At 39.8% G+C, this 118,693-nt stretch overlaps 1 protein-coding gene across 9 annotated transcripts; it reads right to left on the reverse strand.

Annotated features, from left to right (window-relative positions):
• Positions 1-10,492: 10,492 nt before the first annotated feature.
• Positions 10,493-85,670, reverse strand: Pum2 (pumilio RNA binding family member 2). Of its 9 annotated transcripts, XM_040730984.1 has the most exons (23): positions 85,529-85,653; positions 70,644-70,712; positions 69,584-69,708; positions 68,680-68,753; positions 63,380-63,488; positions 58,992-59,179; positions 58,107-58,273; positions 55,093-55,363; positions 54,808-54,901; positions 49,124-49,249; positions 47,148-47,290; positions 45,475-45,613; positions 40,824-40,967; positions 40,331-40,618; positions 36,076-36,312; positions 21,361-21,628; positions 20,892-21,021; positions 19,972-20,106; positions 17,038-17,175; positions 16,482-16,607; positions 16,222-16,343; positions 15,624-15,816; positions 10,493-13,403 (listed from the first exon to the last, which is right to left on the reverse strand). In XM_040730984.1, exons 6-23 carry the CDS (start codon positions 59,169-59,171, stop codon positions 13,272-13,274), a joined length of 3,033 nt encoding a protein of 1,010 aa, XP_040586918.1. In that variant the 5' UTR covers positions 59,172-59,179; positions 63,380-63,488; positions 68,680-68,753; positions 69,584-69,708; positions 70,644-70,712; positions 85,529-85,653; the 3' UTR covers positions 10,493-13,271. The 9 variants fall into 9 exon arrangements, with proteins under 9 accessions (XP_040586918.1, XP_012975302.1, XP_005079127.1 ...); XM_013119848.3 differs by lacking the exons at positions 68,680-68,753; positions 69,584-69,708 and having other exon boundaries at positions 49,124-49,234; positions 85,529-85,670; XM_005079070.4 differs by lacking the exons at positions 68,680-68,753; positions 69,584-69,708 and having other exon boundaries at positions 19,978-20,106; positions 85,529-85,670.
• Between the last annotated feature and the right edge of the window lie 33,023 nt (positions 85,671-118,693).

Below are 118,693 nucleotides of genomic sequence, written 5' to 3' on the forward strand. Positions count from 1 at the left end.
CATGTTTGTCTTTTTGTAACTGGGTTACCTCACTCAGGATGGTTTCTTCTAGTGCCATCCATTTGCCTGCAACTTTCAAGATTCCATTGTTTTTTTTTTCCCCCGCTAAGTAGTGTACAGCATTGTGTAAATGTACCACATTTTTTTCTATCCACTCTTCAGTTGTGGAGCATCTAGGTTGCTTCCAGGTTCTGACTATTAAAAATAATGATGCTATGAACATAGTAGAACAGACATCCTTGTTGTATGAATGTGCATCCTTTGGATATATGCCTAAGAGTAGAATTGCTGGGTCTTGTGGTAGACTGAGTCCCATTTTCCTGAGTAATCTCCATACTGATTTCCAACGTGGCTGTACAAGTTTGCACTCCCACCAGCAATGGACCAGTGTTCCCCTTTCTCCACATCCTCTCTAGCATAAGCTGTCATTGGTGTTTTTGATTTTAATCATTCTGACAAGAGTAAGATGATATCTTAGGGTTGTTTTGATTTGCATTTCCCTCATGGCTAAGGATGTTGAACACTTTCTTATGTGTCTCTCAGCCATTTTAGACTCCTCTATTGAGAATTCTCTATTTAGTTCAGTCCCCCACTTTTAAATTGGGTCCTTTGGTGTTTTGGAGAGTAGCTTCTTGAGTTCTTTGTAAATTTTGGAGATCAGCCCTTTGTCAGATGTGGGGTTAGTGAATATCTTTTTCCAATCTGTGGGTTGCCTTTTTGTCTTGCTGACTGTGACCTTTGCCTTACAGAAGCTACTCAGTTTCAGGAGGTACCATTTATTAGTTGTCGATTTCAGAGTTTGTGCTACTGGTGTTATGTTCAGGAAGCGGTCTCCTGTACCAATTCGTTCAAGGATAACGCCCAATTTCTCTTCTAATAGGTTCATTGTAGCTGGATTTATGTTGAGGTCTTTGATCCATTTGAACTTAAGTTTTGTGCATTGCCATAGACATAGATCTATCTGCAGTTTTCTACATGCCAATATCCAGTTATGCCAGCATGATTTGTTGAAGATGCTATCTTTTTTCCATTGTATAATTTTAGCTTCTTTGTCGAAAATCAGCTGTTCATAGGTTTGTGGATTAATCTCAGGGTGTTTAATTCGATTCCATTGGTCTATCTGTCTATTTTTCTGCCAATACTAACCTGTTTTCAGGACTATAGCTCTATAATAGAGCTTGAAGTCAGGAATGGTGATGCCTCCAGATGTTGCTTTGTTGAGCAGGGTTGTCTTGGCTATCCTGGGGTTTTTGTTTTTCCATATAAATTTGAGAATTGTTCTTTCAAGGTCTGTGAAGAATTGTGCTGGGATTTTGATGGGGATTGCATTGAGTCTTTAGATTGCTTTTGGCAGGATTGCCATTTTTTTACTACATTGATCCTACCTATTTAAGAGCATGGGAGATCTTTCCATTTTCTGGTGTCTTTTTTAATTTCTTTCTTTAAAGACTCAAAGTTCTTGCAATGCAGGTCTTTCACTTGTTTATTTAGCGTTACCCTAAGGTATTTTATGTTGTGTGTGGAATTGTAAAGGGTGATGTTTCTCTGATTTCTTTCTCGGTCCTTTTATCATCTGTATATAGTAGGGCTACTGATTTTCTTGAGTTGATCTTGTAGCCTGCCACTTTGCTGAAGGTGTTATCAGCTGGAAGAGTTCCCTGGAAGAGTTCTTTGGGTCACTTTTGTAAACTATCATATCATCTGCAAATAGTGAAAGTTTTACCTCTTCCTTTCCAATCTGTATCCCCTTGATCTCCTTTTGTTGTCTTATTGCTCTAACTAGAACTTCAAGTACATTATTAAAGAGGTATGGGGAGAGGGGACAGCCTTTCCTTGTTCCTGATCTTAGAGGAATTGCTTTGAGTTTCTCTCCATTCAGTTTGATGTTAGCTGTTGGTTTGCTTTTATTATGTTTAGGTATGTTCCTGTTATCCCAGATTTCTCCAAAACCTTTATCATGAATGGGTATTGGATTTTTGTCAAAGGCTTTTTCAGCATCTAGTGAGATGATCATGTGATTTTTGTTTCTCAGCTTGTTTATATGGTGGATTACATTGATAGATTTTTGTTTGTTGAACCATCCCTGCATCCCTGCAATGAAACCTACTTGATCATGGTGGATGTGTTTTCTAATGTGTTCTTGGATCCGATTTGCCAGTATTTTATTGAGTATTTTTGCATCAATGTTCATGAGGGAAATAGGTCTGAAATTCTCTTTCTTAGTTGTGTCTTTGTGTGTCTTGGGTATCAATGTTATTGAAACCTTGTAAAAAGAGTTTGGCAAAGACCCTTCTGCTTCTATTGCATGGAATACTTTGAGGAGAATTGGTATAAGGTGTTTTTTGAATTTCTGGTAGAGTTCTGCACTGAAGCCATCTGGCCCTGGGCTTTTTTTGGTTGGGAGACTTTTGATGACTGCTTCTATTTCCTTAGGTGTTATAGGTCTATTTAAATTACTTATATGTCTTGATTTAATTTTGGCAAGTGATATCTATCTAGAAAGTTATCCATTTCCTTTAAATTTTCCAATTTTCAAAGTATGACCCGATGATTCTCTGGATTTCCTCAATGTCCGTTGTTATGTCCCCCTTTTCATTTCTGATTTTGTTAATTTGCGTGTTCACGTTCTGCCATTTAGTGAGTTTGGATAAAGTTTTGTCTATCTTGATTTCCTCAAAGAACCAACTTTTCATTACATTGATTCTTTGTATCATTTTCCTTGTTTCTACTTTATTGAGCTCAGCCCTCAATTTGATTATTTCCTGGCTTCTACTCCTCCAGGGTGAGTTTGTTTCTTTTTGTTCTAGAGCTTTCAGTTGTGCTGTTAATTCTCTAGTGTGACTATTCTCCAGTTTCTTCATGTGGGCACTTAATGCTATGAACTTTCCTCTTGGTACTGCTTTCAAAGTGTTCCATAAGTTTGGGTATGTTGTATCTTCATTCTCATTGAATTCTAGGAAATCTTTAATTTCTTTTTTTATTTCTTCTTTGACCCAGGAGTGGTGCAATTGTGCATTATTCAAGTTCCATGAGTTTGTGGTTTCTGCAATTTGTGTTGTTGTTGAACTCTAACTTTAAAGCATGGTGGTCTGATAAGATACATGGAGTTATTCCAATTTTTTTGTACCTGTTGAGGTTTGTTATGTTGCCAAGTATGTGGTCAATTTTTGAGAAGGTTCCATGTGGCGCTGAGAAGAAGGTATATTCTTTTGTGTTTGGATGGAATGTTCTATAGATGTCTGTCAAACCCAATTGGGTTATAACTTCTATTAGTTCCTTTGTTTCTTTGTTAAGTTTCTGTCTGGTAGTCCTGTCTAGAGGTGACAGTGGGGTGTTGAAGTCTCCCACTATAAGTGTGTGAGGTTTTATGTGTGGTTTGAGTTTCAGTAATGTTTCTTTTACGAATGTGGATGCATTTGTGATTGGGGCATAGATGTTCAGAATCGAGATGGTGGATTTTTCCTGTGATAAATATGAAATGACCTCCTTTATCTCTTTTGATTGATCTCAGTTTAAAGTCTAGTTTGTTAGATATTAGGATTGCTACCCCTGCTTGTTTCTTGGGTCCATTTGATTGGAAAATCTTTTCCCAACCCTTAACTCTGAGGTAACATCTGTCTTTGAAGCTGAGGTGTGTTTCTTGTATGCAGCAGAAGGATGGATTCTGTCTTCAAATCCATTCTGTTAGCCTGTGCCTTTTTAAAAAAATATTTTAATATTGTATTTATTTATTGTGTATACAGTATTCTGCCTGCATGCCAGCAGAGGGCACCAGATCTCATTCAAGGTGGTTGTGAGCCACCATGGTGGTTGTGAGCCACCATGTGGTTGCTGGGAATTGAATTCAAGGAAGAACATTTAGTGCTCTTAACCGCTGAGCCATCTCTCCAGCTTAGCCTGTGCCTTTTTTATGGGCGAGTTAAGACCATTAATATTGAGGTATATTAAAGACCTTTGATTACTCGTTCTTGTTTGTTTTGGAATGGTTGTTCTTGGTGGAATTGTAATTGGATTTCCATCCCATTGGTAAAGTGGGATTATCTATTGCCGATGTTTTTCTGGTTGTAGTTAACTTCCTTGGATTGGAGTTTTCCTTCCAGAACTTTCTGTAGGGCTGGGTTAGTGGATATGTATTGTTTAAATCTGATTTTATCGTGGAATATCTTGTTTTTTCCATCTATAGTGATTGAAAGCTTTGATGGATATACTAGTCTGGGCTCGCATCCGTGGTCTCTTAGTGTTGATAGAATATCTATCCAGGACCTTCTGGCTTTCAGAGTTTCCATGGAGAAGTCAGGTGTAATTCTTATAGGTTAGGTTTGCCTTTATATGTTATTTGACCTTTTTCCTTAGCTACTCTAAGTATTCTTTCTTTATTCTGTATGCTTGGGGTCTTGATTATTATGTGGCAAGGGGACTTTTTTTTGTGATCCCCTCTATTTGGTGTTCTGTAAGCTTCTTGTACATTCATTGGCATGTCTTTCTTTAGTTTGGGAAAGTTGTCTTCCATGATTTTGTTGAATATGTTTTCTGTTCCTTTGAGTTGGCTTTCTTCACCTTCTTCTATACCTATTATTATTATTATTATTATTTTTTTTTGGTTTTTCAAGACAGGGCTTCTCTGTATTGTTTTGGAGGCTGTCCTGGAACTCATTTGGTAGACCAGGCTGGTTTCAAACTCACAGACATCCGCCTGCCTCCACCTCCCAAGTGTTGGGATTAAAGGTGTGTGCCACCAAAGCCCAGCTTATACCTATTATTCTTAGGTTTGGTCTTTCACGGTGTTCCATATTTCCTGGATATTTTGTGTTGGGGATTTGTTGGACTTAAGATTTTCTTTGGTTGATGAATCTATTTCTCCTAGTGTATCATCAACACCTGAGATTCTCTCTTCCATCTCTTGTATTCTGTTGGTTATGCTTGTATCGGTAGTACCTGACCGTTTGCTCAGCTTTTCTATTTCCAGCATTCCTTGAGACTGTGTTTTTTTATTGTCTCCATGTCAGCTTTCAACCCTTGCATTGTTTGAATTGTTTCTTGTAATTTTTGCTTTGTGTTTTCCTCCCCTTTCTTGAATTTGTTGGATTTTTTTGTTTGTTTTTCTTCTATTTCTTGCATTTTTGGTTTGTTTTTTCTTCCATTTCTTTAAGGGATTTTCTCACATCCTCTTTGAGGGCCTCTATCATTTTCATGAAGGTGTTTTTAAGGTCATTCCCTTCTGTTTCATCTGCATTGGGGTGTTCAGGTCTTGCTGGTGTAGAATCTCTAGACTCTAGTGGTGTCATATTTGTTTTTCTGTTCCTGAGTGTGTTCTTTTTTTTTTTTTGGTTTTTGAGACAGGGTTTCTCTGTGGCTTTGGAGGCTGTCCTGGAATTCACTTGGTAGTCCAGGCTGGTCTCGAACTCACAGAGATCCGCCTGCCTCTGCCTCCCGAGTGCTGGGATTAAAGGCGTGTGCCACCAACGCCTGGTGCTGAGTGTGTTCTTATATTGCCTCATTCTCATCACTTCTTCCACTGGTTGTAGAAAGAGCCTCTTCCTCTCCTGGTGGGTAGGTGACCAGGGATCCCTTTCGGTGGGTGCAAGCAAATCCAATACTCTCTGTCCTCTGCTCTCTGTCCTCTGCCCTCTGCCCTGAGTGTGGGCAGAAATGAACCAGTTCTCTTTGCAGGCTACTGGTCACTTGGTCGTCCGTCCTGGGGCGATTCGACCTGGCTGCAGTCCCCAGGCCAGGGGATCCGAGAGAGGGCAAGCGGGAGGAATTTGGGTTTAAGATGGGGACCCGGTGCTCACCTCTGCCTTCTGCTCTGAGTGTGGGCAGAAGTCGTATATGTGTTTTTTAATGCCTCCTGTGACTTACCTTTAAGATTTAGCAACGTATTAGAAAATCCAGACTGGGTTTTGCTACCAGCAACTCACAAGGTGGCTCTCCCTTGATTTATGTAACCTTCAATGGTTCTGCTAGGTGGTTTTGTTGTTTGTTTTGCTTGTTTTTACATACATTGTTGCTAGAATCAGCGCTGTTGGGATTTTTGGGTGAACACATCGCTAAGGCAACCCTCTCTGAGGACCAAAGTGGGCAAGTTGCAATGGGAGAGATTGAGCTGTCCAGATGCCCTGGTAAAGGCTTTGCTTACACGATCCTTGCCACGGTTTTTAAAATTGCCCAGGGCTCTATGCTGAGCAGGGTCCTAGAGGCTCAAGGTGACTCAGGTAGAGAGTTACTGAGGAATAAACAGGTCTTGGCTGGTGGGGGAGTACACCAAGCCCAATAATGGGTTACTCGAGTACACGGGACCCTGTACTCGGTGGGTAGGAAGGTCAGGGAAAACAGTTGCTTAGGCAAAGCCAGCAAGCAAAGGCTGAGGTAGGAAAAAAATGCCAGCAGGAGGCGGGCTTGGACAGTTGAAGCCCTTGAAAGGCTTTCCAAATGCTTAGGGCAGGTGAAGGAATGGGACCAGGTGGGGTTGATGGGGCGCTGGCATCGGTTGGTGAAGGGCCTTAAACGCCAAGCGAGGGTGAATATGGCCTCAGGTGGGCTTCAAAGACACTGGACAGGATATTGATAACTTACACCTGAAGACGTCCCAGCCAGGCATCTTGGGGGAGGGGACAGCTGCCCTGTGGGCGGGGTCAGGAAAGAGCCCACCAGGGACCTGGCCCTGGGTGAGGAGACGTTCCTCCCTCCCTCCCTTCCTCCTCCCTCTTCCTCCTTCCCCCTTTCTTTGTCCCTTCTCTCATCTCTTCCTCTACCTCTCTTCAGTCCTTTCCCTGTTTTAGTATTCCCTGCGGGGGGCCCCCAACCCCTCACCTAGGCTTGCCTTGAATTCCTGGAATCATCTAAGACACCCACCAACTAGTTTCTCATGTTTGAGCCTTGTGGTACATGTGTTTTATCTGGAAGAGATGCATCCTTTGTCACAGTCCTTGGTGGCTATACTTGTTAGCTTTTTGTCAACTTGACACAAGCTAGGGTCACCTGGGAGGCGGGAACCTTAATTGAGACAAAGCCTTCAATCAGATTGCCTCTAGGCAGTTTTTTGAATAATGATATATGCAGCCCACTGTGGGCGGTGCAGCCCCTAGGCAGGTGACCCTGGGATGCATTACAAGGTAAGCGGAACAAACCACGAAGAGCAAGCCAGGAAGCAGTGTTCTGCCCTGACTTTGCTCTCTGATGAACTGTGCTCGGGGTGTGTCAGTCACACAAACCCTTTCCTCCCCAGGTTGCTTTTGCTCATGGTTATCACAGCAATAGAGAACAAAGAGGGATGATTACTGAACAGCTTTCCACCCTTTTTTTTTTTTTGTGGTTTTTCGAGACAGGGTTTCTCTGTGGCTTTGGAGTCTGTCCTGGATCTTGTTCTTGGAGACCAGGCTGGTGGCCTCGAACTCACAGAGTGCTGGGATTAAAGGCATGAGTCACCAACGCCGGCAGTATTCCACCTTTTGACTGTTAAATCATTTGTTAGGCTACGTTGGTGGCTTTGAATACAGTAGATATGTTAGGTAGCTTTCTGGTTCTGTCAGCACATCATTGACATAAACAGCCCATAAGGATACCAGCGTGATTTGAGTTCTGTTGGGAGTTGGCAGCCATGATCAGCCATGTTGTTTTCAAGCAGTAGAGACACATTGTGTCATGGTGACATTGGGTAGCAAAACTATTATGGTTGGGTGAGTTTCGAGCTGGTGGCTACTTATGATTAGGAGGGAAATGTGATGGCAACATCACAAGCCAGGATGATGGTCAGAGTGGCCTCCAGGTTCTGGGCATCGATGACTGATGAAGAGAACTGGTCATCTAAAACAGAACCAGAGTAGGTGCATTATTGGGAAGAGGTGGGGTAGGATGTAGAGAGACCTCAGGTTTAAGACTGCAAGTTGGAGATGCCTGTAGGTGGTGCAAAAGAAACTTCTAGAAGGCTGCTGTAGATCCCCTTTGGACTCTAGGAGTTGAGCACTGGGCAGAAGGTGTAGGCTTGAGGTGACAGCAGCTCATGAGGTACCAGACACAGGCTGCATACCTCAGGTGTGCCGGGGCCATGTACTAGGGCTACGGGTAGAGAACACAGGGGAGCCAGCTCTGCCTAGAGAAAGAAGAATTCATACTCCCATGACAGCAGCCCTGTAACTGGAAATAGTTGCCAATAGCATGTCCTTTTCCTGTGGTCTAAACTAGTATGGAGATGGCCTGACAACCACACAGATAAGACCCATGTAAAAGAAGCATGGGAACCAGACTACTGCGTTAACTGTCACACTGATCAGTGGGCAGAGATGGGGAGGTGACAAGTATGAGAAGCCACCTTGTTTTTGTTGGAACCAGTTAAGAACCTGACCTGGCATCTGTGGCAAATTGATGGTATGGTTCTTGGCCTGACATCTCTCCAGCCCAAGCCTAAGATGCTGATCCCTCTGGGGACCCAAGGCAATGGTTCTCAACCTCCATAACACTTCGGCCCTTTAATAGAGGTCCTCATGTTGTGGTGACCTCAACTGTAAAATTATTTTTGTTGCTGGTTTCATGACTCTAAATTTTGCTACTGTTGTGAAACACACTATAAAACACCTGTGTTTCTCAATAGTCTTAGACAATCCCTGTGAAAGGATGGTTTGAGTTGAGAACCATTGCCCTAAGGGATATTGGGGTGGGGGTAGTATTTGATCAGTCTGGAAGATAACTCAAAATGTCTTTTAGCTCCCGCAGCTTCACATTGGTTATTTGGGGTTTACATTTTTCCTTGGTATTTGGACAGGATCTCACTGTGCAACTCCGGCTGTCCTGGAAGTTGCTGTGTAGACCAGGCTGGCTAGGTTTTTTCGTTTAAAGTTCACGGTCCCCAGACTGGCCTCAAATTCAGGGTGCAGCCACCAAGGGTAATCTGAACTTGATCCTTCCACACAGGTGCATCACACCCACTTTATGTGATCCTGGGGAACAAACCTAACTAGGGCTTTGGCTTCCTGTATGCTAGGCAAACACTCTGACAACAGAGCTACGTCCCAGGCTGGTTCCATTGTGTTTGACAAGTTAATACTTGTGTTCTATCATCAGAGGGACCGCAAAGTCTGTATTTCCATGACATTAGTAGCCCTTGTACCAGTTTCTAGTGCCACAGACTAGATTATAAAAGCAATGTAACTTGGTTTTCTCAGTTTCAAGGGCTAGAAGTCTAAAATCAGGGTGCAGGCCTCCTTCCCACACTGCCAAGGGGGATTCTCTTGTGTTCCTGCTTCTGGGGAGGCAAGGAGCTCCTGAGTTCAAACTGTCTTTTTGCTTCTGTCATGAGGCTATGTCTCCCCTCCCCTTTTTGAGACAGTTTCTGTGTGTAGCCCTGGCTATCCTGGAACTCACTCTGCAGATCAGCCTGATCTTGAAATCAGAGATTCACCTGCCTCTGCCTCCCAAGTGCTGGGATCAAAGGTCACTCTCCAGCCAAATTCCCTTATAACATCAGCCTACTCAGTTTAGGACACAATCAGAATAACCTCTTTACAATGACCAAGTTAGGTTGCATTTACAAGTTCCAGGTGGCCATTAATTCGTGAAACCCAATATCCAGTCTAGTACACCTATGGCGATCATTCGGTATTGAGACTGAACGACTATGGAAACTCTTCAAGTTGGGCAAACTAAACACACTTTCTGCTTTATATGGTCATGGGACTGTGCAGGTCAGGGAGTAGAATGTAGTGATTTCAATGATAAAATAGGTATGGTCTTGCTGTAGGAAGCAGGTCACTGGGGGCAGGTTTTGAGAGCTTAGACTTATGGCATGTTTCCCTCTTATGGTTGAGATGTGAGCTCTCAACTGTTCCTGCCACTATGCCTGGTGCTTGCTGCCATGCTTCGCTGGTATGATGGTGACAAACTCATCCTACTGGGAACTTTAAGCCCGAATAAACCCTTAAATTGCCTTCAAGGTGTTTATCACAACAACAGCAATGTAACTTCTACAGGATGCTTTCCTTGTATAAGGTAGGATATGTCAAATCGGCCTTAGATCAACTATAGGAAGCCAAAGGAGAACTTCTGGAACTTCCTAGGGTCGCAGTTGGCAGAGACAAGCAGATCTCTCTTAGTTTGATGGCAGTCTGGTCTACAGAGCAAGTTCCAGGACAGGCTCCAAGCCTACAGAGAAATGGGCAGGGGGGGAGGGGGGAGGGAAGGAGAATTTAATTCCCAGCTAACACATGGTGGCTCACAAACATTTATAAAGCAATCTGGTGCCCTTTGTGCATTAAACACAAAGATAGGGCACTTACATATGCAAACTACATATTTAAACAAAGCTCCAAAGCCTAGGTATCTTTTAATGTATTTTCAATTCCTACAACTAATGAGTTAAGTAATTAGCACTAGCCCACCAGGGAACCCAGGCTGTTGACATAGACAAATTTATAAAATCTGCAAACGGTAAGGAAAGTCTCTGGAGTTTGTGTCACTGAGATAGAGGGATATTTTATCTAGAGAAAAACACAAGACCAGGTTTATTTCATACAATGTTATTCACACATTTCATTTGCTAATTTATACATAATATACAAAGAAGTGAAGATAACATTTCATATGAACCAATAAGAGCCAGGACTTAGACAAACTGGTCCAGAAACAATCTACATCAAAAGGAGACACTCAAGAGTAAAGCCTAAGCGGTTTCTGCCCAATCAGATTTTTTAAAAAAATTCTGAAATATTGATTTTTCTAAAGTTCCATGCCAACATACTAGAAGGTGGAATCAGGGTGGGCACCAAAACTGGCAGATCATAAAATTTCTACACAAACAGGTATTCTTCTAGAATATGCCTAAAGGTATCAGGAAGACTGGGTTGTCAGCACTGGGAAGTATGAATCAGGACTGCTAGAGGAGGATTCAGTTCCAAGTAACTTTCTCTAGGACTTGCCACTTTTCTGAACTGAGTGACAGCTGCCCGAGCATCCAAAAGAAAGGGTGAACAGGAACTAAGAAGGGCTGCCAAGCTCTAATACCTGCAGGCAGCTTTGACCCTGAAACCATGGGCTGATGCAGGGAAGTTACATTCAACCCAGGAACAAGACACTCTGAGGCTGGCAAAACAAAGTGGAAAATGGAGGAAGAGTGCCACTCTACAGGGGACAAAATGCTGCTACTGTGACAGGGACATGCTGATGAACCAGTGTGACTGAGAATTGTGACAAGTGGCTGGATTTAAAGGCCTCACCAAGGAATGTTGGGTTAGAAAGCTAGATTAACTCAACATTAATGTGAAAGACTCCTGGCACCCCAAACTTCATGTCAAATTTTAAGGTTCATGATATGAGTAACACAAGGATAGAACTTTATACTCAATATTGTGCTCTGATTGCTTTTGTTCTGCAGACCTCTAGTAAAAAAATCCCTTCTACAATTCATGACAGAAATAGCATGTCATTTCAGTGTCAGCACTGAATGTAAGTGGGTCAACATAAATGTTTATACAAAATACTGACTTCAACAAAATACAAAGCACTTTCTTTATCTTTCAGAAACTGAATATACAAAGCAATTTTTCCAAAATATTTTCATAGGCAAAGGATTAAAAACGATTTTAATTATACACATATGGTCACAATTTTGCCTTAAAAAGATTGTTGGGAAATGTACATAAGGCCGCTTGTAAATGTACATCATGTTATTGTTATAATGTCTTATGTCCAGAGGAAAAAATGTTATCATACAGATTTGCTCTAACTTGGGAGTAGGCTATTCAAAAATACAGTACTCTTCTGTACAAAGAAAAAAGTCACATCACATTTAAAGATGGAAGAAGCATTGGCATCTGTGGTAATCAAATCTCAGTCCAACACTTTCTATTTACTATGCACAATACCCTGACTTCAGTTGAAAGTGATCCAGATCCTAGCATGTCCATTATCAACAGAGTCAACAACTATGTTATAAAACAAAATGTTTTCCACAATAATAAAAGGAAAGCTGGTTCATACTTCTGAAACCATATAAAGATAAAAAATTTTTAAAAATCACTCTCAATTTGGAGAAATAAATTTACATTATACAACACTATATTGCCAGGTTAAAGAGGGCAGGGATGTAAATGTACACTGAAATGCAAATGTTTCCCAAAGAGATAAAACAGATTCCATTTACAGCATGAAGGTTTACAAATGTACACCTGTACAACCAAGGAAAGTTACTACGAAATTAGCAAGGCTTTCAACAAACACTGAAACAAGATCTGCTTTCAAATTGTAAACTTACACCTACCCCTACACACACAATGTGTTTATTTATAGGAAGAAAAAAAGCTCTCTGAATATGCAATCATGCTAAATGCTGAACTATCAGTTCACTTCTCAGTGGCCTCTCTCACCTCTATCAGGTTCCTACTTATGTATCTACTATGAAAACGCAGAATAAACCGATACTTCCTCAACAGTCTTTAATTCTATAATTAGAACAAAATACAAATCTCCATCCGTTCTTGCTGCAAACCAAACTGAAAAGTTGGTGTGAAATTTAACTTTTCATTTGGTGCAATTTTAACTGAATGGAAGTGTCACCATGATTTTTTTCCTAATTCATCACAACAAGTATATACAATTCTTCTGTACATTGCCAAGGACATTATAGGGCAGTAATTTTATTAAAACCACATCCACTGTAAATAATGTTATCTCAAATCATTTTATTCTTGTCTTTTTCTGAGTTTTTCTTTGCATGATAGTTTGTGAATTACCAAAATACAACTTAACTTTCTTTTTAAAATACTAATAATATTTATGCAGTTGATTGTTAATCTGTTATAAAAGGCTTCACATAAAGGAAAAAAATAAGAACTATAATTCTATGTACATCTATATAAACCTGTTGTGCTATGGGGTTGTAGACCTACCAGACTGCAAGCCAGTTTATTAAAATACTGTACTTTTCCCTTTAAAAACTATTTTTTGTGACTTTACAAGGTATAAATTTACAAAATATGTGACAACATTTTTTCCTTTGTTTTGTTTTTTTTTTTAGGGGGGGATACAGTTACATCATATACAGGCATTCTGTGCTTCACCAGAAATCCAATCTGATAGGTCTCCACTCAGGGTTGAATATAATTTATAATTCACCACCCCCACCCCCTAAATATACACAAGAACCTTAAAAATTTACAAATGGATGAAGAAAGTCAATAAATAGTTTTGCTTTAAAAAAAATCAAAGATTCATAGTTGAATTGTGTTTTGATAATTCACAAAGAAAACCCATTCTTTAAACATGGTTGAATCTTCTCCTTTCCCTTAGAGCATTCCATTTGGTGGTCCTCCAATAGGCCCTAGATCTGGGCTGTTTTTCAAATAGTATTTTTCCAATTTGGCCAGTATATGCTTCCCATACGTATATTTGCGAAGAGTAGTAATGTGAGGTCGAATCTGAAAAACAAATAATCTTGTTTAAAAAAATCTAAGTTATTACACTTTCTGGTTTTTCATTCATTTTTTGTGTGGTGTGGACATGCCAGTTCAGTATAAGGAGGTCAGAGGACAATTTTGAGAGTGTTCTCTACTTCTACTATGTGGGCTCTGGAGATTGAACTCAAGTCGTCAGGTTTGGTGACAAGTACCTTTATCTGCTGAGCCATTTATTTTACCTAGTCTGTGATTTAAAATAGCTATGGATAATCTTGCTGTTAAAAAATATAATTAAAGAGCTGCTTGGGTACAAAACCAATTGTGAGACATAAAACTCCCTAAAATTGCTTTAAAAGGCAACATTTTTTGTTCAATGAGTAAACAAGCCACTGTTGTGTCACATGCAGACAAAGGAAGCCCTAAATACAGTGCACTAGGAACTGCTATGTTCTTCAAACCTACACTGCCCCCTTTGCAGCTAGACCTGCAGTGAATACTCATTTTCACAGAAGAGACTGGTGAATAGGCACTCTTCTCACAGCTTCTAAGATTCCTGAGTACAACTGGGAAATATCTAGGAAGTCATCCCACAAAAGTAATTATGCCAGGACATTTATAGAATGCATTAAACAGTTAAAAATACTATATATACTGTTTGTTCAATGAGCATTCTTAAGTTAAAAATAAGTTTAAGTCTTAGGAGAGTCAAAAAGGCAAAATCAAAAATAAAACAACAACAAAAATCTCCAATCCTCCCCCCCAAAAAACAACAGCACATCAAATTGAATGATGAATTTGTAAAATCTCAGAGCTATAATTAAGAGCTGCTATCTGTTAATTACCATTCACAGGCAATGGTCTTGATAAAATGCATGGCATTAAATAATCCTGAGAATACTTTCTCTTGATAAAGGGAAAGGTTCAAAGAGGTGACAAACGCTGTCCCATAGTTACTAAAGCAAACAAGCCAGGAAGAACAGTAACACATTTTTTTTTCTTCCAGTTTTGTTTTTGTTGATTCAACAAGACAGAATCTTGCATCAAATATAAGCTAGTATCAAATTTGCAATTCTCCCATGCTGGCCTCCTACCTAGGAATTATAGGCTTGTACAACTGAGGCCAGCTTTAGAATTTTTTTCCTTTTTTGGTTTTTCAAGACAGGGTTTCCTCTGTGGCTTTGGAGGCTGTCCTGGAACTAGCTGTTGTAAACCAGGCTGGTCTTGAACTCACAGAGATCCGCCTTCTGAGTGCAAGGATTAAAAGCATGCGCCACCACCGCCCGGCTAGAGTTCTTTTTAATATTACATTAAAAAAAAATACATCTATGGGCTGGAGAGAGGGCTCAGTAATTGACAGCGCCTGAATTCCAGCACCCACATGGGTGCTCAAAACACAATTTCAGTTCCAAGGGATCTGATGCCCCATCACATGTGGTATATATTTATCTATGCAGGCAACATATAAAATTAATCTGAAACACACAACAACAAAACCCCAAACAAAAATCACACAGTGTGTTCTTTGCACGTGTGCATCATAGCATACAGGTAGGTCAAAGGACAATCTGTATAAGTCATTTTCTCCATCCATCATATTTGAAGCCCAGAGAAACAACACAGGTGAAAACACTGGCAGCAAATAACTCTACCTTTAGGAGCCATTTTGCCAGCAGAGTTAGTAAGTTTAAAGTATCATTAGATTCAAGAGGGGAATATTTATTATATTGAAGTATAATAAATAATGTAAAGGAAAAAAATCTGTCTTTATTGTTAAATGTTTGCGTGTACATGTCTACTGAGGTCAGAAGAGAGTAACAGACACCCTAGAATTGGAGTTACAGATGCTTTTGTGACCCCATGAGTATGCTGGGAATTCAAACAGTCCCCTGGAAGAGGAGACCCCTTAAAGGGAAAATCTATTATTTAAATAAAACCCAAAAAAAACCTCAGCATTGAAAAACAAACCAACAACAACAACAACAACAAAAACCAAAACCAAAACGAAAAACCAAAACAAAAAAACAACTACAAAAAACTCCTCAGCATTCAACCAATGAATTACTGCAGATCAAATACAACTGAACAAGACGGGGGAAGGAAGACTAACACAAAAGTAACAGCTGGGAAACGAATCTGATTTTACTGAGTTAACTAATGTGGACAAATGAATCTTACAAAAGTGTGTGTGTGCAGTCCAAAGTCGCACAATGGCGTCACTCGTCACCAAGCTGTGCACCTTACCTTGTGCATGATTATCTTTCTCTGAGCAGGCTCTGCCATGTCAATCATCTTCTGAACCACGTAATTGGCATACTGATCCTTCATCATGGTGTATAAGGCACTGTGAGGACCGTCATTCTGACAGCACACCTCATCAATCAGTAAAGCTCTCTCAGCACGGGAGGCATGAGTAACACACTTCTCTACTACATTGCTAAAAAACAAAAAACCAAACACAGAAAACCTTTACTATTTTTTTAAGTCAAATATTCTTGACTTTTCAATTTGCTCCAATGTACTAGAAAACAGAAGACAAGATAGAATTTCTCCTTTTTCACTGACCCTTTCCCCCCCAAGATAGGGTTTTTCTGTATAACAGCCTTGACAGTCCTGGAACTTGTTCTGTAGACCAGGCTGGCCTTGAACTCAGACAGATCCACCTGCCTCTGCCTCCTGAGTGCTGGGATCACACAGGTGTGCACTACCAACACCCGGCTTGTAACTACTTTTAAAAGAGAAATGGCCACAGAACAACCCACAACTTGACACCCATGAATTTAACTAGAGACCTACTAAAAAATTGTACAGAAGGAGCTGGGGGAACTGACTGTTGCAATACCTGGCAAATTTGTGTTGACTCAGGGCTAACACCTTTCCTCTGATTTCAGAAACAATTTTGCTCTTGTCTTCAGGTCGACCATGTTCCAGTACATGCTGAATAACATAATTGCCATACTGATCCTGTAATAGACATTTAAACACTTTCCATCATTAAGAATTGAGTGAATAAACTTTCTTTGCCTCATCATTATAGAGCTTAACAAATTACATTCCTCCAAAAAAATTCAAAATACAAATATTTCAAATTCTTAGATGTACCTGTACCAGCTGCTCTGTGTGTTGGTGAAGCTCTTCCAGGATGGGTAAGGTCTGCTCTGCAGTGCAGTGCTCTAGGATACGCTGAATGACTCTGCAGCCATAAGGATGGGTTGATAGCACAAACACCTTTAAAAATAGAAGAATGAAAATCTACATTCTCTATTATTTTTGAATCATTGTATGAGACCGACAGATAGATGATCCAGTTTAAACTAGGCAAGTGGTGGGCTCGAAATTATTTCTTTCTTTCCTATCTATGTATCTATCTTAGTCCTGGAATTTACTCTGTAGACCAGGCTGGCCTTGGACTCACAAAGATCCGTCTGCCTTCTGCCTCCCGAGTGCTGGGATTAAAGACCTATGCCACCACCACCGGGCTGGTGGATCTATATTTAACATAATCATTAGCATTCACCAATATGTAAATGGAGGTCAAAGGCCAATTTATTAGTCCCTACATTTACTGTGTTAAAGAAAGTACCAGGTATAATCCTGTACTTAAATTCAAATCACACAATGCTCTGGTAAGGAAATAAGTATCAAAAGTCAATCTTACTTGTCCTTTGAAAGCATCAATGATGAACTGTAGTGACTGTGGCTGAACGCATTCAATGCATTTCTGCACAACATGGTTTCCATTCTGATCTTTCACACATTTGAGCACATGACCATCTAGCTCCTTTACCATTTCACTCTGCAAAAAAGTCATTTAAATAATTATTTCACCAGAAAGGTAATAGAGTTGAAAATATTCATGTGGAACAATGTTAAAAATAGCAAAGAAAAAAGCAGGCTCAAAAGTATTTTTTTAAGCATATGAAGATTTAAAAACCATCCAAAATAAAAACTATTAAAGCAAATCACAGATAGAAGCAATGATATATGCTAATATAACCCAGTGATGGTGAACTTACTATCTTTTAACTGCATTATCGTTTAAAACACTTATCTAATACACTTTGTTTTTTGAGACATGATTTCTCTGTGTGGCCTTAACTGTTCTGGAAGTCACTCTGTAGACTAGGCTGCTCTTGAGCTCACAGCAATTCACCTGTTTCTGCCTCCCAAGTGCTGGGATTAAAGGTGTGTGCCATTACTACGTAGCCTAATAAACATTTTTTGAAGCTTTTATTTTTGTGACCTATTTAGCACTTCCATCCTTTATTCCTAAGGAATCATTATTAATATCTGCATGAGTTTATCAAAGTGCATAAAACAGAATAAAACATGGAACTCTAGGTTATCTGTGTTTCACCTATTATCAATGATTGTCATTACATATGGGCATTTTTTGTCTTGTCTAACGTTTAACATTAAAACTTACAATAAAATTTTATTATTAATATAATTTGTATATATATATATATATATATATATATATATATATATATATTTTTTTTTTGGTTTTACGAGACAGGGTTTCTCTGTTTTGGAGGCTGTCGGTCCAGCCTGGCCTCGAACTCACAGAGATCCGCCTGCCTCTGCCTCCCGAGTGCTGGGATTAAAGGCGTGCGCCACCAACGCCCGGCTAATTTGTATATTATTAAATAGAAAATATTACTGCTAAGAAATGGGGCACACAAGCCAGGCATTGGTGGTGCATGCCATTAACCCCAGCACTCGGGAGGCAGAAGCAGGCTGATCTCTCTGATTTGAGGCTCCAAAGCTACACAGAGAAACCCTGTCTCAAAAAAAAAAAAAAAAAAAAAAAAGAAATGGGGCACACATAATCTAAAAGTATTTGAAGAATCTTCAACTCTACTAGATTCCAACACAATTATGGAATAATCCTGCTAAGTCAACCTACAGCATGGATTTATGCCTAAACTAAAACAGACTGAATTACAAAATATAATTAACTTAAAATCCCAATTTAAAAAAAAGACACTATTACTTATTAACTAGTTCTTGTTAGAAACAGTGTCAGTTCTTTCAATTTCCAAATACCCAAGGTACAGCTACGAAAAAACTAGGCTGCTTGTGATACCTGTGGCAGGCAGAGAAGTTCTATGGATTTTCTCCACTGTGCCTCATTTCAATCAAACTAAAATTTCTTCCATAGAAGTAATGGAGTTTTCTTCCAGGTTTTAAATTTTCTGATTAAAGTGTACACGTACACACACACACACATGCCCCTACCCATTTACCCACATCTCTTCCTTGCTAGCTAGTTGTATGCCAACTTGACATAAACTAGAATTGCTTTGGAAGAGGGAAACTCAATTGAGAAAATGCCCCTACCAGATTGACTTGTGGAAAGCCTGTGAGGTACTTGTCTTAATTAGTTATTGATGTGGTAGGGCCCAGATCACTGTGCTGGTGGCTCTTAGAAAAAGGCCAGTAAGTAGCACCCTCCACTGCTTCTCTATCAGCTCCTGCCTCACTTCCCTCGTGTGAGTTGACACAAACCCTTTCCTCTCTAGGCTGATTTTGGTCTTGGTGTTTATCACAGCCACAGAAACCCCCCTCCTTCTGTCTTCAAACTTATAGAATTTACTTTTATGGTCAAAAGGAGCTTTCTAAATTATTAAGACGAAGTCAAGAAAGATGTTTTTCCACTTACATTTCCGTGTTATATAAACACATAAAACAATTTCATTGAAAGACAACATAAGATGACACAAAAACCTACTAACCAATTAGTATGTCATATATTTAAAAATCTGGTAAAATAACATTCGTTTTCATATCCTACTCAATACCATTAAGTTTAATGAATATGTAACAGTAATTACATAGGTCCTTTATTAAAATACTCAAGACTGTCATTCAAAACACACAGATATTCCTCTTTTCTTTAAAATCAAATGCACACACACACACTCTCTCTCTCTCTCTCTCTCTCTCTCTCTCTCTCCCTCCCTCCCTCCCTCCCTCCCTCCCTCCCTCTCTCTCCAGCTCCAAAGAAGTCCATCTTTTTCTTCACTGGTTAGACTTTTAAAAAGTATACACATGTATTTACGTACTAACTGGAATAAGAATATGTTTGCTTAGAATTCTTAAAATAGCAATATTAGATAGACCCCAAGTAAACAGGGGAAACAGTGAAATGCACGCTGAAGCTACAGATAATAAAAAGGTGACTGCAAAGTCACATCATTGGGTATTCCATCTGCCAGACACTCCACGGTACTCCACAGAAGTAACACAGCAGAGAATGGGACAGATCAAATACCTGCTTTGGAACTTTTTGTTTTGTTCCAGACAGGGTTTCTCTGTATTGTTTGAGGCTGTCCTGGAACTCACTCTATAGACCAGGCTGGCCTCGAACTCACAGAGATCCGCCTGCCTCTGCCTTCCAAGTGCTGGGATTAAAGGCATGCACCACCAACGCCTGGCTACTTTGGAACTTTTAAACAGCAATGACGGGCTCTATGGAAGGATCCTAAGTCTCCTGGTAGAAATCTTTAGGTCATTTTTCTCAAGACTGTTAAGATGAAGAGAAATTTAATTTTAAGTTAAATATTACAAAACTCGCATCTCAACTTACAATTACCTGCTGATCAGAAGAAATAGACTCTAATGCTTTCTGAATGACACGGCAGCCATACATCTGCAAGGCTAATGGGAGAACATGACCACGAATACGAGTAGCCAGGGCTAATTTCTGATCCAAACTTCCAAACTGAAAGACAGTATTGGTAAGAAATGAGCATCATAGTACTTGACCAACATACTATCTGAGGCACTTTGTAACTATAATAAAAACCCAAGACTCAAGAAACACTTGCAGTAGTTACCTTTTGGGGAGTATTGAGCCATATTAAAATTCCTTGTTATTGTATTACTATCTTTACACCATCACCCTCACCAGACAAAGTCATACTCTGTAGCACTGTCTGGCCCAGGACTCAAGAGATCCACCTGAGTGCTGAAGGTGTGTGCAACAATGCCTGGCTCATCTGTATTATTTTCCTTTAAATTCAATTATGTTTAAAAATGTGTATGTGTGCCTTCAAAGTGAGGTGTCAAGAGTCCCTGGAATTAAAGTTACAAGTGCTTGTGAGGGTCACAAAATGAAACCATACTCTAGTCAGCACTCTCAACTGCTGAGACACCTGTCTAGCCCCACATTGGCCTTTTTGAGACAGGGTCCGTATGTCACTAAACCTGGACATTGGTAATTCAGGCAAACAGCCTCAGCAAGAAGTCGCTGGGATCCTGTCTCTGGCCCTCAGTCCTGGGATGACAGATGTTTACTACCATGACCAGCTACTTATGTGGGCTGTTGGGTCCAAATTCAGGTCTTTATGCATGCTTGACAAGCAGCACTTTACTAGCCATTGACATATAACTTCCAAAGATTTGATCCTAGTTTCATATGCATTTTTACTGAAAATGACTGTTGCCCAAGTTTAGAGCTATTTGCTAGAAAAACTGAATGAGCATTTAAAAAACAAATGTACTTACCTCAAAAAACTTCTGTATAACATAGTTTCCAAAAACATCTGTCATTAACTGATAGGCTGCCTGTAGAATTTCATTAAATACCATCTGTCGCTCAGCTGGAGTAGCTCTCTCTAACTTTTGCTGTATAAATCTGTAAAGGAAAAAATTTAAATCCCAAAATAGTAAGCTAAAAACAATCTTTTAAAAATCATCTGCATGTCCCATTGCGCGTGTGTAGAAAAGGTTCTTATGTAAGGGCAAGGTTGCCCTAAAAATCACTATGCAGCGCCACTTTTATCAGCAAAATTAAAAACTATTTTTTCCTTGAAGAAGAAAGAAAAAGGAAGAAACAAAAGAAGCAAGGAAGGACACAATAAAAGATTCTTACCGTGTAGCCCAGGGAGATAAACACTTAGATTCCTTCCTTATTAAAGGCAGCAGCAATGTGCAACAGAACCAGTAGGAAGTGTAAGAAATCATAACCACCTACCTGGAGCCATGCTGGTCTTGAGAAAACTCGACTATATGTCCAATCAGGTCTCTGAGCTGAAGGTTGGGGAAGCGGTTGTTCCTGAAATCTTCCAATAACCGACTGCGGCCAGAGGGCATGATATCAGATCTATTATAGCGGAGCCGAGAAGGAGGAAAGAGCTGGCTACTGGAGCTAAACAGACTGGAAGTGCTCGACGCACTTCGGTACTTTGCTTCTGCTCCAGGTGCTGCAGAGATATACCGACCACTACCATTTGTCAGTCCTCCTACAACAAAGCAGCTGTGGTCAGCAAATATTTCTGACAAGTTATTCCACAGATAAGTTACAATTTAAATTGAGTAAACAAGCTTCAACAAGGCTTTCGATTGTATAACAAGCACATTATAATTAACTAGTAAAACGCAAGTCTGGAGCCATGAAAATGTAGCTCAGGTAGAGTGTTTGCCTAGATACTCAAGGCCCTGGATTCTATCTCCAACACCAGAGGAAAAAAGGATTCAGTATAATGGAATAACATTGAGTGCTAAATCTATACTTTTGGGAAACATATTGGAAATATATTGTCAAATATACTTCCATGTAAAGAAACGCCATTTTCGTCAATTCACTAGTTAAAAAAATTTCCCCTTAAAATGCTATTATCTGTAGATAATAGTAGTAATAAATAGCAATGATTATTAGAGCCATAACCATAAGCCTCCAACTTACGCTTATTCCATACAAGAAAATAAAAGGCAATAACAAAAACAAATTTAAATAAGGAAATTCTTTCTACTATGAATAACTGCTAAAGTACTTGACAGTGTCCTTTTAAAACAAAAAATGTAAAGACAACTATAAAATGCATATTTAGTAGTTACAAAAGAATTATCCATCATCAGCTTTCTCTTATACCAACTGTACATACAGTAATGCTACATAATCAATCCAGGCCACAATGTAGCGATGACCCCAAAACCAATGCAAAATCACAGACATTATAACCCAAAAGGCATGAAAATACCCAATAACAGTAAGTTAAAACTGCAGTGTCCCCCTCACTTTAGCATCGACTCTAATTAGTTTCCTTTCTCGGAACATCCCATTCTACAGGATATTAAGCATTTATCTGAATTATTCACTTTTTGTTAATTATTATCAAACTACATGCTAGATATCTGATGTCTAGCTATATAGTATATACTTAGTAACTGACAATTAGAAATCTTAGTAGGAAAAAAGATTTGTTAATGAGCAGCAGTTTCAACCTGGAGATTGTAACCCCCTTGGGGGTTGCATACCAGATATCCCACATATCAAATATTTACATTATGACTCATAGCAGCAGCAAAATTAAAGCTATGAAGTAGCAAAGAAAATAATTTTATGGCTGGGAGTCAACACAACATGAGGAACTGTATTAAAGAGTCACAGCATTAGGAAAGTTGAGAACCACTGCTTTAGAGCTGGAGCTACAGGTAGTCAGTCAGTAGTATGCCACTCAAAACTAGTTATGGGAAGTGTAAATCTGCTCCTCTGCAAGACGAGTATGTGTTAATTGTTGAGCTATCTTTCCACTTCATAGACATTTTATGTAATATACATCCCCTGAAGTTTCTAGAACAATCCTATTTAAAGTGTGTACTTCTGTTTCAGTTCTATCTAATTATCTCAGTGTGTGACTAAGTTCAGTGTTTCAATTCTGTTCAGATTTCATCACTACTGTCAACCCTTCTGGTTCTCATTATTTGTTCATATAACTGCATGAATCACTGATTACCAGCATGTTTTATTTATTTATTTTTCATGGGGGGGGTGATTGTGTGGAGGTCAGAGGGCAGAAGTCAGTTCTCTCCTCCCACCATGAGGATTCTGGGGGTCAAATGCAGGGTCTCAAACCTGGCAGCAAGCACCTTTACCCAGAGTCATCATCTTACTTTTGAGACAGGGTCCCATGCATCCCAGACCTCCCTTGACTTTGCGGTATGGTCAAGGAGTACCTTGAACTCTTCTCATCCTCTTGCTTCCACTTCTTAAGATGACATAAATAATTGCCACACCTGGTTTATGTGGTTATGGGAGCAAATCCAAGGCTTTGAGTATGTCAGCTAAGCATTCTATCAACTGATTCACATATATCCCAGGCAATGTCACCCTTAATTAATTAATCAATTATTTCTGGGGCAGGGTTCCACTGTGTAGCTCTGAAGGCTAACCTCAAACTAACAAGAGATATGCCTGCCTCTGCTTCCTGAATACTGGGATTAAAGGCTTGCACCACCCCCACGATAATTTTATTATTTAATAATGCAGTTAGCACAATTTTCACAAACACTATCCTCATTAGCTACTTACACCCTCTAATTGTTCATATATACTCGCTTTGTACTTTACTATTTGTATCATTGTTCATCTTTACTGTTAGTGGGGTCTCTAAACTTACCCTTAATGCACTAATGACTATCAACACCAAATTTCAAAGGTGATTTAATGTCGCAATACCTATTGCATGTTACCAATAATACCTATCAGTAATGTCTCTATACTAGACATTCCTTGATCCTATTCAACTTGTTCCTCAAAGTCAATTCCCAACATGACCTTTGTTTAGTTAATAACACTAAACTGATTAGAATTTGAAAAGATGCTATTCTTAGATGGCAAAGTAAATGTGCTGAAATTCTAGCATTTAGAGAACTTAATGAATAAGACGAACAATTGTCGAGTTTCTCGATAGGACACCCAACTATTCCAAAATTATTTTAGAATATGCAAACAAATCGGTCACCCTTATTTGTACTTCTGCTACAACTGATTTTAGGCCAGTGTGCTCCACACATGGTATGTGAGACGGTGACAGGTCCCATTCACTCTCTACCACTCACTAATTTTAAAACAGCTGTCCCGTATGTAGAACAATCAGACCAGTACCGACGTTTCAGTTTGCGAATGACAGCACAGTGACATGCAGCTAGTCAATTAGGGTATGCTGCCTTCATGTGCTATTATCTTTCAATTTCATCCATGAAAACATTAAAAAAAACCCAAAATTTTATTAAAGATGATTTTAATTTTCATAATTTCTCTAAGTCTAATGGTTTATAATTCTTCCATACTAAATACCAGAAATTTCAAACATTTAAGAAAGTGAACAACAGGGTATGGTGGCACATGCCCATAATCCCATAGTTTGGGAGGCAGAAGGTAGATCTTTCTGTTATCCAGACCAGCTAATGCTATACAGTGAGACACTGTTTCAACAAATAAAAACATTAAAATGTTGAGAGAAAGCAATGTAGCAACAAAGCAAAACACATCTGACTAGCTTCAATTACCATTCACCTCCTACCCAACCTGGAATAGCAATTCCTCATCAGCCTTCAGATCCGTCTATCCCTGCCATCTCTTTTGCTTTTCTTTAAAACTCTGTGGTGCATGCAATATGCATGAATGTGGATCAGAGGACAACTCTGGGCATTTTCTTCTTTCATCTTCTATATATCCTAGAAATGCAAGTCTAGTTGCCAGGCTTGTTCCGTGTTAAACACCTTTACTTGGCGAACCATCTCACTGGCCCGTATCTTACTTTCCTTGAGACAGTTTTAAGTAGCCCATGCCAAGCTGACGATGACTTTGAACTTCTGATACTTCTGTTTCATCTGTCAAATACTGGGATTAGTGGAGTTTCTATTCTAGATTTGATACCCTGCTATGCTTAGCAATAACTTGAAAAATGGTAGCTATCTACTAATTATTCTATATTAAACTGATACAATATACAAATTTTAAATAAAGCATTTCATTATCCTGTGTCCTCCCCAAACAAAAGTCATTAGTAAAATGTTTTAAGGCAATCATTTGTTAGAATCTGTCCACTGTGTTCCTAAAACTATCTTCTACTCTTTCTCTGAAATAAGGGTTGAATTGTGCATGTGCCTTTCCTGCAAAACATATGCAAGTTTCAAACTCTGACTTTAGAAACAGAGCTCTGTGGATTTAAGCAAAAATGAGGTCATACTGGGATACAATGGGTTCTAATCATACCTTAAGACAGTGGTTCTCAACCTGTGGGTCATGGCCCCTTTGGGTGTGTGTGTGTGTGTGTCCAATGACCCTTTCATGAGAGTTGCCTAAGACAATAAAAAAAAAAGATATTCATTTATGATTTCTAACAGTAGCAAAATTATAGTTATGAAGCAGCAATGAAAATAATTCTATGGTTGGTTTACCACAACATGAGGACTTGTATATAAAGGGTCACATTAGAAAGGTTGAGAACCACTGGCATAAGAGATTCTTAAGGAAAAAGCTATGTTAACTTGATGGTGGTAGACTGGAGTTCTCCATCTTCAAATCACAGAAAAGGGAAAACTGACATCAAACTACCAGAAGCTCAAAAGGGGTAAGGAAAAAGTTACTCATGGAATCTTCAGAGTATGACCAAATCTACACATTCATTTTAGACTTCTAGTCTTCAGAAACACAAAACTTTCTACGTAAACCCACTAAAATTCACATCTTTTTATGTTCCTCTGCACTTTATGATGTTTCATTTTAACAATGGCATATATAACAGGATGTCATCATTTTAGTAACCCTCTGACACAAATGTATTCCTATTTTATTTGTGTTAAAATAGGCCTGAGAAACTAACAATGTAATCAACAAAGTGTAGCTAGTTATGCGGAACAGTCAACTTAAAAAGTTTTCAGAATTGCACTCCTGCACTTCAAAGAGAATAACTCTTAATACATTTAAATTTGTAAACTTGGAAGGTGATACTATAGAGGGTAAAAACTGTAAAAATCTTCTGGTTGTTATCAATTGTGTACTTACACAATAAATATATAAGCATTTTGTTGGATAAGTGACAAGGACTACATGTTTAAATTTAATTTTTATTCCACGTGCACTGGTGTTTATCTGTGTGAGGGTGTTAGATTCCCCAGTTGTGAGCTGCCATGTGGTCCTAAGAATTGAACCTATGTTCTTTGGAAGAGCAGCCAGTGCTCTTAACCACTGAGCCATCTCTCAAGCTCCAAAGAGTTTTCTTTGGTTGTTGTTGCTGTTTTTTTTAATAACTACATGTTTAAATACTGAAGTGATCCTAGTAAATATTAAGTTTGATCTCATCTTAATAGACTAACATAAAAGGCACAAATGTATAATTGTGGTGATATACTGTTTATGATTTAATTAAGCTTGCCTGAGGATCAAAATGCAAAGCTAGCCACAGTCATAGAACCAGGCAGCAGTGATACACACCTTTAATTCCAGCAGCCATACTGGTTAGCCACAGAGGTGGAGGCACATGCCTTAGGAGACAGCAGATGGATCTCGGTGAGTTTAAGGTCATCCAGGTTACATAGAGTGAATCAATCTAAGAGAATTAACAGAGCTCACACCTTTAATCCCAGCATTAGGGAGGTGTACAAGGAAGGGTCTCATGTGGAGATTTAGTTTCTGGACCAGAAGAGCATTTGCCTCTGAGAATTTGTGGAGACAGAATTGTCATTTCAGCTTGGTACAGATCAAGAGCTGTTGGCTGGGCTGCTGTGCTTTTCTGGTCCTCAGCTTGAACCCCATTATCTGTTTCTGGGTTTTATTATTCATGTGACATAAAATTTTGTAAGAATATGCACAGGCACTGGGTAATTGTAGATCAGAAGTTCCTTTACACAGAAAGAAGTATCTATGCCTATGATTCTTTTATAAAAGTAGTTTTGAAGTCTTATCTTGTAGTCTCCAGTGGTAACTAAATGTATGGTGTCATCACCCACAAAGTACTTAATACCCCCTTCATGCATCAGAATATTTTAAACAGACCAGGTTTTAACACATGACCCACATAGTCTGGTATTGTATCATTTCAATCAAAAGCGTATAGTTAGTTCCACTTCCATTATTCTATCAAAACTGCTTAGATTTTTTTCATGAAAACTATCTTCTTCTAGATTGATGAACACAAGAATACTGTGAAATTTTCTCATTTTCCATCAAAAGATCAGCAAGGTAAATTCCTACTAGTTAACTACTACAAAAACACAGACAAAGGTTATTTCATCCTTTCTGGTTTCATTAAGCTTTTCTCTAATACTTCTTACCATAGTGAAGAGACCATTAAAGTATGTATTTGTTAATAAGTATTTCTGGTGAGATTTCATGTTTAGTTGGCCTCAAAAAATTTTTAAGGATTAATTTATTTTCATGAGTGTGTTTTTCCTGCATGTATGTAGGTGTACCATATACGTGCCTGATGCCCTCAGAGATCCCCTAGAAGTAGAATGACACATGATAGTGAGATATATGCTGAATACTGAATTTCAGTCCTCTCCAAACTCACTTATGTGCTCTTAACCACTGAGCCATCTCTCTAGCAACTCTGCAGTCTTTCTTGATTATATAAGAACTGAGTTATTTCTCGAGCCATGATTTCTGATTTCTAGCAGTATCAAAGTTGGTTCCATAAATTATGAATATACATTGTATCTTGAATACACAAGCACATTTACTTTTCCCCCTTGGTTTTATTAAGTGGTAAAGGACTCAAGTGGAAAGGTATTATGAAAGATGTATCAAACCTAGAAAAAAATCTTAAAAAAAACTCACATATACACAAACAAAAAGCAGAAACCCCATAACTGCAAAAAAATTTATAATACAATAGTTATATACATACTCAATAAAAAAAAAAAAGGAAGCCGGAAACTGAAAATTTACAACTTGTTGAAAGCCAATATGCTACCACAAACTGTTGCTCAGGCTGGTCTTGAACTTACAAATCTTCTTGCCTCAGTCTTCCAAATGCTGGGATCACATGTGTGTACCAGCCAGTTTAACTGAGTCTATTAACTTTTAAAGTCAATGGTCTGGACTCTCTGACTTGTAATGTATTGGAAAAAATAAACTTAAAACTATTATAACCACTAACTTGCCAACCACAAACTCAGTATGCACTAAAAGGAGAGTTACTGTCTCTACTAGAGAGAATTACTACCTTCCTATAGATGTAAATTATTTAATAAAGTAAGACAAGAGCACCACAAATGCACAAACCTGATGACACAGAATAAAGGCCATGGTTTTTCTCAGCCAGGGCATATCATGTTAAATATTCAATATTGGATATATTTGGGCTGGGTAATTGGCTAAGTGTGTAGCGCTTGTCTTTAGTTCAATTTCAGCACTATCAAAGAAAATCAAACCACACCAAACCAAAGCAGCAGTTAATCAACTACAAGAAACAGACACTGAATAAGCAACTCATTTTAGTAATTATGAGTAAAAGTTGTTATTTACATTCTATTTAGAGTATTTTTAAAGTCATAAAGACTCTCACTGATTAGTCAGTTTAAACATGAGCGATAAAATTTTATTTATTTATTTAGGTTTTTTGAAACAAGGTTTCTCTGCAGCTTTGGAGCCTGCCCTAGAATTAGCTCTACAGGCTGGCCTCGAACTCACAGAGATCCTCCTGCCTCTTCCTCTGGAGTGCTGCTATTAAAGGTGGGCGCCACCACCGCCTGGCATAATAAAACATTTTAAGACATTATATAATTCACAGTCAATTTGAAGGGAAAAAAAACTAAAGACAATATACTAACAAATTCAACTTTCTCAAATAAAAATCAAGGCAATTGTTGCTATTTATGCTTATCATTAGTTTTATTATCATATAAATATCTAAGATTGTGCCCATATTTTCTAATGTCTGTTTTAATATAAAACTAAAAATTAATCACTTTATTTAAAAATGGCATATGTATATTTACTTGTGTGAAACAAAATTCAAAAGCTCACATTACTTCAGTCCAACTCACTGATAAGATAGATCATCTTTTTCATATATTAGAGTAGCAACTATGGTCATAAGTCAGGTAATTAAATGAGCATATCTATCTTTGGGTACTCTATATGTCCATGTCAGTGTCAAAATTCTAATTAGTACAATTGTGTAAGTTCTAGTATCTGGCAGTATGAAGGTCTTAAGTGTAATTCAAGATCAGTTAAAATATTTCTTTTTAATAACTTGAAAAAAATTGGTAACACTAAATGCACCCTTAAGTTGGTACCTTTACAATGTTCCATCTTTCGAGCTACACAGTGTGAAAATGAAATGGGAAGATGGACAATGGGAAAATAATAAATGACAGCAAATGATCAATTAAGGACAGTTGGAAAATAAAGTAAATAAAAATTTTAATGTAAAAGCTCTCATCTACAAAATATTTGAGGGGTGGGCATGTTTTTTGCAACATATGAAAAATTAGACTTAATTTTCTATCTCTCATCCCATAAACCCTTTCCTCTATTTAAAAATGTAATGGCACATACAGTTCAGCTAATGGAATATAGTGAAAAAGGAAAAACTACACAAAGAAGACAATGGCCGAAAAAGTTAAAGGCCTATATGAACAACACAAAAGGGATCCTTGAGTTAAAAATCAAGTCAAACTGTAACCATTAATTACTTCTTTCTGCATATCCTCTCTTTTCATATAGTAACTACCAGAAAGTTCGAGAGGATTGTGTGCTGTGGTAGCACAGCTTCTGCAACTGGACACTTGTTACCAATCATTGTTGCAGGCCTGTTGCAAGCCTGAAAATAAACTCTTTACCTCCTGAGGTCTAAGCACAACTGTGTTCCTTATCTGAAATGCAAGACTGCAAGCATTTCTGAGTCTTACAGGTTGAGTATTTGTGTAAAATTCAAATGCTGAGTATGCTCAGGCTGAAATTTTGATAGGAAGTGTTCTAAGAAACAAGAGACTGAGTGCTCAAAGATTCAAGTTTTGGATAAGATGCCCAAATTGTACAATTTAGACATGTGCCCCAAAACTGTATAAACAACCAAGTACTCAGTCTTAAATCTGGAATCATTTCAACTAAATTAACTAGACAGAAAACATTCACAAATATTAGAACCACCAAGTCACATATGCTTAAAGGGCTCATGGCTAATTTTCATTGTGGATTTGAAATGAATTAGGAGACAGACCTCAAGGCTTATCTGTGAGGGTGTTTCCAGGGTGGTTTATCTTAGGAAAACTATCCCAGAATGTGGACCACATCATCCCATATCCTGGGTTCTCAGAATGAAGGAGAGGGGATGCAAAACAAGCATTACCAGTCATGTCTTTCTAAATCTCAGGATAGAATATAACCAACCACCTCACTATCCTGATGACACAACTTCCCTGCTACAATGGGCTATGCCCTTAAATCATGAGTCAAAATAAACTTTTTCCCTTACTGCTTCTTGTCGGTTATCTAGTGACAACTCTGAGAAAAATTAATACTAAGGGTAATGAACAAAATTGTAAGAGTAAAAATTAAATCATTCTGTCTTGATATTAGCACAACCAAAACTAATAAATTTTTATCCACAGCCAGGTGTGGTGGTGCGTGCCTTTAATACCAGCACTCAGGAGGGCAGAGACAGGTCTACACAGTGAGCTCCAGGCCAGCTAGAGTCACATAGTGAGAGTCCCTGTTATAAAAACAAAGCAAAATTTTATGCAGAAAGCCAATCTTAAGTTGTACCAGAAAACACAATATTAGAATTTATGTTTAACCCTCCCATGAGCAAAAAAACAAGTCTCCGACATCCTAAAGAGTTGCAATAGTGCTTTAGCATATATGACTACTTGTGTATAACCTGCTAAGAGTTAGAGGTGATGCTCTACAGCCTGTCCATGAGCTTCCCATCTTAGATTAGGAAATATGATTTCAGAGAAGGTACATACTTGCACCTTAAAGGTGCTTAGACAACATCTATCCTACAAATCTCAAGAATAACTAGTTCAAAACAAAAATCCTCAGGATAGTATAAACATTACTTACTGAAAGGCTAGTTAAAATATATTACTCAAACCTTTAAAAATCATTCCATTCCTCATGTAACAGTATAATAGGAAAGGAACAATATCCAAGGTAAGAACTGGACACTGGCCCCAATACTTTCTGCTATTATTCAGAGTCTTTTGGGCTCATTTACTTTTTAATTTCTTCATCTTAAATGGACAGCATTGAGCCGATCTATTTCGACATTAAAGATGAAATAAAGAACATGAAGGTGTCTTAGGGAAAAATGACTTTAACGCTATTTGGTTAGCACTTTGAAATATTTAACTATCACTCAGCCTAACAACCAACTTGCCACTTGTTCGCTCTTATACGTTTGCTTTAAGAGGAGGAGCTGAATAAATCTGTCCAAGTCAGAAATTTTAGTAAGAATTAACAGTAAATAATAAGCCATTTTTAATATAAAATATTGTGAGTAGGAGAAAAGATCAGTTCTAAAAACATCTAATACAACAGAGTGAATGTATTCTCTATTTACTTAACATTAACCAATCTTCACAATTCATAGCCATCCTTTAATAAACTAATTCCACTGAATTCAAAGCTCATGTTATACACTTCAGTATTTCTTTTCTTGGGGGTAGAGGCTCACATTCTGAGAAACCATTTAGTCTATCAAAACTAAGGAAAGATAAAATGGTGTATTATAACTAAGAAGCCCCAAACTAATTTGAATACTAAGAGCATAAGCATTAGGACAAATCAGAAACCACTAACATATTTCAGTTTATTAAAAGGGGAGATACAAGAAGGGATTGCTTGTCTAGTTCCAGAAGAGTAAAGTAATAATATTGGAATAGCCAATGTTCCTGAAGAAGTGTTAAATATAGATGTTCCCTGACTTAGGATGTCACATTCCAATAAGGCCAATGTAAGCTGAAAAATCTACAATGCACAAAATGCAACTAACTGACCAAGCAGCATAGCCTAGCCTACAACATCACCAAACGGTTGGGCAAAAATAACAAACACAAAGTCTGTTTAATATAATCCACTGACTAGTAAAGTGAAAAACATGATGACTGCAAGGTATGCTCCTGTATTATAATGCAAGGTCCAGAACAGGTATCCTTCAGTAAAAAATTGCAGGTAGAAGACTGTTCTCACCCACTATTCAGTGTTGACCCTGAAGCAGAATTTTAACTAAACCTGAACATGTATGAGGTTCACATCTGTAACTAGCACTTTCAAGGTAGAAAGATTACAAATTCAAGGCTTGATGGTAGTCTAGGTTATATAACAAGATTTCATTTTCCTGCCCTAAAAAGTAGTGACAGAACTGATCTGAGGAGATCAAACATAGTATAACTTTTGGTTCACAACTAGACATTAACTAATTATTCTGATTTAGAAAATAAAAGACTAAAGCATTATTTTAACTGCTATAGCAATGGCCTTTTAGGGTAACCCCAGAGGTTATAAAGGAAAAATCCTTCATAGTGAATTTGTAGACTGGATTTCTGTGTAATAATCATGGCAGTCCTGGAACTCACTTTGTACACCAGGCTGGTCTCAAAAATCACTGAGATCTACTGCCTCTGTCTCCTAAGTGTTGGAATTGAAGGCCGACAAGTTTTGTTTTTGTCTGAAGAAATATTTTAGGCAATGGTCATAAGGTTGCTAAAAAACATTACGGCAATTAGGCCAGCAATCTCACAAATAAGACAACCAGATGTATCTTGATTTAGTGCAACAAACAGGAAGTACTCAGAGTCGCATCTTGCCAAACAAGCCCATCAACCCATTTACTACCTGACCAAGGTTCCATTTACAGGGAACACCGACAAGAAGGTACTTGCTTACCACCACCATAGGGAGGCAATCAGCAAACTCAAGAATGTGAGAAATTCAACAGGACAAGTTCTTCAACAAATGAATGGAAGAAAAAAGGTGGATGAAACAACCATAAATGAAAAGACAAATTAAAAACAGGTACTCTAAATGAAATTACTATTAGAAATATTTAGGTCAACCAAAAAAAAAAAAACAGTCAATAAGAAATTAAGTTATAGTACCAATGTTGTGGTTACAGTACTTTGGAAAAATAAGCCTGATTTTATATTACACATTGGATGGTTAAGATTATTTTTCATTCTTCTAAATTCAATAAAATTTTAAAAAATACAGGTTCTAAATCTCAGATTTTTTAATTTTAAAAATATTCAAGACTTATGAATTAAAATAGTTCAATAAAAAGTTATTCTAGCAATTCAAATGATATATTGATTATATATTTTTACTCTTTGAAAGAAACCTTTTTTTTAGAAACAGAGATTGTTGCTTTTTGGCACTTTCTGTGCATAACTAAAAGGAGAGCTGGGTTTTAAAGCTAACATCTCATCAAGAACTATTGGGAATACTGAGCCAAAGAACCAATGATAACTATAACAGTTGTATTTTTATTACTTCCAACTCTTATCCAAGAATAACCTAGAATTAATTCCAATCAACTATATAGTAAGGCAGGAGGGTCTGCTCTTTTTTTGGAAATAGGGGTTTGCTAAGCACCCCAGCTAACCTTAAATTTATTACCATGCCTGCCTTAGCCTCCAAAGTAGCTGTGATGAGAAAAATGATTTATACAATCAAATACACAAATTTCACTTTCATAAAGTATTTTATGTATCAGAAATCTTGATCCTGACTCACACAGAAATCTAATTCAATGATACAGAATTCAAACTCACTTTCTGCAGTCCTGAGGCAAGGGCAGAAAGATCATCATTAATTTGAAGTCAGCTTAGTGTATGCAGCAAATTCTATGTCAGCCAGGCCCTAAAAGCAACACTCTGCTTCAAAATAATAAACACTTTTTATGTCACAAAGCATAAAAGCTTTGTATCATGATCCCATTGTAAGAAAGTATAGATTAGATTATTTTCACAAAAAAAGGTATAAAGAGCAAATTCATGTAATCTGAATTATTTTCAATTTGGCAGGAGATAGATAATATTGTTTAAAAAACAAAATCATTGTGAGTCACATGAATACAACTAGGGAAAATTGGAAGCTTACTCAAGAAAACAAGACAGGTAATTACTAATTGCCATGTGAAGAAGTGAGCTTGGGTATCTGATTTCCAGCTGAAGCTTTGGGGACAATAGCACTACATTATAACATAGGATACTTGCTTAGATGTTGACTATATCCCATAACTGACTAGAATTCCTTCTCTAAATTACTTGGCCAGATTCTTTACTGTCTGAAGATGTGAAACACATATCCAGATTGTAGTGTAAGTACAGACACCTAAAATGTCACTTCAATTCACTGCAAGTTATACAGAATGAGTCCATTTATACATGCTCTAAGTGAACAAACACAAAAGCAGTAACAGTTAAACAGAACCTGATCTGCAACTTACCTATGAAAAGATGACAAGACACAACAAATATAATTTTAACAAACACAAACTATTGCCATACATCTGTTTTTATGGCTTTCTTTTTTTTCTTCCTTTTTTTTTTTTTCAAAACAAGAGTTTCTCTGCATAGCCCTAGCTGTCCTGGAACTCACTCTGTAGACTAGGCTGGCCTAGAACTCAGAGATCTGCTTGCCTCTGTCTGGGATTAAAGGCGAGTGCCCCCATGCCTGACATTTTCATGGTTCTCATGTTCCAAATGCTTGCATGCATTTCAATTGCACATATTAAAGTGGAGGAGAGTCTGGTAACAATAGAAGAAATCAAGCAGCTCTTGTGACTGAGATAGTTGAAAATGAAAGCTGAGGCTATACTCCAGGCAACTTTGCTACCATAGTGCCTTGAGGCAGCCCTCAGGACTCCATCTGAATAAACTAAACTGCATATATTCAACATAATCAAAGGAGCAAAAGAATTTGAGATGTAGAACCAAAGTCTTTCAATAAAGAAACCTAGCTTACCATGTAATAATACAAATTAAAATAATGACCACTGCCAACAAATACCTTTGTTATAATATGGACATTTGCTCTATCAAATGAGCTTGAGGAAAAAGTTATAGACCCATATATTAGGGAGAGTAAAAGAGGATACTAACTTACATAGTTGGCTTATAATAATGTTACTTAAAAAAATGATGAGATATTTCAAATCTTCCGAAGCACATAAAGCCGACAACAAAACCCTCTAGTTTCAGTTGCACTTAAAAAAATATTTTGAAGCCTAGTTTTAATAGCAGAATTTTTGATGATGTAGGGATTCAGACCTAGCCTATAATGTCTAGTATTTTAAAGACCCCTCAAAAATACTGTTATCTATATGAACAAATGCTTCCTGGAGAGGAATAAAGGGTAACCATCAATTTAATAATCTGGAGGTGAGGATAATTTTGAACTAGATAGAAATAAAAGTTCTTTAGGAATACAACACGCTCAAAACATTTATTTTTCCATTAACATATTCAAAAGTAAGAGAAGTCCATCAGCTTCTCAAATACATACACATTAACTGATAGTCTGATATAACCTTTTGGTAAAATGGCCAACACTGTACTAAACTAAATTATTTACATTAACCCATTATTGTGTAACTAATCTTTTCTTATGGTGTGTAAAAATTTTGATAGTACAAGTTCTTTCACTATCACGTATAGTTGACTTTTCAGATGCTCTAAAACACACAAATCAAAAGCACAGACATGAAAAAACACACCATTGTTTGTCATCAAAAGAACATAAGATACAAAAGAGGGTCTTTACCTTACTGTACATTAGACCCTCACTTTGAATTTCAGGAAAGTAGAACTTTTTCAAAAGGCTAGTATCTAAAAGCAAAAGCAATTTGGCATGTTTTATCCAACATTCAATATTTACATATATTATTAACACACACACAAACACACATACATGTATACATACAAATAAAAAGGGTTTTGGGTATTTTTTTACCTAAATGCAAACTGGATGAGGATCCATGTGATGAAAGTGATGGCGGTGGCGTAAGTGAATGTCCTGGAGTTTGGCTTGGCAGAGGCATGCCTATTGGACTTGGAGAGGAGGAAAATCCCAGACTATTGTAAAATGGTTGCCCTATGGGTGCTAGGCTGCTACTAGATCTTTTGTACAAGTCAGAGCTAGTAGATAGAGACTCTCTCCTTGTGGCACTACTACTTGCAGAACTGCCAACTGAAGAAGAAATAAAAAAAACCCTAATTACATACAGTGTTAACTGAATAAAACCTATCCCCAACTCTCGCTGGGCAATAATAGAAGTGATCACAATAATTATTTTTAGAAACATTATGGAGAAGATAATTACTGTGATAACTATATATACCAACTTAGTAATCATAAAAGGGTATAAATGCACCCCAATAATCAATAAGCAAATCCTTAACAGAGCAGATATATGTTTCATTATTTCATACATATTTACCACAGACACATGATTACTGTGCTTTAATACCCTGATATGATTTATAAACTCTGAATTGCAAAGTTGTCTGTTTTAGGACAGGGTAAAGATTACATTCAAATAAGGTTTACTCTGGTATTATCCTAATTGTCTGCAACCTGTTTAAGATTTCAACTCAATGCCAAAAAATATTATATTAATAAACTGAGTATTCATATATTTCCCTCACCAGTTATACTGATTTGAAATTTAGCTGTGTTCAAAATGTAGCCCTTTAAGTCCATATTGGCCCGAATATCACTGGTTGGTTGTGAAATACAAGTGGAAGCTAACTTCTCAATATTGTTTGTATAATTTGTTAAACAAAAGCTCCCCGAAAACCAAACTTTCTCTTGGAAATTTAATGCCTCTTTTTATTATACCAAACCAAAGACATGTCTTTACTTCTTACCCTCAATGACCCTTCATTCTTTAAGGTTCTAGCACTGGCCTCCTGAGCTCCCTATTCAAGTTAAGTCTCCCACCCCTTAGCTAGGAGTGCATGCACAGAATAACAATCCAAGATCTGTCTGTAAAGCAGCATGCATGTGGATAGCCAAATCCTTTACTGAGCAGCTATTTTCAAATAAACTTCTTATTTTGAACTATCATTCTCTTTAGCCAAAGACCTTTTAATTTAATATAGTAAAGAATTTCATGTAATATTTCTCATGTTTTAGGGTTTGAAGGACAAGAACTATATTCGGACCAATATGGCAATTCTTTCCAAGGAATTGTAAAGTCTGTTAAATCTTGGTTTTATATCCCAAGTAATATATAAGTAAGTCACAGATGTATAAGTAGGTCATACACTATATGGATTAAGGAAAACAATTAAAGAACATAAGTAAATCAAGTTGAGCTTGTTAACACAGAGAGGAACCATGATAACCCTGTTTTTTGTCAAAATCAAATACCTACACAGAAAAAAAGGGGGCTTATGACACTGTACTACATAAAAAATTATAATGCAATATTTGACATTTGTAATATCCAATGCAGTTTCTAAAATCCTGGCCATGTCTCATGGAAAAATTCACATCTTAAGACCTTACATATGAAAACTAGAATCTGTAAGACAGCTATATGCACTTTAATACTAAACCTTAATATAATAAATCCTTTTGAGTTGGTGTTAGAAAAACTGTCACTATATGCTATTATCAAATATGCTAATTTAAAAGGACACTGTCAAAGTGACTGTCTGAAACATGTATTGCATACTGTATTTATCTAAGATAACTATTTTAGTAATCAGTTTATCTGATAAGACATCAGCAGCAATATTATTCCTTTGACAAACTGGCTATGACACATACAATATATTCCTCCAAAAAGGAAGTATTAAAAAAAAAAAGTCAGAAACTAAAGCTTAAAGCTCTTTAAATTTTGCTCTGTGTGTAAATTACCTGCAACACTGACAAACAAAACACCTAAAATACTAAGCAGCTCAACAAATGCTGAAATCATTGCTCATTCATCAACTATGCATGAAATACTATATCACAAACTCACAAACTCTCTATTATAGTGGCTACCACTCTCTGGCCAACTGTATTATAAATTTGGATGTTTAACACTACTCAACAATAAAACTATCATATCCATAAGAAAAATCTATATAAAAAACAGGCAACAATGTACAATTGTGTGACATGGCAGTAACAGGTTTGTTTTAATAATACATATGTACAGCACTTGAATGGACTCTCACAAAATGTCCAAAGTAATAGCAAAGATGAATTTGATTATTTAGAGGCAGTTACAGGTGTCAGGTGTAAGGCCCCCTCTTTTTAATTATTAATTTGAAAGTTTTATTTCATTTTTACATGATACTTAATGGGAATTGAACCCAGGGCCTAATGCAAGGCAGACAACTGCTCTAATGCTGAGCTATGGGTTAGTCCTACTGCTCCTAAAAGCAAGGTCTGGCTATGTCCCAGACCAGGTACCAGAATAAAGTGAGAGAGGCATGAAGGGTAGTACTGAGACCAATACCTTCAGATAAGGGGAAAATTCTTACTAAGACAAATGGGAATCTGACAGAAGCAACAAGAGTGATCTAGCAATCTGTAGCAGAGCATCAGTAACATACATTAGAGAAAAGAATATGGGGATTATCAAAGCTGCCCCCCCCCCATCTGCAAGGATAAGGGGACATCTACAGTTTAGAAACTATATGTTGTGGCCAGGATGTTTCTATTTTAAGCTGTGTGTTCTTTCAGTTTTGCTCAGATTATTTAGGGTTCTTTGGGGATAATGTCTCAACTGGGTTAGAATCAAAGAATGAGTCCTCACAGGAGTGTATCACTTAGACATTAAAATAATCAACTCCCAAGGAATTTATAGGATTGGACGGTAGAGTTGGCTCAATGTCTAATGGCTCTTCTTCCAGAGAAAACCCAGCATTCATGTGGTGGCTCACAACCAACTCTAACACCAGGCCCAGAGGATCCAACACCCTTTTCTGGCCTCTGAGGGCACTTGCACACATGAGGTGCAAAGACATACATGCAGGCACAACACCCATACACATAAAATAAAATGAAAAAAAAAATTAAGAGTGAACATAATCTTCAAAATCATCAGATTTGCCCTTAGTTGTGCTCATTATTATGAAAATTTTGTTAGGTAAGTATGGCATTCCTTTATTATATTGCATTGGAACTGAAAGTGCCTTTTATTTTCTACAATTTTACAGGTATTCTAGGTCATTTCTACTACAAAGATGAGTATTATAAGTCCAGAAGACACAGGAGAAAAATGGCAAGCACCTGATACCTAGCACTGCATCCATTAGTTTTTGCCAATTTCTTTCTTTTCTGGGAGGGAGACAGGGTCTCAAGTAGCTAGGTTGGTTTCAAGTTCACTATTTAACAAAAGATGACCTTGAATTTGATTGTTACAGCTCTACCTCTGAAGTACTGGAATTATGAACTTGTACCACCACACCAAGTTTATGCTAGAGGTCAAACCTAGGGCGTTGTGCACACTAGACAAGCACTCTACCAATTGAGCTACACCCAAAGACTGGGTTTTGTCATTTTCCAGAGAAGATGAAGTGGTAAGAAAACATATGGAAAATGAGAATTAAATATAATTGCTAACAATTTTAGATTATAGAAAAGTCCTTTGAAGTCCAAATTCATATTTGTGCTCTTTTGAAGGCCATCAATCATATCAACAGAATTGGGGTAAGCTGTCCTTACCTACTGTGAAGGTGTTTTAAAATTATGATTTCTTAAGCTAAGTAAGAGATAATCTATTACAATAATTTTAATGAAAAAAGCTAAATTATTTAAGTACACTGGTAGTTTCTTAAGGGACTGTTTAGAGTGTTTCAACATTTATCTAGATGTTACGCCAACTAGAGAAAAATCACAATCAACTACCCAAATCTAGTGAGAATGTTCCACCCAATTACTATTTTTGTTTTAAAATTATCTATATTTTAGGTGGTAAGTTATTCGCCTCCTCCAAAAAGATCAATAATAGGAAGTGGTAGTGATGAGCAAAATTTAGAGTATTAAATTCTTAAAAGCTTGGGAGCAGGGGAGGATGGGTGCTGAAATGAGCTAATTATTTACTAATGCCTGAAAGACTGACAGGAATTCTGTGAAATTAAACTAGAAGCCCCACGCCTTACTCCTATCCCACCTATACTATGTTACTATCATTTATCTTTATATTAAAAAGTCAAATATCTCAAATACACTTAGCAAAGTACACTTGTTTTTAAAACAAACTTACCTGATGAGCCAAATCCACCGAGGGCTGAGCCTATAGCAGCTCCCAAAGAGCTACCACTTCCAAAGCCAAGAGAAGTGCTTCCAGGTTGGCCAGGTCCGTGAGAAAACAAAGAGCTGCTCTGGGAGCTGTTAGTCAAAGAGCTGCTCCCATAAAATGAATTAGACTGCAGGTTAGAGCTGGGCTGCTGTTGCTGCGGCTGCTGTGGTGGCTGAGTGCCAATTGGCCGAAACAGACCATTTGTGCTGCCTGTAAGACTATTTGCAGTTCCTCCAGCTGCTGCTGCTGCTGCTGCAAAATAAAATTCAGACATTTCTAGAAACTACCCAGAAAAGAATATTTAAATATAAACATTTAATTTAAAAATTTAAACTCGGGGAAGGAGAGGGAACTGGGATTGACATGTGAATCAAGCTATTTAAAATTAAAATAATAATAAAAAAATTTAAACTCCAGAAAAAGAAATATCATCTTTAAAAACATTAGATACACTTACCAGCTTGTGCTGCAGCAGAACTTATTAAGACAGGGGTTGGAGCCATTAACCGTACTGGGGCTCCAAGGCCAGTTCTTGCTCCGGGGCCAACCACTAAGGCACCAGTCTGATCATAATAGGCAGTTGGAGCTAGTACTTGATAGCCTAGATGACATCAAAATGAGTATTTATTAACAAATACACTTTACTACAGAAAACATGAATATTTACTTTCCTTAAGTGTGTGTTTTATTAACTATTTCACACGATTACCACCAAATCTTTGAAACCTTTGAAGCATGGAAATACTCTATCTGAGGTATTTTAAAATATATATTTTAAAAGGCAAACACTCACAAAAGTTTTATGGAGGTACCTTTATGAGCAATGTCCTTTACTTACAGAATATGGAAAGAGTTACTTTCCTTAAAACAGAAGCTAAAGATTACCAACAACTAAATATTAGAGAAATATTACCACTAGCTTGAAAGACATGGGGAAATGAGTCTACAAAAAAGATTATCAGCTGGGCATTGGTGGCTCACACCTTTAATCCCAGCACTTGGGAGGCAGAGGCAGGTGGATCTCTACGAGTTAGAGGCCACCCTGGTCTACAGAGCTAGTTCCAGGACAGCCTCCAAAACAATAGAGAAACCCTGTCTCGAAAAAAACAAACAAGATTATCATGTAAATTTTAGACCAAGTGCCTCATTATCAATATTCTGTAACACGAAAAATAAAAGACCCAGAGACTGATATTGGGGTTCAAGGTTCAAACTGAAGATCAGAAAAGCAAAGCAGCTGGTCACTAGCTTTTACTCCAAACCTTAGACTGTACCCTCTTCTCAGCATAGCTGGAGAATGAATGCCAGCTCTGAGACCTAGCTCCTGTCTTACACACCTCCTCAATGAATGGATTAAAGACGTGTGAACACAGGTTCTGGGATCCAAGGCATGAGCTCTGTTACTCTTCACTCTACTATAGTCCACGGTGGCCTTGAACTAACAGAGATCCATCTACCTCTTAATCTTGAGTCCTAAGATTAAAGGTGTATAATACCACCACCTGACACCTATAGCTTGTGGTTGACTCTGCTTTCTGAATTCTCAGGCAGGCTTTAATAAATCAAAAATAATATACCACAATATTCCCTAGAATTTCACTTGCAAGTATTACTTTAAAATATCAAAATCTTGGGACTGGAAAAATGGCTAAGGTTAATACTCATTTTTGTTGCAAAGGACATGGGTTTAGTTCCCAAATATTACATGGCAGTTTATAAGCAATTTCAAGGGATCCAGCACATCCGTGTAAACAAAAACACACATACATGCAAAATAAAAATAAACATTTTTAAAGTTTGAGTTCAGATGCCAGCCTGTCTACACAGTGAGTTCTAGGACAGTCAGAGCTACAGCTACAAAGTGAGACCTGTCTCAATGCCCCCACCACTGAAAAACAGTTAAGAATTTTTCTTAGGGCTGGAGAGATGGTTCAGAGGTTAAGAGCACTGGCTGCTGCTCTACCAGAGGTCCTGAGTTCACTTCCCAGCAACCACATGGTTGCTCACAACCATCTGTAATGAATCTGGTGCCCTCTTCTGGCATGCAGACATACATGCAGGCAGAACACTAAATATATAATAAATAAATCTTTTTAAAATACATAAATTTTCTTAAATATAATCTGGACACATGAATTAAAATTACTAAGAGTCTACTTGTGAAGTTCTTACATAAGCATTAGTTTTATTGTAGGCTTGTGTGTGAAGCAGATAACATTGTCACATCACTCAAAAATACAGGAAAGTGAAATTCATCTCTAAGCAGCTTGTCTCAAGCAAATTCTTCCTCTGAACCCAAAACTCACAAAATTACTCACATGACAATTTTGCTAATTTTCCTAAGGACATTACATATTAAGTACTACTCTAGTGGCACTGGAGAAAAGTTAGCCATGATTATCAGGTATTTTGGGGCAATAAGGTTTAATTCTCTATTAGAATTCGGGTTGAGAAAGACTTGCCTTACACAGAGACAAGAGCTTGCCAGCTATCTGCGAAAAATGTATCAACAAGCTTTTATGCTCTTAAGTTTTAAAAACACAGAACATGCCAAATTACATAAACATAGCAGTTCTGAACAGTATTTTATCAGGACTATGCAGAAACAAAGTCACAGTAAAATTACAATAACAAAGAGGCTTCAAAAACAGGCATATTTAGTTCATGTTAATGAACTATGCTGGGATAAAACATCATTATTAAGACTGATACTTTCACATCTCAAGATGTGGAATGCCAGTCAATAGTTTTCTGTGGTACACACAATGGTCCTAAATTCAAGACTCAAAAGTACTCCTCAGTTCTATCCTACAACCATAAGCAGTAGGAGTTCTGACCTCTATACACTTTTCCCATGCCTCAGCTAAATGAGCAAATGTAAAAAAAAGATGCCCCATTTGGATACCAGGTTGCAAATACTCTGTAGGAAAAACATTAAACTATACTTAAATGATGTATACAAATCCCTAGTATCAATTTACCTAGTCATTTCTTGAAGACCTGTTTATTTGACATCTTGTAATCTCTCAAACTTCCTTCCTTTCTTGTTTTTTTTTCAAGACAGGGTCTCTCTGTGTAAGAGTCTTAGCTGTCCTGGAACTCGCTCTGTAGACCAAGCTGTCTTCGAACTCAAGAGATCCTCCTGCCTCTGTCTCCTGAGTACTGAGAAAAAGTGTGTGCTACCACCACCTGGCTCATCCATTCTTTCCATCACCACTACTCCTGTTCAACTGGACTGATACGTCATGTCCCTCATGCAACGTTCCTTTATCTCACCTTTATAATTTTAAGCTCCAGTTATCTTTCAATAACCAATTTGCTATCATACTCCTCCTCAACATGTTCCAAAAGGTTTAAAATGCAAACCAAAACTCTGAATGTAGTCCACAAAGAGTTATGTTCGGTCTCCCATCTTTTATCCGCAGACCAATACCTTCAATGTTCTGGAAACAAGGGCATTTCAAATTGCCAAGGGCTACATGTTGCTTATCACCACAGGGTGTACTGTTTCTTTGGGTCATGTTTTTCTTCTTCTCAATCTCATTCCCAACAAATGTATCAAGTAACTACCATTTTGTCAGGTAAGAGGAACAATTAAAAGAAACATCTTTGTTCCCAAGGAAATTATTTCTACCACAAATAGAGTAAAACAAACAGTAAGTAATATAGATTAGAGTACACACTACTCTATTAGAGGACTGAGTTCAGATCTCAGAACCCAGGTTGGGCAACTCACATGTTTGTTACTTTTATTCCAAGGAGTTACATACACCCCTTCTGGTTTCCATAGGCGCCTGCACACACACACTCACAGGTAATGCCTAATAATAGGTAACAAATAAGTCTTTTTAAAAAGTAAAAGAATTTACTTTAAATTCTTTTAAACTTTAAAAAGAGTTTTAAGGGAAAATTAGTTTCTTTAGTTTAAGATAATATATTAATAGCACTAGCTAAGTAATAGCAGGGTCAATATTTTAAGTTACAGGTAAAAAAGAAAAATTATCCGTAACACAATGTCATGACAAAAATACCAAAAAAAAAATTTTTTTAATGTAGGACAAGCCAAAAAGATTTCAATAGGAGGTGTTAGAGAGTATGCCTTTAACAAGTGGGCAAGAAAAGGACAAATCCTAAGAGTCCACTGTAAGGACTTTCATGAGAAGGGGAACAGATCACCTGATTCTCTTTCAGCCTAGACAACCTGTAAAGAACAGGCTCTAAGGACAGAACCTCTCTATAAGGACAGAAAAGAGGAGAAGATTAACTAATGGAGCCTGGATAGAAAGCTAATCCAGGTAATATACAAGGTTGGATAGGCCAAATGATGGGAACAAAAAGGTGGCTGGACTCTTAAAAGTAACTGTAGGATATAAGGAACCATATTACTTCTATAATTGACCTACTATTTCAACAAAGATGGACATAAAAAACACGAGTTTACTCAGTCTACAATTTCTAGCTTATCAACATGAGATTTCAGAGACTGCTCCTTTTTTCTCTTCAAATGTGTACAGGTATTGGTTTGCATGTTATGTCTGTGCATCATGTGCCTGCCCAGTACCAGCAGGTGCCAGGAGAGGTGTTAGGTGCCCTGGAACTCAAATTAGATGTCAAGGGAATCAAACCTGGGACCTCTAGAGGGGCAACCTGTTTTCTTAACCACTAAGCCTTCATTGCAGCTCTTCCTGTTGGCTTTTTGTGATAGGTAAACTTCCCTGATATTGGATAATTACATGTGACACTGTCCATCTAAGTTGTTAACTTAATCTAGAATCAGCCTCGAGATGGGAGTCTTAGAATGTGAGAGGTTATCTTATGCTAGTTGAGATGGAAAGATCCTGTGGTTCACATCAGAAACAATAAAAAAGAGGATAGCAGTGTTGAGAAATCTGATATATTGTCATTCCCACAACCATTTCACAAAACAAAAAATATTTGATTTCAATTATTAGTACCTGAATCTGAGTTTTAAATAATGTATTACCAAGAAGGCAAAGCTTCAAAGATGCTGAGTTAGTCATTCCTTATTTAACACTTTTAATCTCTTGAGCTCTGTCCCGCACCTCCACCAATCCAGCAAAAGCCACATCCCCAAAACTGTTATATACCTGGCATGCCTGCAGCAAGACCCTGACCAAAAGCCAAAGTTGGATTTGCAGCTGCAGCTGCTGCAAGAGACTCTGCTTGCTGCCCTTGCTGGCCCTGGCTGGGAGTAATAGGACGCTGACCTGCTCCAGCACGAAGAACCTAGAAAGGACAAACGACTCTCTTAAAGCAAGATAGTAACAAATTCATCTCACACAACTATGTACACATCACAGCAGATTTTGGATATTCTTTGAATGAAATGTAGATTTTTATCTAAAAAATCCACTACTGGTTCTTAACTATAATGATCTATAAAGAAACATGGAGGTTCTAGTCTTTGGGTAAAAGTCACTTCCTGTATTTATGCCTTAAGATATTAGAAACCCTGTCTCAAAAAAACACAAAAAGTTAAGATACTTACTGAAGCTTAAAGAAACAAACTATGGTTTGTCTTTGAGATTGTGATGCCAAGCATACAATAAAAACAAACAAACCAAATCAAAACAAACAAAAAAACCCTGAAATAAAATTTTGGAAAACAGGGAATCTTAGTATAAAAAATATAAAACAACACAACCATGATGAAATTAATAACACATTTTACAAATATGCAAATAATTCAGGGCAGAGTAGAGTCAATCTAAGTACACATATACACCCATGCGCACACGCACGCACTCGCGCGCGTGCGCACACACACTTCAGCAACATATTTCTGACCAAAGACATAGGCTAAAAGAAATTATTAAATGATATATGATATACAACTGCTGTGCTAAATGATAGCTTCTACAGAGCATCTATATCATTAAAAATATTAAAGAAAATTCTAGCTACCAAGGAACCAACAGGTGTTTTTGTAAAAATAAGATGAATATGGAGCCAGAATTTTCTTATTTATCAACACTGCGTTTATATATATCATAATTTTTGAAAGGATATGAAGTAAAATAATCATCTCAGGAGGAAGAGATAGTGGAAGATCTCTGTGAATTTGATGCCCTCCACGGCTGTTTAGCAAAACCCTGTCCAAAAAACTATACCTAATTAATACTTTGAGAAATTAAAGGTAGCCTATAGTGAAATGTTTCATCATTTCTTAGTTAAAAATGTAAAGCACTTGCTGGGTGTTGGTGGTACATGCCTTTTATCCCAGACAGGGTTTCTCTGTATAAGAGCCCTGGCTGGGGGCTGGAGAGATGGCTCAGAGGTTAAGAGCACTGACTGCTCTTCCAGAGGTCCTGAGTTCAATTCCCAGCCACCACATGGTAGCTCAAAACCATCTAAAATGAGATCTGGTTCCCTCTTCTGGCCTGAAGGCATACATGCAGACAAGAATACTGTAGATATAAACACATCTTTAAAGGAAAAAAAAAAAAAAAAAAAAAAAAAAAGGAGCCCTGGCTGTCTTGGAAGTCACTCTGTAGACCAGGATGGCATCAAACTCAGAGATACGCCTGTCTCTGCTTCTTGAATGATGGGATTAAAGGTGTGTGCCACCACTGCCACCCAACAACTACTTAAGTGATGAATTGCTAGACATTTGAAGAAAGCAAAATAACAATGACGATCAGAATATTAAAAAAAGTAACTGTGCATCAACTACATACTAAGTGCCACGTTATCCACTGAAGAAACAGAGCTCCAGACTTTAGAGAACTCTCAGGGTATTATTTCATGAAGACAGGCCTACCTGCTGCTGTCCGGGCTGAGCTTGTGATGCTGCTTGTTGATTGGCTGTGTTGTTTGCCGCAGCTGCAGCTTGCTGCTGAAATAAATTGGCTGGATACACCCCCCATGGAACGCCGTAATACTGAGGTGGAACCACTGCTGGACCTAAACCCCACATGCCCCACCAAAAGGAAAAAAAAAGTCACTAGATTTTATATACGTGATCAGTTACTATTAAATTATAAAAGGAGACAAGACTTAGGAGTTGGCCATATCCTTGTAATCTTCTTTCTACTCACACACACTTGTTACACAACACTTTTTCTAATTTTCTAAAACATAGTATCATTCCGGTATGGGTTTGTTTGTTTATTTTTAAACTGAACAGAGTCTCATAATGTTCTGTCTCATCTTAGCAAGTACTTACAAGTATTTTTCTTCATACCCAGCTTAGTACTGATTGCAAAGACTAGAGTGTTCATGACAGTAGTGGGTTTCTATAGACTTGAAGCAAAATTCAAGACTACCAATGAAATGACAAACACTTAAACGTTTACATGTATTGAATGCCAATATATGGATCTAGTATAGATACAAGATAATATAGTACTACAATAGATACCATAAAACTGTGATGCTTCTTAGAGATAATTCATTAATTGAAAATTTATTTTTTTGCTGATTTCAAAGATTTAAATTTTTGACTTTGTACAAAGAAACAGTAGTGAGCAAGTTTGACGAGAAACAAGATTTGAACTGTAAACCTTTAAAGAGATTTTTCCTATTTGAAACAGAATTAGTCACTGTCCTAACAAGTAACTGAGAATCATAAAAACATAAGATGAGATCTTAGTATTTAATGCAGTCAAGAAAATGAGACTAGTAGTTAGGACAAGAACTACTTGTTCTTGATTCAAGCAAAGAAAACAAGGTAAGAAATCAAACTAGGCAGGGCAGTGGTGGCTAAGTGTCCTAACCAGGTGGTGGCGGCACACTCCTTTAATCCCAGCACTTGGGAGGCAGAAGCAAACACATCTCTGTAAATTCAAGGCCAGCCTGGTCTAAGGAGTGGAGTTCTAGTACAGCAAAGACTACACAGTGAGACTGTCAGAGGGGAGGGAGGGAGGGAGGGAGGGAGGGAGGGAGGGAGGGAGGGAGGGAGAGAGAGAGAGAGAGAGAGAGAGAGAGAGAGAGAGAGAGAGAGAGAGAGAGAGAGAGAGAGAGAGAGAGAGCGCGAGCGCTAGAAAAAAACAAAATGAACTGTTTCTATTCTGTTTGATATTTGATTATATAGAGCAAAAGATGAGTCCACAAAAGTAATGAGTAAATGTCCTGATTTCTGACCGAGTCAAATCAGGACAATTAACTTCTTTAAAGATCTAGTGGACCCAAGAATGACAGCAACACATTCTTGCCTCTATAATCAATATAAACCATGCTTAAGAACTGAATTTATTTCTGTATCTGTTAAGCCAATTCAACCTGAATCAAATTTCCAAGCAAATTGTTCTGTCAATAAGACTGCACCTGACTAGTCTGTAAGTTTCTCTTAACTTAAACAAGCAGTTATACAGCTTTGGTTTGAAGGGACAATTTCAGTAAAGTTCCTTCCACATTTTTTGCACCTCAGCTTGCTTGAAATGCTTAAGAAACTTTTAGATATACATTTTCCTCAAGAGTTTCACCTATCCCAGATTATTTTCTGAAAAATGGTGTCACTTTGTTTCGTGAATACTAGAATCAGGTATTATATGAGGATGTATGGTCCATTTCTAAGCTACAAATTAGAAATATAAACCAACTATTCACAGGGATGAAAAAGTTATTGTTGCCATGCTACTGCTCTGTAATAGTATAGCATAAAAATAATTTCAGGCAAATTTCAGTTTATTGACAATATATTAACTCAGGAGAAAGTCAAATTTCTCATAGACAAAAATAAAACTTACATCGAGTTTAAGCCAAATTCATAACAAGTAACGATGAACAACAAGTTACCTGCTAATGTTGCTGCTGCAGCCAATCCTGCTGCAGTATACGGGTCAGTCCCTGGAGGAGCAGCACTAATAATATATGGATTTGGCACAAATGCAGCTGGAGCAAGGCCTGCTGAGAATACACCAGCTATATTTAAAAGGGTGAGAAATAATAAATACAAATGTAAAGTATTTCTTCAGTAGGCAAAAACAATTCTATTCTGAACCTGGAGTGGGACCATGTATGATAAGGGTTCAAATTTTTATTGAATAACACCAACTGTTTTTCCAGATATTAAAAGTATGAAATGAAATGATACTAAAGTATGAAATGACTGTATAGTGTCAGTTAATAAACACATAGTAGATGGGCAGTGGTGGTGCACTCCTTATCACAGCACTCAGGAGGCAGATCTCTTGAGTTCAAGGTCAGACTGGCCTACATAGTAGTTCCAGGACAGCCAGGGCTACAAAGAGGAACCCTGCCTCAAAACAAATAAAAAATGAATACACAGTGATTGGTTCTAGATCTTTTATTATTCAGTAGTTTCTCATTCAAATTTTTAGCATAATTGAGGTAGGAATTCAATGAAGAATGGCAGAAAAATAAGTAAGTTACCAATGAAAATATAGTCTAATGTGCTTTATTAGCACAGAGAAAAGTAGTATCTACTAAACTTTGTGAGTGGTTGGCAGAATAACCAACTTATGAAGTAAAATTAAATAGAGCTGGAACTATACCCACAAGATCCATCAGGATCTTCCAGGTTCATCCTAGGTAACAGGAAAACAAGAAGGAATTTAAAAGAGAATGACTTTAAGTCTATTTCTGAATTTAACATAGTTCATATAGATTAAGTAAAGTACAAAAAGGATCAAAAACGATGTATCTGCAGTATTCTTATCAACAGAGAAGGAATTTGTAGGCCTTTGGCAGTTGCTGAAAAATGTATCATTATGATTATCTCTTCTGGAGAGTAACTAACTTTAGATGATGATAGGTGTTAATTTTTCTTTTTTTTTTTTGAGACACGATTTCTCCACATAGTCCTACCTGTCCTGAAACTCCCCATATGTACACCAGTCTAGCCTTAAACTCATAGATCTACCTGCCTCTGCCCTCCATGGACTGGGATTAAAGGTGTACACCATTACACACAGATGGACAGAAAAATACATCTTCAAGTCTAGGCCTTAAAAAAAAATTCTGAAACTGTTCATGAACACATCACTTTCATTTTTTTCTTTTTGGTTTTTCGAGACAGTTTCTCTATATTGTTTTGGAAGGCTCTCTGTAGACCAGGGTGGCCTCGAACTCACAGAGATCCGCCTGCCTCTGCCTCCTGAGTGCTGGGATTAAAGGCGTGTGCCACCAACGCACGACTCACTTTCAGATTTTAAAAATATATTTCATAAAGGAATGTAAAATCTACATATAAACAGTACAACACACACAAAAAAATCCAGCTTCCTATACCTTTAGATTACCCTTATAAAATTCCAATGCACTTATATCCTACTACGCTCAAATTTTTTTTATCACTTTAAAAATAGGCTCAATCTTTTTGTTTGCTTGTTTTTCAAGACAGAGTTTCTCTGTATTGTTTTGGAGGCTGTCCTGGAAGTCGCTCTGTAGACCAGGCTGGCCTGGAACTCATAGAGACCCGAATAGGCTCAATTTTTAAAGATACTGGTTACTGCCCAAACAATTTCATGCCCAGATGCAATACAGCCATTTTCCAAATAACATCTTTTTACAAAGAAATTAATTTAAATGTAGGTTTAGGAACATTCTTATACTTAACATCATTTGCTCAAAGTGACATGCTCAATTCTGCCCCAGAATCAAAGGTTTCAAGATTCCTCCCTGGTTAAAAGCACAAACTGGTTTTGCAAAGGACCCAAGTTCAGTTCCCAGAACCTTCAGCAGACATCTCACAATAGCCTTTCACTTCAGTCTAGGAAAAATCTGGCCTCCTTGGGCACTCAAGTACACACATGCGCAAGCACACACACACACACACAATAATAAAGTCTAAAAAAATTGGTTTTCCCTGGTTCATCTATTATGAATTCAATTATTATAAGCAGTAGAAATTTATATTGAAAATTAAATTGATGCTCTATTCAAGAAAGTAAAAACTAGGATTTACTTTCTTTTTTTTTTTTGGTTTTTTATGAGGCAGGGTTTCTCTGTATTGTTTTGGAGGCTGTCGGTCCAGCCCGGCCTCGAACTCACAGAGATCCGCCTGCCTCTGCCTCCTGAGTGCTGGGATTAAAGGCGTGCGCCACCACCGCCCAGCTGGGATTTACTTTCTAAAATACATTTTATATAACAAAATTATTTATGCCATTTACAACTTGTCCGAAGAGGAACCTATCAATTTTGTAATCAGCTCCCAATCTGATCAGTAAAATAAAATGCTGAAATAAGAAAAAGTAGACAGTTTAATTTTGACAAAATGTGCCAATAGTTCATAAATATTACTTCTGAATTAAATTTTAACCCAAGGGAAAAAAAAATCTCAATTATCCCAAGCTATTTTCAAATAACTGTTTTTTACTCACTGCTTTGGTCAAAACTGCTACCTAGCATGGTAGGACAATAGGGAGTGGAGGCAAGAGGGTCAAGGTCATCCATGGCTACTTAACAAATTGGGTTTTGAGAGTACAAGATAGCTCAGTGGGCAAAAGTACCTGTTGCCAAGCCTAGCAAACCCAAGTTTAATCTCCATATCCCCAACACAACACACACACAATAAATGATTTTTTAAAGATTATAGACCTCATGTTCCCTAAACACACAAGCACATGCCACTTACAAGTGTTCTTATCCACTAATTTATTTGTATTCCTAGTCCAAATGCCATACTTCAAATCACCGTTAAGTTATAAACAGTCTTAATATAGTTTAATACATTGTCAGGGACCTCCGGCCATCAACCAGGTATGGCTCTTAAGAAAAGACCACCCTGCTACCTGCCAAATTCCAGAAACAGACCTGCGGCTTATCTAGGGCATAGGCTTAATAGAAGGTAGGCTGTGAAAGATAAAGTTAGAGTCTGCAGTTAGGTTACCAGAGGACACAGGATGCCCTACCCATCCCACTGACCTTCCGCTCCGCCAGGTTCATCGCAGCTACAGCACATCCCCCATTTCTTCCCTCCTCCCTTCCTCTATATAAATCCCTTTGGGATGAATAAAGTTGTCGCCTTGATCAGACTCTTGGCGTCCGTCCTTGTATCCCCTGCCCCCCATCTTTTCCCTAGGTGTCCACCAGACCCATGATGAGTGTCCTGCGGGTCAGGACAATACATCTCCATTTTAAACTTCAATTGCCTCGTTTCACTTTACAAGACAAACATCAAAGACAAAACTTACAAATAAATGAATCCTCACTAGAATTGTGGTAAGAATACACTAAACATTCTAATTCTTTACCATACTAAGCCCCTCATCCCAAAATTGTCTTCAATTTTTAAAGTGATTTCAAGAAAAGGTGCTTCTGTCTTCCTTATTTTGGGGGTGGATAAATGTAGCCTACACTGGCCAGGAACTATGTAACACAACCTGATCTCAAACTCATGGTTCCTCCTGCTAGTAGTACAGCCATGTATGCTATCATACCCAGCCTAGAGTTTTTTTATTTTTTTCAAAACCAATGTATATTGTTATTCACTCCCTTTCCTACTCTGTAGGTTTTCTTTTGTCATGTTCTGGTCAGTACAGATTATTTCAATGTTCTAAGGATTTCTTAGTTAATTTATTATTAGATAACAGACGTAGTTATACAGTTGTACATGTAGTTAAGAATTGCTTTTAGGGGGTGGGGGAGGAGGGGAGGGATAGGGAACTGGGACTGACTTATGAAGCAGGCTTGTTTCTAATTTAAACAAACAAAAAAAAAAGAATTGCTTTTAGGGGGTGGGGGAGGAGGGGAGGGATAGGGAGCTGGGACTGACTTATGGCTTGTTTCTAATTTAAACAAAAAATAAAAAAAGAATTGCTTTTTAAATTTTTCACATTTTTTTTTGCAGTTTCAAGATCTTTTTGATGTCTTAAGTTTATCCCTGCCCCAACAAAAAAAGATGGTGTTTCACTATGTAAACCTGGCTGGTCTGGTAATCTCTATTAGACAAGGCTAGGCCTCAAACTCAGAGATCTGGTTGTTTCTGCCTCCCGTTTGTGGGGATTAAAGGAGAGTGACAGTATGCCCAGCACATTTTTGTGGGAGAGAGAAGTCCTGATCCAATGTGTGTTGTTGACATGGACATGCTATGTCAAGGACCCTTGACCCTACCCAATGCTTCTTTCAGCTCAAAGGGAATGGTAAAGCCGTCCCCAGACTAGGCTCAGAGGAATGTCAAGACAAAGTTGGCAATGTGTACAGAAAATGTTCACTGTAGCTTTCTTCCTCCAGATGTCACACCCTAAAAACTGCTCCCCCTCCAGAACCTGCTTCTACTGAGATGAGTTAAACCCACCTCATTCAGTTGTATGCAATAACCCCACCTCCCTGTTAAACATGCCACGCCTCCCCAGACAGCCTAGTTCATTCAACCCTAACCTTATCTTTATCTGTGTCCATCTTGTCTTCATTCCCTTGAAACCTTTATTCAGGGTTCTGGGAACCAAACCATGAAAGAACACAGCAAAGTTTATTCTATTAATGTTGTAAATGCATTTTTAAAACAATTTGTGAAGCTTTGTGGCTTTTATTTATATTCTATAATTTGAGTGTAAACTATTAAGAATGTTTTTCTGAATGATCACTTTTTATTCCCCTCCAGACAAGGTTTCTCTGTTTAAGAGTCGTGGCCTCAAACTAACAGACGTCCACTTGCCTCTGCCTCCTGAGTGCTGGGATTACAGGCATACGCCACCACCGCCTGGCTGAATGATCATTCTTATTTCCACTGTCTTTTTTGTTCCAATCATTACCCTATATGAGTTTTCTGTTTACAATGTTGGAAGAATGCTAGATGGTGGCAGTAAACAAAGAAACAAAAACCACCACAAAACATCTGAAACTTTTCTAACTAAATAATAAATCAAATTTATCCAAGATCAGAGAGACATAGTTAGACAAATCTAAAACCGATAAAGTTACATGTCATATTGCTTGTTTTAATGCACTATAATTACTTTAATTTTTTTTCCATTGTTTTGAGACATGGTTTCTCTGTGTAGCCTTGACTATCCTGGAACTCACTCTGTAGACTAGCCTGGCCTCTCACACATATCTACCTGATTGATTAAAGGCATGTGCACCACCGCAACTATTACCGTTGCTTGGTGGAACTAAGAACTTTTATTAAGTATAGATTTTCAAATTTTAAAATGTATGTGTGTGTACATATGTATTTTCATGCCACTGAACACATGTTGAGGTCAGAGGACAGCCTGCAGGAGCTGGTGCTCTCCTTCTACCATATATCACGAGAATTAAGATTAAATTCAGGTCAGGCTTTGTAACAAATGCCTTCACCCAATAATTTTGCAGGCCTAAATTACAGATATTTAACCAATCATGCAAAAAACAAACAAACAAAAAAACCCCAGCAATTTCCTCCATTAATCAGTGCTTAGTATGCAATATATTACTACTAACCTCGAAAATTAACAAAATGTCACCAAATCACGGGGGGGAACATTTTATGCTTTAACAAAGGTTTTTCTGACAAAGGGTAATTCATAAAAACTTACCTATATGTGGCTGCTGAGCTGCTGCTAATGCATACTGCTGCTGTTGAGCTGCAGTTAACTGCTGAACTGTTAGTGCATTAGTCCTCTGAAAGAGCTATCAGGGAAAATATTTAATACAAAGATTAATACCAAAACATTGCCATTTCTATTAGAAAGGTGTGAATATATTAGGCACTTATTTGAAGAACTTTCTTAACCATACTGACATTTAAATAAGACAAAACCCCTATCGTGCATGTACTTTGGTTATATGTTAAAGACATTCCTAAAAGAAGTATGCTTTACCTGCTGCTGGGAATTGTAGTCAAAAAGGCCTACAGTAGCTCCTGAAGAGTCCATGGGTACCTGATTACCAGGATAGTCAAACTGTAAGGAATCCAGACCAACTTGGTCCATGGCATCCAGATTCTGAGTTTCAGGATTTGAAAATTCTTCAACAAGTGGTTTATTAGCTGTAGGATTAGGAAGAGAACCCAATCCTTCAGGGGGATTAGTACTGGGGCCAAGGCGCTCTACTACTTCCGTTGGAGAGGCTTGACGACTTCCAGGAGTACGACTAAATAAAGAAAATAGAAAAGCAGTCTGGGTAAAAGTAGCAAGTCAAAGGGTAAAATGGTAAAGTATGGGGAAAAAAAATGGTCTCCAATATATAAAGAATAATTAAAGGTTTTCTCAGTCGTCAATCATTGTATTTCCCACATTTTTTCCTATTGAATAGCTTGTATGAGTTGACATAGTTTCAGTATTTTTAATATTACTTACCTAAACCTGAATAGTATTATCATATAACCAATACACAGTTAAGAAATGCCCAGCCGGGCATTGGTGGCACGTGCCTGTAGTCCCAGCACTCGGGAGGCTGTAAGTTTGAGGCCAGCCTGGTCTACAAAGTTACACAGAGAAACCCGGTGTTGATAAACAAAACAAACAAACAAAAAAGTTGTCCATGATTACAACTTAGGACTATTTACCTTTAACTTCTGTCTACAAATCATAGAAAAAAATTAAGTTAAGCAAAACAGACTATTAAATAACAATCATGGCAAGGCTCAAAATAAAAATCCACCCAACAAAAAACAGCCAGACACCATGGTCATGGTTTTCATGACTGAAAGAAGTAGAAACTAAAACAAAAAGCTGACTTATGTTATGACTCTGGGTTTTCTGAGCAAACTCTTCTATCTCTTGAGCCTGCTTTATTAATGAAAATGAGAAAATGAGCAAGAAAGCAAGCAGCAGCCAGTCAACCAGCCTGCTTTCTTGAAAACCATGTACAATAACTGCCCAAAGAACAACCTTACTATATCAAGTAATTTCTGTATAAACAATCAAAAAGCAAGACAAATGCAGACATTTTCAAAATTTAAATTATACAGAATACACACAAAAAAATTCTATATAAACAAAATAACATTTCTCTATCATACTATGGCTTCTCCCCTGATTTCCCCCAAGAAATCCACTAATATTGGATTAAAATTTCAGCACTGGTTTTCCTTTGCATCAACATCCTTTATGGTTCTAATATTCTTTTTACATTATGTTTAATCTGAAGTTACAGTCTACATATTTTATACAGCAGCCTTACTCCAAGTGTACTGCTTTGAGGAACTATACATTCCTAGTACATCAAAGCGTAAGTACTTAAGTTTAGTGGTAATGAGTGTTTTACTTGCCTTAACATCAAACCTAACAGCACCTAATTTGAGGTGCTCCATATTGGCCTAAATTTATTAGCATATACTGCATAGTTTATAAGAACAGTTCACTAGACATTTAAACATTCATGCTACTTTCAAGACAATCACTGTCTTTGCAATATCAAATCAAATGTGTTCCACTTTTAGCCATACCTAACTTGCATGGGAACAATGGTTCAATAGCATGTTTTTTCACTTGAAACATAAGGGGGAAAAAATGAAACAAAACAGGATTCCTTTCAAATTGGCCAATTAGAAAAGGTGGAGTGGCCCTAAACTTCATTCATTTCAGTTTTACTTCAGTAATATACATATTGATATATACACTACTACAAATTTTAGTGATAAAAGGTGTGTGCCACTACCACCCCACTCATATTAATGTTTATAGGGAGAAATAAACTTTTACATAAAGCAACTCTATAGCAAAAGCAGAGAGTAAAAAGAAAACACCATGCTATCTGTGGTGCTATTTTCTTGCTATAGTTAATGCTATATTAACACTTCCATTATAAATATATAATCAATTGAGTTTTAAATGCCCAATCTTCACTAAAACTTAATAGCACAAAAGCAAAATCAGAAAAAAGTTCTAAATAAAGAACATTAGAATTATTTCTTATCAAAAGAGGTTTACTAGTTTTGGTACTTTAACAGACTATTATTCTGCTTTGTTACATGAAGTGCAGGAATAAGTAAGTAACTATGCTGAGGTTCTACAGTCCATGAGGTAGAGATCAACTACTACTAGAAGCTGCAGGGTCGGTCTAAAGCATCAACTTTCTAGCATACGGGTAGTGTATAGTGCTTAATCTAAAACTAACATCTAAACGAAACTAGGTATTTTGTTGCTAGAAACAACAAAAGAACTAAGATATCCAAGTTTAAAATCCAATTATTTCATATTTGAAGGAACAATTATGTATTAACACAATTCATACTCTAAGAAAAACCACTGATTCTTCAACTAATTTTGCCTCAAAACAGCTGAAAAAAAAATCAAATGGTCAGAGATGGAGAAGGAGTTAAAAACAACAATACAAGACAAAAATTCCACTGGAAGGTACTCAAGCAGAACTTGAAAGGAGGGGGGAAAAATCATATTAAACCTATAATTCGCCAGGCGGTGGTGGCGCACGCCTTTAATCCCAGCACTCGGGAGGCTGAGGCAGGCGGATCTCTGTGAGTTCGAGGCCAGGCTGGACCGACAGCCTCCAAAACAATACAGAGAAACCCTGTCTCGTAAATACAAAAAACAAACAAACAAACAAACAAAAAAAAAACCCCACACACAAAAAACACAAAAACCTATAATTCACTAATTAGCAAAGACTTCTAATTCAGTTCATAATAGACAAAAAGTAATCGCAGCATCTAACATTATCCTTCCAACATAACACCCTGTTTCAGATTCTGTTTTGAAGATTTTAAAGATTTATGATCAATAATTTTATGACAAAATTTCATCCAGATTAACACAAGGTACAAAGGAAATCAAGTTACCCTAAATTGGAAAACCATCTAAATCAGTTATATCAAGTAACAACATAACTCCTAAAAGAGGTATGTTTTTCTTTTTTAAAAAGTTAAAAATCTTACTTAAAGTCTTTGCAATCTGCATCCATTCCATTTGGCAAACCTCTGCCATTTATTTTAGAGTCCTCATCATCTTGTTTAAGATCTCTGTTTTGGTCCTCCTCAAATGGAGAAGCCTTGCCTTTTTGATCTCCTTTCTCAGGTCCATCTGTTTCAGCATCTCTAGTACCCTGAGGAAAAACAATCTGTTTTGATTCTCAATACTTAATAGAACACACACACGGTACCAAAAGATGGCTTAAAACTACCCTGTAGTGCTGTAACAATAAAAACAAACTTATTTAGCAAAGGCCAAAAAACTGAGTATAAGCTAGGCATTTATAACAAAAGAGCTAAGTCAACCTTAACTATAGCAGTATAGGAAAAACAGCAACACCAAATTAGATTACAATATTTAATTCATACATAATTTGATTTAGCTACAGGTTAAATACTATCAGGAGCAAGCAATTTTACCTTTGCAAAGTTTTAAAATATGATCTGTTTTTTTGTTCACATGGTTAAAATATAAATACTTCCAATTATTCTACAACTTCATATATTTCTTGAACTAAGTGAAGAAAACTAATAGCAAATAGCTTTAAAGTTTCTTTCAGTTCTATGGACAGAAAAATAAGCTAATAAAGTTGGAAGCAGTGGCCCATATCTCTAATGCCAGAGCAAGAGAGGCCTAGGTATGACAATTACTGTGAGTTCAAGGCCAGCATGGTCTACAGAGTGAGTAGTAGGCTAGTCAAAGCTATACAGTAAGATCTTGTATCAAAAGAAATACAAGAGTAAAATAACACCAAAGAAACAAAGTCACTGAAAATACTAAATCTTACTAATGACCCTTTGCAATGAACACTTGCAAGTAAAGTTATATAGATAAAACACCAAACTACTTACAAAAGTTCCCTTCCTAAATCGAGAATCCAATTTATCAGCAGGAGAGGAACTTAATACATATTCTACCATGCTCACACCAAGGCCTCCACTTTCTGAGCGCGGAGAAAGAATTGCATTTACTTCACTGTTTCCATGAAAACTCTGTCCAGATCTTCTCTGTACCATAATAGGCTGGGACATTGAATGATCTGTTTGAAAGAAAAATATAATATAGTTTAACTTTTAAGCCACGTTAAATATACTTATACAAAAAAACTACTTCCTTTTAGTGTAATATTTTTGTTATACTCAGCTTTTCATTTGGGATAGTTGGAACCCCTTTTTTCAAATGATACATTTTGTGTGTGTGCACATGTATGTTTAAATCAGAGGACAATTATTTGTGGACAGTTCCCTCCTTCACCTAGACATGGGTACCAGGGATCGAACTCAGGTTGTCAAGCTTGTGAAAAGTATCTTCAACAACTGAACCACCTCACTGGGCTTGAAATACAGATGGAACATCAGAAGACAACCTTATGGAGTTAATTCTCCCAGTGTTACATGAGTTTTACTTAGTGATAAAAGCTTATGCCAGGAAGAGTCAAACAAACAAACAAACAAAACAACAAAAAACAAGACAGAAAAATGACTACAGGCTGAGGAATAAAACCTAGAAGAACAAAAACAAGAGATTACAGTTCTCAAGCTCAATTATAGATCATGAAGACCCAGAACGCAGTTATTAACACAATAAATACCAATCAGATTTAGAAAAAAATCAAATCCCAGAAATTTAGGTGTTCATGGTGGAAAACCCAAGTATCAGATAAAGACCTTCTAGTTTATTTTACAAAATTATGCATCCAACATAAATGCCTCTGTTGAAAACAAAAGGCAATTATTAACATCTAAGAGCTAGTGTAATTTTAATATAATCAACATTAAATTAGCAATCAAATAAGATTCTTCTATTTTCCACTTGTATTCACAACAGATGTGTCATTATATCCTTCCTTTATCAATCACCCTCACAGTTTACATACTCTGAATCATGATAGGCATTATGACAACAGGGAATTCAAGAACAAACAAGACAATCTGACTTAGAATTACTATTGCTGTGATGAAAAAACCATGACCAAAGACAACTTGGGGAGGAAAGGGTTTATTTCAGTCACAGTTCCATGTAACAGTTCATCATCAAAAGCAGTGAAACAGAAACTCAAGCAGGGCAGGAACCTGTGAACAGGAGCTGATGCATTTCCTAAGTTGAGGTTCCCTCAATTTCAGATGACTCCACCTTGGGTCGAGTTGACATAAAACCAGCCACCATATAGACCTGACTCTCAAAAAAAAATTAGTATGGGGATGTAGCCTAACTGGCATGAGACTGAGTTTGATCCTTTACACTGTTTAAGATGGTAGACACCTGTGACCCAGCACTTGTGAAGTGGAAGCAGGACTATCAGAAATTCATGGTTAATCTCTACTCCATAGTGAGTTCCAGACCAACCCAGAATTACATTTAGTAGAGAACAATCAAAATAGGATAAAGCCCCTCAAAAATAATTCAGAATATTACAGAAATACACAGCATGGGGAACTTATTCTCCCCAGACTTAAGGTGAATCCTAAAGTAAATATTTAACTTGCATATGAAGAACAGATTTACAAAGAGAGACAATGAAGGAGGAAAAGTACTTTACTTATAGAAACCATCATGTTCCAAACATGCTAAGAGAACGTAATCAAATTGACTATCATACCACTTTAGCCACAAGGAAATAATATGTATAATTAAGGCTCTCAGAGCAGCAGAAAAAATTGTGTGTATGTACATATGCCATGGAACATATGCCCAAGTCAGAAGACACTTTTGGATGTTCTCTCCTACACTTATGTTAATTTTGTCATCACCCGGTTTGTGAGTCGTGATACATTGCTTATGATCTAATAAAGCCTGAAGATCAAGAAGCAAAGTGGCCAAGCCACCAATGTTTTTGCCTACCTCACTGGCCCAAGAATTTTGTTTTTGGAGACAGTATCTCAGCATGTAGTCGATGGATGTGGAACTCATTTAATATGTACTTTTGTAATCAAATAAAATTCCATTTAATTCAAATTTCCTCCTAAAAACTAATACTCATCAGAATTTTACCTTCACAGTTAGGAGGAAGAATGACTTAAACTCACCACAATTATAAAACTGACATTTTCTCTGCCATTCAGCTTTAAAAAATGTAACTTAGTAATTACCCATTTAATTAAAACAACAACAACATTGTTTTCATTTTTTTTGTGTGTAGCAAACACACATTAGGGAAATGCCTACAGAGATGAGAAGAGGAAGCCAGATCCATAGAAGCTGGAGTTACAGGTAGTTGCAAGACACCTGATGTGGGTGCTAAGAACCAAACACAGGTCCCCTATAAAGCTGGCACAGGCTCTTAACCATTTCTCCATCCTGCATCCCTTCAAGTTTTATTAGATAGGTTCTTATTATGGGCCTTATCTCAGAGTTCTGCATTCAACTTTTATAACATATTTCCCAATCAAGTTATTAAGTAACTTTCACCTAAGAATGTGCTACTTTTAAGAATATGAATCCCAACACAAACTTCGTGTTTTAAATTGTGCTCAATTATTCTATAAGAAATGTATTCTCAAGGGAGTGAATCTTATCTTTCTATTAACTGTCAAATATTGGCCGAACAACTATGATTTCTAATACTGTAAGGAAATATAAGCCAAAAATAGCTGCTAATAAAATTTTCAAACCAGGGTTAGGCAGTGGAGGCGCACACCTTTAATCCCAGCACTCCAGAGACAGAGGCAGGGGGATCTCTGTGAGTTTGAGGCCAGCCTGGTCTACAGAGCTAGTTCCAGGACAGGCTCCAAAGCCACAGAGAAACCCTGTCTCGAAAAACTAAAAAAATTTTTTTCAACCTATGAATTTTTTACAACTCCCTTACTTTTAGGATTTTAACTTTGGAGCATTTATAGTGTAACAAAAGAGTTTTAAATTATAAAACAAAAAAGTTTTAAATCTCTTAATATAGCTTATTGATCTGGACAATAAAAACACCTATTTAAAAGTATTTTTAATTAAAAACATAAAAAGGAAACAAAAGAAGATCTGTTGAGCTGGAGCAATGGTACTTGCTCTTGCCAAGTTCCCAGGTTCAGTTAATAGAATCCACAGGCAACTCACAACCACTCATAATTCTACTTCCAGGGAGCCTGATGCCTTCTTCCAATGCCCAGGCACACGCTCATGCGCATGCACTCACACACACAGGCAGGCAAAAACACAACAAACCTTTTAGGGGAAAAAAAAAATCCACCTGTTCATTTCTTCTCCAAAAAAAAAAAAAAAAAAAAAGCTGGATGGTTCAATGATGAAGGCACCTTTACTAAGCCTCACCATGTGAGTTTAAGTCCCAGGACCTCCATGACCAAAGAATTGATTTCCTGGCCTCCACATACACAGTGCCACATATATATATATATATATACATATATCCTCAATGCTCAATGGTAACCTTAAGTATTTTTACACTGGAGCACACTTGGGAGCAGAGGTAGGTGGATCTCTGTGAATTTGAGGCTAGTCTGATTACAAAGAGTTCTAGGACAGATAGGGCCGTTATACAGAGAAACCCTATTTTGGAAAAAAAAATAGAAACAAAACAAAAAGTATTTTTATCTGTTTTGGTTCTTGGAGATCTGTATCATTATTATACATCATTTATGGATGTGGTTAATGTTTTACAATGCTTGACTAAGGTACAGTTACATAAAATCAGTTACTGTCATCCAATAAAATTTAACACAGAAAATTCTGATAAGTTAATGAATGAGTCCTCTAGTTTGGCAGTTTTCAGATTTTTTTTTTTTTTTGATTTTTCGAGACAGGGTTTCTCTGTATTGTTTTGGAGGCTGTCCTGGAACTCGCTCTGTAGACCAGGCTGGCCTCGAACTCACAGAGATCCACCTGCCTCTGCCTCCCGAGTGCTGGGATTAAAGGCGTGCGCTACCAACGCCTGGCAGTTTTTTGAATTTTATCATTAGAGTTAATTAAGAAAACAAAATCATGTGGCAAATCTATCTGTCTAGTCAATACACTGTATTGTCAGGTAAGAATTTCTGTTAAGAAAGCTAAACTAAAGCCAGACTGATGTCAGACACCTTTAATCCCAGCACAGCAGAGGGAGTGGTTCTCGAGCTCAAGGCCAGCCTGGTCTACAGAGAAAACCCATCTCAAAAAAACACCAAAAAGAAAAAGTCCAAACTATAAGCATCAACAAAGGTACCACAATTTTTTCCCTAAATTGTTTAAGGAGAGGCAGGGTTTTAAATGACACTGAATTTATTCATAATTTCTCACCCAAACACCAATAACTTACGAGAAGTTCCCCATGCAGTCTCTCTCCATTCATCATCTGCAAGAAATATGCCTTTTTGTCCATCTTTTGTTGAATCATCAGGTTCCCAAAACTTTTTGGTAGGCAAAAGCTATTTGAAAGGGAAGAGAAAACCAACAAAATACTTTTATAAAGTCATACAATTGTATATAAGGAACTGCAAACATATCGCTCATACGTACATGTTAGCCTTCAAGTAATCTATTTTCCAAGCTGTCTCATTGAACAGCAGAGTAACTCATTTATGCACCAGCTCTAATTCTAGGCCTTTAACTTTACTACTAGTTTCAAACATTTTTGTTTTATCTTGACTTTCTTTTTTAAATTTCATTAGATTTATTCACTTTGTGTAAAGTTTTGCCTGCATGTATGCATGCATACCACATGGGTGCTTAGTGCCCGAGGAGGTCAGAAGGAACCAGATCCCCTTAGACTATAGTTATAGATGGCTCTGAGACACCATAGATAAGCTGAGAATTGAGCCTAGGTCCTTTGAAAGACTAACAAGTGCTTTTAATCACCGAGCCCCCTCATGATTTTCTTTGTATAATCATCTTTAGAAGACTTATTAAATATCCTGTTAAAGATAATAAAAATGTCCAAACAAACTATAAAATATTTTTCACTTCTAAAAGCTGCCTTTGAACTATCTTTCAAATTTCCAGAGTACAAAGTTTTTTGTTTTGTTTTTTTTGGTTCTTACTTCAGTTATTCACCAGAAGTAAGCTTTACAACTCTTAAATAGTACCAATATGTCAAGCCCAAATCAGAAGTCTATGAATTAACAGAATACACACAAAGATAAACACTAACAATATTTTTGAGGTAATAATCTTATGCTCTTATGCTCTATTCTACATGGTAACACGTGAAAATTACAGTCAGTAGGACTATTCACGTACTCTATCCCTGACACTAGGAAGCAGAATTACATTTGTTTGAACAGATTTGTTTTCTTAGATATACATCTGGCATTTTAAGTAGGCATCCATAAGACATTATTTTCATCCCATTAATTAAATGCCAAGTCATTCAGCACTCATAATCAGACCTGTAATACTACAGTGACCACACTAGTTACCTGTGTTTGCCTCTTTAATGGCATGGTGAATTCATTTTCAGAGAACTTACAAACAGAATGAAATAACTCAGTGATACCTGACTTAGGGTCTGAGACATAATGTAGTGTGTATTTTCAGGGGCGGGAGGGCGAGTTGCAAGGTGAGAAATACAATAAGCATATAAGAAACATGAAACCATGAGCAAAAGCAAAACTTAAGAAAATGCAGTGTTATACATATAGAAGATGTGAGAAGACTCAAGTTTGATACTAGTAAAGCTAATCAGATTGATCATGAATACCCTTAAAGGCATGTAAAGGAAACTCAAGTTTTATTAAAGCAACAGGAAATCAAGACAGGTGCAAGAAGAGCGACAGCATGTTTTGGGAAACAATTCAAGTTGTATTACAACTGATAGAATGGGGGGGGGGGGAGCTAGAGGCAAGGAAACCAGTTTGGGAAAAACATAACAAAGCCAAGACAGTAAGAACTGAAATGGTACTCGCAGAAAAGAGTTGAGAAACAAATGGGTCTCAAAAGACATTTTGGAAGATCAAAAGGAGCTGATTACAAAGTGGAAAATGCATTAAAACTTTAACTTAAGAAACAGTAAATGACAGTGTTATTAACCAAACTGAGAAGCAGTGTTGAATGGAGAAGGTTTTTTGATAAAGGGTTTCTCTGTGTACCAGCTCTGGCTATCCTGGAACTAACTCACTTTGTAGACCAGGTCTCTAACTCAGAGATCCACCTGCCTCTACCTCCCCTGTGCTGGGATTAAAGGCATGCACCACCACCACCTGGCCTACAGATCTTTTATAAAATAAAAATTTGTAATTTTAAAGAAACCAACTTTTTTAAAGACCAGCTTTTACAAATTAGGATCCTTCTAAATGACATGTCTTGATTAAAGTATAGACATTTTAAAGAAAAAAATCTCCTCTGACAGACTCCAGTAAGTATAAAACACCTTATTTTATACATTTAAATAAAGTTTTAACTAGGAGGAGCACTAATCATGGACTCAGAAGCAGCCGAAGCATTCCTCTTCTGACAGGAGAAACAACAGCATTCCACTGAGAAGACTATTCCATTCTTTGAGGTAATATTCCTTGAGTGCCGTCATAGATCACTAGGGATAACATGGTGATAAAGCACTTGCCTAGCCTATACAAGGTCCTGGGTTCCACAAAAACTAAAATGCATCTTGCTTGCTTAAATAGGGGAAAAAAATTCATGTCAAATATTTACTATGTCAATTTTGCCAAACACTAAGAAAAACTGTATTTATTTTGCAAGCATGTAAGTTAGTGGACACACAAGGAAATAATTTAGCTAAAATTAGCACTTCTAAAAACATTCTAGAAATGCTTTTTTTTTAAAAGTATTTTTAGCTGAGTGTGTGTGTGCTGTGTATAGTGCATGCACATCAGTGTGTTTAGGCCAGAGCAAAGTATGACTTTGTCTATGGTGCTCTGCCTTTTTGCCTTGAGACAAGGTTTCTTGGCACACTGAAAACTCACCTTTTTGGCTAGGCCTGCTGGTCAGTGATCTATTGAGACCTGCCTAAGGCTGGAACTATGGGCAGTAATGGGTGACTTTTTACATGGGTGATAGGGATTTGAACTCAAGTTCTCAGGCTTGAAAAGCAAACACTCTTACCTACTCAGTCATCTGCCTAGCTCCTTAGAAAATACCTTCCATGGGCTGGAGAGATGGCGCAGCTGTTAAAGGCTGGACTTACAACCAAAAATGTAAGAAAATGCCTTCCATTACAATTTAAACAGTAATTTAAGTACTCATCCTAGCTTGTTACCCATAGTTTAAAGTGGATTAAACAAGAGTGAAGGCAACTACTCAAGAAACAAAAAATTAAAACAAAACTTGAGCAAATGGAGGTTAAATGAATCAAGAAAGAGATCTGTCTCCTGGAATTCTTTTTGATTATATATAATAGAGTATAAACAGGATTCATATAATAGAAAACAAGACTAAGAAACCCTAAAATCTAAAAGGTATTTTACCTATTACCACTCCCTAATTTACAAAGCTCTGAGTCTAAACCATGGTTGGGACACTCAGATATGACTGACAAAGAATTTTTTTCCTCCAGAAAGAGTTTATGGCTTGCCCTCTCACTGTGAAGAAACAAGTAAGGACCCTATCTACATTGCCTCATAAACAAATCAACCAAATTCCTGCTCCAGCATTTGAGGCATCACACTCATTGTCTTTAAATCGTGCAACAAAAATCTCAAGCTAGTCAAATTAACATTAAGTTTAAAACTAAGTTCATATCACTTATTTCTGAACTCAGATACTTTCAAGAAAAGGAATTTTGTGACAACTGATCATAACTGAACTATCCAAGAAAAAAATTAAGGTATAAGATCACTCTACTTGATAATACAAGTACACACACACACACACACACACACACACACACACACACACACACACACACACACAGTTGTAGAGAATAGCAACAAAGAAACCAGGATGTAATTTCCCAAAGCCTTAAAATGGTGCTTTTCTAGTCAATTTTTATTTGTAAAGAAAATATAAAATATATAAAATATAATAAACCCATCATTAGACTGAGACTACAATGAAAGACCACCAAGAGACATCATCTAGCACAGAGTAGTAATACTAAGAACCTTTCATGTCCAAAGTATAAGTCATTTAATTAGCTGATTATTTCAATGAATTGTATCTCATTACCAAGACTGTCTTTTTTCTTCAACCCTATTACTGAAGAAAGTTGTCTAATATAGTCTTTCTTCATAAGGAAACACAGCCAGAAGGTTAAATGCTAAAGGTTTGCACATCCAGCTGGTAAAGAGCACCACCAGCATTGAAATCCTTAGCAGTTTCATATAAAAGCTTTTCTCTTTACATTCAACTACTCGGGAAGATAGGGTTTTTTTTTTTCAATCATAGTTTAATTCTTAAGTATTTCTAAGAATTTCCAGTATCAAGATTATCACTAAGTAAACCAAACATTACTAATATTCTTAACACCTAAGAATAGCTGAAACAGTGATTTTAAAAATATGTCGGGAGGCAGAAGCAGGCAGATCTCTGTTAAGAGACCAACTTGGTGTACAAGAGCTAGTTCCAGGACAGCCTCCAAAGCCACAGAGAAACCTTGCCTCGAAAAACCAAAAAATTAAAATAAAATAATAATAATAATAATACTGCAATCCTCTAAACACTATCTGAAATAGCTGATTTTCTTTATAGATTTTATTTTCTGAGACAGGTCTCTCTGTGTAGTCCTGGCACATGTAGCCCACACTGGTTTCGAACTCAAGAGATACCCTATTGCTAGTATTTAAGGCATGTGCCAACATGTTTGGATAATAAAGCTGTTTGATTCCACTTATCCCTAACAACTCAGATCAGCAAGAGCATTTGAATTAAGTCTTACTTCTGTTTTCAAAGAACTCAGCATTAATTGTATAGCTTAGTGAGATTTCTGCAAGAACAGAGGTTTCCTTAGTCCCTCTAATACATTTTCTACTCTATCACTCTATAAAAGATTGTGTTTTGGTTTTTGTTTAAGACAGGATCTTATTTTGTAGTTTTAGATAGCCTGGAATTCACAAAGAACCACCTACCTCTGCCTCCCTAGTGCTGGAATTAAAGGTGTTCATTACCATGCCAGGCTCTACTTGAATTTTAAGACACAATTTTTCTTTATATGTACCCTAGTAAACTGATGACAGTTAATAGGCACGTGCCTCTCAGTGTACTGGATTAAAATACTAATCTCTATACACACTAGTAAAGCCAAATACCCCTTTTTCTTATGGGTCTTGTTTGTTTGTTATAAGCCACATGATATAATGGAAATCAGTAGGTCTTTTGACAAAAGCATGCTATTGGGGGGCGGGAAAAGAAGAGTGAGTTTATGAATAGATAAACAAAGATTTGTTTCTGTTTTTAGATGAACAACTTAAGAAAATGGCCTCCTGATGATAGCTCAATAAACCAAACAAAAACTGTACAATAGAGATTATAACAGTTGAGACCCAATAAGCAAAACCTTATCTTTAAAAGGAAAGAACAGGGCAATCTATTAAGAAGGGGATTTTTTTTAACATTACAAAAACAACCCCAACAGGCAATTTTAGAAATTTCAGAAGCCAGAAAGTACAGGCTGCTTTAATTTATTCCATTGAGTGAATTCTGGAATAAAACAAACAAACACCTCACCTGTCGGTAAAGGAGGAGAAGACTGGTGAGAGAGAGACAGGCAAAGAAGGAAATCCCAGAAGGTTCCCTGCTGCCTGTGAGATGAGGAAAGATAGAAAGGCTTGTGGGAGAGAACCCAGAGACAGAAATTTGAGGTTTCTTAACTATCTCTTAGAGGTAACAATATTAATTGGTAAATTCTTTAAAAAAAGAAAAAGCAAAACTTGCTTATTTAAAAATTTATTTTTACTGGATGAAGGTCGCTGATAAAATTGGTGGCAGCCATCCACCAGACAGCAGGAAATTAAGGTCCTACAGCACTCTGGCTGTGCACATCTAATGTCTACTTATTGGATTTTAACCACAAAGGTATAAATATGGCTTTATCGCATGTTATTTTCACATAGAAAAAAGAGTTAATTTGTACATAAATCTATAATACACATGGAATAAATGTAGGGTTCTCACTCACTTTTACAAACACCAAGTTCAAGTCTGTCACAGACAGAAGACAGAAACGCTTCAGGAATGCTTTATTTTAGTATTTTAAGATAGGCCTTCCTACATAATCTAAACTGGCCTTGAGCTCAAGACTGTACTGCCTTGACCCACAAAATGCTAGAATTGCAGGCTTGTTCTACAGTGCCCCCAGACCTGCTGTTAAAGATATGCTACTCTACTTGCTAAAAGTCAAAGAAAACAAGTGGCAGGTAAAAAACAAAAGCCCTTCTAACTGTCTCTGTTTAGTCTACTTGAGTGTAAATAATGCTTGAACAGCCATTATGTTACAAGATAAAGGCTTTCTTGCAAGAGCAAAAAATATTCCCTCTCTCAAATTTTTCTTAGGGTCCAGATTAGGTTTTACCTTATGTACTGAACTAGCAAGTTTATTTTGGAAATACTTAGCTTAAGCACCTTAACTCACCCTTAAATCAGTCCTCTGAAAATGACAAACTCTTTGGAAAACGCTGTTCTGAAGAAAGGGAGGGTTAGCTAGCTGCAGGGTGCCCTCTTGTGGCCCAAAGGAGTGACTGGACTCTCTCTCTGCATCTGAAGAGCACAGCATTGGATGGAGTGAGTCTCATGAAGGTCTCTAATCTACTACAGTAAAATAATCTCCAGGAGCAAGCAATTAATTATACATCTTAGGTCTGTTTACTGTCATTTTCTACATCAAAGTCCACACTTGAGTGTGTAATATAGAACACAACAAAGCTATGTCCACAAGAGTTTTTATCAAAGTTTTCTAAAGTTCATTAGGAATATGGAAAACTAAGTATTTTAGATGCCTTAAAATATGTAATGGTATGGTTAACTGGGTGACCCAAAGAAAACCACAGATTAATAGAAAAGATAACATCCATTCAAAATTGTAGAGTACCTATTATGCTAAGCATTCAAAGCTAGCAATTTATAGGAGACAAATACAAAAACAAACTGTAATCAGTAACATAACGAAAGTATTTATAAAGAACTAAATAAGAAGTCAGATGAGAAAGTAATTAATTCTAATGCAGATAGCAATGGGATACCAGATACTGTGTCTTCCGTCGAGTCTTGCAGAAGACTAGAAGTTTACTAACAAATATCTTCAGTGAATAAGAGTTTTAGGAAAGAAGAGTAACAACCGAGCATAGCTAAAGCAAACAGCATACATATATAAAATGGCAGAATACGGTGTATTTCTTGAGCAGAGCTAACTCTAATTACATAATTCATTACCAAAATAGTAAGACATTAACCAAGTCAATCAAAATCACCTAGACACGGATAAGCACACTAATAATTACTTACTGGATTTAAGCTACAAAAATAAGCAACCCCCCTCCAAAAAAATTATTGACTACCCAAGTACATAACAGCAAGGGTGTTTTAAAAACCTATACATCTGAAAGCTGTAAATACTACTTCCAAGACTTATGGTTTAAAAAATAAACTTCAATGACTCAAAGATTAAAGTGAAACAATAATAGGTGAGTTCTTACCTCTCCCATTCCCCGAGATTCTAATGCAAGAGCTTGAAAATCATGATTCATTTCATCCACAGATCAAACCTGGTAAATAAAAATTGAAAATTAGCAGGACTTTAACAAAGTATTAACTATATTGTATGGGTATTAACACTAACTACTGCATTCCAAAATACATAAGAACAGATGATTCTATGAAGAAAGTTTTCCCCAAAATTACATGAGAACAAGCTACATTGAAATAGGTGAGTTTTTAAAAAAAATAATTGTGTGCCAACAGACCACTTATGTTCTTGTGTAACAGAAGAAAACAAAGTAAAAAACAAGAAAGGTAAAACCGGGCGTTGGTGGTGCACACCTTTAATCCCAGCACTCGAGAGGCAGAAGCAGGTGGATCTCTTCGAATTCGAAGCCAGCCTGGTCTACAGAGCAAGTGCCAGGATAGGCTCCAAAGCCACACAGAGAAACCCTGTCTCGAAAAAGGAAGGAAGGAAGGAAGGAAGGAAGGAAGGAGGGAGGGAGGGAGGGAGGGAGGGAGGGAGGGAGGGAGGGAGGGAGGGAGGGAGGGAGGGAGGGAGGAAACTAAGAGCCTATGTTTAAAAGAAAGATACATCAGAGTAGAATTTTGTTTTGTTTTTCCTTCCAGTGGTTTCTTTTGCTTGCTGGTTTTGTCCAAGGACAAGCAAGATGGGCTTTAAAACTCCTATAGCAAACCCACTTTCATAAGCCCTATAGTTTGGAGCAACCAGAGTTGCTGTATAACAAGGGAGGGGAGGGGAGAGGCAGGGAAGGGGAGGGAAGGATGGAAGGAAGAGAGGGAAGGACAGAAAAAAAAAGAACAAAATTTTACCTTTAAAATACATATGTAGATAACCCTGAAACTACAGGTCTAGAACTGATCCCAAGAAGGCCAATTACGGATATAAGCAAATTTCTGCTGCTGACCAGAAAATCAGGAACTTAGATTTTGAGTTACATCAAAATAAAGCCAACATTCTCCACAGAAGAATCTAACCCTCAACATATCAAGCATAAAGTCTGAAATTCAGAAACTAGAAAATGATGTAAAGCCAACAATTAAAGACAAATGCTGAAATCAGGCTGTGCTCTGCCTTAAGAGGCTCTGTCAAAACAGGGTTTAGCTGTGCAGCCCTGGCTGGCCTGGAACTCAGATCTGCCTGCCTCTCAAGTGCTGAGATCATGCCTACCTCCACCACAAGCAGCTTTTGACTTCATTGAGACATTGTGTGCCTAGGCAGATACATGAAAGCTACCATCTGTCCAGCACCACCTACATGGCAAACTAATAAATGACTTAGTCTGGGAGTAGAAAGAGTTCCACCCCATACATTTATCTGGATAAATTCAAACGTTAAGGGCACATGGGATTATTAAAACCACATCAGGAAAAATAAAGCCAAAAACTTATCAGATACATGAGGTCAAGACAAGACTATAACTGTCTCACCTGGACTGGATAAAAAGACAAACACCTAGCATTGTGATGGCAACCTCCCAATGAGCGGGGACGGACCGATGGCAAGTTGGTTTATCACCGAAACCTGAGTTTGAGGCCAGGCTCCTAACATAATGGGCAACACAATGGAACACACACACACACACACACACACACACACACACACACACACACACACACACACACACACACACACACACACACACACACACACACACACGACCTTCCTAGGGGCTTCAGCACGGTTTGGCTCCTGCTGTTGACAAGGTATGCTATCTACCCACCAGTCTGGACCTGCCTGCCATCTACTGTTTATTCATTTATCTTGATCAATCTTGCCCTTAGCTTTTTTTTACCTTACTCCTGCAGCTCAGCTCTGACCTTACAGCCTGACTATAACTAGCAGCCAGCAGTTTCCCCAACTGAGGTTATTTAACTTATAGACCCTGACGTCCAACTTTAGCCTCCCAGGCCTCTTTCCTTGAAACTCTGCCTTTTTAACCATTGCAGCTATTCTGTAACCTACATATATACATAATTTGAGAGGTTTATTTATTTATTATGTATACAGGGTTCCACCTGCATGTATACCTGCACGCCAGAAGAGGACACCAAATCTCATGGGGTTGTGACCAATCATGTGGTTGCTGGGAAATTTAACTCAGGACCTCTGGAAGAGCAGCCAGTGTCCTTAGCCACTGAGCCATCTCTCCAGTCCAATCATCTGAGAGTTAATGCTAATAAGATTGTAATAAAAGAATGTGTCAAGGAGAGCAGGAATACCTAGCAAACCATTGCCATTAAAAGTCATCCGGGCCGGGCGTTGGTGGCGCACGCCTTTAATCCCAGCACTCGGGAGGCAGAGGCAGGCGGATCTCTGTAAATTCGAGACCAGCCTGGACTACCAAGGAAGTTCCAGGGCAGCCTCCAAAGCCACAGAGAAACCCTGTCTCGAAAAAAAAAAAAAGTCATCCGGAGCCGGGCGGTGGTGGCACAGGCCTTTAATCCCAGCACTTGGGTGGCAGAGACAGGCGGGGATCTTTGTGAGTTCGAGGCAGGGCTGGACCGACAGCCTCCAAAACAATACAGAGAAACCCTGTTTCATAAAACCAAAAAAAAGTCATCTGGGTGCCCCCTCCACCCCTATTCGCAGTGAATTTACTGTTAAATAGTATGACAGACATTAAGGAAAGACACAAATGTGCTTGTCTGTGTTTCTGACAATGTGTTCATAACAATCAACCAACATCAAACTAAGGCATTACAGAATTATGAGATAACTTAAAGTAACTATCAACTGTACAAGATGAAGAAAAAACATGTTTCTAGTTAGTACACGAATCTGATTAGTGTCAACTTGACAGACTCTAGAAGGGACCTCTGGGAATGCCTATGGGGGATTGATTATCTTGATTGTATTCATTGAAGTGGGACTGACTGATCCTGAACTAAAGAAAATAGAGGAAGGGAACTAAGCACTAGAATCTTTCCCCCTATTTCCTGATTGTGGGTACCATGTGGAATTTATGCTGATGCTTTGACTCCCCTACTATGACAAACTGTACTTTTCACTTTGAGTTAAATATAAATCCTTTCTCAAGTCAGGCACGGTGTTGCACACCTTTGATCCCAGCACTTGGGAGGCAGAGGCAGGCAGATCTTCGTTGAGTTCAAGGCCAGCCTGATCAACACAGCGAGTTCCAGAACAACCAAGGGCTACAAAGAGAAACCTGTTTTGAGAACAGACAAAAAAACAAAAAACCCTTTCTCCTTGAAGTTGCTTTTGTCAGAGTATTTTATCAAAGAACCAAAAGAGAAACAAATACAAAATCTCGACAGTTAAAAGAAACTAGAAAAACAAGCAATGGAAATACTAAACTGAAAAAAATACCTCTTTCAATGTCAACTACTGACAGACTAGATAATAGAAGAGCCAATAAACTTGAAAGTAGAAAGTAGATAAAAGGATTTTTTGTTTGTTTGTTTTTTTCCGATACTGGGCTTCTCTGTGTAGCCTTGGCTATCCTGGAACTCATTCTTAGATCAAGCTGGCCTTGAACTCGAGAGGGAAAAAAGTAGGAAGGAAAATAAAAGCCACAAAGGATGGACAATGCCTGGAATCCCAATACCCAAGAGGCTGAAGCAGGAGGACTTCCAGGACAAGGACCAGCATAGACTACCTAGTGAGACCTTACCCTTTGTCATGTATTTTATGTATGACTGCCCTGTCTTCAAGCACAACAGAAGAGGAAATCAGGTTCCATTACAAATGGTTGTGAGCCACCATGTGGTTGCTGGGAATTGAACTACAGACCTACAAGAGCAGTCAAGTGATCTTAACTGCTTAACCACCTCTCCACCCCCAGAGACCTTGTCTTTAAAAAAACAAAGTTTCCTTTTTGAAGCTGGCTTGTCAGTAAGTAGGGTACATGTCTCTAATCCCAGCACTTTAGCAGAAGCATCGGGAATTCAAGGTCATCATTCTTGGCGGCACAATCACTTCAGGGGCTGGCTAGGCTTTGTCTTAACTCACCACTAACAACAGGGGCCAGGAAAATGGCTCTGTGAATAAAGATTCTTTGCTGCCAAGGCTCCCCAGAACTAAATGGTATATGAATAAATGTCTCCCAACTGTCTGGCATCCACAGTTGTGTAACATGTGTGCCTACCCCCAAACACACACATGTTTTTGTACATTTCTTTAAGGGTAAAATATAAAATAAAAATGGAGGAAGACTGTGATAACCCTGTACTACTTCATGACAGAGATTCCACCAGGACCTACAATACTGAAATGTGTACTGGGTGACTCAGCTGCGAACATGAGAGCCCTTCCTAGGCTAAATGACAACAAACTCTGGGTCTGCAGTGTGCAGCAGGACTGACAAGTGCAACACTGCCTAAGTACTAGTGCATCTAAACACACTGAAATACAGCAATAAATGAACAAAGAGTAATGTGAAGACCTGGAACATTACTTGCATTTCAGTGACCCAGAAACCACAGATCTCTTTCAAAGATATTAGTACCTACCATTTAATTAAATCAATAAAAACCTATCAAATGTTTCTACATGAAAACGTTCAGCTCCTTGAAGATGAGATCTCAGAGATCAAACCCTTAAGAAGGCAAAATAAACATACATTTCCATAAAGGCAAATAAGGCCTCCCATTAAAACTCCCTTTAAAAAAAACCACCAAGAATTATATTTGTCATCATTTTTCATATTACAAGTCATTCACTCTTTCAATTGCTTTATTTGAGAAACAAAATAGTGCTTATGAAACTAATTTATTTTGGAAAAAAATACTATCGAGATCAACATACTTCAACCACACAATGAAAAATTTCCCCATAATGAGTACAAAGTATTTTGACCTAAGTTTTAATCAGTCAGCTTTCCCCCAACAGTCAATAGAATCTCTCACTCAAGTTTATACTAGAGATCATTATATGTGTAGGTGAATACAATCCAATGAAGTAGAGATTATATTCCTACAAATTAGAAAATGATAGCATATTAACACTAACATATTAATAAGGTAACATCAGATGTTAATAGACAAAAGTTATTAAACAGCAGAGAAATCAGTATAATCAAGACTTCAAAAGCCTCATGACCTTCCCATAACAACAAAGCAAACCATCACTGAAGCAGTATTATCATTTTATATCAAGTTTACCCTCAAAAGGCTTACATACTGAAGGTTCAGTTCTCAAAGGCAGTGTCTAGAGGTGGATCTTTTGGAAAGTGACTGGATTATGAGAAAGGCCTGGTTAGTGCACTGCTAACATTCATGATTTGATCCAATTATTGGGGGCTGAGAACATTAGACTGTGGATCCTATCTGAAAACTCAAAGGTAATTCAGAAAGTGCCTTTTAAAGACTTATTTCCTCTCCTGTCCCTTCCCTTTCGACTCTGCTCACTTTCCTGAACTGCCAGTTCAGTGGCATTACTCTATCATGAAGTTGTTGTCTCACCACAGGCCCAGCAACCAAGAAACAACCCATCATGGAAACTACACAAATCATTCCTCTTTTTATTGCTCCATTTATTTGGCACAGCCATAGAATGCTAACTAACAAAGTTGGTATAAATATTTGGTTCTTTAAAAAATATCTTTGTCTTATCTTTCTTTAGCTTACACTTTATAAGTCACCTGAACATCAATCTTACCTAGCAGTTCTATCTCTGTATGGGTAAATCCTTCAAGAGTGAATCAAACAGCCCAGGTTTCCAACTAAAGTTGTTTTATCATCAACATAGCATAACAGAAACCCAAATCATTGTCAGGCAATGCTGCCAATACACCTTTAATCACAGTGGTTGGAAGACAGAGGCAGGTAGATCTCTTGTGAATTAAAGGCCAGTATTGTCTACAGAGTTCCAGAACAGCCAGGGCTAAAAGACAGAAACTGCCTCGAAAACAAAACAACAACAAAGAAACTCAAATCTAAAGAACTAGAATATATGACTACACAAAGCTGAAACATGAGTGCTTCCTAGAATATTAACTGCCTACCTCAATGAGTGACTTTATTTAAAAATCAATATAAAATCATTGTACCTAAGTTTCTATTCTGGGAATTTGCCTCATGCAAACAGCAGCATTAATAAAACAGAATTAACTACTTACCCAGTAGTGCTTAACTGAACAATCCAAGTTCAACAGAAAAAAAATAGTTTAATGGTAACAAAAGGCCATGGACTTTTTAAAAACATGAAAATTAAAGCTATATGTATTAATACAGTATTATATTTTAAAAAATACCAAATACCAATTAATACAGCTTAAAAGATTTTTCTTTCAAAATTTTCAATGTGCATCTTTCTTTGGGGGACAGGGCAAAACAGAACTTCATGAAACCCAGGGTGGTTTCAAATTAACTATATAAGCAAATGACCCTGAACTCCTGATATTCCTGCCTCCAGTTTCTAAGTGCTGGAATTACAGGCATACCTCACGCCACCAGTTCCCTCTTCAATACATTTAAGACAGGTTTTTCTCTGACACCCAGTAGCTCTTTTGTTAGCTCTGACACATGCTTTAACCATCAATCAATGTGGTTTGCTCAATGAAGGCTGAGAAACTTATAGATTTAAACCAAGTATCACCACAGCCTTTTCTGTGTTGTGCTGTGTGAGGACCGTATCTACTTTTTTTTTTTTTTTTTTTTTTTTGGTTTTTCGAGACAGGGTTTTTCTCTGTATTGTTTTGGAGGCTGTCCTGGAACTCACTCTGTAGACCAGGCTGGCCTCGAACTCACAGAGATCCGCCTGCCTCCCGAGTGCTGGGATTAAAGGTGTGTGCCACCAACGCCCGGCGTATCTACTTGTTAACATACATGTGTAAGCCAGAGGTAAATATTAAGTTATCTTTATGTATTGAGACAAGGCAAGAGCTAAACTTCAAGTCTTGAAATTCATCAATTCAGCCAAGTTGTCTGGACAATGAATTTCAGTAATAGGCTTGTTTCCACCCAGCCCCATAAACAGGGTTGTAGACATGCATGACCATGCCTGGCTTGTTATGTGGGCTATCCCAGAACCCAAAGTCAGATCTTCATGCCTACATGCCAGGGACTTTACTAAGCCAGTTCTCCATCTCCCATCATAACTTTTATGTAAATGAAACAATATTATTTCAGCTGGGCGTTGGTGGCACATGCTTTTAATCCCAGCACTTGTGAGTTGGAGGCCAGCCTGGTCTACAGAGCAAGTTCCAGGACAACCTCCAAAACAATACAGAGAAACCCTGTCTCAAAAAACCAAAAAAAAAAAAAAGAAAAAGGAAAAAAAAGAAGCAATATTATTTCTAGTAATTTTCAAGACAACTTAAAAAGATGAATGTTTTTATATATATATAGCAATTTTTCCAAATAGGTTAAATACATTATGATTTGCAACATTATAACAACTTTGTAACAGTTAAAAGCTTTAAGTATTATAGTTCATGAAATAGTATGGTTTATACAAATCTTTGAATTGAATAAAGGAGTCTTTCAGGTAATAATAAATTGTAATTTAAAAACTCACTCATATAAACCATAAATTGCTGATTATTTACTTCTCAGTAACTGTCAGTGAGATGAAACAATCAAATATCCTAAAGATGACAAACTCTGAGGCTGGAGAGATGGCTCAGCAGTTAAGAGCACTTCCCTTACTGACTGCTTTTTCAGAGAACCTAGATTCAATTCTCAACACCCACATGGCACTCACAATCATTTCTAACTATAGTTCTGGGGGATCTAACATTTTTCTGATTTCCTTAGGCACCAGGTACACATATAGTGTGCAGTCATACACACAGGCAAATTACCTATACACAAAAAATAAATAAAACCTTAAATTTTATATTGCAGCTTTTAAAAAAACTTTAATAAAATATTACTTTAAAAGGAGGAGGGTCTGAGCTGGGAATTGGTAGTGCACACCTTTAATCCCAGCACTCGAGAGACAGAGGCAGAAGATCTCTGAGTTCGAGGCCAGCCTGGTCTACAGAGCAAGTTCCAGGACAAGACTCCAAAGCTACAGAGTGCTGAAATTAAAGGCATGTGCCACCACCACTCTGGCAAGACTAGTCAATAAATTCTAAATGGACATTAACTTTTATCTAAGACAAAAAAGACGGGCTTACTGTAAAGCCTAATGACCAGAATTCCATACCCAGACCCCAAATCGTAGAAAGAAAATTCACTCAAGTTGACTCCCCCTCACACACATAATAAAGTGAAATTTAAAAAAAATAAATAAAAGAAAAATAAGGTATGAACATCTTTCAATATCCAAAATATAACTCTGCTTCCTAAATACAGAAGTGGTGTGACAAGGCAGCTGCTTGCCACTGCAGACATACCTTCCCCCACAATAATGAAATGATCCAAGGGCCTGTCAGTGCCAAAGATCTATTTGATTATATTGAATGGGTTTGTGATGTCAGAAGCTCCATTACCTGCCATCTGAAATGCCTCAAGATTCCTACAAATTCTCAGATCATGACCTTGGAAGAAAAAGCCCAATTTCAGCTGCATACTATGAAGGACAATGACACCCACAACACTGACTTCAGTTACCTTCTAAATAGCCAGAAAGGGTTAAAACATGGTACTTAGTTTAAATCTTCCTGAACTATAATCCTGGGGGTCCAAGGTCTAAACAAATATCCAAATTAGATGACTCCATTATGGTGAGCTCCTGTTGCTCCATTCATACCTGTCAATTCTCTCCCATCAGAGTCACTAAACATAAATCCCTTTAAACTGAATAATAAATCTTTTTTGTTGTTGTTTTTCAATACAGGGTTTCTCTATAGCTTTGGAGGCTGTCCTGGAATTCGCTGGGTAGATCAGGCTGGCCTCAAACTCACAGAGATCCACCTGCCTCTGCTTCTCCAGTGCTGGGATTAAAGGCACCACCACCACCATGGCTGAATAATAAATCTTTATTCGTATCACCATTATTGTGTGTGTGTGTAATGACAAGAGTGTGTGGATGACTCTACCACAATACTTGTGTGGAGGTCAAAGAACAACTTGACAGTCAGTGCTCTCCTTCCAATTTACATGAGTTTGGGAAAATATACTTAGGCTGTCAGGCTTGCATGGGGAACATCTTTCTTTACTAAGTCACTGGCCCTAACTTCTCTGATTCTTTCCAGATTCAGCCATATCTATGTAAAGCTTTTCCTGATCACTGTATTCTCTACCTCAAGAGTCCACAGCCACTTTTGCAGTATCACCTGACAATTAACACACTGCACTAAAATCCCAAGTTAACCCTTTCTTTACAGTATAAATTCCTTAAGAACTGGACTGTGGTGGCACAGGCCTTTAATACCAGCACTCAGGAAGCAGAGGCTGGCAAATCTCTGCTGAGTTTGAGGTCAGCCTGGCCTATAGAGCTAGTTTCAGGACAGACAAGAGCTGTTACACAGAGAAGCACTGTCTCGACCCCCCCCCAAAAACCCCACCCAACAAGAAGTACTAATAACCAACATCTAAGGACAGTGTAGCTCATGACCAACCTACAATCCTCAAACAAGTGTGCTTCTGAGAGTGTACCTTAATGAAAAGACAGAACATTTCAGAAAACAAATATACTATATTCTTCAACATCCCCTGAATACTTTCTCAACAAGAATTCTGAATTTAAAGTGGCAATTTATTTTTAGCAAGAGCTTAGAGTACTCTTCTTTTGCTGGTGTAGAAGCCACAGAATTTAAAATTATAGTACTTTGTCTCCATTCTTTGAAAATCAATTACATTGTGTTTCAGTCAAAAGGTCCAAGCCAAGTATAGCAGTTTACCTGTATCCCAGCATTTGTTAGTCTCAGGGGGTTCTAGACCAACTTAGGCTATATAAGATCCTACTCTTTACCCTACTCCACCTCATCCACCCCCAAAATACAAGAAAACTGTAGGAAAAACCTAGACCTATTGTCTAACTTCAGAACTTCATGCAGAACTGTGAATGGATTCAGATTTTACTACAGAAACGTCCTGCATTTAATTACAAAAGTAGAGATAAAATAATAGAGAAGTTTAAGTAGCTCCTACCTGTATCTAATTTTTGTTTTTGGAGTTTTTGGAGACAGAGTTTCTCTGCGTAGCCCTTGCTGGTTTTGAACTGTGAGATATGCCTGCTTCTGCCTTCCTAATGTTGGGATTAATGGCATGTGCCACCACTGCCTGGTATATTTCATTTTTTTTGTAGTTGTGTCAAAAATCATATTCAGTCTATTTCTCTACTTAGTTTTGACTACCTGTTACAGGGTTATACATAGATTAACTGCCTCTATATTTCACTTAGCTATCTGTATTATCTCAATAAAATCAACTGTACCTTAGTTAAGACTCATTTATTCCTAATAAGTCTTTTGGAAATGGTGTCAAAGGAATAAGGAGGTATCAGTAAAGCACCTGAGTTGAGATCCCCAAAACCTACATACAGCCAGATCCCCGTCCTATGGTGGGTAGGAGACAGAAACAAGAGAAACCCATAAAGCTCCAGCCAGCCTGTTGTGTGCAATAACAAATAAGAGACTCCAGTTGCAACATACCAAATGTTATCCTGTGATCTCAACACATGTATGTGGCACATTCATTCTATGCTCTAACACTCAAAAAAAGAACTTGCTACTCTTGGCAAGCCAACTACAACAGAAACCAGGCTTTTTAAAGAACAATAAGTACAGAAATAATACTCTCCTACTTTCCCAATCCCACCATATTATGTATTTGTTGGTTGACAGTCTGTTACAGGTTTTATTCCTTCCAAGGATATCCAAACTTTGATATGTGACACAACATTGTCATCTATGAACGCCATAATGTATTTAAGTGAGTTTAAGGTTTTATGCTGAGTTCCACTCATAGCTATTCTTGACCACATGCAGCTGAAGGGCAGTGCTGAGTAGAGATGGTCTTGTAGTGTATCAGAGCATAGCCAAGTACACTAAATCCTCTCCAGGAAACAAATTTGGGGGGGATCAGTGTAGAGTCCAAGCATGTACTTTGCCAGAAAGTAGGTGATAATGACCTTGTTTCTTCCTGTCCCACATGCATTCAATTAAAATATACTGACACCTTTCTGTATTTGATATTACTTTACTGTTTTGTAATTGGTAGTTAGTGTGGCAGGCCCATCAGGTGGACACAGCTGGATGTTTCTCAGTACTCTAAAGTCTTTTATCTTTCCACAAAAGAATAGAAAAGTGAAAATATGTGCAATGGATTAAGAATACAGTAGCACCTGGGTGGTGGAAGTGCTAGCCTTTAATCCCACTGCCTGAGAGGCAGAAACAGGTTGATCTAGGTGAGTCCCAGGCCAGCCTGGTCTAAAGAGGGAGTTCCAGGACAGGCTTCAAAGCTACACAGAGAAACCCTGACTAAACAAGCAAGCAAACAGAAAACAACAAAAAGACTTGCAGAATGGGGCTAACTAAAGAAACAATCCTTTTGTCCACATGCTTGACCAGTCAATAAATCACTTTAAATGTTTGTTTTTTCGAGACAGGGTTTCCCTGTATTGTTTTGGAGGCTGTCCTGGAACTCGCTCTGTAGACCAGGCTGGCCTCAAACTCACAGAGATCTGCTTGCCTCTGCCTCCCAAGTGCTGGGAGCCATTTTAGACTCAAAAAAGGGAGTCAGGCAAGCGTCAAACAAAATTACTCATTTAAAAAGTCAATGAAATAAAAGTGTCCAGAATTCAGTTAAAATGTAAAGTGACTATAAGGTGATATGTTAACTAGGTAAAGCCTAAATTTTCATTTATAAATAAGTTCAATCTCTTGAATCATATTGGAGGGAGAAGTATTATCTCATATTTAAATATTCTATTTTCTGTGAAAAATTAAGAAAAAGCATTGTACACCTACGTCCACACACTAGAAAGGTTTGAAGACACTTTTATAAGTTCACTTTTCAACCACAAAGCAGTAAATTTTTGTTTGTTTGTTTGGTTGGTGTTTTAAGACAAGGTTTCTCTGTATTGTTTTGGAGGCTGTCCTGGAACTTGCTCTGTAGACCAGGCTGGCCTCCAACCAAAGCAGTAATTTTTTAAAAACTGACTTGTCACTATAAACAGTACTATCAGACCATTATAGTTTGAACATTTTTCTACTGCACCAGAATTCAGAACCTACTGAACTGAGGCAAGTTAGACTGATGGTAATCAAACAATCTGCTTTGATGCACAGTCACAGTTAGCATTAGACAACTACTAGACAATACACAACACAACTACAGTCCTCTCCTATAAAAAGAAGCTGTCAGGTGGACGTTGGTGGCGCACACCTTTAATCCCAGCACTTGGGAGGCAGAGGTAGGCGGATCTCTGTGAGTTCGAGGCCAGCCTGGTCTACAGAGCAAGTTTCAGGACAGCCTCCAAAACAACACAAGGAAATCCTGTCTCCAAAAACAAAAAAACCAACAAAAAAAGAAACTGTCTATCTTGGTTGGTCTCATGAGGGAGAACACATTTTCTGCAGGGGGCATGCTCCCAAGAAAAAGAAGGAAATCGTTAGCATTGCTTTTAATTCCCTCTTACAATTCACCTAATAGACAAACAAGGAGAAAAGACAGTCAGAGTAGGCCAGGCAGTTTTAATGCCTTCTTAAAAGTTTGAAATAAGGTATCTATTTAACATCACAAGCTAATTTACCCACCTACAAGGGCAACCTTTTTACTAACCTGTTAGTAAAATGGTCTCAAGGTGTGAATGAATGCAGGTTTTTCTAGTATGAAATATACAAAATATTTCCCTGTTTTAGAAACCCAATGAAATTCTAAATTAGGAGGCATGAAGATGTTGAGTTCTACATAAACCAACCTCCTTTCCAGATTACTACTTAAAAAGAAGGCAGGGTATGTACATAGATGGTAGAGCACTCTCTTTAGTAGGCACAAGGTCATAAATTCTAACAACACTATTGTCTACACACACAGAGGTAGTCTTGGTTGACCAGTTCTGGATATCACAGCTGGCCTAAATCGCTTAGTACTTCCGATAACTTGGATAAATACACACTTAAAAGACAATCTCAACTCTAGAAAGATTAATATGCAAGTATCAAAGGTTCAAAAATCTACGTTTTTGTGTCGTTATTCATAAGTTACTTTACAATCTTGCACAGGCAAGGCAGTAAAGGCCTGCAACAGTCTAACAACCTGAGTTCCATCTGCGGGAGCCACATGGTGGGAGAAATGACACCCACAATTTGCCCTCTGACCTCCATACATGTGCCACAAATACACGAACAAAAAGTCACATAAAAGTGTAATATAATTTTTAAGAAGTTACTTTGAATGCTTACTAATACTGAACCACCTAAAGGAACTTTTGACTCAAGACAAAGAAAATTTCATTAAAAACTAAACAGCTTAGATTGTCTGAAAAAGTTAAAAGTGATCATGGCAAATCCATTTAAGGTAAATCAGACTGGGACACAAAATAAGAAATGTAAAACAAAAACCCTGAATATTGCAGCAGATTTTTGAAATACAAAGTTATTTTAACTTTTTCATGTGGAGGAGCTGTGCTCCAAAACACCAAGACTACACAAAACTTAATTTCCCCGAAAATTAATTTTAAAGACATTCCTGCAAAAAAGAACACGCCGTCAATTATATGACTGTCCGTCCACATGACGTAAGTCACTTATAAAAAACAAGATATTAGACTAGCAACAGAGGATCATTACTAACCAATTAAAAATATCCATCTTAGTATTTTTAAACAGCATTCCTGGCCAGAATTTTCTTTATCATCCTCCAATTCACGCGGTCACATGGTGAATGAAGAGTCACGAATCTAAGCCATGAACAAGCTTTTAGCATGCCAAGGTAACTCCTTAAAACCGCTTTCGTGACACACTGTATCTTTCCAGGCTTTAGATCCTTTCAAGTATTTAAAAGCACTCCCCCCTAAACCCTTACAGAAAACCTCTGCCTCCAGATTTCTTAAAATCTGAAGGAACTGTCAAGGCACTATTTTGTCTTCTTGCACATAAAATGTCCGCAATCCATTCCCTATCCCAAAAGTCCAAATGTGTTACAGAACAATAGTCTAAGTTAAGAAAAATAGGGTTTTCTTAGCTGTGTTCTTGGAAAGAAGCACCAACTTTACACGTGTTTGGACATCGACTCCGTTTATTTCCCCCCACCCCCAGCCGCCGCCGCCCGCCCAAATCTCTCCGTTTTCGCACCCCAAACTAAGGCTCAAATGATCTCAAGTCGCAGATCTGGCCTTCGGCTTTAAAGTTAACACGTCCTTCGGAGCACCGAAAGATGTTCCTCTTAAACAAAAAAAACACCTCGCTCCTTACTAAGGCACCAGAACGGGCCGAATCCCGGTCCCCATTTCCTTTCACATCCACGTCCGTCTGCGCCCGAGGCTTTCTTGGACGCTCGCAGGGCTGGAGGAACAAGCCCCCCCTCCCGACCCCGGCCCGCCGCCCACCCACCCACACCCCACACCCGTTGTTTCTTCTAAAACCACTCCTTTCCGCTTCACCCACTTGCGACTCGAGCGTTTCCCTGGCTCCACCGTGCTTCTCCCAGACTGCGGGACCCCAAGGGCTGAGGCTGGAAGGCATACGGCTTTGGTCGCTAAGGCCGCCGAAGCGGGTCCGGCCGGGCCAGCCAGGCAGCCAGGCAGCCAGGCAGGCGCAGGGCGCGGGAAGGAAGCGGGAAAGCGGCGAGCGGCGCCCCCTCCCCCGCCAGCGCACACCCCCTTCCGGCTCCCCTCCCCCGGCGGCATTGTGCGAGCGGGGCCCAGGCCGCAGCCCGCCGCCGACACCCGCCCAGGCCGGGCCTGTTCCCGCCCGAGGCCTGCTCCCGTTCGAGGCCGCCACACAAAGCCCGGGGCCGGCGCCCGCGGCGCCCACGGACGACACGCAGCGAGCGCGGGCTGACTTACAGGGCTGCTTGCGGCCGCGCTGCCTCAGCCGGGCGACACCACCGACCGTTGGGCACCGGCGGCGACGCTCTCGGCCGGCCGTCCTCCCCCTCCGCCTCCGGTGGCGGCGACGTCTTCTTTCTCCTCCTACCTCCCTCCCCCCCACCCCACCTCCTTCTTCTCCTCCCCCCTCCTCCTCCGAACCACCGAAGTACCGAGGGTGAGGCACAGAGACTCACAACAACATGGCTGCCGCCGCCGCCTCCCCTCCCCTCCCTCCCCGCCCACCGGCCGCGCGCAAAGCACTGCGGGAGAAAAAGGGAGGGGTGGGGAAGCGCTCACCCAGACGCGGCGCCTCTCAGTGAAGTGCGTAGCTTCTCCCGCGCGGCGGGCGTGCGGGGAGGCGGGGGGGGGGGAGGAGGGCGGCCGAGGCTCTGCGCGTGCGCGCCATCGCGGCGCCCTCCTTGCGCGTGCGGCCGCCATCAGGCGTGCGCTGCCCCGGCCTTTGCCTTGTGTGTTTAGGGCTAGGCTCCGTGCTCGGTCCCTGGAGCCCCGCTCCCGGGGTAGATCAATACCTGGTATGGTCCCGGTGCTGCAAACCCCTGCTCTCCCGTTTGAGGCTACATTTATTCATCCTCCTCTTCCTCCCGGATATTTCATTGTTCTCCCCAGACTGCCTGTGCAAGCCCTGCTGCCCACGCCCCCAAACTTGGGGTACGTCTGGCGCTTCACTTCCGCGATGCTGGCACCTACAGGAGCTAGACCTTAATACAGGCCCCCACCGTTCACCATTTAGCTCCCCTTTTATCCAGATGTTGGTGATTTAGGTGTGAAAAATGCACCCCTCAAATGTCTGTCTACTGTCTAGACTCCTAGTGACTTCTCAGTAGGCAAGTGTTGCCAACTCCCCGCAAAGGAGGAGACCCCGGGTACTGGGTAAGCACAAAGGAAACTAACTTGCTCTAAGTATCAGACTAAATGGTTTCTTGTCAACAGTTTACAGACTCCAGACCCGCCCTGGTGAGGCATGGCTTCCTTGAAATCTGCAGAGAATAGCAATGACTCTAAAGATTTGGTCGCAGTCATTGGGACCACTGCCTATCGCAGCTCTCTTGGAGAGCATAGGCACTTGTGGACTAGATCTTGATGGTTTACCATTGATTTTGACATTTTTGTACTTCATAAATATCCAGGGCCTTGAAATTGCCCTGTTTTAATATGTCTTCTCTAGGCAGCCGTGAGTTCCACCGGGTCAGGGACTATGAGTGTTTCGTTCATGTAATGTCTCCTAGTGCCTGTTAAACACAGGAGGTCTTTGGGTTTAAACGGACTGGCATTAAAATTTATCTTCGTGTGGTATCGCTTTGACAGAATACCAAATCAGGTAATCTATAAAGAAAAGAAATGTACTTCTGAAGCTTCTGCAGACTACAAAGTCCAATGGCTAAATTGCCACTCTCTGGCGACATCCTTGATGGTTTGTACTCCCATGGTGAAATGCAACAGGAAAATAGAACAGGAGAGAAGGCGTTGGGCTTGCTTTTATAATAACCCACTCAAGATAACATATTCCCTTATTAGTGACACTTAATTCATGAAGGAGAGACCTTTGACCTAATTCCACCTCTTTTTAAAAATGTATATTCATGTCTTTGTGTGTGCGGGTGCATGTGTGTATGCATGGCACTTGGGGACCAGAAGTTGATTGTCAATAGGTGTCTTCCCCAATTGCTCTCCAGCTTGTCTCTCACTGAGCTTGGAACCCACCAATTTGACAAGGCTGACTGGCCAGTGAGTCGCAGTAATCCTGTCTCTGCCTGCCTGACAACTCGATTACTGGTAGTTCCCACAATGCCCTACTTTTAACCACTTTCTGGAAGCCAGGCATTGGTGGCATATGCCTTTAATCCCACCACTTGGGAGACAGAGGCAGATGAATCTATGTGAGTTTGAGGCCAGCCTGGTCTATAGAGAGAGAGAGTGCCAAGACAGGCTCCAAAACTACACAGTAACCCCATCTCAAAAGACAAACAAAACAGCAAAAAGGAAATATCCCCAGACTATGCATGTTGATCACACCTGTAATCTCAGACTCAGGAGGCTGAGGCAGGAAGGTCTCATAATTGAGGCCAACTACCCTGTCAAAACAGTTGTACCCCAAATTAAGCTATTATGGGATGTATATGTTTTGCTTGTCTGTGTAAAAACACATCCTTGTGCATCCCAAATCACCAATTGTAGAGGATACTGGGACACAGAATTATATTCTTGAACCCCAATCCTCTGGATAGCTGTAGCTATCCTGGAACTCACTCTTAGACCAGGCTGGCCTTAAAGATCTGCCTGCCTCTGCCTCCTGAGTGCTGGGATTAAAGGCATAGTACCACCATTGCCCAACTCAACAAAATCTTTATACACGAATGTTTAGTCTAGATAAAAATAAATGGAACCATCAGAGCCTCTTCCTTAGAAAATAGAATTGGGATGAAGAGACACTCCCCCATTACATAGTCTCTTTGAGACTGGCTTCAGGGAGGATGTAGATGAAGAACCTCTTGAATAGAGTTGAGAAGAGTTGTAACAGTGTTTCTCGGCAATGTATAAGTTTCTCTTCCAGTTGTTTAGATGCCTGGCTTACTGCCTAAGTACTTGGGAGTCTGAGAAACATGCACGTGAACATCTTTATAAGAAGTTGTTATTGTTACCACTTCTCCTTGTTCTTGCTGAAGTTTGTAACACAAATAATAAAAGCCTAGAGACAGATACTGGGGTTCAAGCTGAGAGTCAGACAAGCAAAGCAGCCAGCCACTGGCTCTTACCTCTACCTCAGACTGAACCGTGATCCCGCTATGAATCCTCAGACTACAGTCCTAGACTGCTGCCTCTCCTCATCATGGCTGGAGACTAAGTCTATCATGAAACCCTTTGCTTCTTCCTTTTATACCTTCCAAATCCTGGAGTTAAAGGTGTGGGATTCCAAGTGTGATCCCTGAGATCTCCTTTGTGTGAGTTGTTTCTCTTTAGGACTGGATCAATTTCATGTAGCTCAGTGTGGCCTTGAACTAACAGAGATCTGCCTACCTCTGTCTCCTGAGTTCTGGAATTAAAGGTGTATACCACCACTGCTTTGCTTCTATAGCTATCTAGTGTGACTGACTTTGCATTCTTCAGGCAATCTTTATTAAATCATAAATAATACATCACCACAGAATCCAGTGAGTTTCTGCTACAACCAAGAGTCTTAACCAAAGCCCATATGTACATTATAATTATTATATGTTTGGTGTTTACAATATGTAAACACTTTCTATTCCTTCCCCTTTAGTCCTACCAAATTCTTCACGAGCAGTGCTGGTCCTCTGAGCCTCAGGACAAGGGCTCAGAAGGGCTCTGCAGTTGGTCTGAGGTTCTTGTTACCATCTAGGAAATCTTACTGGTTTTTGGAAGAGCAACCCCTTGTTTGCATTTTGTGCCGAGTCCCCTAAATTGTATACCCCACCCTGCCTATTGGTTATTATCTATTTGAGGAAAATTTTTTTTAACTGCAGGAAAACTTAGCATCTTGAAAATCAAAATAGCCTTTGTAAATACCCAAGTGAGAGACGTAGAATGCAGTGTTTCCCACACTAATTGGACCCAGAAGAGCTCTTTTTCATAGACAATCTCTTACGGTTTTGTGTTCTTAAGAACAGCAAAGGCCAACCCTTGAGTGATCTGACTCTGCCTTGCCCCATCTCTCGGTGCATGGTGGGCAGGTTCTTGCTTTTGTGCCTTCACACATGCTTTGCAATCTGCCGTGCTCATTAAGCACTTGTGAGTATAATTGGCTTCTCTTTAGAGTTACCTACAAGGAAAGAATGTATTCCTCAGCTAATATAAACATCTCGTGTGCGTGGCAGTTAAGACGGACATTGTAATTGACACCTCGGCCAGCCTCTCTAATCACCTGGGAGCTTGTTAGACATGCCAAAATTGGCCCATGGCCAGATCTTCTGAATCAGAATCTGCATTTTAAAAAAGACTCTCAAGCAATACCTGTACACTGTAATGTCTGAGAAGCATTAGTAAGCTACTCACAATAGTTCCATCATGCTCACTAGATATTGCTTCTGTAATGGGTGTGCCTTATCCATTTGGAATCGGCTGCATACAGTGAGGTGTCCACTCAGAGCATCTGGGGGACAGAAAGTCTTCCTTGCTGCCCCCCCACACACACTGGATGTAAATAAGAACACATGTTGCCTTCTTGGTTCCTGCTAACAAGCATTTTATGACAGCAAGGGAAGCCAGACTGGGGTCCAGGCTGCTGTAACCCATCTTGTGTTCATTCTTCCTTCTTCCCTACCTCTGGTTGTGACTGCTTCTAGGACAGAATGGAGTGTCCTGACTTTGTAGCCACATGCCTTGCATCTTGGGAATTACCCATGTGACCTGTTGACTCAAGTAGTTCTTGACCAGAGTTGCACATCACAGTCACTCCGGGAACATTTAGCACGTATCAATTCCCAAGGCCCACTTCTGAGATTTTGGCTTAATGGGTCTGGGCTGGAGCCTAGACATTGGTATTTTTTAAAAGCTCCTCAGTGGTCATAATGTGCAGCTATAATTGAGAAGCAACAATTTAGGCAGATTACATCTTAGAGCATAATTTCATTTTAATATTCCCTATGCAAATAGCCCTTTCCCCCTGGGACTGTTTGTGAAGCTTCTGGTAAGTTCATTTTATAACTTTGTTATCTTCATAACAGTAACACAAGCTAGGGATGGAGAAATAACTCAGCATTTAAGAACACTTGCTGCTTTTCCAGAGGACCTGAATTTGAGTCCCATCACCCAGATGTCTCAAAATCTGCAACTCACTGTTGGGTGGTGGCTCACATCTCTAATCCCAGCACCTGGGAGGCAGAGACAGACAGAACTCTGAGTTCAAGGCCAGACTGGTCTACAGAGTGAGTTCCAGACAGCCAGGGCTACACAGAAAAACCCTATCTCGAAAAATCATAAAAGGAAGGGAGGAAGGAAGGAAGGAAGAAAGGAAGGAAGGACCCTATAACTCCAGTTCCAGGGGATCCAACACCCTCTTCTATCCTCCACAGGCACCAGGCATGCAAGCAAGACATACACCAGGGATGACACACAGATGTACATTGCAAGCAAAACACCCATACCCATAAAATTTAAATAATAATATAAGTCCTTTATAAAGATGTCCAGAAATTCTAAACTGGCCCTTTCATGTTTTATTTTCACAGAGAGTACTTTCATTTATTTATGGGAAGGATCTCTTGTAACTGAGACTGGCCTCAAACTCAACTTGTAGACAAGGCTTGCCTTAAACTCATGATCCTCCTACCTCCATCTCTTAAATTCCGGGATCACAGACGGGTACCACCACACAGGGCAGGAGTTTGTTATCAGCAGGACCTTTATGCTCTACATAGATCATTCTTCTGATTTTACTATGATTACATCAAACATTAGTTCAATCTGTGAATTACTAAGTGTTCAGCGCCAAGCCAAGCAGTGGTGCACAGTAGCACTTGCAGGGATGTTTAGATTGTCTGGCTTCCTTAGCTAGGCAGTTCATTCTTTTCATCTCATTCCAGGGTTGTGATCAAGTCAGTTCTCCTGATGGTTGGGCCCTCATTCCTCAGCTCCAAGCTTGCACTGTTGGAGCTGCAGTAATGCAGGCTTTACCACCTCGCCGTCTGTCAGGCTCTGAGGACAGTAGGTGGCTGAAGAGACACTGGAATCCAGGAGAGAAAAGAAGACTCTTGGGGCTTCTTGTTTGCTTATAACTTCTGTCAGAATGACCCCCCCAAACAATAGAGCAGCTCAGCTGCAGCAGTCGCTTCCTGTTTTCAACTTCTTTGCACACTCCTAAAGCTAGTGCAGAATACTTCCTTAGAAGGACCCAGAATTACATCTGCAAGGTCCTGAGCTACAACAGCACCCAGGCCACTCCTTCCTTAGGAATCCATGTGCCTACCACACGCCAATTCATCCCCCTAATTTCTCAATCTGCCTCCTTTAGTTTCCCCTTTACCTCCCCAGGAGAGTCAGTATTTATCACAGCTGCTAGCTCTGCATTTCTTCACCAACCCATTCTGTTTTGTCATTCCTTAGATACCTATGTAACTAATTCCTGTATTATAGTCTCTCTGTGAAAGTAATTCATGTGTAGCTGGCCATCATGATACATGCCTGAAATCCCAGGTTCCTCAGAGGCTGAGACAGGAAGATGATAAGTTTAAGGTTAGCCTAAGCCACATAGTGATCTAGTCTTAAATAATCTTAAAGAAAAAAAAAAGTCTGGAGATCAAGTTCAATGACAGAGTACTTACCCAGCATACATAAGGACCCAGGTTCCATCCACAGCACCACAGTGAACAAAACAGGGAAGTAATCAATGTGACTATCGATAATTAGTAATCATACAATAATCAATGACTCATACATCTTCTTTTGGAACTTATAGTATTGAAACCTTAGTATTAAATTTTTCCTTAGTGTGGGCTGCAGAAAACACAATTTAAAAAATCATTTATTTCATGTGCATTTGTGTTTTGCCTGCATGTCTGTATGAGGGTTAGGTCCCCTGGAATTGGAGTTACAGACAGCTGTGAGCTGCCATGTAGGTGCTGGGAATTGAACCCTGGTCCTTTGGAAGAGCAGTCAGTACTTTTAAGTACTGAGTCATCTCTCCAGCACCCCAGAAAATGTAATTTTAAAAAGGAATTATTGGGGGCTGGAGAGATGGCTCAGAGGTTAAGAGCACTGACTGCTCTTCCAGAGGTCCTGAGTTCAATTCCCAGCAACCACATGGTAGCTCACAACCATCTGTAATGAAATCTGGTGCCCTCTTCTGGCCTACAAACATATGCTGTATACATAATAAATTAATTAATTAATTAATTTTTTAAAAGTTCATTCTCTTAAAAAAAAAGAGAAAAAGTGAATTAAAAAAAACTATTTAGGGCTGGAGAGATGGCTCAGAGGTTAAGAGCACTGCCTGCTCTTCCAGAGGTCCTGAGTTCATTCCCAGCAACCACATGTTGGTTCACAACCATCTGTAATGAGATCTGGTGACCTCTTCTGGCCTGCAGGTAAACATGTAGGCAGAACAGTGTATGTATACATGATAAACAAATAAATAAATCTTTTAAAAAAAACTATTTATTGAGTTATATGTGTGTTTGCCTGCCTGTGTTTATGTGTACCACATGCATGCAGGAACCCATGGAGGTCAAAAAATGTCAGAGCCACTGGAACTAGAAATATAGATGGTTGTGTTGGTGCTGAGAACTGAACTAGGTGCTGCAAAAGTAACAGGCCCTCTTAATTGTTGTGCCATCTCATCAGCCTTGGAAAATGAGAGTTTTTTTATTTTCTTCAAATTATATTTTCCCCTGCCTTTATTAACAATTTTCTTCATATTATTTGATATTTCAATTTGTAGACAACCTTGTTCTTATTTTGAAGCAGAATTATGGAGATAGAATTTATATATTTTACAATTTGTCCATTTAACAAAGTTACTATGCTGTGTGTTTTGGTGTTACTATTTATTTTATATGTAGGGATAGTTTGCTTGCATGCATGTGTTTAGTGCCCACAGAGGTCAGAAGAGGGCATCTGATTGGATCCCCTGGGACTGAAGTTACAGGCAGCTGTGAACTGGCATGTGGATGCTAGGAATTAAATCCAGGTCCTTTGGAAGAGAGGCCAGTGCTCTTAGCTACCAAGCCATCTTGGCTAGCCCCGTATTGTTTGTTGTAGTTTTGTTTGTGTTTGCAAATGTGTGCACCCATTACCAGAGCCAGTTTTAGAATATTTTCTTCACTTCAAAAAGAAAGTGTATATCTTTATGCTGTCATTCCCCTAGCTCTTCCCCTACTTCTAAGCAAACACTAAAGTTTTGCTTAAGACTGAGTGGTTCAACAGATCTCAAAGTTGGGATCTTCCTGCCTCAGCCTCCCCAAGTTCTGGGACCACAATTGTACACCACCATTTACAACACTTTTTATCTAAATAGACAACTGACTTATGTGTTTTACTAAAATGGAATTACTTATGTTTTCATTTACTGGCTTGGTTCACTTAATTTTTGAAGGTTCGTCTATGTCAGATGTACCACAGTCCTTTCATTGTGAAATCATATCCCATTGCATTGGATGAGTCACATCGTGCTTAGTTATTCATCAACGAATGAATACCTTGGTGGTTTCTATGTTGTTTATTATTAACAATAAATATTTGTGTACATGTTTTAGTTCAGAGCACCTTTGTTCTTAGAGTATGTTTCTTTTCTTTGATTTGTTTGTTTTGTTGTTGTTGATTTTATTTGTTTGTTTTTGAGGTAGGGTTTGTCTGTGTAGCCCTGGATGTCCTGGAATTCACTCTGTAGACCAGGCTGGCCGTGAACTCAGAGATCTACCTGCTTCTGCCTCCCAAGTGCTGGAATTAAGGTATGTGCTACCACCACCACCAGGCCTCTTTGATTTCTTTAAACAAACACTTTGTATATTTATTCATTTAGAAAGATGATTTTATGGCTGGGCAGTGGTGGCGCTCACCTTTAATCCCAGCACTTGGGAGACAGAGGTAGGAGGATCTCTGTGAATTTGAGACCAGTCTGGTCTACAAGAACTAGTTCCAGGACAGGTTACAAAGCTACACAGAGAAACGCTGTCTCAAAAAAACAAAAGGAAGGGAGGGAGGGAGGGAGGGAGGGAGGGAGGGAGGGAGGGAGGGAGGGAGGGAGGGAGGGAGGGAGGAAGGAAGGAAGGAAGGAAGGAAGAAAGGGAAGAAAGAAGGAAAGAAAGAAAGATAGAAAGAAAGGGTAGAAAGAAGGAAAGAAAGGTCCTTTGTGTCCCAGGCTATCCTGGAACTCTGTAGCTAAGGATGACCTTGAACTCCTGATCTTCCTGCCCTCCTTTCCCTGGTATTAGGATTACAGATATGCAGCAAAACTCCCAATTAACAATGTGCTGGGGATGGAACCCAGGGCTTTGAGCATGCTAGTCAAGCACTCTACCCACCAAGTAAGTACATCACCAGCCTGGCGGAACTTCTTTCAGTCCGGGATCTTTGTCATCCATAATGTGTTCCTCCTACCCTTCCTGCCTGTCAGTCAAGTAGAAGGGCCACTGTTTTCTGGATTCTATGTTCTTGCCAGCCTCTAGCTGGAAGCATTTATGCATCCCACCCTGTCCCACAGCCATTTATAGAATAATTACTCTGAGGCTTAATGTTAATTACAAACAGTTTGGCCTATTAGCTCAGGCTTATTATTAACTACCTCCTACAACTTACATGAACCCATTTCTATTATCTTATATATTGCCATATGGCCATGGTGTTACCATACATCTTGCTTTTCGGGTGGCTGCTGGCTACTCCCAGACTCCGCCTTCTTTTTCCCTATATCTTTGCTTAAATTTCCCTCCTAGCTCTATTCTGCCTGGCTATTGGTCAAATCAGTTTCTTTATTAACCATGTTAATAAAATATATTCACGGCCGGGCGTTGGTGGCGCACGCCTTTAATCCCAGCACTCGGGAGGCAGAGGCAGGTGGATCTCTGTGAGTTGGAGACCAGCCTGGACTACCAAGCGAGTTCCAGGACAGCCTCCAAAGCCACAGAGAAACCCTGTCTCGAAAAACCAAAAAAATATATATATATAATATATATATATATTCACAGCATATAGAAAGGCATCCCACATTATCTTCCCTTTTCTATCTAATTAAAAAGGAAGGTTTTAACTTTAACATTGTGAAATTACATATAACATAACAGGTATCAAGCAAGAGCTATAGTTATAATATTTATTCTATTTGTATTTGACAAAATTAAAGAAAATATTCTATCATCTGTCCTATCTTTGTAAGTCTAAAGTTATATATCTAATTTATCTTTTATCATAACTAAGAAAAACTGTAATTATAACTATCTAGTCTTCAACTCCATCAAAGACCCCAGAAGGATTTAATATTACCTGAGTAAACAGGAAGTACATTGTAAGCAACTTCCAAAACTCTAGAAATGATAGAGATATCTGGCTGCCTGAACAGTCATCCAAAGTTCTTCTGTAACACTGGGGCATTCATCTTCAACCTATAGGCCTAGTTTATCTGGCAGACTTTTCAATGAAGCAGGAAATTTGAAGGCAAACTTTGTCAGTCACTTTCTTCTGTGTACCTCAGAATGTCTGACAGACTCTTTTGTGAAGCAGGAACCCTGAAGGACCATCCTGTCTTGCTTTGGCAAGTTCAGTAGTCACTTTCCTGTCAGTCCTGCATGTGCAGTTTATATGGCATACAGTCATACAGTCCAGGCAAGAGCAGCTTTTTTGCCCAAATGGCTAGCCTTGCACATTGAAAGCAAACGCCATAAGGAGCTTCCAGGTCCATCATCCTTTTTGAAGTACTTGGTGCCAGGAGCAGATGTGTCTCACTGTTGAGAAAAGTCTAGGTTCTGAAACATGGTTTTTTTTTTTTGGTTTTTACGAGACAGGGTTTCTCTGTATTGTTTTCGAGGCTGTCGGTCCAGCCCAGCCTCGAACTCACAGAGATCTGCCTGCCTCTGCCTCCCAAGTGCTGGGATTAAGGACGTGGGCCACTGAAACATTTTAAATGCCATACTGTGTAGGTCTTTGAAGTATTTGAAGGTTACCTATCCATCTGAAATATATCTGTGCATATCTAGGAAAACCTAACATGACTATTAATTTGTATTTGTTAAATATATATATACTATATATATATAATATATATATATATATTGGTTTTTTCAAGACAGAGTTTCTCTTTATTGCTTTGGAGGTTGTCCTAGAACTCACTCTGTAGACCAGGCTGACCTCAAACTCACAAAGATCCACCTGCCTCTGCCTCCCAAGTGCTGGGATTAAAGGCGTGAGCCACCAATGCCCAGCCTATATTTTTTAATGAGCTCCATGAACATAATAGTATAACAAAATTGACCTTAAGTTTGTATCAATAAACCAAAATCCATACCAATGTAAAGTATTTTGAGATTAACAGTTGTTTTTTGGATTAACATAGATTCAATAATCTACCCTCTTTTATCATAATAACCTACCCTTTCTCCCATCATTTCTCTATCAACAGTCAAGTTTCCACAGGTATATCTAACATGCCTACTTTTTGCTATTGAAAATATTGCCCTTAAAATATTTCTAAACTACATTCATTCCTACATTTGAGGGGTAGGTATATGAATGTCTGAGGACTTGTAGAGTCAGTCAGTTTTCTTCTTCCACCATGTGGGGGTCAAAATTAGGTCATGTGGCTTGGTGACAAGTATCTTTACCTGCTGAACCATCTAATCAACCCCAAGTAAAATATTTTTGAAGGCTGTGTTACTCATCTGGAACCAGTATATCTTCCCTTGAGATCTGCAGTTGGGTACAGTCCTGAGTAAAGCTGTAACCATTTTGGCAGGAGGGAGCAAATACTAAATAGAGACTAATGTGGCTCCCTCCCCCTCCCTCCCTGCCTCCCTCCCTCGCTTCCCCCCCCTCCCCGCTATCAGACTATTGACAGAGTGGTTCCCAAGAAATTGAAATTTCTCCAACAATCTCATGTTGAGGAAAAGGAAAGAAAGGCTGGAGGTTTGGTACCAGCCGGAGGAAGAACTTGTCTCCCAGGAAGAGATTTCATAATCTGGTGTATTGTCAGACCACCTTCAGGTTAGACTAGGAGCCAAGACAATGCCTTTACCGGAACTGCTGATGTAAGCATAACATTTGCCCTTTATAAACCTGAACCTCTCATCTGTACTGGGAGGATGGACTTAAGGGTTACTGTTCCTCTTTCTTTCTTCCTCTTCCAGATAGGGTGGCATTGAGTGGATTTCCTTTCTGTGCTTCTCACTAGAACCTGTGTCTTTAGTTGGTAAGTTGAGGGTGAGTGGTTGAAACTAGCTTTTTAGGGCTGTCAGGGCCCAAACTCATATCCTACAAGCTCCAGTGAGAGTCCCCTCTCTTAAGCTTGAGGAAACTATGACTGTGGGGTAAGAGTTTAGTCAGTGCTAAGTTAATTCTCGGGGACAGCTTAGATGCTGATCACTCAGTAGAAATCCTCTGAACACTCTTTGCCAGTGCCACCCAGTCATGGGCCTGTTCCACTCCCATGGGCTTTGTGTGTTCTGTCCACTAGGATTAGCCTGGTAGACGTCAAGTTAGGGTGACACCTGCAGTGTCTCCTGCAGCATCTCCGTATGTTTGAACCTGACTGATTCTAAAAATAAAGCGAGAGCTTGAAGCCTGCCAGTGCATGGCTGCCATAAACTCCCCTCCCCTCCAAAACAGCCTAGCTGTGTCAGGATTTGTGTGTTGGCAGACACTCGGTTTATGCCAAATTTTCACTTCTAAATTGAAGAAATGCCTTAGTGCTTGTCGTCCAATGAGCTGAAACAGCCAGTGTTAGGTCCACGAGTTCTCCAACATTTTCTTTCCAATCCTGAAGTAGTTCTACTGCATCTTCCTGCTCATGGATGGTGTGGGCTAACTTAAATTCCACTGACGCTCAAAACCTCATGCACAAAGACGCCTCCACTGTTAGCTAAACACTGACTGCCCACTGTTCCACTGTGATACGCAGTAACACCCCATGGATCTGGATCTCAGTGTTTGGGTTCTGGAAACAGTTATCGAAGCTGGGATAAGCTATGGCAGGTTTGTGCACAAGACCAGTATGGTTATAATTGTGTGTATTCTAGTACCCTTGGAGAAGAGGTCACTTGATTAGAGGAAAAGCCAGAGGGAACATCATGGGCATAAACATACCGGGATAGAGTAGGTCAATCAGTTACTCTTTTGTTGCTGCGATGAAACACCATGACTAAAAGTTACTTGTGGAAGGAAGGGTTTATTTTGACTTATGTTCCCAGAGGAAGAGTCCATAATGGAAAGAGCAACAAGGAGGAGGAACAGGATGCTGAGAGATCACTTCTCCATCGCACACAGAGAGCAGAGAGCCAGCAGGAAGCAAGGTGAGACCATAGACCCTCAAAGTCCACCCCCTCAGTGATGTACCTCCTCCAATAAGACTGTATCTCCCAGCCGGGCCTTGGTATCGCACGGCTTTAATCCCAGCACTCGGGAGGCAGAGGCAGGCGGATCTCTGTGAGTTCAAGGCCAACCTGGTCTACAGAGCGAGTTCCAGGACAGCTTCCAAAACAATGCAGAGAAACCCTGTCTCGAAAAACCAAAAAGACAGAAAGAAAGAAAGACAGAAAGAAAGACAGAAAGAAAGACAGACAGAAAGGAAGAAACACTATCTCCTAAAGGCTCTGTAGCCTCTCCTAAGACAACCACCAAGTGGGAGCAAATATCCAAATACATGAGCCTGTGGGGACAGTGTCATTCAAACCACAACAGGGTGGTTTTCCTAACTTATTGTTTCTTGGGGCAGATCCCAGCTCCTCTTCACATTTGAGCGTAGCTTTCCTCAGCTTAAAACATAAATGATGGAATGTAAGAAATAACTAATAAAAAAGGATAAAAAAGGAAAAAAAACATAAGTGATAGGTCTTAGACACAGAAAACCTATAGCCTTATTTAATGTCTCTGACTAGGACAGGAGCAAAAGTTGACCAGGAGACCCTATGCTGTCTCAGATGTAGCACACTTCTGTGACTTCTAGAGTATAATTGCATGCCCTTGGGGTGAGTCTCAGCTTGTGAGGAGGCGAGTCAGGGAGTCATATGCTAAGAAATTAAGTAGTGAGGATTTCAAGGAAAAGCTACTGCTGTTGTCTATGTTCTCAGCTATCAGGAATGGACATTTTCAAAACATGTCTTCTCACTCTGTCATTAAAGTAGAAGCACAACCCTGGGGCTTTGTCATAATATGCAATATTGGAAACTGCTCGGTTAAGCAGCAGGCCTGGATTCAGTGCTCATGGTTTCCTATGCATTGGGTGTGAAAATAGTTCTTCCTAGAACACACTGTCAGTCTGTTTTCTCTGACAGTAATCAAGTGTCGAAGCTGGGTAGTCTGTAAAGAAAGAAGTTTGGTGAGCTCACAGTTTCGGAGGGTAAATGTGAAAACAGCTTGGTCCTCAGATACAGCCTCTCTGGAAGTGTCACTTCATGGTGGATGGCATCAGGATGGGAGAATGTGGAAGGTGTCACATGGTATGACAGATGGGAAGCACTCAGTGAGGAGAAGTATGCCTTACTCTTTTTTTAGGTAGCCCAAACTGGTTCCTACCTCCTTAGGTAGCTTCAAATGACCTTGAACCCCTAACCTTCCTGCCTCCACTTCCTAAGTGCTAGCATTATAGGCTAGTATACTATGAGCTACCATACCCAGTTTCTTTTCCCCTTTAATTTATTGTTTTTTACTTTTTGACATATTTATTCCTTTTTACAGTTGGGGGAGTATTTTCTGTCTTGTTTTTTGAGACAGGGTCTCCTACATAGCTCTTGGATATCCTGGAAATCGTATGTAGACCATGCTGGCCTCAAACACACAGAGATTTGCCTGCCTGCCTCTCCCTCATCATCGATGGTATTATGGTGGCACCTGCCTTTAATTCCAGCACTTGGAGGCAGAGGCAGGTGCACCTCTGTGACTTTTAGGCCAGTCAGGACTACTTAATGAGACCTTATGTAGTGATTTGTAAGAAAATGAACCCCACAGAGAATGGCACTATTAGGAGGTTTGTAGCCTTGTTGGGGTAGGTGTGGCCTTTATGGAGGAAGAACTGTGTCTCTGTGGGAGTGCGCTTTGAGGTCTCCTATGTTCAAGCTATGCCCAGTGACACAGTTGCTTCTGCTGCCTATGGATCAAAATGTAGAACTCTCAGCTCCTTCTCCAGCACCGTGTCTGCTTGCGTGTTAAGCCATGATAATAAATGATTAAACCTCTGAAACTGTAAGCCAGCCCCAAATACATGTTTTCCTTTATAAGAGTTGTCATGTCCATGGTGTCTCTTCACAGCAATAAAAACCCTAAGATACCCTATATCAAAAGAATTTTTAATTACATTATTTTTGTATGTGTTTGTGCATGTGTGGGCACATAAATATCATGATGTGCATGTAGAGGTCAGAGGTCAACTGTAGGAGAAGGTTCTTACCTTCTACCATGCAGGTTTCAGGGGTGGGACAGGCTTGGCAGCAAGCACCTTGATCTGCTGAATTATCTCTCTGGCCATTGCCATGTTTTCAAATAGCTCTTTTTTTGTTTGTTTGTTTTGTTTTGTTTCTGAGACAGGGTTTCTCTGTATTGTTTTGGAGGCTGTCCTGGAACTCGCTCTGTAGACCAGGATGGCCTCGAACTCACAGAGATCCGCCTGCCTCTGCCTCCCGAGTGCTGGGATTAAAGGCGTGTGCCACCAACGCCCCACTCTTTTTTTTTTTTTCCAGTTTTTCTTTGGATTTCTTCTAATGACTTTTTATCTTGGATATAACATTTGTTTTTTTAATTTGACACAATAATTATATATATTTGTGGGATGCAATGTGATGTGTTGAGACCATCATGCACCATATAAGGATCAAACTAAGGTTATTATCATATCAGTCACCTCAGATGTCCCAGTTCCTTGTGATAATATTCAGATTCCCTCTGGGTGTTTTGAAATATGCAATCAGTTGTAACTATAGCCACTCCACTGCACTGTAGAACAGTAGAATTTAAAGCTTCAATCTAGCTATAATTTTCTTTTAAAAGAAGATTTAGCTGCATGGTGGGTGGTGGCTCACGCCTTTAATCCCAGCACTCGGGAGCCAGAGGCAGGCGGATCTCTGTGAGTTCAAGACCAGCCTGGTCTACTAACACTAGTTCCAGGACAGCCTCCAAAGCCACAGAGAAACCCTGTCTAGAAAAACAAAAACAATAACAACAACAACAACAACAAAAATATATATATATTTCTTTTATGTGTATTAGTGTTTGCCTGCAATGTATATATGTGTGCCACATTCATGCCTAGTGCCCTCAGAGCTCAAAAGAGGGGTTCAGATCCCCCTACAACTGGAGTTAAAGATGGTAGTGGGCTACCACGTAGGTTCTGGGACCTGAACTTTGGGTCCTGTGTAAGAACAAGTGTTGTTAACCACTGAACCAATTATCCAGCTTCTCATTTTTTAACTACAAGCCAGCCTCTTCCTACATTGTCCCCTTCTAGCCTCTGGCAGACACTATTCTACTCTCCACTCCCTGGAGATAACTTGTTTTTAGTTCCCACATATGAGTGAGACCGTGCAGTCCTGCCCTTGGCTGGCTGGCTTTCAGTGTGCTCCTTTTATATAGGAAATTCACTTCGGCTCCTAGAACCCTTTCCTGGCTCTGGGTGTCGCTCACAGGAAGTCCAGAATCTCTACTACAGCCTTTATGATGTGGCTCCCTGCTCTCTGCTCTCTCTCAGATTCCTTATCTCTCCCACCCAGGCATAAGGCACACAGCAAGAACCCTGGCTTCAGAATAACCATGGGGTATTTCCTTGGCCTGGGCCCTCTTCTCCCAAGATCCACAGGCGACTCATTCTGCTGAGATGTGCTGTGTCTAAAATACCTTCTGCAAATGCTCCTCCTTCGACTGCACGTTTGTGTTTACAAACTTCTCCATTCATCTAATAGGTTTTTTTTTGCACTTATCACTGCCTGAAGTATTGTCTGTCTGTTTACTGTTTTATTCCAACACTAGAATGAAGCACCACGACAGCATGTTATACTCCATGTTCCAGACAGTACTGAATGCAGGATAATGGGGAGTGAATGAATGATACATGAGCATATCGTGAGAAGGCATCTACTCATCCTAACTCTTTGGGCAAATAGCTTTGGTGGCATAGTTGTACCCTCTCCAGCGAATGCTGCAGGCCTCTGCCCCTCTGAGCCTGCTAGCTTGCCTTGGCTACCTCACCACATAGTCACAGAGGAGAGCTGCTCTGGGAAAGAGAGGCTGAGCTAGGGGAGAGATGAAGCCACAGACTGTTCCAGATACTGTTTGAGGAGTGCAGGCACTGAGTAAGCCACTAGAATCACTCTGACAGGAGTAAGGCCAGGATTCCTGCTGGACAAGAGACTCATGGGGACTCCCAAACTCAGTGTCCTGAAGAAGTCTGCAATGAGGGTCTAGGACAGGCTGAGACTTCTCGCTAAGAAGCTGAAGTGTGGAAGCTGCAGCCTCTTTTGTCAGGAAACCAGCAGCGGCACAGACCTGTCTTTTCGAGTTCACCGTTCCACAGATGTTTACCGGGTAGGTGCTGTGTACCAAGCTCCACATAAGGACTGTCTTTGGAGATGACTTCCTAAGATACCACCCCTGGGGGTCCCGAGGAAGGGCACCCGTCAGCTCAAGAGTTTCCAACCTTCCCCTCTCCTCCTTGGCAGGAGCAGCTGCAAAGAGCCCTCCTCTCTGTGCCCCCAAGGCTGCTGGTGAGTGAGCGAGGCCTGTGCAGCCCCCTTTAGGTTCCCATTACTTCTTATGACCATAGGAATCCCTCACACCCAACCCCATCTACTTCTAACTCCTTGAGCAATGTATCCAGCACCTATTGTCCTGGGCGTTAGACCCAGATCTCTGTCTACTGATGCCCAGAAAATCTTCCCCTGGCACTGGTTTGTGGCTTGCTACAGTTAAGAAAGCCCTCTCAAGTGGACATGCAGAAAACAGTACAAGATGTATTTCTACAGGGTAGGGTATTCTGGTGTGTCACGCAGGATTGTAGCTGAAGAACCCTCCAACAGAAATGAATAAGTATCAAATTATAAACAATTCATAATGACAATTGAAATGGAGTTCAGGCACTAACACTGGAGGCCACTAATGCCAAATGTGGAGGCCTTGAGAGAATCCACTGATCCTTCCTGGAAGAGCAGCAGCTCAATCCACTCGCCTTAGGCAGGGGGCCAGGTGGGATTAGCTGGCATTGTGTGATGGCTCCCTGGGGACTGGAGGAGTGACATCACCTGTAAACATTTGTCTGTGCATTTAAAACAATTGGGCAAGACCAAGAGTACTCGAAGACTGATGTGATCTCATTTCCAGAATTTGACCACTCCCTCGCCTGGCCCGTTCAACCCATCCTGAGTTCTGGTTATGACAGTCCAGCAGGGTTGGCATTGTCTCCACAAGAGGAAATAAGCAGAGATAATAAGACTTCAGGTCACCTCTAGTACTCTGTGCTGGCTAGTTTTATGTCAGCTTGACACAAGCTAGAGTCATTTTGGAAGAGGGAACCTCAAATGAAAAAACACCCCCCACCAGACTGGCATGTTGGCGAGTCTGTGGCTCATTTTCTTGCTCAGTGGTTGATGTGGGCGGGCTCAGCAAGAAGGCAGGCTGAACAAGCCATGGGGAGCAAGCCATCATGGAACACTCCTCCAAGGAGTAGCAGTTCCTGCCTCCAGGTTCCTGCCCTGCTTGAGTTCCTGCTGTGACTTCTTTCAACCGGGTGAACTACAATGTGGAAGCCAGAAGCCAGATAAACCCTTTCCTCCCCAACTGGCTTCTAGTCTTGGTGTCTATCACCATAGAAACTCTAAGCCATGGTGCCTTTGCTGTCAGACCCAAAGGAAGACTTTTTCTTATAGGTTTCCAGAGGCCTCGTTTGTGTAAGCACATAGGAACTCTGAGAACGAACGAGGCTTGCATTTTCCTGTGCATATTCCTGCAGGTACCCTGGGGGGGGGGACCCAATGGCGGTATGAAGCTGGCCAGAGGGTCTACAGTCTGGCTCTATGGAGGTGACTGAGCTCCCTCCCCCTCCCACAGGGAAACTGGCCCAGTGAGGAAAATTCTTGAAGGAGGAGCTACTGATCTGAACCTCCTCCTCAGATAGAGAGGGACAGAAGATTGTTGAAGCCTATCCAAACGTCAGCTTTCAGTCTACTTTATATTTGAGACTTCACTTGGCAGTAGCAGGCTGCTAAAGTCTGACGTGTAGGTGTTATGTGCAGGATTGCTACAACACTGAGGTGGTAAAATGATACACAAAATCAGGGGGTATTTCTAAAGAGAGGCCAGCGCCTCTGGCGCCTCCAGTCAGCAGCTTTGGAAACACCGGAGACAGCCTTCTTAGTACGGACATTGGCATTTTCCTGAGTGGCTGTGTCCCAGGAGGAAGGCATGAGGCACCCTCTCAGCAGAGTCATGAGCCAGGATAGCAACCAAGGAGCTTGGGGTGAAAGTGATTGGCACTATGCAGCTGACAAACTGGTGTTTCGCACATCCAGATGGCGCCCCTGAGAACTCCCCACGGTACCAGAAACTCTGATGGTCCCGGAGTCCAGAGCAAGCAAGTAGGAAGAACGACAGCAAGTCTGACCTAAAGAACGCAAATGCAGCCTGGCACATTTGGGTGTGATAACGGAAGAAGGGTCCCGGAGCAGCCACAGCCAGTGTGCCTCGGTCTGCATTGTAACCCACAGCAAGAAAACTGAGCAGACAGTGCTGTGTTGGCTCACTGGGTAAAGGCTCTTGCCACCAACACTGATGACTCGAGCTTGATCCGTGGAACCCACATGACGAAAAGAAAGAACCGACTCATGCAAGTTGTCCTCTGTCCTCCACACTTTCATGATCACACACACACACACACACAAAAAAAAAGTCAGCAAAACAAATGTAATAAAAACATCTGGTCTGGAACTCAGAGATCCGCCTGCCTCTGCCTCTCGAATGCTGGGGGTTAAAGGCGTGCGCCCCCACTGTCCATTGAGAATCCCAGTCTTGAAAAACTAAAACAAAGCCGGGCGTTGGTGGCCCATGCCTTTAGTCCCAGCACTCGGGAATCAGAAGCAGGCAGATCTCTGTGAGCTCGAGGCCAGCCTGGTTTACAGAGTGAGTTTCGGGACAGCCTCCAAAGCCACAGAGAAACCCTGTCTCGAAAAACCAAAAAAAAAAAAAAAAAAAAAAAGAGAGAGAGAGAGAGAAACTAAAGCAACGACAACAAAAAACTTGAAAGAAAAGTGAGCGGCCAGCTCCCTCTCCTTTCCTAGGATTTTCCTGGACATCCTCATCCCTCCCAGCTCATCATCTTTTTGTGGCCTGGGCTTTTGGGTCCAGTTCAACCCACCTACCTCATATCCAATCTTCCTGTGGGTTTATGGATCGCAGACGGCTCCCCAGTCCTTTGTCTCTGTGTCTGTGTGTTGTTTACACGTTACTAAGCCCTCCCCAGGGAAGTGTTAGAAATCGCTGTTCCCTGGACTCAAGAGGCTTCCTTTCCCACTGGCTCCGTACTCTGCCCTCATTTCCTGTCCGTTTATTGCTTTCCTCATACGTGTTTTCCTCTTTCTGTATTTTACCCCTAGGCACTAGGGAACACCAGGGATCTTGATCTGAACTGAACAAGGCCACATTTTCTAGCATCCATCCATGAGGCATTTGTGGGATGCCTTTGTAGAACAGTTTAGATTGGGGTTGATCCCTGGGAAGAGTATAGTACATTCTTGATCACAACATGAGCAACACGGGGGCCAGATAACAGCTGCTCACCACTGTGCTCTAATAATGTCTGTTTGGAGGCAATTTTTTTTTGCATGTCCTTGGCCCATGCAAGACAACACCAGATGAACTACACTTAGCAGATGAGTTCATTTAACCTGCCTGTATGGGATTCAAGAGTCATGCAGATTTGACTTACACAAATAATTTCATTTATATTATTTGAAAATACTTTTAGAACTATTGGAGAGAGTTGAGGATTACAAAAACTCTACACAGCATACCAATAGTCAAACAGGAACATGAATTCTATTAAGCTGCACTGTCCAGTATGGTAGCCACCAGGCTAGTCGTTTTCAACCTTCCTAATGCCGTGGCCCTTTAATACAGTTCCTCAATTTGTGGTGACCCCAACCATAAAATTATTTATGCTGCTACTTCATAACTGTAATTTTGATACTGTTATGAATTATAATATAGATACCTGTGTTTTCTGATGGTCTTAGGGGGTCACACGACCACAGGCTGAGAACCACTGCATTATGGACTTGTGCCTATTTAAATACTTTACTTAAAATTAAAAATTAAAAAAAATTACAAACAATTGCTGCTATTGTCCATTGCCTAACAAAACTGGTTTGTGAGGCCCGATTGCTGAAGATGCCATTGGTTGCTGAAGATACTGATTGCTGAAGATGCCATGTGCCGTTGGTTGCAGGACATGAAACAATCAAGTTGGAACTAGAATGGGAGTGTCTTCATTGTTACCTGGCCCTCATCATAATGCTGGAAGATGCTATGTAAGCTGCTGGAGAAGAATTGTTATCAACAATCTTATTCAACCTCAGACCCTGCGTGGAACAACACCAATCCCCTAGAAAAGATGTATCTCCTTGTGCTGTTGTGACAAGTCTGTTATGCTTTAAAAAATATTGTTCCACAGGAGGGAATTCACATCTTATACAGTAAAACTGGCAAAAGCCCATGGCTGGGAGACCATAGACCCGAGTAGGGAAGTTAGTGCTCTCGTTTTGCTTACTGGGGATGATGTGTTCATTGGCTTGCCTTCTAAACTAGAAAAAGCTTCATTCTGCAGTGGACATCAGTAACTGCAGGGACCCATAACAGGTCAGAGTGCTGAGAATCAGAGACCACTGGATCATCTACCTCAGCCATAAATGGATCATTTACGCAATCTCCTCTAAGGTTCAAGGAACATTGAGGAAGAAAGAATAGAAGAGATGTAAGAGCTGGAAGAAAGAAAGTAGAGAGGTGTGAAATGTTGACTTCCAAACATGGCACGGTTGTTGTACTCTTGAACTCACAACGGTTGTGATTACCTGCACAAGACCTGCACGAAACTGGGTCCATCAACACCCTGTCATGGAGGGGAGAGAGCTTCACGGGAAACCCTCTCTTCTTTTCTCTATGTATTTGTACAAAGTTAATGGTTGGTAGGGTAGGAAGAGGCATTTTCTTTAGTGGTGCAGCATCTGGAAAGTGGCTCGTGCATCTGAAGACAACCCCTTCAGTACTTCTGTAAGCAGCCCTAACGAAGTTCGCCCAGCCACTGAAAAAACAAAGACATGCAACTAAAAGGTGGGCTAGCTGGGAAGGGAAAAGGAGGCAGCGGGAATGGGAGGGGGCACAAGAGATGGTAACAAAGATGAAGATGAATGAAACATCATAATTATAAAATATGAAACTGTAATAATGAAACCCATAATTATGTATAATTAATATGTGCTGACAAAAAACACTTGAAAAAAATACAAATTAACAGGACATTTTGACATTATGGGCCCTGTACTGCAGTGACATTCTCATATTAAATCCTTCCTCTTGGCACTGTGGACTTAGTCCTTCATCCATGGTAGCGTTCTCCCTGAGTTCTGCTTTCCCTTTTCTGGTTCCTCAGCTCGTGATGCCTGGCTTGGAATGAGCAATACTGTTGAGTATTGTAGAAGTAAATACTAGGAGTTTGTACTAAAACCTCTGTCTCTGGAAATTTAGCTAAGTTACCATGTGCCCTTTGACTGACACAGGTTTAAGACGGTGCCGGACTGACAGAGAATCAAGGTCTGATGAGTGTCTTTACTATTCATCTTTGGTTCAGACTCCCTTAGGCTGCTGTAGTCACTAGCTCTTGAAGTGTGCTCAGAAGCCTGCCTCTGCTTATCTAGAGACAGCGTTTTAGAGAGTTCTGAGGTGGCCAGAAGGAAAGACAGCATGGTGTAGGAGGGCAGGACACTCTGGAGCAGGGGAATTGATCTGCCAAGCTTCCATCACCTTTGCATCAGCTCCAGTACCTTCATGCCACATGTCACATCTGATACTGCCGTTGTGTCGGTCCACACAGGTGTGGAGCCAACGTCATGGTCAGGGTGGGTCATCTTGGGCTTCCTGGCTATGCTGAGCTAGGCACTTTGCTTCTCTTTGGGATGAAGACAGCCTCCATTTACATCTTTTCTTGTCTCCTTCACGTGGGTCCTGATAACCAGCCAGCCTTCGCTGCTGCAGCATCTGAGCTTTGCTGACTCCACGCTGTCTCCCTTTCATCCTGGCTGCTTCCTGTTGCCCCAGGCGGTGGTCAGGCTCCAAGATCTCATGCCGGATTGCCTCCCACACTAGGCTGAGACCATTTGCACACTGATTGGACTCTCTCTCACTCTGTGCTGAACTGTCTCAACAAGTAGAAGCCTTCCTCACCTACTCTGACTCCCACACCCCAGGCCAGACTGCCCTCCAGCAGGGACACTCCCCTATTTTTATGTGGGCTCAGACATCCTAGGATCAGTTTCTGTTCTATCCAGGTGTCTGTCTTCTGTCCAAGATCCAACACTACTATTTTGGAGATTGTCACAGCTCCCTACTCTTGTATGCATGTCTTTGCCTCCTAGGTTCTGGGATTATAGGGGTGCACCATCACACCTGACACATGTCCAATTGTGTGTCACAAAATGACTTTAGGACTGCACTGAATCAGAGAGAGGAAAGAGGGCTATGTGCTTTCCTAGCATGTACAAAGCCCTGGGTTTGATCCTCAGCGCTGTATAAACCTAGCATGGAGGCATATGCCTGTAATCTCGGCATATGCCTGTCATCGTGGCACTCCAGAAGTGGAGACAGGAAAATCAGATTAAGGTCAGTCTCAGCTATATAGCAAGTTCAGGTTGCCAGCCACAGCCAGCCTGGGCTGCACATGTCATAAAAAGAAAAAAAAAAAAAGGGCTATGGTTCAGCGGTTAAGAATGTTTGCTGCTCTTCCAGAGGACCTGAGTAATTTGGTCAGCTCATAACTGCTTGTAATAATAGCTCTAGCTCCAGGGGATCCAACACCCTGTTCTGGCTTTTGATGGTCACACACACACACACACACACACCATAAAAATATCTTTTAAAAAGAGGAAGGGAGCCGGGCGTTGGTGGCACACGGGAGGCAGAGGCAGGCGGATCTCTGTGAGTTCGAGACCAGCCTGGTCTACGAGAGCTAGTTCCAGGACAGCCTCCAAAGCCACAGAGAAACCCTGTCTCGAAAGACCAAAAAAAAAAAAAAAAAGAGGAAGGGAGATAAAGCTGTAAAGTTACCATCTAGGGAAACTGATTCATTTTCTCTGCTAGTTAAAGAGTGAAACAGCAGGACAATTCTGGAGTACAGCAGGTAGCAGCAGGGAAAAATCTCAGACACAGCAGACAGAACCAGCACACACACACACACACACACACACACACACACACACACACACACCATGGTCTGTCCTTGGGGCTGGGGGTTTTAAGGGTCTGCGAGTGGTCTTCCTTCCCTAGTGTAGGGCTCATCAGTTTGAACTAAGACAGCAAGGCTGATGGACCCACCACTTTGGGGTTAACATGTCCTGATGTGGTCTTGAGCTCACTGTGCTAGTTAGTCCACTGGCAGAAACCCTAGAGAGAAACCTGCCAGGCCTTCAGGCCTTTGTACCAGGTCAGGACTATGAGGAAAAATGGAAGCTTGCCATCCTGGCTCCTCTCCCTGCTGTCTGCCCCTCAGACACCTGTCAAGCCCCTAGTCCCTCAAAAGGAGGGGCCTTCCTTCTTCTTTTAGCACCTAGTGAGTTTCCTTCCTTTGTACATTTATTGATTTTGTGTGGGGGAAGCGTGGGTGGACACACACACACTGCAGCCTGCCTGTGAGGGTCAGAGGTCAACTTTGTGACGCTGGTTCTCTCCTTCTGCCACGAGGACCTTGGGAATCCAACTCAAGCAATCTGACCAACTCTGCATCCCCTGTGCTGGGATTAAAGGTGTGCACCATACGCAGCTCTTAATAGTTTCTGTTTATTTGTTTGCTTTTTTAAAGAAATTGTACTTATTTATTTGCATGTGCACGTCTCTGTGTGTGAATGTATGCACATCTGTGTGTAGTTTATGTGTAGGTATGCAAGCCTGTATGTGCTCAGGGGCCAAAAGCGGGCATCTTCTATCTCTCCTTGCCTACGCTTTTGAGGCAGGGTCTCTCCCTGGACCTAGAGCTCATGCCTTCTTGGTCAGGCTGGGAGCTACAATCTCTAGTGATCTTCCTGTCTCAGCCCTCTTGATGTCTAGATCATCACTTAGGTACCGGGAGTTTGAACTCCAGTCCTCATGATTCATGATTGCAAAGCAGACACTCTTAAATGCTTCTTAAATGCTAAACTGTTGCTCCAGTCCCTACTCTGCTTTATCTTTCTTCCCTCCTCCTCTTCCTCCTCCTCCTCCTCCTTCTTCTTCTCCCTTTTTTTTTGAAGTGCTCTCATAGCTGACCTGGAACTCAGTATATAGCTGAAGATGATCTTGAATTTCAGATCTGCTTTCATCCATTTCCCAAGTGCTATAATTACAGGCATTTGCCATTGTGCCCAGTGGCTCTTATCTCATTCTTGACTCTAACATTTATTATTATTATTATTATTGGTGGTGGTGTGCGTTTTATTTATTATCTTTAAAGATTATTGATTTAAAAAATTTTATTACTATTATTGTGTGCATGGTGTGTGTGTGTGTGTGTGTGTGTGTGTGTGTGTGTGTGCCATGAATGTGTGTGCAGGTTAGAAGACAGCTCTGTGGAGTCCATTCTCTTTTCTACCTGGGTTCCAGTGATCAACTTCAGATCATCAGACTTGTGAAGCAGGCACTTAACCTGCTGAGCCATCTCTCTGGCTCTAACATTCATCATTAAGTATGAAAAATGACTTAAAATATATGGATGAGGTAACAAAATTCTTTTTCTTTTTCTTTTTTTTCTTTTTTCTTTTTTTGGTTTTTCGAGACAGGGTTTCTCTGTATTGTTTTGAAGGCTGCCCTAGAACTCACTATGTAGACCAGGCTGGCCTCGAGCTCACAGAGATCCACCTGCCTCTGCCTTCCGAGTGCTGAGATTAAAGGCATGTGCCACCAACACCCAGCTGAGGTCAAAAACTTCTTTAGCCTAGAGAAAATGTGAATGGTCAGACCAAAATCACTTAAATCCTTCTGACCTAACTAGCACAGTCAGTTTGTGTGGGCTTCCTGACACCAAAAGGATTATAAAGGCTGTGGGAAAAAGCTCATCCCTGCTTACCTAGGACATAAAATGGAGGTGACTGGTACCCAACCACGTCTCATGCTGTTCTTAGCGCCCCATGTAACTATAGTAACTGGTTTCTCTAACGTCTTCCTTGTTCTTTGTTGTTGTTACTGAACTCAGGGCCTCGCACATGCTAGGCTAACACTCCATCTCTGAGGTACCCCCAGCTTCCCACCGCTCCTCTTCCTCCCCCTCCTTTTAATCTGTAAGTCCTAGATCCCATGGGCAAACTTATATAAGAGCACTTATTCTGAGAGTCTTGAGTTCATGTTTTCTTCTCAGGCCAGCAATCTCATTCTGGCTTCAGTGCACTCTCCCTTCACATACTCCATGTGTCTCAACTTTTAAACATCATCTCACCACTAAAAGGAGGACACTTTGGGTGACTATCAAGAACTGGATCTTCTTTTACCTGTGGGATCCTTGTTATCTCTGTGAAAAGAATTCAGATGAGGTAAACAGCTTGAAATGCCCTGCAAAGATGGGGTTTGTCATAGAGCAGACTAGAGTGCCCACTTGGGGGTGGACTAAGGGTAGACAATGGCCAAAGAGACCACTATGTCGAACGACAGTCTAGGCAGGCATTTGTGTGTTTTCTGAGTGGTGTCTAGAGCAAGTAACCTTTGATCTGTGCACACCATTGACTGGCCGCTCCCGATTGACTTTTAAAGAGGGAGCAATGGTATGACTTTGATCATTATCAATGAGAAAGATCTTCTGCTACGTAGTAATCGCGTAAGTTATCCATTAATAACCTTCTGAGAAGTTCAGGATGTCATGTGTTCCTCCAGGGTTGGAGACGTGATTCAGGCACGGTTCTTTTAAACCAGTTACTAAATCCTGTTCCTCCAGTCCTTTTGTTTTTTAGGCTGCTGACTATTAGGGAGGGGCCCAGCCCTAATGTTTTCCAAGAATAATGTCAAACTAGTTGCTTAATCAGGGGTTCCCAAAGTGTCTCCCCACACTTCCCAGGTGGCTCTCTTCAAACATAGTGAAACAGCCTTGTGCTGTCCTGCCCAGGGCCCATCCATGCAGCAGGACTGAGTCCCCTCAGGAGCTCAAGTCTCCCAGGTCTTTGAGTGAGACTGTGTATTTGGCTTTTGAGTTTTAATTTTTTAAGACAGGGTTTCTCTGTGCAATAACCCTGGCTATCCTGGAACTCGATCTATGAATCAGGCTAGCCTTGATCTCATATAGATCCACCTGCCTCTGCCCTCCAAGCACTGGAATTAAAGGCATGTGCCACCACTGCCCAGTGAAACAGTACTTTTAAGGAGCTGTTTTATGACCTCTGTGAGAATTGGCCTAGTATATGTCTGTTAGATATCTACTGCCTCCTACCTTCCTTTGCAGAATATTTGAGTCTTGGACATGGTCAGGGTTAATTACCAGTAAAGGCCCTAAGGTAGTTTTTGTTTGGGTTGATTTAGTATAAGCACTTTATAATTACAATTGTGTATGTGTGTGTGGGGGGGGGGGGTGATTTTTATCTACCTTTGTCAAGCATCCTCTTTAGTCTGATTTCAATTTCAAAAAAAGGAAATAAGAGACCAGGTATATAGTGGTGCAAACTTTTAATCCTAGCACTTGGGAAGCAGAAGCAGGAGGATCCCTCTCATTCTGTAACTGACCTGGTCTAGATATCAAATTTCAGGCCTCTAGGGCTATAAACAAATAAATAAACAAACAAAAAATGAAAGAAATGTTCGGGTAAGTGGGGAGGCATATGCATATAATCCAATATTTGGTTTTTTTGAGACAGGGTTTCTCTATGTAGCTTTGGAGCCTATCCTGGTACTTGCTCTGTAGACCAGGCTGGCTTTGAACTCACAGATTTGCCTGCCTCTGCCTCCTGAGTGCTGGGATTAAAGGCGAGCACCACCAACGCCCGGTCATAATCCAATTTTTGGGAAACCAAGGCAGAAGGGTTGCTGCAACCAGGCTGATCTATACAGAAAGTTCCAGACCAGGGCTACGCAGAGAGACTCTATCTAAAACCAAAAATCCTAAATAGCTAAACCAAAAACAAAACAAAAAAAACCCTTGGGGCTAGAGACATGGTTCAGAGGTTTAGAGCACTTTTTGCTCTTATACAGAACCCAGGTTCAAATTCTAACAGCCACATGGTGGCTCACAACCATCCATAACTCCAGTCCCAGGAGATCTAACACCCTTCTCTGGCCTCCATGGGCACCACACATGCACATGGTGCACATACATACATACATACATACATGCATGCCAAAAAATTCATACATACAAATAAAATAAGAACATCTTTTAAAAATCTTCTCTCCATGTCCTTGAAAAACAAGCAAGTAAAACCATGAGGATAAATCTCTGAAGAGATTACATGGCTCTTTGTAGACCAAAAGGGTGATCAAAAGCCTCAACCAAAATGTTAGGACATTGGTCTGTGACATGCAGGGCTGTGTGGATACTCCTACTAGCATTTTTCTTCAAGGGAACTTTCAGCTCACCTCTTTGGAGAGGGGTTCGAGACAGGGTTTCTTTGTGTAATCTTGACTGTCCTGGAACTCTCTCTCCGTAAACCAGGCTAGCCTCAAACTCACAGAAACCCACCTGCCTCAGCCTCCCAAGTGTTGGTACTAAAGGTGTGCTGCCACCACTGTTCGGCTGAAAAATCAACTCTTAAAGTGAAGAGACATGGAGGAGCAAGGATCACAAACCTCGCACTCCAGGCAATTAATTGACTTGAGTATGGGAACTCTCGAAGGAATGTGATTGACAAGAACCAACACCTGAGCTTTCCCTTTAGGAGACACCCTTCCCTAAAAAGTCCATCTGGCTTTACAGACAACACCTAGAAAAATGTGCTCCTAGAAAAATGGTCCCACGAGACTGAGAATCCCTCAAATGTTACTTACATTTTATTTTTCATATAGTTTCAAAGCACATCATATACCGCCAGTTTCTTCTTCAGAAATACTAGGCACTTTTTTCATGGGTTGTTGTGGAATATTAGTTTGGAATGTGTTGCATTCATTTATACTGTGGAATGTCTGTTTAATGATGCAAAGATGTGTTGCTTTTTTTTTTTCCTTTGGCTTTTCAAGACAGGGTTTCTCTGTATTGTTTTGGAGGCTGTCCTGGAACTTGCACTGTAGACCAGGTTGGCCTCAAACTCACAGAGATCTGCCTGCCTCTGCCTCCCAAGTGCTGGGATTAAAGGCATGCACCACCAACACCAGGCTGATGTTTTGCATTCTTTTATATTGCATTTGTTTAACTTTGTGAAGCTGTGTTAACTTTGCCTGCCTAAAACACCTGATTGGTCTAATAAAGAGCTGAATGGCCAATAGCTAGGCAGGAGAGGATTAGTGGAGCTGGCAGGCTGAGATGATAAACAGAATGAAAAAGAGAAATGGAGGAGGAAAGGGAAAAGGAAGAGAGGAGGATTCCAGGGGCCAGCCACCCAGCCAGTCACAGAATAAGAAGGAAAGAAAATATACAGAAATAGATAAAGGTAAAAGCCCAGAGACAAAAGCTAGATGGGATAATTTAAGAAAAGCTGACTATGGGCTGGGGAGATGGCTCAGTGGTTAAGAGCACTGGTTTCTCTTCCAGAGGGCCAGGGTTCAATTCCGAGCACCCACATGGCAGCTCACAGTCTAATTGCAGTTCCAGTAGATCCAACACCCTCACACAGACACACATGCAGGCAAAACACCAATATACATGAAAAGAAAAAAAGCTGGATAGCAACAACCAAGCTAAGGCTAGGCTTTCATAAGAAAGAGTAAGTCTTAGTGTATTCATTTGGGAACTGGGTGGCAGACCCCCCAGGGAGTAAAAAAGAGTGAAAAAACAAACAACAAACAAACAAAAAACAACCAACTACAATGGGCCCTTTGTTGTGGTCTTAATCGTAGTAAATTAAAATATTTTTCTAAATGTTTTCCCCCAGAGAACACAATGTGATAACATACTTTCTAAATCCTTACAGTTTGAGTCATGTGTAAAAAAACCCATTTGATCAAAACTTTTTAACTCTTCCCTTGTCCTCCTGGCTTTGTTTTCTTTGGGAATCTAGCATCCAGCAGGAATGCTTAGGCTATTTGATCTTATTTTCTCTGAACACAGACTACTTTTCTTCCTGAAATGTCGTAATTTCATCAGTACACATATTACTGTTTGTATCTTTCTCCATATTAGCTGGTCTTGGTAATTCATTTGGAGCTGAACATTCTCTTTTCTGTAGCAATGTTTTTCTCCTGTTTCATCTTTGCATACGGTTTCTATTTCTTGCTGTCCAAGAAACACAAATTATTGATTGTTCTCCATATCTGGTCAATGAATCAGTCAAGATGGTTCTAAATGGGTCTGCTAGAGTCCACCATGATGGATAGGACATCGAATGGCAGCCATGGTGGCAGGAGCAGAAAGCTGAGGGATCACATCTTCAACTTCGAACACCAAGTAGAGACTGAGAAAGATGGTAAACCCCAGTGGAAGCAGGCAGGATGGCTCAGTGGGTAAAGGTGCTTGCCTGGTGACCTAAATTCTGTCCCCAGAGTGTAGAATGACTAAGGTACCTGTTAACCTCCACATGCATACAAACTCTGACACCTACCCACCTGCTCAGATTCACACACTCGATCTACCCGAGCACAGGATGAAAATGAAACAAAACAAAAACTAAGACTCCAGTGGCTAGAGTGAGGGTCTCTGAAATGTGTGCTTTGTCATGCAGTTGGAAAAGCATGGTTTCAAACAAACAAAAAAAGTGGGAGATTTGTCTTTAATGGTGTTTTATATTTAATGGTAATTTGCATTTAATGGTAACTTAAAAGTTTCTAAATGCAGCACAGATCAGCCGTCTAAAACAAACAGACAAACAAAAAACAAACGAAAAAGTAAGGCTTGTCTCTGAACTGAAGATCTTCTGAGGCTACTGTTAGCTGCCAAGGGGCTCTTTTAGGGGCAAGCTCACAGGGGTAGGCGTGCCTCCCATTTTAAATGGCCAATAATGCCCCATCAAAGCTCACCACCACCGAGAAGATTCTTTGAAACTTAGAAGGGACAAGTCAAAGCCCTGAGTCACTCTAACTCATTCAGTTTAGGGGACCTATAGTGTAAGCATTGCTAATTGCAACATGGACATTCTCCGCAGAGGCTTGGATTCATCATCGTTTTGAGTGTGTGATAGATGACCTGGAGCGTACTCAGGGGTATGGCCACCTCTACCTGGGAGTAGATGCTCAGTAGATGAACATGTATGTTTTCCCAGTTAAAACCCCTTGTTTTCTTTGTTTGGGAAGACACCGCTTTGAGAATATTGCCTTGGTGTGCTCCTTTCTCACTGCAAGTAATTAACGTCTCTCTACTCGTTATCTCCCCTTTGAGCATAGTAGCTTTGCTCCACTAGGAGGTGAAGGAAGGGAGGTAGTTACACCACTATACCTTTCCCTGCCTTGATGCCGCTGCTTCCGTTCCCTGGTAGTTGAGTGGTAAAGTCAGTGCTTTAATCCCTGTAGGTTTGATTCCTGGACCTGGAACCACGACATTTTGGTGACCCAGATAGAATGCTGTGACTTCCCCCTTTACCTTCCTTTTCGTGAACAAAAACATAGTCCTGTCCCCTGAACATGGGTGTCAGTTGGGGAGCTCAGGCAGTCTGTGGTGCCCCTGGTAGTGGAACCAGCATTTATGCCTAGTGCACGAACTGACCCTTTGGAGCCCAATCCCTGTGGAGGGGCACCTTGCTCAGAACAGATACAGCGGGGAGGGCCTAGGTCCTGCCCCAAATGATATGACAGACCTTGGTGATCCCCCATGGGAGGCCTCACCCTCTGAGGAGTTGATGGGGTGGGCTGGGGAAGTGGTGGGGGGAATGAGGGATGGGAGGGAAAGGGAGCTGGGATTGGTATGTAAAGTAAGATTGTTTTTAATTTAAATAAAAAGAAAAGAATAAATGAATGGCCATTAAAATATATATAGTCCTATGAAAGTAAATGTATGTGTATCCCCTGGGGTGGAGCAGGGGAAGCCTGGTATGATTGCATATGCCTGCAGTCCAACCCTTGGGAAGCCGAAGCACAAGTCAAAACCAGCCTGGACTGTTCTGCAAGGCACTGTCTCAGAGCAAAAACAAACACAGGAGCAAACAAGCAAACAAAAGCCGTACAAGGCAATCAATCCCTTTAGTTTCCCACAGGCAATAAGGAATCAAGGGTTTACAAGAGGCCTTTCCCACTTTCATTAGTAACACCTTAGAAGTCAGAGTGCTTGCTAATGGAGAACAAATCCAAGCTGTGAAAGGCCCTGCCTGGCTGGAGACTCTGTCCACCTCAAGCTTGCAGATGCCCACCGGGTACCGACAAGCAGGATGAAAGCCTAGCATCTTCGCTTCCATTTTGCATGTCTCCTTACCTCTGAGTCATTTTTTTCCCTACAGGCACCTAGGGTTCCAATAACAATAGTGCAGCTGTCTAAGCAACTTGAGACAAGGGTCAAAACTACCTCGAAGGCAATAGCAATTTTCTTATTAGCCACACCCCGGCCTGGCCAGGCCTGAGGTAATGATCAGACTACAGTTTGACAGTTACACATGGCTCTTGCTCTCCCCACTTCTGACCTTTCCCTGTAAAAGCTGGGAGCTATGCAGTACCCTCAAAGACAGTACTGGGGATGCTTGGTTCCCTTGTAAGCCCGTGTATTATTACATTGATTTTTGTCTTTCACCATTTCTTCCTCTAATTTCTGAGATGAACCGCTGGACCTGATTTGTCCTGACTCTTTGAAGTCAGGCTGGGTAAGGCCCAGCAGCGACTACAACTTACAAGCCCCAAACCCTAACGCTCCATGCAGCCTCTCTCTGTCCTACCCTTCTTAACTTGCCCCATCTATGCTGATAGAGCTTCTCAATGGAAATCTCTTGGCAACTCTAATACACATATTTCTTTCTCTCTCTAAAAAAAAAAAAAGAGGGGAAGTGTCTTTAAACTTAGTCTAGATGCTCAATCAGGACAATTAAAACAAGCAGAACAGTCAGATGTAGACTTCTTGGTGAATGTATGGGCTCCAAAATTCCTCTTTCACAACATTTCTTTCTACAAGGCTCAAAAGATTTAGAAGGCTCTGAAGAGGCATTCCCAACTATCTTGGGTCAAATGTGCATAAAACATAGTCTTTGCTGTATTTATTAAAGACTA

This window comes from Mesocricetus auratus, unplaced genomic scaffold (genome assembly GCF_017639785.1).
Source record: "Mesocricetus auratus isolate SY011 unplaced genomic scaffold, BCM_Maur_2.0 Super-Scaffold_100024, whole genome shotgun sequence".
Taxonomy (NCBI): Eukaryota; Metazoa; Chordata; class Mammalia; order Rodentia; family Cricetidae; genus Mesocricetus; species Mesocricetus auratus.

What these genes read in the sequence shown, in the direction of transcription:
- Pum2 (XM_013119847.3), bottom strand. Translation starts at nt 70,694, where the DNA reads ATGAATCATGATTTTCAAGCTCTTGCATTAGAATCTCGGGGAATGGGA. An exon ending in TCTTGCTGCAGGCATGCCAG is followed by an intron (nt 40,968 to 45,474) that starts GTATATAACAGT and finishes GATGTCATCTAG; the next exon opens with GCTATCAAGTACTAGCTCCA. An exon ending in CGGTGGATTTGGCTCATCAG is followed by an intron (nt 36,313 to 40,330) that starts GTAAGTTTGTTT and finishes TTTCTTCTTCAG; the next exon opens with TTGGCAGTTCTGCAAGTAGT.